The sequence below is a fragment of the Nycticebus coucang genome, chromosome 5 (assembly GCF_027406575.1).
Source record: "Nycticebus coucang isolate mNycCou1 chromosome 5, mNycCou1.pri, whole genome shotgun sequence".
In the NCBI taxonomy this organism is placed as follows: Eukaryota; Metazoa; Chordata; class Mammalia; order Primates; family Lorisidae; genus Nycticebus; species Nycticebus coucang.
The window spans coordinates 107,204,397-107,348,575 of NC_069784.1; the positions used below are offsets into that span (position 1 = coordinate 107,204,397).

A 144,179-nucleotide genomic window follows, 5' to 3' on the forward strand; every position below is an offset into this window, starting at 1 on the left:
TTTGCAAGCAGTTTACACACAAATATTCTCATCAAAATATCCCTTTTGCTGAGGAAAGTAGACAGTTACCTTTGTATTTACTGTGCCATGAAGTGGGCACATAAGTCAAATCATTAGATTGAAATGCAGTTTCTTTGATATTTTGTGGTTCATTTTGATTTTAGAAAGTTTTGGCAAGTCGTTTTTTATTTTAGTTAAAAAAAATCTTCCTTCATGATAGCATCTTGAGTTCCCATCAACCTGGGAATGGATTAATAAACTGTAGTATATGTACACCATGGAATACTATTCACCCATTAAAAAGAAGGAGACTTTAAAATTTTTGTATTAACCTGTTTGGAGTTGAAACATATTCTTCTTAGTAAGTATCATAAGAATGAAAAAACAACTATCCAGTGTACTCAATACTGATATGAAGGCAGTAAACTAATACATGCCCACGCTAGAGAAAAACTTGATTCAATTCAAGTTGGGGAGAGGGGGAGAAGGGGGGCAGAAGGGAAGCAGGAGGGGGCATTGGTGAGCTCCCACTTAATGGGCACAGTGTAAAGGTATATGGCACACTTTCTGGGTGAGAGGCACAGCTACAACAGGGACTTTACCTAACAAATGCAAACATTGTAACAGGATTGTTTGTACCCTCATATTAATCTGGAATTACAAAAAAATCTTCCTTTAATCATTTAGCAAAATTACTGATGAGAAAGTTTATCTCACGCTAACTCTTCACAAGCCTCTTGGCTTGAAGTAGCCTCTGGAAACCACTGTACTTCCAATATAACCATTTTTCTGAAGAGACCGTTTTTATTGAGCAAGAAAACAGGAGGCCTGTGTTCTTATCCTAACCCTAACACTTATTAGGGGCTAGGTCCTGAGTAAGTTAAAGTCCTTGGGCTTCAATATTCCGAGGTGTGTCTTCTCTCTCCAGATTAAAAAGTAATTCCAAATCCTCTACAAATTGATTGACCCAGCTACGAAGGAAAAACCAACTGGTATATTACACATTTCTTTAAACACCATAGAAGGGTATGGTTCATGAGTATGTTTGGGTAAACTTCGTGAAAGCACCGTTCTCAAATTTTTTGTTGACACATGACAATGTTTTGTTTAAGTAACTAATAAGGATGATGACAGGAAGACAAAAGAGTTGGTTTGACAAGCACTTGGGGAACAAAAGATTTATCCTGTCAGTAGGGAAAGGAATACTAAAATAGGTATAAAATTAGTTATTAGGGTTAATTTCTGTAATAGCAACAATTATCATTTTAAGTCTGTTCTTTTATCAGTTGCAGGTGGCTAATCCAGTATACTGTGAGGAAAAAGTGCATTTTTTTCCCCACAGAGGCAAGTGTCTACATAGGCAATGTTCTTTCCAGAAGGATAGTAAAAAATCAAACAACTATTACCTTGTCTTTTCCTATGTTTTGCAATAAATTATTCTTTTATATATATATATATAAAGGATAAGGTTACACCTTGATTATATTTGCTAGAAGATTCCTTCAAACTTTCTTTTAGACACAATGAAAGTTCAGGAAGCTTTTAATTTCTATTGTATATCTCAGTAAAACTTTGAGAAGTTTTCTATTTTAGCTGATGAATTATAAGGCAGCATTCAGTTTTTCAGATTGTTTTGTGTACACATCCGATACGAAGAAAAGTTCTGAAAATACAAAGGTGAACCTCCAAAACCTGTCATTTATCAGTAAGATCCGTCCCACTGCTATGTCCACGGTTGGTAGAGGAGGGAAAGGACTTGATAGTTGTTGTTTAAAAAATGTTTATTAGCAAAATAATACAATGTCAATGTAAAAAAGTAGAAATAAGAATACTGTCTAAAATAAAAACTAGAAAGATCTCCTCACTCTTCAATTTCATTTTCCACTGATATCCTCTCTTAATATTTTGATATGTGTTCTGCTGTCTCTTAAATGCACACGTATGTGGGTGCACACTTTAACAAAGATGGACCACACTATGCCAAATAGTCTACAATTTCTCTTCTCACTTAACAGTGTCTCCATGACCTCTGTACATATCAGTGGATATAGATATTTCGGTTTCACACTGCATGGTACATAGTAAGGCTATATCATCATTTAACTAGTCTCCTGTTTGTGGTCACAGAAATGATTTCCAGTTTTCATTGAGAGACAGCTAACATAGTTCTTGAGAGCCCAGGTCATAAGCCCAGGTCCTTCATTTAATTACTTGAGTAAGTTATTTAATGTCCCTCACTCTCACTTATTTCAGCTGGAATGGAAAACTATTAGTACTTACTCCAGAGGATTACTGTGAAGAGGTTAATAGATATAAAATGGTTATAATAATGCCTACTTCATAGTAACTACTATACGAACGTTAGATATGATATTCTTGTTGCTGTAGACAATACTGCAATCTATTGCTTTTATATAAATCTGAACTTTAACATTTGAATAGAACCAGCGCATTTGAGGACACAGAAATAGACTGTGGTGAAAACAGCCACTAAACTATTAGTCTTCATTTCTTATTGAACAGGAACAGAATGATTTTAAAAGGCAGTATCTCTGTACATTGAATAATGGTGTCAGAGGATGTAAACAAAAATACTTATTTTATAAATTTCTGTGTTTCAACAAGACTCGAAGTATTTTTTCCACTTGATTTATACTTCTAAAATCAGGCCTTTTGAAAGAGGTATGTAAGAGTCCTTTTTGCAAATTAAGTACAACAGATTTGGAATTTTTTTCCTAAGCCTACCCCTAAATAAAATGACTACTTTTAGTGATTACCCATGTATAAAATTTATTTGAAAACATTTTGACAAGCAGTGCTGGGCACATAAACTAAGGCTGGCATGTTTGAACCCAGCCTGGGCCAGCTAAAAAACAACAATGACAACTATAACAACAACAACAACAACAAAAAAGAAAACATTTTGACTAAGCTTACTATTTGGAATGAGCCAATAAGAGAAGGTATAGTTTACTTATTTTACGTTATTTTTAAACTATTTTAAATTGACACATGAAAATTATATATATTTATAGAGTCCATAGTGATGTTGCATGTAACGTATAGTGATCAAGTCAGGGTATTAGCATATCCACCCTCCCAAACATTTACAATGTCTTTGTGTTAAGAACACATTTGAAATTATATAGTATGTTAGCATTAACTCTAGTCATTCAGCAATGCTAGAGAACACTAGAAATTATTCCTGCTACCTAGTTATAATTTTCTATGATTTAACAAATCTCTCCCCAACCCCACCACTATTTTACTCATTTCAAAAGGCAACATTCTGTGCCTTGGTTATCACCATGAGTCAACATTTTGGCAAGTCTGGGTTTACTGAGACAGTCATCAGGTTCTAATGTCAGACCTTTATAATAATTTCTGCTTTGAGATGCATGGTCATAGCACCCGTAATGCTAATGCTTGTTCAGTTTCTTTTAGACAGTGGTTCTGGCCCAGAGAGGCACTCCAGGTCCCCCTTCACTATACCATGTACACGCAAACTCCTTTTTTATATAGCTCTAGTATGTTACATCCCTGACTTCTCAAAAAGAGAATTCATACAGGTACCAGGTGATGTCATGCCTTCAGGCAAAAGCTGGGTCCTGAGTGCTATGTTTAGCTTCATAGGAAGTAGAAGACATGGGAATTGCCTCCAACAAATTACAGTGAAGAAAATATAAAAATCATTACTGAACACAATAGCGGCATATCCACAATAGGAACTACTAATGAAAAGTATCCAGTTTTTCAGACATAGTGAAGGTACAGATAGAAACAAATATTTCCAGCTCAACAGTGACACAATGAACAACGATCGGATCGTTAGTGTCAAAATTCATTAAATGACAACTGTAATACAACAGGTTATCAGGTTTGAAATTTTCTTCAAAAAATAAACATGTCAACATTCTCTCATGTCCTAAAATAAGTGTGTAAAAGTGTATTCCTGGGGTCCCAAATAGCACAATTTAAATTGCAACTATCTTACCAAAATTGTGGCCTAATTAGGGGTCTACATGATTATTATAAATGATTATTGTTTACAAGCTCAACTGTATGTATATCCAAATCTTTGTTGGTTGCAGAATTAAGACATCTAGATATTTCTGAACATTTTAGAGTTTAAGATGCCAGGTCATTTCGTTCTAATTTAATACAAACAAATCTAATATAATTGTCAAAAATCCCTGTATCTTTCTTTACTTCAGATCATAATTATGGGCTGAGAAACCACACACTGAAAGAAAATTGGGTGTGTTTTATCAATTACTGTAATGTGTGTATATTTTTCAGTAGATTGAAAAGACAGTAGAGATTAAATTGTTTTACAATAAATTTTCATCATGTCTGGGAGTGTTATGCTGAGAGGCACCCCTTTTTGGTTGAGGGTGTATCACTCACAAAGTAGTTGATAATCCTCTGTTGAACATCTGCTATGTGCCAGGCTAAGTGTTTTACAACTACAATTTTATTATCAATGAATACTTAGAAGATCATTAGGAGGATATATTATAATCATTGGCATTTTATGGTCGATGACAATGAAGCTCAAAATAGTACAAGTTGAGATTTTAGGCTAGCTGTTTGATTCATAGTTTATGCTTTCTGTGTAACACACAACACCATCAACAAATAAAAATGTAGTTAAAAAGGCAGCACTTGGGCTGTGCCTTTGGAGGGAACTGAAATGAATGTTAACATAAATTAGAGCATCAGAGGTCAATGTGAACTATATTCTAGTGTTGCACTTTTCATATATTAATGTGCAGACGTTTTGCTTGAGGATATTTTTGAGCTGCAGAGTGTGATATAGTAGGTTTGCGCTGGGGCCTGAGGTCTTGCTATTCCAACAGTGATGTCTATGTTGTTGATCCCGGGACCGTGTTTTGAGTAGTCAGGCCCTAATGATGTATAACTAGTTCAGTACCATGGACAGCGGAACAGGTGCCCTCCACTACCATGTAGCTGTCATTTAAATTAAATCCTTAATATTTTTAATGAGTAGACCCCTGTAACAAAGCACAGAGTCAGAATCTTTTTTAAAAAATTACTTCTTGGATTTCTATCAGTTACTTGGCAATCCTTCTCTTCCTTCAGCTACATATGGCTAGATATTTCCCTTCGTGCAGGAAAATGGGTACAATCGTACCTAAACTTCCTAATAGATCTTCCCTTAGCCTTGTTACAAATCTTTCCAGAAGAAAGAACGGGGTCTTTGGAAGGAAGAGAGTGTGTCTTTTTACATTTCTAAATGGTATGCTGCCAGTGCTTCTTAGGCGAAAAGAATCTAATCAGGTTTATTATCTAATAAAATGTATCTAATTCTACATAATTCTGTGTCTAATACAGAATTTATAAAATATTTAAGTAGTAATATCAACCTCAACATTATAAAACATCTATTTGAGATGGGTTAGCCCTCTTTCTTGCACATGTAATGAACATAAATTAGTAAGATCTTTTTGCTGCTAAACCCACCGAACCATCAGTCAATTGTACATAATGAGAAAGAAAAAATGAGAAGCACAAGAGTTATTCAAAATCACAATGGAATAAAAATTATCTTAAAATTTACTTTAAAATGTGTTTCCACTACCTTTTTATTTCTCCTATATTTCTTTCACCTATTTTTTTATTTGAAAAATAAAATCAGGACAGTCATTTTCTTCACTGGTTTTGTTCTTCTTACCCGACTTGGAGAAAGCAGCCACGGATGTCAGTGAGATACATCAGGGCCTCTAAGACTATCAATTTATTTCACAGCTAGAGGGAAGTAAATCAGAGAAAAGTCTAGCAAACAATTCCATTTTTTTTTCCATAGAATATGTTTTGTTTTCTGATTGAGGATCCCTTCTCAGATCTAGGGATTCTAGGAGCTACATTTATGGCAAAAGAAAATGATGATAATCCCATACAAACTTTCTTTTTTTTTTTTTAAATTAAATCATAGCTGTGTACATTAATGCAATCATGGGGTACAATGTGCTGGTTTTATATACAATTTGAAATATTTTCATCAAACTGGTTAACATAGCCTTCATGGATAGGCCTTCCTTTAGCCTTTTCTTTTTCTTTTTTTAATTCGGAGTATTAAGGGGTACACATTTTGTTCACGTACTTTGTTTTTGTACAAGATTGAGTCAAGGTTCACCCAGATAGCGTTCATTGTACTCAGTTATGTGTGGATTTACCTATTCCTTCCTCCCCAGCTTGATTTTCATTGAGATTTACTTCCAGTTTTTATTAATTAATTCATGTATTGGTGAACACTCAGTTGTTTCCATGTCTTTGCAATTGAGAATTGTGTAACATACATAGGCGTCCATTATGTGGTCTTTTTTCTGCCTCATATTTTAGAATTCTGGTGGAACTCAACTGCTTTCATTACCTCCCTATATGCAGTTTTTCACTTTTGAGATTTTGTTCATTTCCATATGAAGGCAATGCTGGCATTAGAGGATGAGGTAGGAAATATTCCTTCCTCTTCACTTTTTTCAAAAATGGTAAGAATTGGTTCTTTAAATGGTTGGTAGAATTTATCATTGAAGCCATATGGTCTAGACATTTTGTTTTGTGGAGAGGTTTTTGATTTCTGATTCAATCTCCTTACTCTTCAGATTTTGTTTCCTTGTAATTTATGCTTAGTAGGTTGTTTTCAGGAATTTATCTAGTTTATACAATTCGTTGGTGTACAACTGTCATCCTACTGTCTAATGATTCTATTACTGTAAATTTATAGTCATTTCTATAATTTTATATCTGATTTTAGTTACTTTAGTTGTTTCTCTTTTTCTATTTTTTTAATTGAATCATAACGGTGTAAATTAATGCATTTGTGAGGTACAGGCTATTTTTAGAGATGAGGTCTTGCTCCGAGTCAGGCTGGTTTTGTACTTGTGAGCTGGGGCAACCCACCCGCCTCGGCTCCCCAAGTGCTAGAACTACAGGTGTGAGCCACCTCCACATTGCCCTGCGAAATGAGAATAGGTGAGAAAAGGCCCTTCTAGCCTTAAAGAGTTAATTGAAACTTGTAACTGCTTTTAGTGATGGTACTAAATAATTCCCAAGCCATTACACTTCCTGTTACTCCAGAGAGACATATTTGACCTTAATATCTTTCTTAAAATCCAAGAAATCCCTGATAGGAAGAAAACTCTGAAATCATAAATAGAAGCTATGGAGTGGTGAACAGAGGTTTTTTTTCTGGCATGCCGTGGCTTGATGGATAAGACCTACAGATCTGGCTGTTGCAGTGGTATCTTCCCACTTCAGTGCTGCTGTGGAATTTTATCCTAGCTTTAGAATTAGTCTGAAGAATGATTTTTAGTATTGGTGGTTATTGACACAACAGCTTCTGGAAATCTTTTTACAGAGAGCATGCAGGCTTCTTTGAGCCGACAGGGCCACATTGGGTGGGAGCGGACTGCACCTGTTGCGTCTGGGCTACAGCGCGATGGCTGCATCCTGCTCCTACAGAGGGGGCTCTTCTGCGGAATCCTGCTCCCTACAGGCACACTACAAAGTGCTCTGGCGCTCTAGCTTCGCTCTTTGCAAGAAGATCCAGCTTCCTGGGACACTGGAGTCTGTGTGGGAGGCAGGCCCTAAGTGAATGAGCAAGACAGTAGCGTTAGAAAGGTAGCCTACAGGCGTCCAACGACGAGCAGAGTGACTCGGCCTTTGTCTTCCCCTCGGAGCCGCCATCTTGTCGCCGCTTCCCTCCAGCACTGCCAGCTCTTCCCTGGGGTCGGGTTCGCCCAACTACTATCCGGCGGCGGCCTCTCGGGGCCGGGGGGAGCCGACAGGCCAGCGGTGGGCAGCCTGTGGCCTCTGGGCGCGGCCTGCTTCCGCCGAGGCAGCTCCTCTGGCCTGCTCTGGTCCGCCCCCGGCCTCAGAAATCTCTCTAGCCTTGTTTTTCATTCCAATGTATGTTTCCAAAATTCATTCTTTAAAAATCCTTTGCCATCCATTAGGCTTTCATTTATAGTGTCATATTTTGACATTTTTCTCAGGTTAATTCTTGATTCCAGAGGAAGAGTCTTATTTTTTGACTATGTTAATACTATTAAAAACAAGTTTGGTGTGAGTGTTCAACTGAGTATGTGTTGAAGATCTATGTGACAGCTAAGAAGAAACTTATATACATATTATTTCCTTCAATTTTCACTACACTTTGAAATAGGTGCTTTGTTCCTACTTAAGGGATATGAGGTTCAAAGTCCCTGTATTTAGTAGATGGCTGAGCTTGAATTACAGGGAGCTTGGATTACTCTCTCCCACTATGCACTCTTACAAGAAAGCCTTGTTCTAGTGGAAATTTACACATCTCAAGGACATAGCAAAAAAAAAAAAAAAAAAATGCGTGAAGTGCAGTGCAGCTTGATGTTGGGAAGTAGAAAATGGTTGACTTCCACCCAATCATTTCGAAAGAGGATAGACAGCTAAATTCAAAATCCATTACTGACATGGCACATTCACTTTTCAGATAGAAAGACAGTGGCCATTAGTAAAGATTAAATAATTTACCTGAGATTGCCTTGAGTACTCAGTGTCAGGGGAAAATTTATAACTAAAATCTTGAGAGTTGCTTGGATGACTGAATTGCAAATAATCCTCTATTTATAGGACATTCTTGAAAGGTGTAAATGGTGGCACCCAGAGATGAGGCCACAGAGGAGACGCTCAGGCCAGGTTTATTGAAAGGGGAGGGTGATGGGCCTGGGCAGTGCAAAGATGGTGCCTGGAACCAAAGGCAGACACTAACTATGGTGGGGGCACGTCCCACAGGTTGCCTGTCAGGGTAGGGTCTTTCAGCTGAACTTCTGGGGGGTGGGGCCAGTCAGATCCTTTGTGTCTTTGCCTTAGAAGGAGAGAAGGAGGAGGAGGGGGAAAGGGTTTGTGTGTGGCTGCATGAGACCCGCCCCCCCCCCAACAATTCTTACCTCAGTCTTTTCTGAGACTAATAATAATTATTTTAAAAAGAAATTTAAATATTTCCCTTTGGTCCTCTTACCTAATCTATTTTTCTTCCTCTTCTTTTCATTGAATCACTAAAATCTAAGTTCAGAAACAAGGACTCATCAATATCTGTGGCCTTAAGAATGTTCTTTTTTTCTTTTTTTCATAGCCGTCCTCAATACCTTTTTAAGGAAGGCTCAGTCACTCAATCCCTAAAATTGCCAGATGACCATTTTAAGTGTTTCAACCATGTATCTTTGCTAGGACATCATGTTAAATGTTGTCTGAGGACTAGGAGCCTACCACTCATTCCTTAGGAAGCTAGCCAGGGTAACAGGATGTGTTCATTCTTAGGAGCCTGATAGAGAAATGTGGCTTCAGGGTTGCTTCTTTATAAAATGCGGAGGGAACAGCTAGGAGGAAGGCCCAGCGGAATCACTCCTTTAATGGAGTGCCTTGACAAACACATATAAGAAAAGCTAAAAGAATTGAGCAGGTGGCTGTAGGCTAGAATACTAGATGCAGGTGGGATAAAAATAAAACTACAGATGGTTTATAAAGGTGACTCATCTCCCCCCACCCCAACTCCTGTAGTTTTTTCTTTTTCTTTCTTTTAAAAAACATTTTGATTTATGACATTTCTACCACAAGTGCCCACTCTCCAAATTCAAGAAGACAGTGCCACAGGAAAGCCATTTCTGCAGTCTCTTCTGAGTTCATATCGATTTTCAAGATTGTTTTTAATGCGAACATGTTTTGCACGGATCTCTTTTCCTTTTCCTCCCTCCCCCCTTATTCCCTCTCTCATTCACATGCATTCCCCCCCATACATTTTCTATCCTCAGAAACCAACTCTTCTTGAAAACGAGATCAACAGATCATACATTGAAACGCACAAATACCCTGCACCAGAATACCATACTTGCCTTCATAGTCCATCACTGAAACACATCCAGGGGACACACAGCGGTACCTCAACCCCAGTTCGGGGGTGGGGGAGAGGGGGTTTGCTCTGCACCCGTCTGGGCAGTGGTTGGAATACCCAGTAGTTTGGGTTTTACATGAAACTTTACGTACTGAATTGACCACATATACAGTCATCACTTCTGTTTCTGGCGCATTAGAGGTAGCTATCCTATCATATTTTACTCTGTGAACCTGACAGTCTCCGCTCACTGGCTGTTTGAGCACAAGAAGGAGTAGCCTGAACTCTTCGCTGGCTTTGAGGTTTGGAGTTGAACCTCAGTACTGCAGAGACCCAGTTCGCTTCTGTACAACCCCAGCCCCTGATCCTCGAGCCCGAAACCGCTGCGCTGGAGTCCCTTTGCCGGGCGGCCGGCGGCTAACCCGCTGTGCTCTCGGAAGCAGGGCAGACCGCGCGGGCCCTGGCGGCGTTTCCTCGCGGCGGGTCTGGTTCTCCCCGCGCAGCCCGCCAGGGGGACCCCGACCCGCCCAGGAGACACCAGAAGAGAAAGCGTCCGAGGGGCGTGGAGCTCGGGGTCCTGCAGCGCCTGCTCGGAGAGATCCCCCCCTCCGCCGGGGCTCCCCGCTGCCGAGGACGACTGGCGGCCCCGGCTTCCCAACCCCGGCCCCGCCATAGTTGGGGGCGCGCCCCGTGAGTGGGTGTGTCTGTCTCCCCTCCCGGGCCTGCCATCCCGGAGAAGAGCTCCGGAAAGCCGGTACTGTGCTCCTAAAGACGGGTTTTGTCTGCGGGGGATCCGGCTCTGGAAGTGCAACTTTGAGGCCGGGGCGCGGAGGCCGGATTGAGGGTCCCGCAGGGGAAGGAGCGGATCCTGTCTGCGTCCTCCGGGAGGAAAGGGGCGGCGGGGCCTGGGAGTTCACACGGGTCTTGGGCGGCTGCGAGATCGACACAGTCCGGGTCCCTACCGCACGGCGACGCTCGGGAAAGCCCGCCCCGCCCCCAGTCCTCCCCCCTGGGCTTTAGGGAGTGTGGCCGGGATCCGCCCGGAGCCCAGAAGAAAACTTTTTCCCTGCCAGACCCGGGTCTCTATTGTCCTTTCTTGGCTGCTGCGGCGGCGACGCCTGAGCGGCCGGCGTCCGGTCCTGCCCGGCTCGCGGCGCCTGGCGCCCTCCGAGGGCAGAGCGTTCGGACCCTGCGCGCCCGATGGCGGCGGCCGGTGGCCCCTCAGTCCCCGGCGGGCACAGGGTGCCGCGCGCCCTCCGTCCCCAGGCCGCCAGCGCGCCCCCGGCGCGGGGTTAGGGGAGCCCCCACCCGTCTCCCGCCCCCTCGCCTGACTCATCGGCTGCCCGAGCCCCGCCGGGACGGGGAGGGAGAGCGCGGCCGCCCGCGGCTGCCGAGATTCCTGCTGACGCGCGGGACCCCGCCGCCTTCTTCGCTCCTCTCGGTAGCGCCTGACGTCCCGACAGCTGCTGGAGTGAGAGCCGGGAGTGACAGCAGAAGAGGCGACCGGACCCCCGAGGCCCCGCTCTCAGGACAGGTGAGAGGGGAGGAGAGGCTGCCTCCCGGGGGAGGTTGGGTGGGCGCCCACGGCAGCAGAAGCCGGGCTCTTCTTCAGTCCTCTGCCCTCCAGAGTGAGGGTAAACAGTGAGTCCTGAAGTTTGGGAAATAGACCAAGTCCGCTACTGGTTCCCGACCCCTCTGTCCCCGGAGTGCGGGAGAAGCCATGCGGGGCGGAATCGGAGAACCGAGTCTTGGAGCGCCGGGCTGGGTTTCTCCAAGCAACACCCTCCTTTGTCTCGGCTCTCGAGAGTCGGCATTCTCTGTAAAGACGGCCACAGCGTTAATTTATGGCAGAGAAAAGTGTGATCCGGGTTTCCCAAAAGCAGAATCTGTATTTGGTAGTAATCTACTTAGGCAAAATGGAGGGGCGAAGCAATTATGTGCAAAATCCAGTACTACTCCTTCGCCTATGTATTCTGTCCTTAGGAGAAAGGAGCGGGGCTTGCAAGATTGCTTCATTAATCATTCTTTGGCAATAATTAATTGTTCAGACCGACACTTCACATTGCGTAGGTGCAAGCTCTTTGATTTAGAGAAGCGTGTGTGTAATAAAAACAATTCATTGTTCACTGCCAGGTATTGGCAATGTCAGAGAGAAAGGCAGATGCCTTCTATACGTGTATGTAATTGACTAATTGGACTAAAATTACACATTAGTTGCTTGGAATCAGTTCCTGTACCTCTTAGTTTGGTGCCTTTCCAAACTAAATAGGCTGGAGAAAAGTGTCTCAAACCTTGTCCATGCTTCTGGAGACCTTCAGAAGTTCTTATAGACAACTGCATAGAAAATATTTCAAGAATCAATACATAGCATTGTCAGAAAGAAATTTGAACTCTCAATTTTGCAGTCAAACCAAATTCAGAGGCAATACTTTCTGTAGTAAAGCATAAATATTACCAGCACCTGTGAAAGCTGTTTTGTTTAATTGTCATTTTTTGCATTATGGAGACACTTCTAACATGACCTTCAGTTTTTATTTAGTTAGTGATATTATAACATATTACCATCTTTTTAAAATAGAATAAATATGGAAACTTTTAAAATCTTATTTTATTTTCCCACTACTGTCTACACCGAATAGAACATGTATGCTTTTTAAACAGCTGAAATGAAGAGTAGGATTCCCTCTAAGCAGAAAATAATGCTTCCATTAAGTGGAAACTATACTTAAACGCTTTAGCAGTTTAATGTTGGGAGATTTTATTTTTTACACATAAAAATATATACTGAAATCTTAAGAATGATGTTTGTCTAATGAAGCCCTACTAGAAAGCTCCTAATTATAAGATAATTTAGCTATAATTTGTAACCCTGGTTATTATTAGCTTTGTACTCAGGCTGGGAAAGACTTCAGTAAAGAGAGAGGGTTGCTGTGTGGGAAACTCTGTATGTAATTTCCAGCCAATTAGCACAGAAAGGCTTCACCTGTTGCTTCAGAGCCAGGTCTAGGTAAACGCTTAGTATCCAAAAGACATCCTCAGAAAGGATGCCTCCGGAAGGATCATTGTATGGAATGATGGCTGCACTTGTTATTTTAACTTAGAGGAATTTTTAGTGAAGCCTTTGAATGCTCTAAGAGTTAGGTTTCTATATTTGGACTTCGTGTAGTTTCAGGATTTTGACTGCAGCTTATTGGACAGAGAAAGATAACTACTGACATATAAAGGAAGTGAATCTGAACTGATTGGTTAAACCCTCTCCCTTCCCACAATGACTCTTGGCACAAGGGAAAAGAAATTCATAGTTAGCTTAGGAAGATAAATAAGAAAAAAGATAGAAGCAAATGTCACCTTTACATTTCTTAAACAAAATTGGCAGAGGATAAAAAAAAGTAAGTCACTATAGTAATGCGCATTACTTACCAAACAAAATGTAAAACGTAAAAGAGGAGGCAATTTAAAAATAAATTTCAGATAGTATTATACTCCCTAAATATGAGACAGCATGGGGGTGTTTATTACATTGGGAAAAAGAACCTGTGTAGGGACAGAAAAACAAACCTGCAATGAGATTGATGCTTTGTCTTATTAAGGAATGTATGATTTTCAGTTTTATCAAGTGAATCCACTTATTCCTGGACTTAAGGTATGTTTCATCTGCTAAGATGAGGTATCTGCTCAAGCACTTAGAGAACATGGATGAGTATTTCTTGTGGTGCCATGCAGACTGACGGACACCCTTCCAGCCTCTCCTATGGGAGCTTACAGGATGTTGAGGAGCGGTAAATGTGCCACAGCTCACGTAGCAGCTGAGCTGCATCACAGATGCAGCCTGGCAAACAGTATGGCACGTTGTAAAGGGCACTGGACGAGCAGTTGTCATCTTGACTGAGCCTCCGAGTGTGTGGTTATGGATAAGTTCCTGGGTCTCTGGTCCTTGGTGCTTGCATCTGTAAAACAAGGGCTCTCAGCTGATGATCTTTATGTCTTGCTTTTAAAATGCTGCATGATGAGTTCTGGCAGAATTAAGGAGAGGGAGAAGTGTGTGGGTGGGAGGGTGGTTTGTGGGGTTTGGGTTGGAGGAAGACAGGCTTGCTAGATGTAGGGTGAGGGCTACGGCTATGACAACAGGCAGTAAAGGAGATCTGGCCCATCACTGGTTATCGAATCAGCAACATATAAAAAAATAATAAAAATACACCTTCACTTAGTGAAGGTTGATGATTGTCTATGAATTTTCGCCAATAATGGCAAATGATTCCATAACAACCAATAGCGGTAATTAGAGTAGAAAGGTGGTGAGACCAAGGCTAAAATCGCAAAGCACGCTTGCACCGGTATGCTCCACTGCCTTTCTGCAGAATTTGTAGACATAGGAGAAAGCTAAAGCGTGCTTTGGAAACTCTAAGTAAAGGAGAGAGAGGGTGAAGATTGGTGTCAGATTCTAGGGGAAGCTGAATGTCTGAGTGAAAATTTAGGTTACATTTGGGAAACAAGAGTCTTCGATTGTGAGTGGAGACCTCCTGATATGTTTTGAATTCTGACTACTGATGTTTCTTCTGGTTGCTCTTATTCTGTGCTTCTTTCCCACCACACCTCCTTCCTCTCTCCCAGCCGGAATTCAGGGGACTTACAGAGCACAGAGTCATTGATAGGACGCTTCCAAGAGCTTTGAGTGTGCCTGGAGAAAGGACGTATCTACATCTCGTATAAAGGTGAGGATTCTGGGGCCATTGCATTAATTAATTGATGAGATGTGTTCTAGTAGCAAGTTGTGCCTTGGAAATTTCCTCATGGAAGGTGTGCAGCAATGTAGAAAGGTGGGGGGGGTGTGCATCTCACATTTTTTCCTGCAGCACTCTCTTCACTCTGCCCTGAGCATTACGTATTAAGCTCCCCTAGGGTGAAACTCCGCCCCGCCCCTCCCCCTCTTATGGAAGAGAGTTAGGATTCATTTGATTGCATATGGCATGTAAGTAGGTTAAGCAAAAAAGGATTTATTGGCTGGGTGTGACTGGAATGTCCCAAGGTGCGCTTTGGAATGTCCCTAGATGGGCTCTGCTTCAGTCACCTGGAACCCAGGGATTCACACAACTTTGTCTGAGTTCCTTCTCTCTCCCTTCTCTGGTGAAGCTTCATTCTGAGACCCTCTTTCTGTCCATAGAGGAAGATGACAGCAGAGAGGGCTAAGCCTATGTTCCCAGGCTTTTGATCCATGAGAAAGAGAGGTCCTGTCTCTTCCAGGTTCCATTTACTTTTTAATTTTTTTAATTTAAATTTAGTTTTATGTTTTTAGACATAGGATCTGGTCCCACTCTGTTGCCCAAGGCTGGAGTGCAGTGGTACAGTCTTAGCTCACTACAATCTCCACCTCCCAAACTCAAGTGATCTTCCTGCCTCAGCCTCCCAAAGTTCTGGGATTACAGGCGTGAGCCACAGTGCCCAGCCCCAGGTCCCATTTCTAGAAATCTCCTTGAAGGGCTCTGACTGGCCCTGCTCGTGGTCATTGAGACTAGTGGAATGCTGCTTTGATTGTCTCAGACTGGATCTTGGTGCCCAACTCCATGTTTATGTGGTTCTGATAGTGGGATGAGGAAGAGGCTGATAGGGTGCTGTGATGGGCAGTTCTGTCAAGATCACATACAGCTGTGTTTCTCCCCATTAAATGATGCTACCCATCAAAAACAACATGTCTGTTATCAGGAATAATTGTTCCCTCCTTTTTGGGGACAGCCCTCTGCACAATGATGTGGAGTTTGCTCATGGAGGCAACTCGGGTGCTTAAAGCCATGCGAATTCCAGAAGTGGGACCTGCCTCTCAACCAAGGGGAAGCCCAGGGATGATGTATCATCATGCCTAAACTTTGCCAAAAGGTGTATGATTCTGGAATATGATTGAATGAAGAACCCACCGTTTATCCATGTCTGTGTATCTGTAGCAAATATCCCTTTGCCTTATATCCAGCCCAAAGATTTCATTTCCAGAAACCCTGGTTAACTAGTGATCATGAGATTGAAGACCCGTACTTTGGCTATTGTCGAGCCAATGAAAGTTTGAACAGGGAAGGGAAGTGATGAACACACAACTGTTATTCATGCAAATTTATTTGGCTTGTTAGAGGTGGGCAGAGGGAGTAGCAGGCAGAGATTAGGGTGCTTACATAGGAGGCATAAGATGATAGGTCCTAGATTAGAGTATTGACAGCAAAAATTTGTAAGCAACTTTATGAAATCTGGTGAGGTTATATGTCAGGATGTGACATAGGCATCTGTGTTGTCAGAGCATTTGTAGAATGAAATGGATCAGAAAGGATCAGATGAAGATAGGCTGGGGCTGCAGGTGAAATGGCTGTGCAAGGTGACCACAGTGGTATTATATAGAAAGGAGGCCTGTGGTTACCAGGAATCCTATGGGCATGTGTGGAATTGATATTTACTGAGGACTTGCTAAGTGTGGCAATTCCATGATGTAGGCTTTAATTCATTATATTATTTAAACCTCACAACAGCCCTCTAAAAGGAAAGTTAGGGAGGTGATTATCTTACTTAAGGTTATGAGGTCCTTAAATCAGACCAAACTGAAGGACAGGCTGAAGGTTGGCCTTACTGATAGGCAATCAGAGTGCGGGAAGTCCAGGTCAGATAGAGGCACAGAATAGAGGTAATTAGGGTGAAGGTTCCCAGCCATGGTAGATAAGAATGCCAAAGCACAGCCCTAAGAAACAATACCACATGCATAGAGTGGGTTTGGGGGTTGGAGCAAAGTGAGGAAGGGGATGGGCGCGATATCTGGGAGTCCAACAGGTGGGCAGATCAATAGAACAGGTGGATTGCTGATCTGAGAATAGGAACTCTCCATCTGCCCTGGCTTTAAATATACTTCCTGGAGTAAGTCAATAAGAATATAGAATGGGCAGCTCCTCGGAGGGAGACAAGATTCTATCTGTTGTCAGGCATGGTCAGGGAAAAATGAGCTAACATTTGCAGTGTTTGTCATACACCTGAAGAAAGTCGTCTCACTAAAGCTTCATTACAGTCCTGGAAGGGTAAGTAATATCCCCCCTTTTTTGAGCCAGGAAGGAGAGGCTCAGAGAGAAGTTAAATTAATAACTAGTCTGATTTCCTGGAGCTTGATTGGAAGGTGAAAACGCTGGCATGGAACCCAGATCTATCTGAACCCAGAGCTCAAACTGAGTCTTCAGAGAGTCATCCAGGTTCTAACAGGGCAGGGTCAATGTCAAGTCTGATCCGCAGGAGTGGGGAAGTGTGCAGGGTGGGGGCTGTGAAAGGAGACATAAGCTCATTGTCAGACAAGGGCAGACCATCTGAAGAGAGCTGGTCTGCAGGATTATATCCAGCTTTAGCAGAAAATTTAATAATCTGTGGTCCCTGTCCACCCCCACCCAGGACAGGATCTCTGTCATTATGCAGGTGGATACGTCAGCAAGTCAGATGTTCCGAAGGCTTAATTTTAGTCACTGATTTCAGTTAAAGGAAAGGGACCTCCACCAGCTGTCATGGCTTGAATTTACCTTTATACGTACAGGTACTATACCCTGAAATTTGAAAAATAGGAAACAGACACATAGAGAGAGGAAGAGAGAGAGAGAGAGTAGAGAGTAGTAGCATAGGCTCTATGCAGTAGGTACATGGGACACACGCTCACTATAAAGGTCTGTACTTGAAGATGCTCTAAATGAAAGTCACTAAAGGAATGTAAGTGATGTCCTGTCACTCTCTGGTAGAGTCAAGGTCACATTTATATCTGCTTAGATATATCACCGGATGTACGGGCAATAGACTGTGCATATATGTATGATAGCAAGGGGAATGAGAAGTATATGGAAATAGACATATTTTTGAGAACCTCACAGCCTCCTTGGGGAGGTAAAATAACCACGTATAAAACTTTTAAAACAACACAATAGAAAAATATGATTTCACAGCTAAAAGCCTCTTTCAGAGAGTAATCTCTAAGATCATAATATTAGCTACTGTTATGAAATACAAACTTAACAGTAGCCATCGAACATAAATGTTATGGAGAGTAAAAGGAACAAAGCCATCTAAAATACAGAAGGGCAATCAGGGAGCTTCCAGGAGGAGGTGAATTCTGATGAATATGTATGGGCAGGGAGGAGAGACGAGGGCATTCCCTTTAGAGGTATGAACTTATCTATGCCTTCCAGCCAGAGAATACCAGGAACCTAACCTGCAGGTGGGCAAGTGCCTTTGCTGCTCATTACAGTGAGGAGGAGCGTACACCTTAGAGTCACACAGGGTGTCTCAGTAAGAGAGTGCTAGAAGTTACTTATAGGATTTGGGCTTGTGTTAGATGATTTGGGAAAGACTTTAAAGAAGCAGGGCTTTTCTCTGGATTGAAGTAGAGAAAATCCTAAGATTTTTGTGTCTTCATACATCTTATCCAGAAGGCAAGACAAGAGAGGCTAATGCTATTGTTGATAAAGAAGCAGCATTTACTCATGGGAGCCGGATTGGGGGATGTTTGGTCATTTGGGGGTACAGACAATGTTCGTGTTTTTGTTCCCATTAGATTGTGAGCTTCTTGAGGGTAGCAATTAGTTCTTTAATCTAATAGGAAAGCCATATGTAAACAAACAATGGCAATACGTTGAAATAAAGCTGGTAGAGATATGAAAAGAATATTAGAGATTCATGAAACAAAAGTAATGCTGGGAAGGAGCAGGATCTTCTGCAAATAATGAGTGAATCACAGAGGTGCTGAAAGATTAGCAGCTGCTGGGGAGAAAAGAAAATATTTTCCTTTTAAGAATCAACATCTTTGGGCTTAAATGCTGGATGAATCCAAAGAATTTTAATACTCTCTCTAAGCTGATGTTGGCATAGGAGAGGCACAAACCTTGGCTCCCTTGGCACAGCGAGTCAGATCAGCTCAGTGGACAGACATGGGCTAGTGCTTGTAACACAGTAGAGTTACTTAGCTTTTCCACAGAGATGTTTTTATTGTTAATCACAAAACAAATACATGCTCCCAGTACAAACTTCAGAAAACACATTAAGTATAAAAAGTCAGGGGGAAAATCTGCCTATAATCCCATGATCCAAAGGGCTTATAACATTTTGGCGTTTTCTTCCTCCTTATTTTTAATGTTTTTTTGCATAGGTAATAACATATTACAACCTTCTCTATTTGCTTAACCTTATGTCCAGAATATTTTGCGACTGTAGGAAAGCTTTATTAATGTCAATATAATATTGGATTACGTGGATATATCATAATTTATTAACTAGTCCCTTCATAGTAGACTCTTAGGCCATTTCCAATCTTTGGTATTATAGATGGCTCCTTGATGAATCTTTGTTCAAATTTCATATTACTCTTTAAAAGAAAGTTTATAAATTTATTTATGTTCCATTTATATATTTGTATCAGATTATTTCTTTAAGTAAGATTTCATGGAAAGGGCGGCGCCTGTGGCTCAAGGAGTAGGGCGCCTTTCCCATATGCCAGAGGTGGTGGGTTCAAACCCAGCCCCGGCCAAAAAACAAAAAACATTTCATGGAAGGGTAATTCCTGGGTGAAGGAGTCTGGATATTTTAAGATTCTTGATACTTAATGACAAACTGATTTTCAGAAAAAAGTGGAATTGTGATTGACAGAGTGTGGAATTACTCTCACTGTGCCCTCATTAGTTCTTTTGTTTGCTTTTTGCTTTTAAATAAGAAAAGCTACTATTCCCGAGTGAAAAATAGTCTATGATAACTACTGATCTTGTTTCTTTATTACTAAAAACTCTCTTCTAGAGTGTAGAATGGTAAAATACTGTGATAAACCATTCACGCTATTGAGAAAAGCTTATTTACAAAGCTTCCTGAACGTGCAGGTAGGGGCACATTACAGAGATAAAAAATGATTTCTTTGAAGGCCAGTATTATACACATCCTGCGAGGGTACTTTTCCTACCCTGTTGGAGAACAACTTACAAGAGAAGGTGGTGTAGGATGAGAGCCCCACTTTGCGAGCTGACCCACTGACAGCCCCACCTCAGTAGCCTAGGAGATCAGGTCCTGGCAGTCATAGCAGGTTCTAGCTATAGCTGGCGTTGTGCTTATGGCCCTGTACTGTTTGACAGGGTTGCAGCCCAAGTGAGGGAAGCCCTACACCTGTTTTGTCCGTGGCTGTATTCTCAGCAGGTGACCCAGGAAAGGTTGTGCTGGAAGGAAGGATATGAAAATTCTTGAGATTTTTTTTCCCCCTGGTGAACCTCTATTCTGTTAGTCACTGATTCCCTAGAATCAAACAAAGATCCTGAATGTTGAATCTTTTGATTTTACTCTTTGCAAAGAAAAGCCAACCGCATCATGGTATCTAGTTTTCATAGTGATGACCTTTGGCTTATTATAGAAAAAGGAAAAATTTGGATCTTACTTAAACCTCCTTAGGGTTTTTTGTTGTCCAAAAACACTGCTTGAGACCACCAGGGAACTATTAAAACTTACTGTAACAGTTGATTTGAGGAGGTTTTTGAGTGCCAATTTCAATTTTTCTACAAAATAATTCATAACTAAGATAAAAAAATATTTTAGTTTTCTTCTAAAAGTTGAAAGAGAATATTATTGTATTGTTATAACTCTGTTTCTATCATGGATAACAGTGAATAATTGTGAACAAAATTATTCTCCTTCATATGTTCAACAAATAATTATTTAGGGATATTTATTTAGCAGTTACTGTTCAATTATACCTGTGACTCATTTTATCAAATGCGGGACCTGTCTTCTCACACAATTATGCAGAATGCTATATAGAAAAGCATAACCTAAACAGTTGTTGTTTGCTTATGGATAAGACATGTAAAAGTAACATAAAAAAGTCAACTTGGCTCAGAAGAAAGTTTACTAATTAATGAGTAAGACAACCAACATTATGTGCTGGTAGCTGAGGATCAGGTAGGGATGAAAACAAAGGTTGCGGTGGAGCTTACGATGTAGCTGGCAGAGATAGACAGTAAACATGTCAATGGGCAAGGCAATTTCAGGTAGAAAAAATGTTATGAAGGAAGTCAGGAATTCGATGTCATGGAGGTGCTCTGGCTTTTTTAGTTTAGAAGGTCAGGGAAGACTTCTCTGTAGTTGAGGCATCTGAGCTGAAACTTGCAGGATAATAAGGAGCCAGCCTCAGACATTTGGGAAGGAGGAAGTGGAGTGGTGAGGTAGGTTTTGTACCTAGTGCACTGGAAAGCTACTAGAAGGATGATGTTCTTTTGAAGCATGATGTTAGAGGTCATTTTTTTTTCTTTTTGAGACAGAGTTTCACTCTGCCACCATTGGTAGAGTGCCGTGCACCCAGCAATGGCAAATTCTTGGGCTCAAGCTATTCTCTTGCCTCAGCCTCCCAAGCAGCTGAGACTATAGGTGCCCACCACAGTGCCTGGCTATTTTTAGAGATGGGGTCTCACTTTGGCTCAGGCTGGTTTTGAACTCCTGAGCTCAAGTGATCCACCCACCTCAGCCTCCCAGAGTGCTAGGATTACAGGCACGAGCCAAGGATTACAGACATGCACCACCACACCTGGCCTAGAGGTCATTTATTAAAAATAGTATCTGAGGTTAAGAATGTAAGATAGTATTTCACTGCATTGATGATACTGGTTTAGGGACCAAAAAACAATTTATGGTAGAGCCAAGTACAGCGTTTCCACCTTCAATGGGGCTTAATATAAATATAATACATATGTTTGATAAATAAATGTAAATAAATATAAATCTCAGTAGAATGTACATAGCTTAGTAAGTTCACCAGAGAGTTCTTTGTTATCCAAAGTTCGTATTTTTTAACTGTGCCTAGCATAGTGACTTGTACATTGTATGTTAGTAAATGTTGCTGAATTAATTATATCAAATATTCTGTATTATGAGAAAAAAATTACCCTGGGATATAAAATCACACTTAAGATACAGTATTTTTATGAAAAGACCAAACCATTTCTTTGACAAAAATGAAGTAATATATGTTTATCATACTTTAAAAAGAAGTTTTAAATTGTATTCAAAATGTTAAAAATTGAAATGTTGAAAATAAAACAGTAATATATAGGTATAATTATCTTTTTCACATACATTTCTTTCTCCTGGTGTAAGCAGAAATCCCCAGAAACTCCAGCTTTAAATAAAGATTTCGTTAACATCACTTGGTCTTACTATACCTTAATTGATAGGTGGAAATTCCTTATTTATTGTGTAAGTTTCCTAATTCTTGAACTAACCTCTATTGAGAACTTTTCTTTTTTTTTTTTTTTTTTTTTTTTTTTTTTGTGGTTTTTGGCCGAGGCTGGGTTTGAACCCACCACCTCCAGCATATGGGACTGGTGCCCTATCCCTTTGAGCCATAGGCGCCGCCCTATTGAGAACTTTTCTGCAAACACTGCAAAGTTGAATATAAGACAATAATAGCATATAATTAGTGATGCTTGTTAATGTCCATTTAGTTCAGTGCCTTCCGGGAGATCTATTCAAAATATATTTATTAAGTCATCAGACGTTTATCAAGAGCCTATTAAGTGACGGCCTCTGTGTTCAGTGGCCAGAGTTCATCAGGCTTCTTTCATGGAACTCCCAGGCTAGAGAACCATCAAGTACTTAAAGCAAGGGGGCGAGTTTTGAAACAAGATGATACACGAGACTCTCTAAGTTTGGGGCAGGGGAGCAGTAGCTAGTGAAATTATGAATGAATTCACAGAGGCCTTAAATTTGGAATTGGGTTAAGTGATTTTTAACCGATTACAAAAACGAAGACAAAGATGAAAACAACAGCACTTGCCTTCTCTCTTCAAGTAACAAGGCCACCTGCATCTTGAGCCTCATTTCTATACATACTGCCCTGGGGATTCCCTGTTCTCCCACCCCAACTGCCAGAGGCTCATCTGCTCATTTGTCAGGAGGCCCCTGGGATGCATTCCCACCTGCAGCCTCTCAAACCCCATCTTCCCTTCTTCAGTCACCTGCATGTGGACCTGCACCTTGGATCTGTCATTTTGGGGTACAGACCCCCTCAGCTGCTCCAGCCCCCTGCCCTGCCCTTTACATACTCCTGCAGTTTTGCGTTGCAAGAGTCTCAATCCTGCACCTTTCTTGATTTATTTATTTCTCATTTATTCCCTTATTTAGTCAAATATTGTCTGAGTACTTAATGTATACTCTATTAGGAAATAAAATAGGAAACAAAAAAAAGTTTCTGTCTTAATGAACCTTATATTACAGCTGGAGGAGGCAGACAGAACACACGTAATTTGTTGTGATGAATAATGATGAAAAAATAAAGCGGGGACCAGGGTCTGGGAGGAGTTAGGGTGAGGGTAGCATGGTCAAGGAAGGCCCCTCTGATACGTCTGACATTTGAGCAGAGACTGAAGTGAGGGGAGAAGTCAGGAGCTTGTCTTGGGGAGGAGAGTGCCAGTAAGGGGAAATAAGGAATGCAAAGGGCCCGAGCAGGTAGCTTGGGAGCTGGGAGTGGGTTTGGAATGTGAGAGCAGCATAGAGGCCAGTGTGATTAGAACAAGGCAGGGCTCACATAGGGCTCTGGGGCTGCGAGGAAACTTTGGATTTAAGCTGAGTAATGTGAGAAGCACCTCTTGGAATCCGATTCTACACTGGGGGATTTGCTGGGCCCCATCCCCATAGTCAGTACTAATTTCAGAAAGAAATGTGCAGTGAGTAGCAGCCTGAATATATCTATCAGCTGTAGAGCATGCCTGATGGTTCTGAGCTCAGTTCAATGTTCTTAGAAACCATGTGGTTAAATGTAGGGGACATTGATAAAGACATTGAAAGAATAATAATCCAGACAATTCTAACTCCAAGTGGGAGATGTATTTTGGGTGTGTCTTAGTTTATTTTGTGTTGATATAACAGAATACCTCAGACTGAGTAATTCATCAAGAAAAGGAATTTATTTCTCACCATTCTGGAGGCTGGGTAGTCCAACATCCAGCATCTGGGAGGGCCTTCTGGTTGCATCCTTTCCTGGCGGCAGGCAGAAGGGCAAGAGAGCACAGGGGCGTGAGAGAAGCAGGGGGCAGAACTCATTCTTTTTTTTTTTTTTTTAATTTTTTTATTAAATCATAAGTGTATACAATGATATGATTATGGGGCATCATACACTCACTTCATAAACCATTTGACACATTTTTATCCCAGTGGTTAACATAGCCTTTCCGGCGTTATCTCAGTTACTGTGCCAAAACATTTATATTCTACATTTACCAAGTTTCGCAAATACCCCTGTAATATGCACCACAGGTGTGATCCCACCGATTCCCCTCCCTCTACCCACCCCCCCCTTTCCCACTTCCCCCTATTGTTAAGTTGTAGTTGGGTTATACTATGCAGCCTTAAAGAAAGATGGAGACTTTACCTCTTTCATGTTTACATGGATGGAGCTGGAACATATTCTTCTTAGTAAAGTATCCCAAGAATGGAAGAAAAAATATCCAATGTACACAGCCCTACTATGAAACTAATTTGGGACTCTCACATGAAAGCTAGAACTCATTCTTTTTATGAGGAACTCATTCCTGCAGTAACTAAGCCCCTACTGTGATAACAACATGAATCTGTCAGTGAGAGCAGAGCCCTGATCACTTTTAAATGTCCCATCTCCTGTTGTTGCATTAAGTAGCAAGTTTCCAACAGGTGAACTTGAGGGGACACATTCCAAATTTTGTTGCGGATTAAAAATAGGATGAATCCACAGAATCAGAGTATGGTAGTTATGGAGAGAATCTTTTAGATGACAGTAAAAACTCTGAGGTCCAGAGAGACACTTTTCTAAAGTCCACTTCCTAAGGGAGGCGCAGATAACAGAATTAAAATCCAGGCCTTTCCCTTCCCAATCATGGTACTTGAGAAAAGTGGATGACACATCTGTGTTAAGGAAAAGAAAAGCTGTGAAATTTGAACTAGCATTCGCCACCTGATAAGAACCAGGGTTGTTAAGGTGGAAGACTTGGAGCACACCCAGAAAGCTTCCTGAGAATCAGCATTTGTGGCCTATTTTTATTGTGACAACTTTGTTGTCTGTGGCAAATGTATCTTTCTCTGTATGCCCATTCTTCCTCTGCTCTGTGAACCTATCTTTCTCTTCCTCAATACACTTCGTTTCATGCTAAAAATAATAGCATTTGTTTGGTCAACAGGTATTCATGGAGACCTACTGTGTTCTAGGCACTGACTGCGTGTGATGCTGGAGAAAAGCTGTGAGCACAGGGGCAAGGAAGCCCATAATCCGTTAGCGAGGGCAGAAATAACATCAGTAGCCACAATGTGATCCGTGTGACTAGCACCACGAGGATGACTAGAGAATGCTTCCCCAGGAAACATGCGCTAAGATGAGACCAGAGACCAGAGCAGCCTGTTGGGGAAGATAAATGTCAGAGAAGAAAATCTGTGCAGGAAGGCTGAGGAAGGAAGGAGTTTGGCATATTTTTTTTTTTTTTTTTTTTTGAGACAGAGTCTCATTATGTTGTTCTCGGTAGAGCACCACAGCGTCACAGCTCACAGCAACCTCAAACTCTTGGGCTTAAGCGATTCTCTTGCCTCAGCCTCCCAAGTAGCTGGGACTATAGATGCCTACCACAGTGCCGGGCTATTTTTTTGTTGTAGTTGTCATTGTTGTTTGGCAGGCCTAGGCTGGGTTCCAATCTGCTAGCCCCACTGTATGTGGCTGGTGCCCTAACCATTGAGCTATGAGCACCAAGCCGAGTTTGGCATTTTTGAGGAACAGAAAGAAAGCCTGTTACTGGATCATAATGAGTGGTGTAGAGAAAGTGAAAGGATGGAGGTTATAGTCTGGGACAGGACCCACCACACAATGGTATAATGGCCATGGTAACACTTGATACTCAATTGGCTTAGGGTTAGACCCATGTAGCAGTTTTGTGGTGAAGGGGTGAGAGGAGAGACTGCCCGAGGGAAGAAATAACAGGGCCTTGGGTGGGCAGTGGTGGAGGTGCTGAAGATGAGAGTAGAGAGAGGTTTTAAAGATAGCACCAGCAGACATTGGTAATGGAAAGTGCATGGGAATTTGTGGTCCAGGAGATGGAGCATGAACAAGTAGGTGGATGGTCATAGCATTTGCACAGATGACAAAGCCTTCTCCTAAGTTCTGGTCATGAGTTCAGTTTGGAACACATTACATTTGAGATGCCTGTGAACCATCATAGGAAGAAGAGCAAGTAGACATTTGGACAGATAGATCTGGAGCACAGATGAGAAATTTGGAATGCAGACATAAATTTGATAGTCATTATGTAGTTGGCAATAAAGACACAGAAAGAAAAGAGATTGTGCATAGTAGGGGCTTAGGAGCAAGTTCTGTGGATTCTTGCATTTCAAGGAGGTTGGAGAGCTACTATGTAGTAGCCCTAGAGGTAGGAATAGGTAGGAAAAAAGCTGGTGTGTGTTGTCGCTGTTGAATAAGCTACACGATGTTAGCAATAAAGCCCTGTTTGCACATGGTTGTTACTGAGCTCTTTCTGAAGACTCTGGTTCAATTTCTTTATCCAATGTAGTCTACCAGTGCAGCCCTATGTACTGAGGTAGTATAGCTTTCAAACTTTTGGGTGAAATGGCTTAGAAATTACTGAAAATCTTTTTTTTTTTAATTTCATGTTATTGGTGCTGTTAGAACAGAATAGATACACAAGTCACAGGTTCACACTAGAATAATAATAGAATAGTACATCTGAAGGTCAATTTCATGATCATGCTGATGACTAATCTATTCCTATTATCAACTTTCCACTGCCTCATTTCAATTTAGTAGATCTTTAAAGTTTTTTAAAGCATTTGCAGGTTTACTATGAGGTCATATGTTATTTTTGTGATGGATATTTTTTAAAACATAAGTAGAAGTGTAAGCTATTCTAAGTAGAACATTTATTTGCCGGGACAATATAAGGAAAGTATATGCTTTAAACGAGAAGTACTTGAACAGCTGGCAGAAGACTCTGAGGATTACCCTGGCTTTTATTATAAATGCACTTCAGCTCATTAAAATTGAAGAGAAAGAGACCTGCTCCTGGAGTTGCATTTAGCCTCTATTTGGGAGCTTAGCTTTGCCCATTCTGTGCTGAGGGTGGACCCTGAGGGAGCATCATATCCTTGCTCTTATTTTCCTACAGGGAAAGACACAGTGGAGAGTCATTCGTACATGAAATGAATGTGCGAGCGCTGAAAATCAGCCTTGTGTGAGCGTTGTCAAATTAGAGGTAATTAAGTGCGTCTATTTTACATTTTCTCTATTCTTCTGGTCTTCTCTTTTTTTGTATTTTCTTATAATATTAAAAGTTAAGTTTCGGAAGTCATGTATAAAATGAACTTATCATGGTGCTTAGCAGTGCATATATGTCCATAGTACTCTCTTAAGTTATGATTTGAAAATATAAAATAAAAACTTGCTGGACTTTGAGTCCTCTGGGAATGAGCACCATGCTGTTCACTGAGGTCTCCTGTTCAGGGAGAAGCCTCCAGTCAGTCGTTTGGTCCCTGCCTCTCCTTCCTTAAAAGCCTGGAAAGGGAACTTAAGCAATGTTCTTACCTGTCCCAGCATGAGCTCCATCAGCAGTGTGTGAACGCAGCACCAAATACTTCTTGCTGTGTGTGGTGATCCATCCTCTTTGCCTGACCCCAGCAAAAAAAAAAAAAAAAAAAAAAAAAATTGTTCCCTCCCAAATCTGTGCCTTCGGGAAACTTCTCTGAAGATGACCCTTGAGGAGGACTGGAGCTATTTTCCTGCTCAGAGAGAATCTTTTATTGCATTTGTAGAAGTTGACTTGTCTTTCAGCACACATGTCAAGTCAGAAGTAGAGTGAAGTACAGCTATCAGCCTTGGGTTGCTATGCTGCAGATTCTAACTTTTTTCCAGGTACTGTGCTCTGAAACTGTCAGCTGTCTTTTTGTAGCAGCGGTAGAGCATTTACCCAAATCCCCTTGTATAACACTGTACCAGCCACAGGTGAGAACATGATACTGTACCTGGACAATGGGACACCACTTATTTTTTTGTTATTGTTGAGGTGCACATATAAAGTTTGTAGAAAGAAAGTGTCATTTTAACATTTAAGTATGGGACTAGAAAGGCTTATTAGGTTTTTTTTTTTTGTTGTTGTTGTTGTTTAATTAAATCATAGCTGTGAACATTAATGCAATCATGGGGTACAATGTGCTGGTTTTATATACCATTTGAAATATTTTCATCAGACTGGTTAACATAGCCTTCACCGCATTTTCTTAGTTATTGTGTTAAGACATTTATATTCTGCACTTAATAAATTTAACATGTACCCTTGTAAAATGCACGGTAGGTGTGTTCCCACCAGTTACTCTCTCTCTACCCATCCTCCATGCTCCCCTCCCCTGCTTCTTCTTTTTCCCCTTTTTCTTGGGCTATAGTTGGATTATAGGTTTCATAGTAGGGCTGAGTACATTGGAGACTTTTTCTTCCATTTTTGAGATACTTTGCTAAGAAGAATATGTTCCAGCACCATCCATGTAAACATGAAAGAGGTAAAGTCTCACTTTGTAGCCCTCATGTCACCCTCAGTAGAGTGCTGTGGTGTCACAGCTCACAGCAACCTCCAGCTTTGGGCTTAGGCGATTCTCTTTACTTAGCCTCTGAAATAGCTAGGACCACAGGCACCTGCCACAACGCCTGGCTATTTTTTTATTGCAATTTGGCTGGGGCTGGGTTTGAACCCACCCTCCTCGGTATATGGGGCCAGTGCCCTACTCACTGAGCCACAGGAACACCCAGTCTCCATCTTTTTTAAGGCTGCATAATATTCCATGGTGTACATATACCACAATTTATTAATCCATTCATGGATCGATGGGCACTTGGGCTTCTTCTGTGACTTAGCAATTATGAATTGGACTGCAATAAAAATTCTGGTGCAAATATCTTTGTTATAAAGATTTTTGGTCTTCTGGATATATACCTAGTGGAGGAATTGAAGGATCAAGTGGCAGGTCTATTTTTAGATCTCTAAGTGATCTCCAAACATCTCTCCAAAAGGAACGTATTAGTTGGCACTCCCACCAGCAGTGTAGAAGTGTTCCCTTTTCTCCACATCCATGCCAACATCTCTAGTTTGGGGATTTTGTGATGTGGGCTAATCTTACTGGGGTTAAATGGTATCTCAAAGTGGTTTTGATTTGCATTTCTCTGATGATTAAGGATGATGAGCATTTCTTCATGTGTCTGTAGGCTGTGCACCTTTCTTCTTCAGAGAAGTTTCTCTTCAAGTCCCTTGTCCAGCCTGAGATGGTATCACTTGTTCTTTTCTTGCTAAAACATTTGAGTTCTCTGTGGATTCTACTTATTAAACCTTTGTCGGAGACATAACCTGCAAATATCTTCTCCCATTCTGAGGGCTGTCTGCTTACTTTACTTACAGTGTTTTTGGCTGTGCAGAAGCTTTTTAGTTTGATCAGATCCCAGTAATGTATTTTTGGTGTTACTTCAATTGCCCGGGGAATCTTCCTCATAAAACATTCGCCCAGGCCGATTTCTTCAAGTGTTTTCCCTGCACTTTCTTCTAGTATTTTTATGGTTTCATGTCTTAAGTTTAAATCTTTAATCCAGTGAGAGTCTATCTTAGTTAATGGTGAAAGGTGTGGGTCCAGTTTCAGTCTTCTACAGGTTGCCAGCCAGTTCACCCAGCACCATTTGTTAAATAGGGAATCTTTTCCCCCCTGAATGTTTTTAATTGGCTATCAAGGATCAAATAACAGTAGGTAGCTGGGTTCATCTCTTGGTTCTCTATTCTGTTCCATACATCTACCTCTCTGTTTTTCTGCCAGTACCATGCAGTTTTGATCACTATCGATTTACAGTATAATCTGAGGTCTGGTAGCGTGATTCCTCCTGCTTCATTTTTATTTCTGAGTAATGTCTTGGCTATTCAAGGTTTTTTCTAATTCCATATAAAATTAATCATTATTTTTTTGAGATCTTTAAAGTATGGCAGTGGAGCTTTAATAGGGATTGCATTAAAATTGTATATTGCTGTGGGTAATATGGCCATTTTAACAATGTTTATTCTTCCCAGCCATGAGCATGGCATGTTTTTCCAGTTGTTAACATCTTCAGCTATTTCTTTTCTCAGAATTTCATAGTTCTCTTTATAGAGATCTTTCATGTCCTTTGTTAGGTAAACTCCTAAATATTTCATCTTCTTTGGCACTACTATGAATGGAATAGAGTCCTTGACTGGTTTTTCAGCTTGACTATTGTTGGTATATATAAAGGCTACAGATTTATGAGTGTAGATTTTGTTACCTGAGCTGCTGCTGTATTTCTTGATCACTTCTAAGAGTTTTATAGTAGAATCCCTGGTGTTTTCCAGATATACAATCATATTATCTGTAAAGAGTGAAAGTTTGATCTCTTCTGACCCTATATGGATACCCTTGATTGCCTTTTCTTGTGTAATTGTGGTGGCTAACACTTCCATTACAGTTTTGAAAATCAGTGGAAATGATTTCAATTTAACTCCATCCATTATGATACTGGCTGTGGGTTTGCTGTAGATGGCCTCTATCAGTTTAATAAATGTTCCTTCTATACCCATTTTCTTAAGTGTTCTGATCATGAAGGATGCTGGATATTATCAAAAGCTTTTTCTGCATCAATTGAGAGACTCATATGGTCTCTGTTTTTTAATTTGTTTATGTGATAAATTATATTTATAGATTTACGTATATTGAACCAGCCTTGAGAACCTGGGATAAAATCCATTTGGTCATGATGTGTAATTTGCTTGATGTGTTGCTGGATTCTGTTTGCTAGGATCTTGTTGAATATTTTTGCATCAATATTCATTAGTGATATTGGTCTATAATTTTCTTTTCTTGTTGGATGTTTTCCTGGTTTGGGAATCAAGGTGATGTTTGCTTCATAGATTGTGTTGGGTAGTATTCCCTCTTTTTCTATATTTTGGAAAAGGTTAAGTAATGTAGGTACTAGATCCTCTTTAAAGGTTAGGTAGAATTCTGATGTGAAGTCATCTGGTCCTGGGCTTTTCTTTTTAGGGAGATTTTGTATAGTTGATGGTATTTCAGAACTTGATATAGGTCTGTTCGACATTTCCACTTCATTCTGTCTAAGTATAGGAAGGTGGCATGCTTCCCAATATTGGTCTATTTCCTTCAAATTTTTGTATTTCTGAGATAGAATTTTTTATAATATTCATTAGGATTGTTTGAATTTCTGAGGAGTCTGTTGTTATTTAAACTTTGCCATTTCTAATTGATGAAATTAGAGATTTTACTCCTTTTTTCCTGGTTAGTTTATACAAGTTTTATCTATTTTCTTGACCTGTTCAAAAAAACAACTTTTTGATTTATTGATCTGTTGTATAATCCTTTTGTTTTCAATTTCATTTAATTCTGCTCCAATTTTGGTTATTTCTTTTCTTCTGCTGGCATTGGGATTGGAATGTTTTTCCTTTTCCAGTTACTTGAGATATCCTGTTAAGTTGTTAACTTCCTCTCTTTCCGTTCTCTTGAGGAATGGTTGCAGTGCTATAAATTTCCCTCATAGGACTGCCTTTGTGGGGTCCCAAAGGTTCTGGTAATTTGTGTCTTCATTGTTGTTTTGTTCCAAAAAATTGGTAATTTCCTTCTTAATCTCATCTATGAGCCAGGTATTATTCAGCATAAGATTATTTATTTTCCATGTTTTTGTATGAGTATGCAGATTCCTGTTGTTACTGAATTCAACTTTTATTCCATGATGGTCTGAGAAGATGCAAGGAATAATTTCTATTCTTTTAAATTTGCTGAGGTAAGACTTGTGACCTAAGATGTGATCAATTTTGGTGGATGTTCCATGGGCTGATGAGATGAATATGTATTCAATTTTGTTAGGATGAAGTATTCAGTAGATGTCTGTTAAATCCAAATGTTGAATGGTTAAGTTTAAATCTAAAATTTCTTTGCTTAGCTTCTTATTGGAGGATCTATCCAACAGGGCCAAAGGAGTGTTAAAATCTCCGACTATTATGGAGCTGGAGGAAATCACGTTGCTCATGTCTGTTAGAGTCTCTCTTATAAATTGAGGTGTATTATGGTTGGGTGAATAAATGTTAATAATTGAAATCTCATCATGTTGAATGTTATCCTTAACAAATATGATGTGACCATCCTTGTTTTTCCTTACTTGTGTTAGTTTAAAGCCTACTGTATCTGTGAATAAAATTGCAACACTTGCTTTTTTCTGGTTTCCATTTGTCTGAAATATAGATGACCATCCCTTCACCCTGAGTCTATATTTATCTTTTAAGGTAAGATGAGATTCTTGTATGTAGCAGATACCTGGCCTGAGTTTTTGTATCCAGTTATCCAACCTGTGCCTCTTTAGAGGAAAATTGAAATCATTCACATTAATTGAGAATATTGATAAGCCTGGTAGAATTTGGGTATTGAGTTTTTGGAAAGTCCAGTGGACATTTTTAATCCTTTCACCACTGTGGAAGTTGGAATTTGATCAAAAGTTTCCGAGTGAGTTTACTTTGGTGGTAGATGATTGTGCTGGTCATTATGGACAATAGGTCTGAGAATATCCTGGAGAGCTGGTTTAGTTATGGCAAATTTCTTCAACATGTGAATGTCATTAAAGTATTTAATTTCTCCATAGCAAATGAAACTCAGTTTAGCTGCATACAGGATCCTGGGTTGATAATTATTGATTTAGGAGATTAAAAGTTGATGACCACCCTCTTCTAGCTTGAAAGGTTTCAGCAGAGAGATCTGCAGTCATTCTAATATTCTTCCCCTTATAGGTTATGGTTTTCTTATGTCTGGCTGCTTGCAGAATTTTTTCCTTCATATTAACTTTGGCAAAGTTAATTATAATGTGTCTGGGAGATGCCTTATTTCGGTTGAGTTGTGCTGGGTTTCTGAAGCTCTCTGCTATCTGAATTTCAGAATCTCTTGGCATGTCTGGGAAGTTCTCCTTGATTATCTCATGGAGTAGAGCATCTGGGCCTTTTGAAACAACCTTGTTGCCTTCAGAAATTCCCATAAGGCTAATATTAGTTTTCTTTGAATTATCCCAGAGCTCTCTGAGAGAATGATCCATTTTTGCTCTCCACTTTTCTTCCTCTTTGAGCATTTGGGAGCGTTCAAAAACTTTGTCTTTAACGTGAGAAATCCTTTCTTCTGCCTGCTCCATTCTGTTACTGAGGGATTCTACTGTATTTCTCAGATTTGACAGCTGCAGGTTCTTGTCTCAATGTGTCAAAATCTTTGGTGATTTTGTCTTTGAATTCTTTGAATTCTTGGGACAGTTTTTGAAATGGTCCTTGAATTTCTAATTCCAACTTTATCTCCATTCTATTAATCTTATTTGCAATCCAAATTCTGAATTCGATTTCTCACATCTCAGCCATTTGTTTATACATGGGATCTTTTGGTGTATCTGCCATGTGTTCCTTGGGGGAGTTGATCAACTATTATTATTCATGTTGGTAGAGTATTTCCGCTGATTCTACCCCATGATTATTTTACACTGTTTGGCTAGATGAGCAAATAAGGTGAAGTTGGGTCAGGGGCTTCTGGAGTAGGGATTAACCAGCCCTTTGCCCCAGAGCTGGGACTGGTGTCTTTATCTTTTCCTCTAGAGCTTTGCAAAGGACCTGTACAGTGCTATGGGCCTGAGACATTGGGGACCTGCTTGGTGTGGTGGAGCTAAATGGCTGTGTCTTGTTTTCAGCTGGTCTCTGTCCAATCCTAGTGAATCAGTAACTCTGGGTTGAATTCTCAGCTGTGGAGAAATACCAGCAACTAAGTCACCCCACCCCCCATGGGCAACAACTGGAAAAGGATAGTCAAACCTTCCCACAACCACACATTCAGGGTACCACTTTGGATAGTCCTTGGGTGATTGGCCCAGGTCAAGAGTTCCAAATCAATTGTCCCAGTCAGCACCCAGTCTCAAGTGGGAGAGTTCAAAAGGTCTCCAGCAACTAGCTAGCAGGGGTCTGCTGGCAGATCGAGTATGACTCACTCCAGTGCTCCATGGAGTCAGAAGGACCCACCCAGCAAATGAATTAGTCTGGAAAGGTTAATGCCTCCTTCTCAACCTTACACCTCTGTCACACCCAGTCACTGGTAACCTTGGAGGTCTATGACCCAGTTTCCTCCAATGAGCAGATGCTCTAGGAATTTGCATTTGCCTGAGTCACTGAGAAATCTATGTCTCCTCGACCAGACTGCTGTACTCTGCCACCAGTCAGCAGGGGGAGCTGAAGCCTGACAATCTCAGGTGCTTAATGGAAGCTGGGGCAATTCACTCAGTTCCATTCCCACCCCAGATTGATGTTGCTATTACTTGTATTCTTGCAGAATTTGCATTTCTGTCCTGGCTATATTCCCCTGTGGGCCAGCTGCTGTTTGAGTTCACAGAAACTGCGACTCAGTGGCCTGTGCCACTGCCATTGCGTCAATTCTCACTCACGGAGCTGGAGTCTCTGTCTCTGCTGCACTCTGTGTTGGGGCAGGCATGGTTAGAGGTCACACTCAGCTCTCAGTTCCTGCCTCTCCCTGGGCTGGTGCTCACAATCAGCTCTCAGTTTCTGGATCTCCCTGGGCTGGTGCTGTTGCTCCACCTGCTTTTGTCTGAGCTGTGTTCCCCTGGGGGCTGGGTGCTTCTTAGGCTAACTAAAGCTGTACTTCTGACTCAGCCCTGACCTGAGAGTTTGCTGTCTCTGCACATGTGTATTCTAGTCTCTGTCCTGCCACACTCTGCCCAGGACAGGTACCGCCTCAGGCATACCCTTTACTCATGGGGCCTGCATTTCCGTTCCAGATCTCTTCCACCAGTGGCTGCCACTGGAGTAGAGGCCTGGCTTTCTCTGGTTGCCAATAGAGGCAGGGAGTGTTTTTCCAAAATATCCTCAGGGGTGTGAGCCCTTTTGTTCCCGGTGCTGCCGCTGTTGCTCTGTGCCATGCAGCACCACTTCTCCCTCTCCCAGATGGCTCCCTCGGTCCATAGTCCTCTTTTTATCCCCATGCCACAGAATCAACACAGATCTGCAATAGCCCACACCTTATCCACACCTCTTGAGAAAATGCCCAAGACTCTGGACTCCATGGGGGACAGGCTTCCAGACCTCAGGGTGAGAGTGGAGGGGAGTGCTGGGAGTTTGGAATTGCAGGTAGAGAATATATACAGTTTTATGCCTGGTGGGAAAGTGCCATGGCACACTAGTGGTTCCTCTCTGCAGAAGGAATTCCAGTTTTTAGAGGGTCTTTCCCATAGGGTAAAATAAGAGTTCAGAACTCTGCTTGCTTTTTTTGTATAAAGTATACTGTGAGCCGTTCTCATGGGGAAGGGGACTCCCATCTGCTTGGCCATGGATTTTGTACCTATTGTTTGTTTCCTTGGCATCGCAACTCTCCTCAGCAGGGTTGATGTGTATTCTTCAATCTTCTCTCTTGGCTTAGCTCCAAACCATCAGCTTATTTGCTAAACTTCTTTCCTTTAACTCTCCTTCTGTATGGGAACCTCTGTAGAGAGCTGGCTCCAGTCAGCCATCTTGCCTCCACCGGCTTATCTGTTTTTTATCCTTTAATTCCATAGTTTATCCAGTACCAATTGAGAAATTGCTAACTGAAAGTTACCATTTGAAAGGCTGGTTAGCACACCTGCCTGGGGCTTCTCTGAATGGGATCCTACCTCTGATGTGGTGCATCCTCTTTCATTCACTCCAAAACCCACTGCCATCCGGCTGCCTTGCTCAAGTGGCTACAACCATATATGTAAAAATATAGTCAACTTTGATTATCTGGGCTACTTATGATTCAAATGAGATTGTGTTTAGAAAAAAATAATCCCATTACCAGGGATAAGATGAAAATCATGGGAGAGTTTGAGCATTACCACTTATGAGTTATGAGACCTTGGGAAAGTTTTTTTACCTCACTGAGTTCCAGTTTAGTGTGGGACAGCGTGACCTCCTTAGAAGGTTGAGGGGTTATGAAAGGTTATGCAGGGAATTATCCAGGACAGTGCACAGCACAGAGTGTTAGTCCCTCCACTTTCTTCCTGTCGGGGTCCCACATGCCCCTCTATTCCCTCCCACCTGGCTGCATGCACACTTTGTGTGAAACAGCTGTTAGTTCTGCCTGGATGGGAAATGCTTACTGGGAGAGGACAGTGTGCCCCACTGTCCAACAGGACACTGTGAGGTGAGGGAAGAATTCACATTCTTCCAGATCAGTGGTTCTCAACCTTCCTAATGCTGTGAGCCTTTAATACAGTTACAATGGGTCACAACTCACAGGTTGAGAATTGCTGTTCTAGATATTCCTTGAAATTGAGCATCATCCCTGTGGAGTCTTTCCCTTTCCTGGGAAAGTTGGTTGCACCTTCCAGCACTTTCCAGGTGCCTTGCTCATGCTAGTAATTAAGCCTGTATGCAGTGATGGTGACTGGTCTACCTCCAGTCTCTAGCCCAGACCTAGGTATTTAAGTAGTAGAAATGGACCTAACATCTTCCTTAGGCCAAGAAAAAGGGTTGAATGGAAAGCAGAAAGTGATTTTTTTTCTTTAGTGATGTTACCACTAGCAATGTTACCCCCAAATAGAGCCTATTTCAGTTTATTGATGCAAAACTGAGTGCTTGCTTTTTGAAGACTAGTGGATGGGTTCCAAAGAAAGACTGTAGCTGCCTTCCCTTAGCCTCCAAGAACTTCTCTCCCCATCTTCTTGGGACAGAGACAAGGTAGCGACCTAAGGAAGGGACATTCTTGCTGTTGGTAAGTCATTTGTCTGTAGCTCAACTCCTCCCTAAGGCACCTGCTCTTGCCTTCATGGTGGCAACCACCTCACCTGAGGAATGGTGTGAGACCCCAAAACCAGGTGTGATGTTTCATTGTATTTATGACTCCTCCTGTATGGCTCAAGGGTTATTGAATTTGTTGAATTAAATTGAATTAGAACAGCAACTCCAAGGGATTCATAAAGTGCCTGCAGCATCAGACCAGAGGAAGGTTTCAACTCCTCTCCTGAGCTCCTCTCAGAGTAACAAGCCATATCAAATCAAGGGCATTAACTAGGTCAGACGAAGAGCCACCTCAGGCTTAGGATTTTTCCCTTGCTTACTGCTGAGACATCAGAAACTCCATTCTGAAGAGAACAGGACACTGTGAGGTGAGGGAACAAGCTCGGGCATGCTGACATTCCAGAACATGGCCAGATGGGGAGTATTCATGGAGAGTAGATAATCCAGTCCCTTTCTTGGCCTTATTCATTTTGATGTTTTCAAACATTCATGAAGCCATCTTAATAAACCTGAAGGTTGAATGCTTGAATGTCTGGAGGTGGCAAATAATCTGGTCCCCATAGCCATCATAACTCAGCTGTGTATACAGATATTGCTTTTTGGGCTTCTGAAAATACTGATTAATAAATTATGAGATGTCATGCTTAAAATCCAAAAAGTCTCTTCAGCTTTCTTTTAAGTTTTAGTGTTTTTGTAAATCTTATTTGGTTGGCATAGAAATAAAAATAAGCATCAAGAAGTGGTGACTACCATCTTCATCAAGATTGTAAGGGATTATTTATCTATTTCTGAAATTTTTTAAATAATTCTGACAAGTACTAAAACTCAAAACTGTAGGAATAATTTATTGAAAGAATATGAGAAAAGAAGAAATCACTTCTTAGGTATTTTCTCCACACTATAAGTTATTTTTAATAAGTAATTTATACAAAATAAACTTAATCTTTAGGAATGCCTTCCTAAAGTTTATTTTAAACATTTGTCATGTCACTGAATTTTTTGTAAGCATACCTCTCTGAAGGCTTTGTGATGTCTGTTACCTGTTTGAAAGTTATTGTTTTTAATTAATAAAAAAGGAAATGTTAATTTTTGCAACACTTAAAACTTTCCTTTACAATTTCCTTGATTCAGAAAGTAATAGCACAGGTATTTTTGTTCTTTTATCAAGATTCACCTTGTTCTTTTATCAAGATTCACCTGGATGATCAGATCACATGGCAGACAGTGAGCTGGTCAACAGGCAGGTCATGTTCCTATAACATTTTCTGATGGATTTTTTCCCTCATTTTTAGAAGTTTGAGAGTATTCACTTAGGATCATTTTTGCTTTTCTTCTAATATATGAAATTTTACATTTGGAGTATATTTATTTACTGTCTTTTTGCAAAAGGATTTATCTCTGTCACTCAGTGGCAGAGAGAAACATATGAACATTTAGTCGTTTTTAATAAAGTACGTAGGATATAAATATGGAAGAAAATCATCAGAAAAAAAGGAATATTTATCTAGAAAGAGGATTTGTTTTGTTGATATTATGCTTCATGTGTGTGCATTGGGGCATTATTGGTTACGAAGGTCACATGATAAAAAAATCTTAATTTTTCACCCCGTGGAACCACCATAAGGGACTAAAGGAAGCCAGGGCTGTCCACTGGGACACCTAGCCCTGGAAGTGACAGCAGGTATGATGTCAGGGCCCTGGGAGATGGATTGCCACCTGGGTGGTGGCTTTTTATGATTATTTTAATAACCTGTTTATTCTTCCTGTGATCTGAGAGAGTTCATTTAAATTCCAGACAAAGTTCATTGGTGGGCCTTTGTCAAGCCATTTCGTTGTTGTTGCCTTGATTGAATAAATCAGATGTCTTATTTTGCCAATTCAGAGTTCCTTGCAGTAAGTACTTTTAACTAGAGGTAGAGATTGATCACTTACCGTGGTCAAACACTCAAGGTGAAAATAAGTTTACAGATCACTTTGTAGAGGAGGCTGTATTAGCAGGATTGCTTCCATTCTTCCAATTAGTCCGTCTTCACTCAAATCCCTAAAATAAAAGTCCCTTAATTAGAAGCTCATTGTCTCTGGAAAAAATTAATTTTCTTTGCTTATCTGTAATTTTAAAATTAAATTATATTCTGCTTGGGAAAAAGGAGGTTTATAATTTTGTAACTTGTAACTCTTTCATGCCATTTTTCTTTTTGAAAACCTTCCCTAAAGAGCTTGAGCATTAACCAACTCATAATGCCATATAATCTCACATTATTCTAAATAAACCTCAGGAATAATTTTCAGATAAGCTCGTAGGGGTTACTTTTTGCCCTTTGGCCTTGCCTTAAAGTGCAAAATGAATAGTTGAGAAAAATTTTCCTTCCGTTGAGGAAGAAAATCCCATTAAGTTGATTTTACAACTGTAAGGGGCTCTTTAGGTTTAAATTGTCTAGAATTTTGCCCTGCTCTTTAATTCACTTGTGTGTATGTGTCTGAGTGTGTATCTGGGTTTCAAAACAACTAATATTCAGTTTGGGGGCAAAATCTATAGTATTGAAAAAGGTTTTGGTTTCCTTTCTCTGAGGTAATCCCAGCCCCATACGTGAAGGGTAAATGATCTTTAACATGGTAAATCAAGGAGCTTACACAGGGGCCAGTTTTGTTCACTGAAGCTCAGAGGAAGGATAAGGAGTACATGGGAGTGATTTCTGGGTCAGCCCCTGAGTGTTTTAAAGTCTTCTCTGCTGAAAGAGGTGGCAGCTGAGTTTGCTGCAGGGCTGTAAACAGCTGTGACCATGGTTCTGCCTGTCCCAGCAAGCTATGATGGCCTTCAAGGGGTGTTTTTTATAAGCTGCTCTTCCAGTCACTAAAGGAAATTGTGTTATTATCAGCCATCAAAACTGCCACATGGGAATCAATGACCTTTTTTTAGACCAGTAGAGAGAATCTAGGGAAGTGATTAGAAAAGCCTTCTAACCTTTTCATTTTACATGTCCATTTTATTCCTCCACATGCAAAATTGTCCCAATCTTTACCCCTTCCAAACATTAACCTCTATTGCAGAAAGGAAACCATTGGTCTTTAAGATATTTTAGATGATTAGCATTGGAGATTTTTTTTTCACAAAACTAAACAAAAATCCAAGAAACCAGTAAGAGTGTCATCTCATCAGAAATAAACTTGGAGCATTTTCAAATAAAACAAATTTGTCTTGCGTTAACATACTGCTATTTTTAAACTTTGCTCAAAGGCAGTGTTCCTTTTCCTTCACCGGCAGCTTTTGCAAGCCAGGACCTTTTCTAGGTCTGCCTCAGTACTCCCAGACACTCCTTCACAGAGAACCTAGTTCTAAACCTTAAACCTCCAGTTGTAGTGGAGACGGTCACACAGCTCATTCATCAATAATAATCCTTTAATTCCAGTGAAGTAAGTAGGGAGAGGAGGGCCTTTCTTTAATAATCAATGCTAAGAGGACTTGACCTTTAAGATCCTTTCTGGCTCTATTATTTTGTGACAACGTGTCTTTCTTATACAAAGGTGGTAGTGCGCAACATCAAAATGCTTAAAAAGAATGTTGTTATTTGTGTTTATAGTAAAAATAATATAACAATATTAAAGGCCTTTTTGAAAGCTCCCATAATTCCTTTGTAGTAGAATGGATGTTTTTCTTTGGATAAGATTCTTAAAAGGGTGGGCCTCCCTGTGACTTATCTGCTTGAGTGTGATCCTCCAGATTTGGCCACATGACTTCTCAAATTTGTTTGCAATTGGTCAAACCAACAAGACTCAAATCTGTGGAGAATTCTAGACCAGAATCATGTCTTGGTTTCTATGTTTCCTTGAACCAATTGTGCACAAAGTTCATTGGCAACTAGATTTGGAAATATTTACTTTTAAACTTTTTTTGTTTTGTTTATTTGTTTGGGGTGGCGGTTTATTTTTATTTCAAAATATTACAGGCATATATTCATTTTGGTTTTGGTTACATAGATCACTTTTAGAATGCTGAGTCAGGACCGTAAGTGCACCCATCACCCAGAAAGTGTCCATTGTACCTGTTAGGTAGTTTTTAAACCCCTCCCCCACACCCTGCTTGATTTCCACTGAATTTTACTTTCCTTTGTGTGTATGTGTGCTCACTGGTTAGTGCCAATTTAATAACAAGCATGGAGAATGGTCTTTAGTTATAAATTGTTGTGAAAGGCACAAATTCATCTTTTTTCATGACTGAGTAGTATTCCATGGTATACATATACTATATTTTGTTAATCCAGTCATGAATTGATGGCATTTGGTTGATCCCACATCTTTGTAATTGTGAACTGTGCTGCAATAAACATTTGAGTGCAGGTGTCTTTTTAATAAAGACTTGTTTTCCTTTGGGTAAATACCCAGTAGAGGGATTTCTGAATCAAATGGTAGGTCTACTTTTAGTTCTTTGGAGTATCTGCATACTGTTTTCCATAGAGATTGTGCTAATTTTCAGTCCCACCAACAGTGCATGATCATTCTTTTTTTTCTACATTGATGCCAGCATCTATTGTTTTGGACTTTTTAATAAAAGCCACTCTGACTAGGGTAAGGTGATACTTTATTGTGGCTTTGATTTGCATTTCCCTGATGATTAGTGATGTTGAGCACTTTTTCTTGTTTACTGACCATTTGTCTATTTTCTTTAAAAAAAAAAAGTTTAAACTTTTTGACTAGTTTAAAAGTCCAATTTCCGGGTTTTTTTCTCTTAACAAGCTTTTAAAATCTTGTTTGCTTTTGCAGAGCTAGGAAAGAACACAAAAGTGTGAGGGTAGGTGTTCCTATGTCTTAGAGAATTGCAAATTTTGATTAATTTCCAAGTCTCAAGCTAGTTTTACTTTTGCAGGTGGAAGTTGAAGGGAGAATGGTAAATATCACTCCAGAAAGGGAGGATAACATTTTATGCAGTAACTTTATTATAAGCACTGGTGGAAATCCTTTGGAGATTACTGTGTCTGCTTTAGTAATGCATAAAAATTAAGTAAATGAAGGAGTTGAGATTTTAGGCAAGTAATAAGGCTTGAACAAGAAGTTGAAAAATGTGTAAACAACGAGAATTATTCTGGAGAAGAGAAGGTTTGTAACAATGGCTTTGAAAAGTAGAAATAAAGTATCTCTCTCCTTAAGGAAAAACCAGTTAAAAAGGAAATGTAAACTACAACATTAGGATATTAGGTATGTGGATGTTTCTTACCTAAGCTGATAACCCCCAGGATGAATTATGAAGAAAAGCATTCCATCAGTTCTCAGAGAACATGAAGCCTATCCTCAGGGTGTGATCATTCATCGCTTAGATAAGTCCTGTTTCTGTTGATGTTATAGATGCATTCCTGCTTGTGCATGTTTTTACTCAAGCATAATTTTTCATAATGTAAATTCATGTGTCCTTATTTTTTCTATTTCTCATCAGGTGATTGGTTCTTTTGCTGAGTATCCTTATTAGGTAATGACGCTTTCTTAGTCTTATCACCAGAAATAAAGACTAATAATTTTTTATTTGTAAGAGGATAGATGATGTTTAAAATTCCACGACTTAAAAAATACATGGAATCCTCAACTTTAAACATGAAAATTATAAGGATTTAAAAAAGAAAGCATTAGGATATCCTTACAGAAACTATAATTCCAATATATGAGAATTACTTTAATCACTGTAGGTACGTGTGCTTTTTACACCACCTAATGCATGACATTTGGCACATTGCTAAGTGGCAATAATTTTAATACCAGTTACAGTAGAAACTTTGTAAGTTGACCACCCAAGAGACTGTAATAAATTGGTCAACATACGGAGGTGGTCCACATAAGGAATTAGGCCTACTGTACTGATAGGTTCATGTGGTGCATATCTGGTCTATGAAAATTAGGTCAACTTAAGTAAATGGCCAACACAGAGAGGTGGTCTACCATGGAGTTTCTGCTATATTATGTTGGAGGAGAAGCCAATAAAATGTAAACATTGAAAAATGCTTCATCATTTTTCAAATAATGATTTTTTTTTTGAGACAGAGTCTCACTATGTCCCTCTTGGTAGAGTGCTGTGGCGTCACAGCTCACAGCAACCTCCAACTCTCGGGCTTAAGTGATTCTCTTACCTCAGCCACCCAAGAAGCTGGGACTACAGGTGGCCACCACAATGCCTGACTAATTTTTCTTGCAGTTGTCATTGTTTTTTAGCTGGCTCAGTCTGGGTTCGAACCTGCCAACCTCGGTGTATGGGGCTGGCGCTGTACTGCTGTGCTATGGGTGCTAAGCCTCAAATAATGATTTTTTTGAATATAGGATAAAATGTATTTTATATAAAATATAAAATAAATATAATATGAAAATACTACCATGTTCTAGCTCCATTTTCTTTAGACAAGTCAATTGTTATTTTAATTTTCTCTCAACAAATTAGAACTATAAAATATAGTTTTAGATTAGAACTATAGGTTGTCGGACTTGGATACTTAGAAGATCTTGGAATGTAGTCCCCTGATTTTATAGATGAGCAAATGAAGATTCAACATTGGTACCACGTACATAGCAAGGTATTAGTGGAAGCAGAACCAGATGAGGGCTCCCCTAATTTTCAGCCCAGGGCACATTCCACTGTAGCTCACTGACCAGAAGGCTAAGTGTAAATTCTGAGATGGGCAGTGAAGGCACATGCTAGAAATACTGAAGAGAGTAGATACTTCACTCGGCTGATACCATTAGGTAAAGAGAAGAAGCTAGTCATGCCCCTGCAGAAAAGTATTAAGGAGAGCTTAGGACCAGGAACTGCGGTTTACCTACCAACTCTACTGAGTGTGTGACCACCACCGAAGGTGGCCTTTTCCATGTGAAGGGCTATGTGAGGTAAATATTACTTTAGAACTTGAATCTCATGTTTCTATAAAGGAAAATGGCTAACCTTTGTTTGTGTGCACTTTCTGTACTTTGCTAAATACTTTGAACATACCTTCTCATTTGATTCTCACTGAACTGTGTGAGGTTACAATACTCCATGTAAGAATATTCTAAAAAGGTGAAGGGATTTGCCCTTGGTTGCTTACTGGGTAAAGTGTCTGTCATCAAAGCTCTTGCTTTTTTTAACGCTGGTTTGCTTCTTCTATTAACCTGTAACTCTATCATTGTAAGTAGAAACAATTTGAGAGGCAAAAGGTATTATCAACTTGAAAGGGATATATAAAGTTAATATGGACCCTAAGGGCCTCTCCCCTCCCCCCCATTTTTGAATATGAGGAACGCAATGATACAGCTGTTTAGAATTTTGAGAAACCATTAATTTTATACGCAAAAGATCACAGACCAGATTTTAAGGCTAGCAATTGATTCTGAGTGATTTATTGTACTTCGGATTTTTTCAGAAATTAAAAAGTACCTCAGTAACATTTCCAGATCATTTGTGCTAAGTGAGGGAGTTAGTTCAAATTCCATGGGCCTGTTTTATTACATAGGCTCCCACAGTTAGAAGTGTTCTCAGGTCTCCATCTGGTTCTTCGTTAAATATTGTACTTAAGAAGATTTAGCCATGTAAAAATTGCTCAGATTGAAACCTAGGAGTTACTGATAAAACTTATTTTTCTTTCAAGGGTGTTAAGCATTTGTCAAGAATGGTTAAAAATAACTATTTTGGTTTCATAGATGTTGAAGTTAACTGAGAATTAATATAAATGCTTATCAATTTTGAAAAAGTATAAAAAAATGACATTCCCAACAGGCCCCAAACTATTTTTGTCTGTGATTTGACCTTTCTTTGATTATAAAACCTTAGGATCAGATAGATATGATTATCAATCATATAACTCATTTTACTTTTTCTTAGTTGTTTTGATTCTATAGAAGATCTCATTATACCTCTCAATCATCTGGTTTTAACCAAGGAGCATTCTGAAGATCTCTAGGGCAAATCCTAGTGTTGCATTTTGGTGAAATGACCCTGCCTTTTACCGTATTATGTGAATGTGATGCACATTATGTAGGATGAGTTTATGCAGAGAGCTGGAAATAGGAGAGAGACTTGAGTTCAGAGCTGCCCAGTGTGGTCTGAAGCATGTCATTTAATGTAAGGGAGCCTTTTCTAACCTTCCAAAGTGAAAACAGTACTGCCTGCTTGACAGAACTGCTGAGGTTTAAGTTATGACGTATGTGAAAAAGCTGGAGAAGCGGCAGTATTCTTTATAAACTTGAAAGTGCTAATCCTGTCTTTTTCATGAATATTTCTCTTCCATAGCAGTAGAGGGGAATACATTGCATACCTTAGTATTCATTGCTTAATAAGTACTCATGGCTTGAGACCATAAGAAACAAATGCTGCCCAGCAAGAAGCAAATACCACTGAAATCAAATACCAACGTATTAGCCTGGCAAATTGCTCCTTCTGGAATCCGCTGCAGTGTTTGTGAAGCCGCTTTGACCCTCCAAGGCAGCCTTGAGATTGTTTGCCCTGCTCTCTTTTTCAGCTCTCTTTCAACCCAACAGAGTTTCTCAACCTTCACACTACTGACAACTTGGACTTAACAGTTGTTTGTTGTGGAGGACCGTCTTACACACAGCGCAGCATTCAGTCCCATCTGTAACCTCTGTCTACTGGATGCCAGTAGTGAGTACCCGCCCCAAGTTGGAGCAATAAAAACTGTCTCCACAAGGTCTAGTGTCCTCGGGGTGGGGGGAACAAGATTGCTCCAAGAACCACTGGGTGAGGTACTTTGTGATGTAAATACCAGTTTGCCTGTGCCCCTCCTACCAGGCTGCCAGCCTCTAGAGGTAGCCCATGGTTTTCTCTGAGTTGTAGCCACAACTCCTACATAAGATCGAAGTGTAAGAGAAGAAGGTTTTTCAGAGATACTTAAGGGAGTAATCGGGAATGCCCGTGTTGGTTCAGTATACTCAGTGCCTTTTTATTTGCTTCTGGAACAAAAGGGCAAAGACACATAGTAACCTCAGGTCTTTTCTCAGAAACCACTAATGCCACCACCTAATTCTCCGATTTTTCTCTTGCCCATGCCCCATCTTTGATAAACTTAAACAATGAGTTCATCAAATGAAACTCTAGGAGCAGTTTCATACCTGGACCCCAACAACCACCTATATCCTGAAGATCCCCAAATACGTATCTCCAGTTAGAACCTACCTCTTAGTTCCAGAATCACATTTCCCCAGCCTTGCTAGAAATCTCCTTTTATATATTTCACAAGCTCCAGAAACAGAAACCCATTGTGCAAAAAACTAAACTCTTCATCTTCCTTGCCCTTATAAACTCTCCTCAAGATTGGTTATCCTAGGGAATGACATAAGGGATTCTGCAGTCAAAATCTTGCTTTGCTGTTTGATAAATGATGACCTTATGCAGATTATTTATTTGTTCATTGCCTCATTTTTGTTATCTGTCAAATGGATACTGATCTCCCAGCATTGTTGTGAAGATCAAATTAGGGAATCCATGTAAATTATTTCATGAAATAATGCATGAAAATCACTTAGAAAACAATGTCCAGCCTGCTTAATAAATGGTAGATGCTATCATTATCTAAACACAGGCTTTTAACCAGATACCTGCAAATCATCTCTCTAGTGAGTGTTCACTTGGCTTGCCCTCTGCATATCCTCACTTCTGTCTCCCATTTTAGTGCAGCGTGGCCTATCCTTAGCCATTTCAAGTGCAATGGCTTCACTTGATCCATTCTTGCCCAGTCATTATAGTTCCCTTTTAACCAGTCTTTCTGCTTCAGGTTTTGCCATCAGCCTACCCTTTGATCATTTTGCTGCTTGCACAAAGATATTCTTTAGTCACACAAGGGTGTCTAACCTGCAGCCTACGGGCGCGTGTAGATTATTTGAGGCAAGTTTTGCTTTTCTGTGGTGTTAGGTATCGTGAAAATTATGCATGGATCTTTTTTGTGCTCATTAGCTTTCATTAGTGTTTGTGTGTTTCTAATGTGTGGTCCAAGACAACTCTCTTCTTATAATGTATGTCAGGAAAAAAAAGTTTGGATACCCCTGCTGGTGTCTCCCATTACCTCTGTAGTGAAAGTCAGTTGCTAAAGCTTGATGTACCTGGCCCTTTGTGATGTGCATCCTTCTGAACCTTCAGTTTCACCCTCAATAGTATCCCAACATGCCTTAGCAACTCAGATCCCAATGTGCTCTCAGCATCCACTAGTGACACTAGATCCAGCATGCCACCAACATGCCTTAGCAACTCAGATCCCAATGTGCTCCCAACATGCCTTAGCGACTCAGATCCCATGTGTTCCCAACATGCCTTAGCAACTCAGATCCCAACGTGCTCCCAACATGCCTTAGCAACTCAGATCCCAACGTGCTCCCAACATACCTTAGCAACTCAGATCCCATGTGCTCCCAACATGCCTTAGAACTCAGATCCCAACGTGCTCCCAACAGGCTTTAAGCAACTCAGATCCCAACATTCTTCTATGCCAACTGTGCCCTCTTCATTGTTTATCTTCTGTCTTTGTTAGGCTAACATCTACTCTTTAAGACAAACCCCCAGCATTTCTTTGTCTTATTAGCAATACCTAACCACTCTTCCCTGAGGTCATTGTTGCCCTTTATGTCTGTCTTCTCACCATGGTAACACTTTGCACATAGATATTTCCTGATGCTTACCACACATAATTCATGTTTCTTTAACTGTGTCCATCACTAAATTGTGAGTGTTTGACATCTCATTCATTTTAGTTCCTCATTAGTTTTGGTTCCTACAGTGTGTAGCACATTTCTTGACACATTTTTAATAACTTTATAGTTAAAAAAGCAAGAATTCCATGAGATTGAGTCAGGCAGTATAGACTTATAAACTCATAGAAACAAAACTGAATCAGAAGAAATTGATAGACTTAACCAGCCTAATTAGGAATGAAGAAACCATGCAAGTCATCTCTATAGGATAGATCGGTAGATACATAAACATAAACTGAAAGCTATAATCCAGTTAGAGCTTCTAGCCTCTAATAATCTGGGATAGGTGAGTCTGGGTATCAACCATACTGTCTCCTTTAATTGTCCTTAGCTTTAAGAAATTTAATCTCATAAGAGAGAAACATTAGAAGAAAAAAAAATCAATTCTAACAATAGAGTACTATCTTAAAAAGTACATACCTAGTGTTATGGCAATAAAGAGGGAGTAATTTTTCAACAAATGGAGTCACATTATTTTCTTTGGGTCAGAAATGACCAGCTTAAATGGCAGAGGTGAGTATACTGTGGACAGATGAGTTGTGTCGGTCTCAAGGCCTCCAGTGTCAATACAGCTTCATAGAAGGTGTCTGACCAGAGATCATGATTAGTGTCATGTTTAGATCATGTTTAGTGTGTCAGACTGCTTTGGGATCAAATTGCCTTGGCCTCAAAATTTGCCAGTGTTTTGTTATTTTCCATGTAAGCATGTTTTTTAGACTAGTTTTCTTTTAAACACAATAATCTCAAGAGTTCTTTTTTGAGGAATATTATTTTTCAGGCCGGTCAAGTAAAGCAGAGAAATAAGACACCGTTTTTTCAGCACTAAGGAGATGACCAAAACACCATTTAGCAACATCACTAATCATTTTAAGCCATGATTTCCCCAAAGGAACCATGTCATTTTCTTTAGTCTTGGAAACATGTTCTGTGCTTTTATGAATTACATTTGAAACACCTCTAACCATGATTCAGCTACTGGAATCTGATCCCACCTTCTGGGTGAGGACATTTCTTCCTGTCTTGATCCTGCATATTGAGTATTGCATGTAGCTCTTTGATTAGAATAATGAATGAGTTTGTACCCGGCTTTGCTGTTGAGGTGAAATAGCAATGAGTCACATCCCTAATTGTGATTCAATAAACTGTAGTTGTGATTTTGTTGTTAGGATTTGAAGTCAATATTTGTCTACTTCTTAAAAATCTTATAACTATGGAAGATTTGGATCTTGACTGTTCTATGTTGAAGGAGACAATACTCTTCTCTTGAATACAGCCTACAGTCTGTAAGTCTGACGCTGCTTAAACTAAGGGAAATGTTGAGCTCATATGCAAGAAAGAACGTTTATCTAGGATGGGTATGATTTTGCTGTTTTACAGCTGTCAAATTGAAATTCCTTTCCGCTCCCACAGAAGAGAATACTTACCTCTGCCAGCAGGTTCCTATTGGGAACTGGAGTGCATCCCTGTAAATACTCAGGATGGCAGAGTAGAAGAGCTTTCTTCTGTCCCCACACTGCTTCTGCTTTTGGCAAAGGCTCAGATATTAGCAGGGGCACCCGCCTCTGCACAGTCTGCTCCAGGAGGTGGAGGGATTCCTCTTACTTCCAATTACCAGTTTCTTTATATGTGGGAGGACATTTTCTGGCAAGGCTTATCCTCCTCTCTTCATGCCTGGCTGACAGCACACTTGCTAATTTATTTTCTGGCATCTCCTATGCATTTGTTAAGACGTCAAATGGTATATACAAAGCATTAAAGTGAAGATTGCATTTACATTCTGGAGCTTCCAGTAGACATGAAATGGTAGAAACTCTCTCTTTGGAATAGAGGGAATGGTGCAGGGTAAACAGAAGATAGTGGGCATGATTTACTTGGTTTCTTGAAAAAGTCTCAAGGCCCTTTATGAACAAGCGACACACAGAATGCTAAACTTGTACCAGGGCAAGGATTTGAAAGTCCATGTGATCTAATGCCTTCATTTCTGAGCTATGGAAATTGAGACCAGGATAGTTAAGTGACTTGCCCACAGCCCCCCCACTGGCCAGTGCTAGAGCCTCAGCCTGGCTTTTGGTCTTCTCTTTCTGCCTTCTATTATTTTTACAATATTGCAAGGTTTTAGAAGTAGTAGGCCCTTAAGAAACATGTATTAGGTATCTTCATAATTTCTTTCTTGGATATGGGATGGAAAAAAAATCCCACAACCATTCCTCCTCTCACTGAAAAATGCTATGAATTTACATAGCCACAGTGGTTTGGTTTGGTTGGATTGGTTATAATTCTTGGAACTAAATTGAGTTGCCTGGGAAGGGGGTCACTTCAGTAGATTTCTCCTTTCCCAAGTAGATGGAACCCTTGGTTGAAACACTAGCTGGCTGGAATGCATCAAAATCAATCTGTAATTTTAGAGACTGTGGGAAAGCAGTTCCAGTCGCCTGCCCTGGACAGTCTGTTCTATTGCACTATCTGAAACATTAATAGCAGGTTTGTGAAGACATATCACGAACAGCAGATCTCACAAATTGCCTCATCAGAGGGATTAATTATCCAAACAACTAATTTGAGTGAAAGTAGCCCTGAATATGTTTTAGGTTCTGGTTGAAAATTTTAAGTGACCAGTTAAGTAATTTTTTTAAAGCTCTTATTACGTGTACAGTAGAACCTCCACAATTGACCACTTTCCTACATTGACCACTTTCTTAAGTTTATCTAATTTTCATAGACTGGATGTTTACCACATGTACTCAGCATAGGAGGCCTAGTTCCTTATGTTGACTCCTCTGTATGTTGACCAGTTTGTTACAGTCTTTTGGGTGGTCAACTTACAGAAGTTCTGTGGGAGGTAGGTAGGCTGAGTTCCTCATGGGCCCTTCAAGCCAGGGTAAAGCATGCAAGCAGGCCACCCCTGTACTCCTAAGTGAGAATAAAGGAGTCTGAAGGGGAATGTCTCTGTGACTATCCCTGCATGGGGAAATCAGCAGTGCAGATGGGCTGAAACTGTCAATTAGTAGTTTAAAAAAAAAGTTTTTTTTTATTTTGGTTTTTTTTTTTTTTTGGTTTTTGGCCAGGGCTAGGTTTGAACCCGCCACCTCCGGTATATGGGACCATGTTTTGTTACCCTATATCCCTGTTTATCCTATCATTACCCTTTACCCAAGCTTCCTGGGGGCCATAATCTCCCCTCTCTCATTTTTTAACCTTGATTGCTGTGCGTTCTTGCATGTTTACCCTGTGGCTATACCCAATATGAACTCCTGCAAAGCAGAACTGGCTGCTGCATGGTTTTCAGGCTACCACCAGGCACTTAAAGCAGTGCACACCCTTCTAGGCTTCTAGGATTTATGCTATGAGATTGGGGTACAGTCTCTTGATTTTTCTAGCACTGTTTCCCTTGCTGACCACTGTCCCAGTTGGGGTCTGTGGGAACCTCTACTGTATTAGGAAGTTAATTTTAAAGTAAGATGTTAAAGAACTAAATTTCTATTCATAATAAATGATTTTAGAGTCACTGGTCAGATGCAAGAAGGTTTTGCTAGTAATGATGATAGAATAGGCTCATCACATACTTTCTTGATGAGAATTTTTTTATGTATCCAAGAAGGTAACTCAAGCTGGATCAATGCAATTGAATTTAAATCAAATTTAAAGCAAGTATTACACTTACTGGGAGTTCAAAATACTGAGACTGTGGTACGGTGGTCCTTTAAAACAATCATTTTGTAATGTCAGTTCTAAGTAGGGCATGGATAGCCAGCTTCTTGTGGGGACTCTAGTGGTTAAAACTTAACATTTAAACAGCTCTGCTTCTTCCCTGGAGTAAATATGAAAATACTGAAATGGGACATCTGATGTTGGAGTCATGTCAAGGAAAAGTCTTAGACATGCGTTAGTTATGAATTTGTGTGCAAAACCAATATGGTTTAATTTTTCTCTTAAAAATATGAAGTCAAGCTCTTAAAACATTTCTCTATTTCCAGACTTATTATTGATTAAATTAGTGTTTCTAACATGTATGGATATGGGGCCAACACTTTCTTGCACATGGTGCTCTGCACATATATTATGAAGATACAGGAAAATTACTTTGCACCAGTATTTTATTTGTATAACTTGCTTTGGATTCTGACCAGTTTATTTCTTTTTAAACTAAGAATATCCCAATTTAGTGAGATAAAGGTTGTAATAAATAAAATTGCTCAAAATAAAATAAAATAAAATAGCTCAAGAGGAAAGGAGGGAGTTTGTTTTTGATTTTTGTTTTCATAAAAATAATATTTTTCTTTTAGAAAGTTAATCAGATAATTTAGAAAAGTATAAAGAAGTGAATAAAAACAATAATTTCTCTCTCTAGAGATATTGACAGTCCATATTTTGATGTAGCTTTCCAGATTAAAAAAACTCAAAAATATATACATTATATATGCACCCATATTACATACACACATTTATATAATTAATATATTTAGCAAAAATGAAATCACCATATCTTTTTAATATACTAATGTTTTATATTTAATAGTGAAATACTTAAAATATACAAAAATATACAGAGAATAGAAAGTACTTATTTACCCATCACTCAGACTTAATTTGATACTTATAAAAAACTTCTGAAGAAATAAAATGAAGATACTGTCGGAGACCTGTCCCCCAACATCCCAAGTTCTGTCTTTCTCCTCAGAGAAACTAGGACCCACTGCAGCCTTCACCTATGTTTTATACTTTTAGTATGTCTGTTTCTATCTACAATTATTTAGAGTATTGTCTGTGTGTTTTTAAATTTAAATTTTTTTTTTTTTTTTTGGCCGGGGCTGGGTTTGAACCCACCACCTCCGGCATATAGGACCGGTGCCCTACTCCTTGAGCCACAGGCGTCGCCCGTTTTTAAATTTAATATATAATGGTTTGGTAGTTCACATGCTCTTTACACATTTTGGCATGAAATATCATTTTTTAATTTAACCACATTGATTCTTGTAGCTCTGGTTGATTAAACTGCTTAGTGTTAGATTACTTGATTGTATCATTCATTCCCTGATCATGGGCCGTTAATTTGTTTCTAGTTTTTCCATATTATAAATGATATTGCAGTGGACATCATATCTCCTTCTATACATATATAAGATTTCCCTAGGATTTATATTTGTAAGGAGAACTACAGATTAAGGGCAGCTTCAAATTTACTAATAATTGCAAATATGGACTATAAAGCAATTATACCAATTTATACCCCTAGTAACAGGGATCAGTTTTTTGTAACATAGTCCATTTTTGCTTTCTATATTTTGAACTCATGTTTTGGATAAACACAGATTCAGGATTATTATATTTTAATAGTAAATTGTTCCTTTTGCCATAATATAGACACTCTTCATCTTTTGGTGTCTATTTTCTATGATACTAATATTGCTACACAAACTTTCTTTTGGTTAGTATTTGTCTTTTTCCGTCTATTTTGTGTTATTTATGTTTTAAGTTCATGGAGTTTTTTTTCTAATCCAGTCTGAAAATTCTGTCTTTTAACTGGGAAATTTAATATGTTTGATTTTTTCATGATTACTGCTGCATTTGGATTTTTATTTTCACCATCCTATTTTGTGTTCTAAAACCAGGATTTTAATATGTTTATTTATGGCATTGGTTGCCTTTTCACAGGCTTCCACTTTTTTCCTTCTGTTGCTTTGGAAGGTACACATTTTTATTACATAAAAAGTAAAAAATATTGCTATGTTTTTATGAATGGGTATCCCTACATTTTTAACATGTGTTCTAAACAAAAGTCTAAAGTTAAAGTCACTTTTACTACTACTTTTCTCCTAAATAATAGATGGCATTTAAAACATCCTTTCCAGCTTCTTTATTGTTGTCTAGTATTTTTGCTCTCTTTTGTTTTTAACGTCCCTCGGTCATCATCTAATCATATTACATAATTTCTATAATCAATTCTTAACTGCTATTTGGTTATTTACCACTTTGTACTTCCAGGTTGCCCCTCCCATCTCACTTCTTTTCTTTAATGGTTCAGTTTTCTTTTAACTGAAGGATATACTTCAGCAGTTATTTCATTGAAGATTCTTGAGTATAAACACAATTTTAGGTTGTCTGAAAATATTTTTATTTTTCTTCCCCCTTAAATGATAGTTTAACTCATGCAATTATTGTTAATGGCCATTCTTCCTCAACAGCTTGATGATCTCACTTCCTCCCATCCTAGCACTAACCAGACCCAGCCATCTAGCATCCAAGATCAGATGAGACCCACCACATTCAGGGTGTTAATTGCCCTAACATAACCTCACTTCTTTTAACTTCTGACTTTACCATTTCTGATAGAAAGTCTCTCACCAGTCTCATTGTTGTTCTCTTGTATTTAACCTTGGTTTTTTGGTTGTTTTTCAGATGTTCTGTAGTTTCACTACATAGTATGTAAGTGTGCTTTAAGATTCTTTATTTTATTCAAGACTTAGTGTACTTCAGCCTGGAAACTCAGGTTTCCATCAGTTGTGAAAGTTTTCAACTACTATCTCTTTGAATTTTCTCCTTCTCATTCTTTCTATTGTTCCTTCAGAAACTCTTAATAGACTCACCCCTTTTGGTTCTAGCTACTGTGTCTCTTTCCTGCTGTCCCATTCTCTGTGCATGACATTCTCTTCCAAACATCTGTCACTGCCACTTTCATTCCTAGCAGTGACTAATCGCAGCTCAATCCAGCCACCAAGCTTTTAATTTGGCATTATCTTTTTAAATGCACCAGTTCTTTTCTCACAGCGCCCTATTCTTTACTTACGTTATCCAGTTCTTTTATTTCCATACTAATTTTAAACTCTCTTTTTAGTCACCTTTGTATTGTTCTGTTATCTCCACTTCTTGGGGTTATGAATTCTACTGTGGATAACCTTGGAGTAGCTTCTGCTTCTGTGCTTTTTTTTTTTTTCTTTTTTTCATTTTTTGTGCACTTTAACTGGGACTGTTTTGATATGGGAGCCATAAGTAAGGACTATTTCTGCTGAGCTATTTTGTGTTTACTTCTGCTTGGTTTTTAGGAGTTTTATCAGTCCAAGGTCAGGTTTGTTTTTTTGTTTTGCAACTATTATTTGGTGACTTAGATTTGTGTACCTCATGGAGAGTTTAAGTTGAATTCATGGACTTTGAGTCCCAGGCAAAGATAAGCCTCCTTGTCGTTTCACTGTGCTGGTCAGTGACTGAAGTTTTTTTGTGGCTTTTCAGCAGGATTGACTGTCCAAAGAACCAACTCTATTTAAAGGTTCCAAGTTCAGCCTCTTGTCTTGTGTGTCTTTCCCATTATACCATCTGACCCCACAGAAATATTAGAGGCAAAAGAAAAGAAAACTAAATAAATAAATAGAATCTAGGCTTTTGTGGTGCATCCAGGTATGAAATTCCCCTGAGATGTCTTGCTGTCAGTGAAACTTTTCTTTCTGACTTTAGGGGCCTCTTCATTTCTGAAAATAAGCAGGGAGTAGGGACAACTCTTTCTTTCATAAAATGTTCGCTATTCATTAACCTTTTCATTGTTGTCATGGTTTATTCACCATTTCTACATATTTCTAAAAAGGAGGCCCATCTTAACTCAGAATCCCTATTTCCAGGTGTCCTGATTTTTAGTATCTTGCTTTTTTATTTATCTGTATGGAAGACATCTTTATGTCAATAAATTAGCTGTGTTGGCCTCATAGTATTCCATGGTTCACCTGAACCATACATTGCTTAACAAATCCCTATTACAAATCATTTAGGTAGTTTCTAATTTTTTTCACCATGTTGAACAGTGCTACAACTAAGTGTCCTTCTACTACTTTTGTGTGCCTGTGAAATAATTTTGTATACTCAGTGCTTAGAAAGGGAATGATTAGGTCAAGGAGTATACACATTTTTAAGGATTGAGTAGGAATTGCAAGTTGTCTAAAAGTTTGTACCCATTGTGCCCTTCTATACACTCCTTTACTCCATACATGGCCCTTAGTAGGACTTTATAGTTGTTTTAAAGGTATAAATATAATAGATTAAAAATGATATCTCACTGCTTTACTTAGCATTTCTTTCTCTTTTTTCCCCTCTTTTTGCAGTTTTTGGCTGGGGCTGGATTTGAACCCACCACCTCTGGCGTACGGGGCCGGTGCCCTACTCCTTTAAGTCACAGGCACTGCCCTTCAACTATTATTTCGTGACTTAAGATTTGTGTTAGCATTTCTTTATTAGCATTTCTTTGTTATGTAGTGTGTGTGTTTAGAATCCTTTTCAATTTTTCTCTTTTATAAATTACTTCTTTATACCCTATTTTTCCATTTTGTTTAAGCCATTGATTTCTAAGAACTCTTTATATAGTAGGGGGATAGTATTTCTTTGTGAGTCATGTAGATTGCAGTTTGTTTGTTGTTTATGGTCTAAATTTGACTATGGTGACTTTGCCTTATAGGAGTTTTCAATTTTATATGTTTATAGCTACCTTAAAAAATCCTTAATGGCTTTTGATTTTATTACTGTGACTAAAAGGCTCAAAAGAAAAAATTGATGAATGCATTCATGGCAAAAATTCTAGCCTGCAATCAGAGTAATTCATATGGTAAGCAAATGGAGTCTCATGCAAAAATAACATTTCCCAGACTAAATAGGAAAAAAACATATACACTTGAAAGAATTAAAGTGATGAAAACTTTAAAGTGAAACATAACAAACAATTATCAAGAAGCAAAAATTGAAACACTGCAACTGCTGGGGAGACTATAGAACTGTACATAGATGGTGGGACAAAAATGGAAAAAAGGTAGAAGTTCAGTAGATCTAAATGAAGGGAATATAAAAACTGCAGTCAGTTATCTATTTATGTATTACTAGGGATTTATTATTAAGTAGATAAGATCTATAAAGGAACTTCTTATATTTATGGAAGTCACTTGGCATCTATTCAGCTTTAGATAAGCTTAACTTATTATTCAGTAAGCATGTGCTGATAACCTGCTATGTTCCAAAAAATAATTTGTGGGTGACAATTTTGGCTTACTAGATGGATCCCTATGAAACTGCTGGATTCACCACTTTTGACCTGTAATATCACCCATTTCATTTGGTTCATCCTAATAATAATTTAACTTCATCCATCTTACTTCCTACCTCTTGTCTGTCTCACCCTTGCTGCTAGACTTACTTATCTACCTTCAGATTCTGTGATTCTCTTTCTTTTTCAGAGTCTGCTCCATTAATTATCCTGTTTTTCTATACATTAGATATTTCCTTTTCCCTTTGCCTCTATTCCTTGTATAGCATATAACACAACCCAGTCTTTTCTTTCTTTCCTCCTATCATCTGCATGTCTATCTATGGAATATACTGCAGAAACAAAAGAAAGATATAACATGCATGTAATTTAAACAACTCATAACAAACTCAAGGACTTTCTATAAACTATTAGTTTTAAATTTACCTAAGATTATAGAAAGTTGGCATATGAAGTGTATTAAAAGTTCATATGTTAGATGGAGTGAAATATCCCTATCTTCTCTTTGAAATTTTATTTATATAATATTTTATTTAATTATTGTAAAAATATAGCCTTTAAATTATCCACATGTATGCCAGGACCCATCTGCATCTCTTTACTCTATACTCCCTTGTTACTTTTACTATAATTTTTGCATGTTGGTCTTCATTATCACCTTCCATTCTCCAAAGTTGCAGTGGCTCAATTTCATATTATTTTCACTATTGGCAGTCCTGCTTCTTTCTTTATATCCCTAAGCATAAAAGCACCATTTAAAACCATTGCAGAAAATAACTAGATAGGTACTAATTTCCCCTTCTTTCTGAAAGACATCTGACATGTGACCACATTAATTATCACTAATTACTAAATTGAGCTCTGTTGATAAATGTACCAAGACATTCATAAGAAGTCATTTTATAATTAATTAAAGTAGATCATAGATTTCCTTTCCAGATGTTCAGATAAAATGTATGAACAGAGAAGACAGCACTTTCATTCTAAGTAAATTCTAGATACTGTAATAATGAATTTCATCTTTGCTATTGTTATTATTTGGTTAAGTATCCAGAATTAGTTATGTATTTTTAACTTTCATGTATTTTTTCCCTACTAATTTACATTGGTGATCATTTATATACTCATGGTGTTATTAGAAGCAAATCATTTGTTTAGAATTATGGAATATTGAATGAAAAATGTATGATCTTCGATAACATGTATTTTTACAGTAGAAAAATATGGATCATTCTATAGCAAATAGAAATGAGTAAATTCTCATTTCAGAAACTTTTTAGAATTGCTCTTATCACTTAAATTCAACTCCTGCAGCCTTCTTGTTTTGATCTCTTCTTAGAATTCACACTCCATGAGCTCACTCTATGTCGTGTTAGGGAGTCATTCTAACTAAGAATAATGAATTAAGTGCACTGATAACCATGTGAGTCCTCACTTTTCTCTGCCAACTGGGTTGCTCGGTGCTGCTGGATAAAATGGTGCAATTTTGTTGATTGGTGCCATTAAACAGTCCTGGTTTCCAGCCCCATGTGCCCAGCAGTCCTGTTGTTCATGCTGGAGTCACACTCTCCCTATGCTGGCTCTCACTGCCCTCCCTGGCCTTCTGACTTTCTGCTGGTTTGCAGTAGATAGGATATTTCCTAATCCAGTTGATGGACACTGTACATGGTTAAACACCTCAGTGGCCAGGTGCTTCTCCACGTTGAGTGGACCCATGACATTGTTCATGTTTGACTGGTTTTTGACTTGCAAAATCAGCAATTCCATCTACTTTAAACTAATACAGGCTTATTTTCATCCTCTATCATTCCCTGACTTCTGGGAATAGGTGACCCTCTTCTCCAAACTTAATTCATTCCCTTAGAAAGGGACTCATAAATCATTTCTCTTCCAGGATCTGGCCCCGTCAGACCCTTTTCTTTTCACGTCTCCAACATCTAACTTTTTCTCTTGGCTCCTTTCCATTAACATATAACATAGCCAAGTCTTTTTATGTCTTATTTATATTTGAGCTTTAAAAATATAGAAAACATACCACATATACAAAGGAGAAGTTTAAAAATATATGGGCGATTTAAAGAATAATAGCATAATAAACACCACCCAGCTTAAAACTAGACCTTTTCCAGTATATCTGAAGCTCTTGTATCCTCTGACCACTCCTCCTTCCTTTTCCAAAATATTAAATTTCATATTTATTCCCTTTTGCATTTCAGTTTATTCATTGTTTTTTGTTATTATTTTGGGGTCTGTATTTATTTTAATTTCCAAACATTACAGGAGTACAAATGTTTTTGGTTGCATTGATTCCTTTTGTAATGCTTGAGTCAGAGCTATAAGTGCCCCCATCACCCAGCTCATGTTCATTGTACCTGTTAGGTAGGTTTTGTCCATCACCTCTTTTCCCATCCCCCTGTTGATTTCCACTGAGTTTACTTTCCTCTTTGCACATGTGTGCTTTTTGGTTAGTTCCAATTTAATAGTACATGCTGTGTTTGTTTTCCTGTTCTTTAGATACTTCACTTAGTATTATGGTCTCCAGTTCCATCCAAATTGTTGCAAAAGGCATTAATTCATCCTTTTATGGCTGAGTACTACTCCATGGCATACATATACCACATTTTGTTAATCCATTCAGGAATTGATGGGCATCTCTTTGCAATTGTGAATTACGCTGCAATAAACATTCATGTGCATGTGTCTTTTTGATAAAATGACTTCTTTTTCTTTGGATAAATTCCCAATAGTGGGATTGATGGATTGAATGGTAGGTCTACTTCTGATTCTTTGAATCTCCCTACTGTTTTCCATAGAGGTTGTGCTAATTTGCAGCCCCCAAAAAAGAGCGTATAAGCATTCCTTTATCTCTGAATCCATTCCAACATCTATTGTTCTTGAACTTTTTAGTAAAAGCCATTCTAACTGGGGTAAGGTGGTATCTTATTGTGGTTTTAATTCCACAATGATTTTTCCCTGATGATTAGTGACATTAAGAATTTTTTCATATATTTATTGGCCTTTTGTCTATTCATTTGAAAAGCTCCTATTTATTTCTTTTGCCCACTTTTTGAAGGAGTTGAGTTTTTTCTGCTGATTTGCTTGAGTTCTTTATAGATTCTGGTTATATGTATATATCTCTTTAAAATCTTCTGTTTTAGTCCCAATGTTTTTAAACATAAATGGAACCTAAATAGTATAGTCTTATGAAACTGGCTTTCATTCTCCATTGTGTTTGTGAAATTAATCTGTGTTGATGTGTAACAATAGTTTCCTTTCTGATCCCCGTTTTCCCCAGGGACACTGTCATAGATACTATACCTGACACATAAGATCCCGAATTCCAAACAAAAGAACTTTACAGTTTTTACTTCCTAGAAATAATTTATTTGGTTTCACTTTGTCAGCCTTGTTGTCAGAAACAAAATTGTTCTGTCTTAAATAGAAAACTAGTTCCCTTTCCTTAAATGTACGTCCATCACTAATGGCTGCTGTTTCTCTTTTCCTTCAAGACTAAAATCTTAAGTGAGAGTAGTAGTTTATACTGACTGTCTCTATGTATTAGCTCTGCATCCAGGCCTTGTTTGATTGCTTGATAGTTGAACTTTTCATGTTTTGAAGACTTTGTTCATTAGTTTCCTTAATAAAACTCATAACAGGCTCTTTTTTCCTCTTTGCTGATGTTAAGTGTAAGGCTCAAAGAGTTTACAATCTGGTTTTCTTGGTTTTGTGCACAGTTTAACTGATTTTAATGTAGCATCCTTTTATATTTATATGGATGGGTGAAGACTACATTACATAATATGAAAGAATCCTGGAATTGTAATTGTTCTCTGCAAATCTCATGGTGCTGTATTAAGCCTGTGTGGATGAGCAGATGAGAGAAGATGGAGAAACTTGACTTTGCATCTGAAAATACTTAACTATATATTAAGCATCATCTGAAATACAGTATTGGAAGCAAAATTAATTGGAAGAACCTAACCTAATGTTTTCTTTTATTTAGGGATTTGGTTTACTTTGGAATGTGGTTCAGGCAACAGGATTGTTACGTGCTACACTTGCTCAGCAGCAAGATTACTCTCTATTTGGGCAAGGATCTTGCTATAGTAGGATTGTTAGTGGTCAGGAGTAGTTAAATGTGTGTGATTTAACTATGCACACGAACTTAAGGGCCACTCCCTATTTTGTCTGTATTCACAAAGTTCAGCAAAGAAAATTAAAATAATGATTTAGGTCATTTAAAACCAAAACCTTGTTGCCTCAGTTATCTCTCTTGAGAGTAATTGTCTCAAAAAATCATTTACCCATGTCCCTTTACACCTATATCCAGGAAGATATTTGACTTGGTCAATATCATAAATGCCTACTATGTTTAAAACACTTTTGTTGCAAGACATTCAGAAATGAATAGGAAATAGCTCTTGAGTTACCTCCAAACTAGAGGACAAAAAAGCAAGTAAACAAGTAATTTATATTGCAAATGAGGTGACAAATAACGTTTAAGAAACAGAAAAGGTGAATAAAGGGTCAAGCCTTGACTCTCAAAAACTTTGAAATTTATTCTCTTTGGAAGCGCATGTAAGAGACTACATCTCAGACCTGATGTCTGAATTTTATATTCTCTATCCTTTTGACTTTTATATCACAATTGCATTGATGTATCAATTACATAGCATCTATATCCTTACAACTGTAGGAAATGCAGTTCAATCATCAAACATGTGTTCAGTACTTACTGAAATCTAACTATGAAGTATGGGGTACACAAATGTTTATAAGAAATGGTCAAGGATTTGGAGCAGTTCACAAGCAGATAAGTAAATGGTTTTCCCAGGATAGACCCATGGTAAATGTTTCCCATGGTGCTTAAGACGATCGTGGCCACAAAGGAGAGAGTTACAAATACTGATGTATGGCACAGAACAGACTGCCCAGGCTTCAGACCCCCAATGTGGATCTTGAAAGATGAGCAGGAATTTACCAAGGAGACCCAAGGTGAGAGCATCTGGGTTTTCTGCCCAGGTAGGCACCTTCCAGGTTGTTCCTCTAACCACCACTGGGCCTGGAGAAAGCCTGTGATAAACTTCACAGACCCTGTGAGTGCTGGCACTGCTCCTCTCTCTACCCTGCAATCTCTAATCCTGGCCTACTTTTTACTTTCCACCACCTTAGGTCAGTTTGAGGAATCGAATACCAACAGGCAAAGAAAGGAGCATTTGAAAAGTCACGGAAGCAAGAAAGACATGAGGCATGGTTGGTGGGGATGAAGACATATGCATGGTTTGAGCATAGGTGGCGCTTATGGATGAGAGGTAGGAAAAAGGAAACAGAGTTGACCGGAAAAGCAGGTTCCAGCTCATGAAAGATCATATGTGCTTTGCTGTTATTTGGGTAATGAGGGCTTTGTAAGGCATTCAGGAAGGAGAGTACTATGAAAGACCTGTGTAGTACATGTATGTTTGGCTAGTTTGACTGTTTCTGCATTGAAGTCATTGATGAGGGGTGTTGCTCAGACCTCCCTGAGAAGAAAACTGCACCTGTGGTTGGAGCAGTTGGCCAGCAGCCTGCAGGTGGCACATCTTCCAACCCATCAGCAGTGGCACAGTCACACAGGGCCACACTACCCCGAGGTTGCTGTCAGTCAGTGGCAGCACAGCAGGCTCCTAGTTCAGGATTGGTCCTGCCCCACCGAGACTTCTCCAAAGGCAGTCTGTGCTTCATATGTTCTCAGAGCCATGTGCATCTGAGGCACCTTCTACTCCTTATTTCTCCCTTTTCTTTCACAGTTGCCAAGGCTTCATGGTGCCGTGGGGCATCCTCTACCTATTCCTGCACCCTCTCCTCTTTGTCTGTCACTAGGATTTTCCCAATAATCTCCTATTTCTAATTCTGTTCTGATATCTGTTTTCCATAGGACATGAGCTGATGCATGATACCTCAAAGTCTATCTTCAAGTGGCTGTTGATGTTTCACCCTTTGAACTACCCTGTTTCCCTGAAAATAAGACAGTGTCTTATATTAAGGTGTGCTCCCAAAGATGCACTAGGTCTTATTTTCAGGGGACGTCTTATCTTTCCTGTAAGTAGGTCTTATTTTCGGGAAAACAGGGTAGCATGCTCTCCTTTATATGAAATAAACTTTTTAAGTCAGAAATAATCAGACATAAATAATCTCAGGACAGATTAGACACCTGGGCCATGCCAAGGTTCTTGGCACAAGTTTATCACTCCAAGTACCTAAGATCTTTCAGCCTTCTGGGGAGCAGAGTGGAGGTGCCAACCTTGCTTAGTACTACTTGGTAATATATTTCCCACATCCTATCCATGGAAGAATTGGCTCAAATTCAAAGAGTTGATGGACAGGACATGCTTCAGACAGAGGATTTTTTTCCCCGTCTGTCATTCTTATAATACAAAGTATTTTGATATCTTATGACTAGCAGGTGGTTAGATAAAAGAGGAGGATAATTCAGCATCTTAAAAGCCAATGACCTAGTATTGGAAGGCCAGGATTAATTATAGTGAATAACCATGTGATTTTTTGAGGCAGTTTTTTTCCTATGGGCTATTATGCCTTATGTATGAAGGGAACTTTCTTTCTCTGTCTCTCGCTCTCTGTCCCCCCCCTTTAATAAAATTCACCATTTAAGTTAAAACAGTAACTAATGTTCTTGAAATAAGTTGTGATCTTCAATGTCAAAAAAGTATGGAAGTTCATTCTTAGTTTTTAGAGGATCTATTGTATTTATTGCAGTTTATATGACTATAAAATTGCACATTATGTTTGTTTAAAATAAAATGCTGGGTTGAATATCATATATTTTGGACCTAAAATAAATGTGTTTAAGTTGTGGAATTGAGCCTTGCCATATCTTCTGGGTAGACTTTTGGGTATTCTTGTAGTCAGAGTTCCTTTGGGAGTTTTCTGGGAGTGCAGCTTCCCTATGTGGCCCAGGTGATTTAGAAAGGGACTGAACACCAATCTCACAGTTTTGGCTTCATCACTTTGTTCTCATCTTACACATGAAGAACTCTTCAGTGAGAGACAACGAAAGGCCAAGAAAAACTCAAATGAACTAGAAAGTATGTGGAGTCATATAAAGACCTGTAACATTAATGTTTTCATTTTTTAAAAACCCATATTTTTAAAGTTCAAATGATCTCCTGGTAATTGTGGACATTTTCTAGAAAGTTTTTAAAGTGAATAGATATCAGTTGCTAGTGAAAAAAAAAAACTTAAAGAAAAACGCTTATAGTTCTGTGAAATTGTCTAATAGTGTTCTAAGCCTGTTTGATGAAAGGATTTCACATGATTTCATAACTTTGGAGTAACTAGAGTCTATGCACACATGAGGTGCTGCTTCTCTTGAGTGCGATGGATCCCTTGTTTAAACTAAGTTAAGTGACAGTCAGTCAACATGATGAGAATGATTTCTTCAAAAGCCCAAATGAAATGTTAATGAACTTATGTCTTAATTCTGAGAAGACTGAATTTAAATGATGTAGCCTTCTTATGTAATTAAGAATGAGTCATCAGTGTTATGTAGTGTTATGGAAAGCACAGGGGGTTGTAGACTCAGCTGTCATGGGCAGGCTGCCTGCCCTCAGTGGTACTTCTGGGAAATCAACATGACATCTAACATTGACGCTTAAGGTTCATTTTAAGCCAGTAGTTGACTGTCTTGGGGTGAGTGGGATGGGGCATTAAGGCAAATTGGTGCGATTTTTAACAGTGTCTTTTAAACTTTATGCTTACAGAAATTTTGCAAGTATGGTAGGAAGAACTGTTTTCCCAAAACACTAGAAAGTAACATGCCCTCACTCCAGTATGCATTTTTTACATACAAAGACATTGTCTACTTAGCTACAATACAACCATCAAATTCACAGCCTTAACATTGGTTTATTACTACCATCAAATTCTCAGATCCCACTCAAGTTTTTCCAGCTGTCCCAATAAAATCTTTTATGGCAAAAGGATCTAGTCCAGAACCACGTGTTGGGTTCAGTGCTCATTTCTCTTTATTATCCTTCAATCAGGACTGTTTCCTCAGTCTTAACTTTCATGAACTTGAAAAGCCAGTGTTTTGTAGAATGTCTCCCCATGTGGGTTTACCTGAGACTTTCATTTGCTCAGGTTTGGGTGTGGCAGGATTATGACAGAAGTGGTGCTAGATTTTCACTGTGTCACCACATGATTTCAGCCTGTCCCCTGTTGGTGACGTTCACTTTGACCACTTGATGAAGGCGTGTCTGCCACTGTAAAGCTTCATGTTGTTTTCTGTTTTTACTTTCCAAGCAGTTTGTGAGGTGGTACTTTGAATTTATGAACATATCTTGTTCTTTCTTAATCTTTGAGTTTCTACATTCTGGTTTATATTATCATGGTCTCATGGTTTAGTAGGTTATAATGATACTAGCATTATTTATTTTAGTGCTCTGTTGTCACATATTTGGCCACTGGGAGCTCATTCAAGCTGGTCTCTGTGTCCTCTAACAGATCTCATCATTCTTTGAGCATTTCTTTGCCCTTTTTGGGGGGGAGGTACAGGTTGTTGTGTGCTCATGTTGTACTTTCCCTGCTGTAGCTCTGAAATTAACCATTTCTCCCAGAAACCTGATTCCTGTTGGTGGAGAATGGTATTTAGAAGCCAAGATCTGGATGATCAGTGTGCTCATTGCTATTGGGGTATTGCTACCACTCAGGGGCCATCTCAGTGTGTAAACAATCTCTCTTCATTGCCAATTCCACCCTGCCTGCCCCATGGGGCCTTCTGCATCATGGCAAGAGCTCCGAGTCCCTGTGCTGTGCTGCTCTGCACAATTGCTCCTTCCTCACAGTACTTGGGTCTCAACATCCACCCCAAGACCCCTTCTCCCCTACTATAGGGCATCCCAGCCACCCTCTCTCATGCTCTGACTCTGGTACTTGCTCAAAGCCCCATGTGGGAGTGCGCCTCACTCAGCTTGGGCTCTGAAACTCTGTGCCTGGACACCCCTGCTCCCCTCCTCGTTTACCCCTGTTGACCCTGCTCAGACTTTGACACCACAGTTGGGATTACCATCCCTCTGAGTGACTATCCCCCTCATGCTACCCGGGCTCTGACACCCAACTCTTCTCATCAGGACTCCCCTGCTCTGGTGGGGTTCCTCCCTTGCTTAGCCCCAACAAATGACTTTAGGAAGGGAGTGCAATGCTGGTTTTAAATGTTGATTTAAAAGTTTACCTAATGATTTTTGCCCAACTCAAAAGATCCGTGGTCATGTTTTTAAACCAAGATTCTGGAACCCATAATTTGAAGAGAAATGATTTATTAAGTGTCCTCATATGAATTTATTTTTTAATGTGAGGATACATATTTTAATAAGGCAAAACTTTGATGTTTGGTTAATTCTGCATTTGGTCAGAAATGAATACATATTTATAACATATCTTGTCTAAAATATACATATACATAAATTACTTAGGAGTAAATTGTCTTCAGAGGATTTTGTGTCCAAAGTTATTCATGATAGCAACTTCAGAATCAAGTACCAGAGGTTCCTTTATATTCCTTTGTATCTGTGGTCTTTTAAACAGACCAACAGTCTAAGCTACATGTCATTTAATACATGGAATGTATCCTTTATAATCCAGCCTTAGATCTTGGCCCTGGAACTGCCTTCAAAGCTCTCAATTCGGGCGGCGCCTGTGGCTCAGTCAGTAAGGCGCCGGCCCCATATACCGAGGGTGGCGGGTTCAAACCCGGTCCCGGCCAAACTGCAACCAAAAAATAGCCGGGCGTTGTGGTGGGCGTCTGTAGTCCCAGCTACTCGGGAGACTGAGGCAAGAGAATCGCTTAAGCCCAGGAGTTGGAGGTTGCTGTGAGCTCTGTGAGGCCACGGCACTCTACCAAGGGCCATAAAGTGAGACTCTGTCTTTACAAAAAAAAAAAAAAAAAAAAGCTCTCAATTCAAGATTGTCCTTTTGTCTTAGTTGTGTTAAAACTTTTTTCATTGAGATGCCTGTGAGATATTGAAACAGATGTCAAGTAGGCATCCCCTAGACTTCATGCTTCTGTAGCCAGTGTCTATGTGACATTTCTATTTTGACATCTTGAAGGCACCTCAAACATGACATACCCACACCTGAACTTTTGATTCCCCCATACCCAGAACAAATCTTGCTTCTCTCACTCTTTCCTATCTTAATACAGGACAACCATTCACCCAGCCAGAGATCTGAAAATGGTCTTGGTCCTTATCCTTCATCTCTATGTCTTAATGGGATATATGGGTGTATCCTGTCTTCTTTTCTGTTCTTTTCAGCATCTCCTGTTAAACCCTAGTCCAACACTTCTCACCTGTGTACTTCTTGCTTGTGTTCTTGACACTTTGTGGTCCATTATCCTCATGGCTGCCAGACTGATACTGATGTATCTGATTGTGTCACTAACTGGCTTGAACTTATTAATGACTCACACGATTCTTCTGTAGGCCACAAGAGCAGCCCCTTGTCCATCTCTGCAGTGTCATCTCCTGCTCTTCACCCCCACTCTGTGAACCTCAGTCACTGTGGCCTTCTTTCTGGTCCTGGAACATATTAAAACTTTTTGCTGCCTTAGAGCTTTTGAACACCATGTGTTTTGAATATCATTATCTTCCCTCTTCCAAATGGAAGCTTTGAATCCTCACACTAGAATTAAATGTTAACTGATGAGTATGATTTGGGGACTAATTTCTGTTTTCTTCCAGTATTACTTATTTTATACTTGAAGGGGAATCTCAGTGGCAATTAGTATGGCATAATTGTTTAATTTACTATTAAGAAAACAGCAAGAAAAAGTCTGTTTCTAAGTGCTTGCAAAATAAAATTCTTAATAAAAATCAATGTGAGTATAACATTGAAAATATAAAAATAAAAAGAGTATTATTGTTACCAAAATTACTAGTTTAATATACAAAGGACTCATTTCAATAAAGATGATGAATTTTCTTTAATAGTGCTTATAAATACCTTAATAATTTATCACATGTACATAATACAGTACAAGAATGTGCACGTGCATTCTCTCTTTTGAAATTCACAACCTCATGAGCACAGAGAAATTAAATGACTCGTGCAGTGTTACTTGGCCAAGTCCAGTTCTCTGGACACCACCTTCAATAAATATGGCTTGAGAACATACTACAGGCACTATGCTAGGACCCTGTGAACAAAAGTATTCCTGTGGAGTTTATAATCTAATGGAGGAGACACATCATAAGCAAGTAAGCTAGCAAATAACCTGTGTGGTTGGAGGGATATTTTTTGTTGCTTTGTGCACACTGCTTTTCTGAGGCCAGGAACAGACTGAACTTCAAACCAACCTTTGGATATGGAATAGAAAGGAAAGGAAGAGTCAGAGACTCTCTAACTCACTCACTCATAAGAAGATACATTATTTGGGATGTTATAAAAGCTCATTATTGTTTTATAGATAATCTACCCTTAGAGACTGAAAGCCCATCCCTACCACCCTAGGTAGAATACTATTCAGTGGAGTGGAAGAAATTGCAATTTTAGCCTCATCGAAAAACAGGAAGAAAGGGGTTCCTTGGAATAAGATCGCCCTGGAGTTAAGGACCTTAAGGGATGGAAGGAAGAAAGGTTTGGCTCAAAAGGGAGGATTTTTTTCTTCTGCTACTGAGCAGTAGTAGGGTACCAGGACTGGGCAGGTGGTAGGATGGACAGAGGGAGGGTGACCACTTTCCTGTGTACCCTGTAGATACTAAAAGATAAAGTTGAAACCTGAAGGCATGTGCTGTGCTGTTTAATATGTCCTGAATTCTGTGTGCTGGACTTGCAGCAAGCTTGATTATTAATGAATTGCATCATTCCATGGTGAAGAAATCAGCTCTTTCTAATGAAAAGAGAACTATATGTAGGTAGTTAGAAAAAGAAAAAAACAACTAAAGTCTCTATAATATGGTAGATCCCTACATTTTGAAAGAAAATTAGGGTTCCTTTGAGCCCCGTTTTTTTAATTGTTGGGGATTCATTGAGGGTACAATAAGCCAGGTTACACTGGCTGCGTTTTTTAGGTAAAGTCCCTCTTGCAATCGTGTCTTGCCCCCAGAAGGTGTGGCACACACCAAGGCCCCACCCCACTCCCTCCTTCCCTCTTTCTGCTCTTCTTTTCCCCACCCCTCCCTCCTTCTTTCTCTCTCTGTTGACCCCCATTTTTATAGTTTACTGAATTGTGATCAATCTGTCCATCCCTCCCCTGCTCATAAGACAGCCTCCTTCCTTCCACCTGAGTGTCATGAAACCCCTTTTTTCCTACTGCCCACAAGACAGTTTTTGGAGCCCATCTGAGATTGTGCCCACAGCCAGAAGAAAAAGCTGTGATCTGTATCAATGAGTTACTGTGTCGTATATATGTAAGGAAATGTCATAGTATTTATAAGTATCATTAGTGAAAATTAATTATCCTTGTTAGAATGAGTCATTTGAAAATTAAAGTTGAAATAATTTGGTAATAATAGCACTTTGCAATCCCTCTTGCTTGAAGCCTTCCAAGTGTTTCATATACCTAATATTTTCTGAATATTACAGCAGCTTTTTTTCTTTTTATAATTTCAGTGTCATAATTACATTGTCTTTTATTTTGGAAGTAGACTTTTTTTTTGCTTTAGTTTTTAATAATAAATTAAGTTTAACAATTTTTTCCATATTAATTGCTACTGTAGTTCTCCTTGGAGGTATAAAATAGATAATAATATATGAGAACAGAAATTAGTCCCCAAATTATACTCATCAGTTAGCATTTAACTCTACTATAAAGATTATTTTTCACTAAGAAAAACTTGGTTAAGATTCATACTTATTAAACCTCATGCTTATTTTATTAGTAGATTAAATTTTTAGCTTTTGATTAAAGGATTGCTGTGTGTGTGTGTGTGTGTTTATGTCTGTACATACAGCCAATTAACAGTAAGTCGCTAGGAATATAAGAACCAATAACATATTCAAGACTAAACTTTTTCCTCAAACAGCTTCTTTTCCTTTGTTCTTATGCTAGTAAAAGGTGCCATTAGCGTCCAATTGCTCAGGTCAGTAACTATCAGCTTTCCCCTCCTTCCTTCCCACATCTAGTCTTGAGGTCTTTTTATTCCGTCTACTAAATATCTGTCTGTTCTGTCCACTCTTGTGCCACCCCCACAACTACCACCCTGGTTCAAGCTATCATCTCCTCTTGCCTGGATTGTGATAGGATCTTCTAAATGGCTTTCCTACATCTATTTTTGTCCCTTTGCATATAGCAGCAGTAATCTTTAAAAAATACAGATCTGATTCTGTTCTATATCTGTTGAAGCCCACTCATGGTGTCTCCTATGATAAAGTTCACAGCCTTTAATATGATCTATGAAATCTCATATAATCTTACCCTATTATCACTCACTCCCCTACCTCAGTTGCACTATGTTTTGCTCAGTTCTCTGAAATGAAATGCTCTACTATTTGAGCTTTGGCACCTGCTATTCTTCCATCGCTTCCCTACATTGTCTCAGTTTAAGAGATCACCTCAATAATCACTTCTATGCCATCCTACGTTCGCCCTTAATATATACCACACTCACAATTATTTGCTCAATGTCACTTTTTTCTACTCAAGATTTGGATCCAACAAGGTGAGGATCAAGTCTGAGTTGTTCATTGTATTACCCCCATCCCATGACAGAGCGTGTGACAGATCACTCATATCCAGTAAATACTTATTAGATGAATGAAAATAAATAAAACAAATGACTGAATGAATGAGTGATTTGAATAGTATCACTCAAATACTTTTGGTGTTGAACTAGTCTAACAAGCTGGGTTTGAAAAAAATGAAATTATGAAAATTTGAGCACAAACTGGCAGTGCTTTTTAACAGTTAGTATGAAAGTATCATCAGCAGTTTTGTCTATGCCAGTTGAAATTTATGTGATAATGTATGAATGTATATATGCATACTGAAGGATCTCTCGGGCAAGGAAATAGGAATTTCTGATAATCCTTGAACAAATGGAAAGGATGCTTTTTGAAAATGTCTATGTAATGTAAAATCTATAACAGATATTTTTTCTTGTGCTCAGATGCTACAACATATCTAAACAGCTCTCCAGACATTTAAGGCTAGTCCAACACTCTAACTTTACACTGAACAGAAATGTGCTTATTAAGGATGAATCAAAATGAAGAGGTAGACACAAACACACACAGTCAAAAAACAAGCCAAATAAATGTCATAAAGCCCAAAACATATGTATACTCAAAGTCTTCATTACAATTTGCTTGCTCTTAATTTTCACACAGATTCAAACTTATTTACTGTTGTGTTGTTTCTAGGGCCGAAGTGAAAACCTTCAATTAAGAACAATTTCAACAGCCCACTAAGACCAATGGTGGTGTTGGCCTAATGGAGTCATGTCTCCCTCCTCTAGACTCCAGAGGGCCTTTGCTTGTATGAACATACTAACCACATTCACCTGTTGGCACCATTATGCTTTAAAAAGTCATTTCCCATTCATTATCGTAAGTTTCTTAAAGAAAGACCTTGGCTTTTCACATAGCAGTCAGAGTATTGCACTAAACCATGTCATAGTTGATATTCATAATCAAAACAAAGCAAAACAACTCTGAGTCACCAACAGAAAATTAAATTATGTTTAATGTGGTTTGAAGTGCCTAGAATGAAGAATTATATTTTTGAAATATTTTCATCTCAAATAATGAAAACAAAAAGGTTTTCTTCTAAAAGTGGCTAATACAAAGTTATTACTTTTTTTCTGCTTACAAACCAGGGAGTTTCCCACAGCTGAAGATTTGCTATTTACTGTTTCTAATCCTAGTGATGTATCATTTGCAAGACTTTTGAACTCAGCCTAGCTTGTAGCAACCTGTGATGAAGGGAAGGTAAATATTCCCATTTTACAAATAAAAACCTGAAGACACAGCTTAAATTAATGTCTCAAGGTTACAGCTATTAAAGGTGAAGGTCCCAGAACTTTTAGTCAGTTCAGGGTATGTTTACCACTAAAAGCAACATTACATTGTGACAAAAATCAGAGGCTTTACAGTCAGAAAGATCTGGGTTTTGGCTATTTACTAAGTTAACAGCGGAAAGTATGCTTAATCTTATTAAGTAAGGGCAGTTTTTTTATTGACATGTGATATTCATGAGATCTGACAAGTTTGAGTGGTCATTGCTGTGTACATACATTGGGAGCACCATACAGACAACTCGGTAGAGTTTCGTATATCAGTGTCTCACAGCTGTGTTTGTGTTGACTTATGGTAGTGTCTTGCTGAGTGGTGTCCATTATTGCTGTTGCGTGTTTTTGTATGCCATCATGAGAATGTCGGAAGTTGAAATTTGAGCAACAAACAAACATTTGTAAATTTCTTGTTAAACTTAGCAAGATTGGAAGTGAAATCTGGGACATGTTAGTCTAAGTTTATGGGGATAATGGCATGAAGAAAATGTTCACATACAAATGAATTACATTTTTTTGAGGGGAGAGAAAGCATCAGTGATGAAGAGAGGTTGGAGTGGCCAGTAAAGATCAGAACTAACAAAAACATTGCAAAAATTCACTAAATTATACATCGAAATCATCAGCTGACTGAGAGAAGCATAGCAGATCAAGTAAACATCAATAATGAAACAGAAAAATCTTCACTGAAAATCATGGCCAACAAGTCATGGCTCTTGCATCTCAACAGCACATCAGTTCACATGGCACTGCCCATGTGGGAGTTTTTAGCCTGTAAATAAATAATTATATTGGGACACCTTCCCTACTCACCTGATCTGGCCCCCAAATTAATTTTTTCTTTACCTAAAGATAAAGGAAATATTGAGAGAAAGACATTTTGATGATATTCAGAACATCGAGGGTAATACGATGATAGCTCTGATGGCCATTCCAGAAAAAGAATTCTAAAATTGCTTTGAAGGGTGGACTAGGTACCAGCATTGGTGCCTAACTTCCTAAAGGGAATACTTCGAAGTATAGTTACATGAATACCTATGATATTAAGCAGTGAGTTATGTATCACTTTTTCTAGGATGAGTTTACAAATTTAATTGTCCAACCTCATTCTCATCCTTGTTTACATAGACATATCTGTGAGGTACATTTTGTTACATGCATAAGATGTGTAATGATTAAGTCAGGGTATTTAGGGTATCCATCACCTTAAATATATATCGTTTCTACATGTTGGGAACATTTCAAGTCTCCTAGCTATTCTGCTATTGAACATTAGAATGTATTCTTTCTATCCATATGTTTGTATTAACTAACTTCTTTTTATCCCCTCCCTTCTTCACTCACACACCCTTCTGAAATTCTGGAGTCTTTCATTCTACACTCTACCTCTATGAGGTCAACACTTTTAGCTCCCACATGTGAATGAGAACATGTAATATTTGTCTTTTTGTGCTTGGCTTATTTCACTTAATGGAATGACCTCCAGTTCCATCCGTGTTGCTGCAAATGACAAGATTTTATTCTTTTTTAATGGCTGAATAGTATTTTTTTTGTGTGTGTACCTCACATTTTCTTTATCCATTCATCTGCTGATAGATACTTAGATTTATTCTATATCTTTTCTATTATGAATAAGGCTACAGTAAACGTGAGGATGCAGATATCTGTTTAATATACTGATTTCTTTTCCCTTGCACAAATACATAGTAAAGGGATTGCTGAATCATATGGTAGTTCTATTTATATTGTTTGAGAGATCTCCATACCATTTTTCATAATGATTATACTAATTTACATCCCCCCTACCATGTCTAAGAGCTCCCTTTTTTCCACATCCTCACTAGCACCTGTTATCTTTTTGCCTAGATAAGGGCAATTTCTGATCAATGATTAGTCATGTGATATTGTCACATGTCTCTGTGACCAAGCATGCCTTGGAGCCATAAGAGGGAATCTTTGTGGAATCAAAGCAAATCAGATTTCTTTTGGCCCGTAAAGCCAGAAGATAAGGTATTAAACAAAAACAAGCACCTCCCCCTGCCCCCACAACAACAACAACAACAAAAGCATTTACCCAGTGGTACCTCCTATCTTAGTCAGTTCTTGCTGCTAAAACAAAATACCATAGACTGGGTAATTTATAAGTAATGAAAATGTATTTCTCACATCTCTGGAGGCTAAGAAGTCCCAAATCAAGGTGTCAGCATATTCGGTTCCTGGCAAGGTCTTGCTCTCTACTTCCAAGATGGTGCCATGTTCCTGCATCTTCACATGGCAGAAGGTGGAAGGACAAAAGGGATTGAGACTGTGTGAAGCCTCTTTTAGAAGGGCCCTATCCTACCCCTGAGATGGGGCCCTCCTGACCTAATCACCTCTCATAGGCTCCACTTCTTAATGCTATCACACTGGTGATTAAGTGTCAACATGTGAATTTTGGGAAGACACATTCAGACCATAGCACCACCTTTCCATCTCTTAGTAATTTATTTTAAAACTTCTTTCATTTCTTTACATATATAACATTGGAACAGTACTAGTACCTGCCTATATCAGTCAGAGTAGATTATGTGCAGTAACAAATAACACTCAAATCTCAGTGATTTAAAACAACGAATATGTATTTCTCACTTACTTGTGTCTATTGTGATTTGGCCTGCAGCTCCTTACATCATCCTTATGCAAGAACCTGAGCTCCTTAACTCTTTGCCACCTGCAAGTTGTTGACATCCAGGACAAGGGGAAATGATCATGGCTTATCACACGCTGCCTCTTAAAAAGTTTTTGCCAGGAAGGGACAACCTCCCTCTACTCACATTTCACTGAACAAAGCAAGTCACTTCTCTATATCTAATTTCCTTGGGATAGGAAATTACAATCCAACACAACAGACTGATATGCCCAGAAGGAGAACTATAGAATTTTGGTGAACAGCAGTGATGACTGATACTTGACCTTACTAGGATTTCTAAGAGGGCTAAGTTAGGGAATGTCAAACATGAAGCACGGTGCCAGATACCTTACAAGAACTAAGCAAATGTTAGGGATTGTTTTGATTTATGTTGGTTATAAGCTTTATTAATAACTATGATTTGGAGCTTATTTTAGCTTGTTGCTTGTAGTGTTACTTCAGAATATGAAGCTTATGAAGTAAAGCTTGTGTTTAGAAAAAAAAATACAGGGCTGTATAACTTCTAACCTTACATGATGGAAATTTTTGGTGTACCCCACAGGCACAGCATAATGAAATGGTTGAGGGACACAAATGACTTGGGTATAATGGTAGCTGGTTATTATTTTCAATCCAGATGAGAAATTTGTGATTTATAAGCTGCCAAAGAACAAAAAGAATCAGACTTGCACATTTCATTGCAGGAATCTAAGTTCGTTACTTTGGAGTGTATGGCCCTGTTTTTCATGTTCCTTTGCACAGTAGTAAACTGAAAACCCATGGTAATCCAGATGCCTCAAACACTCTGCTATGGCTTATGAATTCTGTGCTTTCTTCAAGGTTGAAAGTAAGCAGGTCAAAGAAATTCAAGAAAAATTAATTTTTCTTGGTTTTAAAAGTCTTCCTTCCTTTTTCTGTTGGGAAAAGATTTTTCTCATACTTATTTCATCATCCTCTTTTTCCTTCTTAACAGAAAAGAATTGATCATTGTGATGGATTAATTGATTGACGGATGAATGGTTGGTTGATTACATTTTACCACAGGAGTCGTTAAGTACGTTACTTCAGTTGCCATTTTCATCTTAAATGTATTTTCTGCCCTATGAGCTCCTCTGGGGTGAAGATTCTGTCATTCGTTAGCCTGTGCCATCCGTGCCCAGAGATGTCTGTGTGGTACCGTGGTCTTCAAATAACAGTGAATAAAGAACTGAATGAATGTACCAGAAGGAAGCATTGTTCCCATTTATAGGAATTCCAGGCATAGGCAGAGCATGAGGACTTTCTTCAGAGCTGGGCCTCTGAAACCCTCTGCATATTGTCTTCCTTCCTACTCACTTCTTCTACCCTCCTCATGGCCAGGCCTTGACCACGGGGGCGTGACGAGAAGTGTGCCTGACCCTACAGCAGGACACTGTTGTCTCAAGCCATATTTCCCTAATGATAGCATTCCCCCTCCCCCTTCTACCCTCTGAAAAGAATCTTTCCTGTTTTAGAAGAAATACAGTCAGTGGTCCCCTCCCCTTCTGTTTCATCCAAGTAGAGGTTGAACCTGTGCTGGAAATCCTTCCAGCTTCTCAGATGTCAATAGGTATCTGAATCACCTGGAAGGGTTATGAAAACAGTTTGCTGGACCTGCCTGGCCCAGGGTTTCTGATTCAGCTGGGGGGAAGTGGACCCATGAATTTTGCATTTCTGACAAGCTCCCACATTGCGCCAGTGTTGCTGGCCCAAGGACAATGCTTGGCAGCAGCGTTACTCCATCTGAGCTCTCCTTGCTCTCCCCGCTCCTCACTTCCCAAGACTTCCTGATGCTCATTTCTTTTCAGGTACTGATTTTGCTCAGTTTTTTTTTTCTTTTTTTCCTGTTTTTAATTGAGATTGTATATATTTAAGGTGCACAGCATGATGTTTTCATGTCCATATACATAGTAAATAGATAGTCAACCCAATTAGCAGTCAACCCAATTAGCATATCCATTTCTTCACACAAATACCTTTGTGTGTGTGTAGTAAGAATATTTAATCTACTTTTAGCAATCTCAAATATACAACACAGTATTTGTTATTAACCATAATCCCTTACTGTACATTAGATCTCTAGAATTTATTTATCCTATATAACTAAAACTTGGTACCCTTTGATTGTCATTCTACTCCCTGCTTCTATGAATTGACTTTTTTAGAGTCACATAAAAGTGAAATCAGGCAATATTTTTCTTTCAGTGTCTGGCTCATTTCATTTAACATGATGTCGTCCAAGTTTATCTGTGTTATCATAAATGGCAAGATTTTCTTCTTTTTAATGAATAATATCTCATGATATATGCATATACATGTACACATATATCACATTTTCTGTATTCATGTGTCAACAGACATTGAGGTCGATTCTGTATCTTGGCTGTTGTGAATGATGCTGCAGTGAACATGGGGGTGCGGGGATCTCTTCAAGATGCTGATTTCATTTCTGTTAGACACATACCCAGAAGAGGGATTGCTGGATCATACAGTAGCTCTGTTTTTTAAGGAACCTTCATACTTTTTCAATAATGGCTGTATTAATTTATACCCTGACCAACAATATACAGGATTCCTTTCTCTCCACATCCTTGCCAATGGTTGTTATTTTTTGTATTTTTGATAATAGTCATCTTGACATGTATGAGGTGATATTTCACTGTAGTTTTTTTTTTTTTTTCCCTCTTTTTTTTTTATTGTTGGGGATTCATTGAGGGTACAATAAGCCAGTTACACTGATTGCAATTGTTAGGTAAAGTCCCTCTTGCAATCATGTCTTGCCCCCATAAAGTGTGACACACGCTAAGGCCCCACCCCCCTCCCTCCCTCCCTCTTTCTGCTCCCCCCCCCCATAACCTTAATTGTCATTAATTATCCTCATATCAAGATTGAGTACATAGGATTCATGCTTCTCCATTCTTGTGATGCTTTACTAAGAATAATGTCTTCCACGTCCATCCAGGTTAATACGAAGGATGTAAAGTCTCCATTTTTTTTAATGGCTGAATAGTATTCCATGGTATACATATACCACAGCTTGTTAATCCATTCCTGGGTTGGTGGGCATTTAGGCTGTTTCCACATTTTGGCGATTGTAAATTGAGCTGCAATAAACAGTCTAGTACAAGTGTCCTTATGATAAAAGGATTTTTTTCCTTCTGGGTAGATGCCCAGTAATGGGATTGCAGGATCGAATGGGAGGTCTAGGTTGAGTGCTTTGAGGTTTCTCCATACTTCCTTCCAGAAAGGTTGTACTAGTTTGCAGTCCCACCAGCAGTGTAAAAGTGTTCCCTTCTCTCCACATCCACGCCAGCATCTGCAGTTTTGAGATTTTGTGATGTGGGCCATTCTCTCTGGGGTTAGATGATATCTCAGGGATGTTTTGATTTGCATTTCTCTAATATATAGGGATGATGAACATTTTTTCATGTGTTTGTTAGCCATTCGTCTGTCGTCTTTAGAGAAAGTTCTATTCATGTCTCTTGCCCATTGATATAAGGGATTGTTGGCTTTTTTCATGTGGATTAATTTGAGTTCTCTATAGATCCTGGTTATCAAGCTTTTGTCTGATTGAAAATATGCAAATATCCTTTCCCATTGTGTGGGTTGTCTCTTTGCTTTGGTTATCGTCACCTTAGCTGTACAGAAGCTTTTCAGTTTAACGAAGTCCCATTTGTTTATTTTTGATGTTGTTGCAATTGCCATGGCAGTCTTCTTCATGAAGTCTTTCCCCAGGCCAATATCTTCCAGTGTTTTTCCTATGCTTTCTTTGAGGATTTTTATTGTTTCATGCCTTAAATTTAAGTCTTTTATCCATCTTGAATCAATTTTTGTGAGTGGGGAAAGGTGTGGGTCCAGTTTCAGTCTTTTACACGCAGACATCCAATTCTCCCAACACCATTTATTGAATAGGGAGTCTTTCCCCCAAGGTAAGTTCTTGTTTGGTTTATCGAAGATTAGGTGGTTGTAAGATGTTAGTTTCATTTCTTGGTGTTCAATTCAATTCCAAGTGTCTATGTCTCTGTTTTTGTGCCAGTACCATGCTGTCTTGACCACTATGGCTTTGTAGTACAGACTAAAATCTGGTATGCTAATGCCCCCAGCTTTATTTTTGTTACTAAGAACTGCCTTAGCTATACGGGGTTTTTTCCGGTTCCATACAAAACGCAGAATCATTTTTTCCAAATCTTGAAAGTACGATGTAGGTACTTTGATAGGAATGGCATTGAATAGGTAGATTGCTTTGGGAAGTATAGACATTTTAACACTGTTGATTCTTCCCATCCATGAGCATGGTATGTTCTTCCATTTGTTAATATCCTCTGCTATTTCCTTTCTGAGGAGTTCATAGTTTTCTTTATAGAGGTCCTTCACCTCCTTCGTTAGGTATATTCCTAGGTATTTCATTTTCTTTGAAACTATGGTGAAGGGAGTTGTGTCCTTAATTAGCTTCTCATCTTGACTGTTATTGGTGTATACAAAGGCTACTGACTTGTGGACATTGATTTTATATCCTGAAACATTACTGTATTTTTTGATGACTTCTAGGAGTCTTGTGGTTGAGTCTTTGGGATCCTCTAAGTATAAGATCATGTCGTCAGCAAAGAGGGAGAGTTTGACCTCCTCTGCGCCCATTTGGATTCCCTTTATTTCCTTGTCTTGCCTAATTGTATTGGCTAGAACTTCCAGCACTATGTTGAATAGTAAAGGTGAGAGAGGACAACCTTGTCTGGTTCCAGTTCTAAGAGGAAAAGCTTTGAGTTTTACTCCATTCAGTAAAATATTGGCTGTGGGTTTGTCACAGATAGCTTCAATCAGTTTTAGAAATGTGCCACCTATGCCTATACTCTTCAGTGTTTTAATTAGAAAAGGATGCTGGATTTTATCAAATGCTTTTTCTGCATCTATTGAGAGGATCATGTGATCTTTATTTTTGCCTCTGTTAATATGGTGGATAACGTTTATGGACTTGCGTATGTTAAACCAGCCTTGCATCCCTGGGATGAAGCCTACTTGATCATGATGAATGACTTTTTTGATGATAAGCTGTAATCTATTGGCTAGGATTTTGTTGAGAATTTTTCCATCTATATTCATGAGTGAGATTGGTCTGAAATTCTCCTTTTTGTTTGGGTCTTTTCCTGGTTTTGGTATCAGGGTGATGTTTGCTTCATAGAATGTGTTGGGGAAGATTCCTTCTTCCTCAATTTTTTGGAATAATTTCTGCAGTACAGGAATAAGCTCTTCCTTGAAGGTTTGATAGAATTCTGGAGTGAAGCCATCTGGACCAGGGCATTTTTTAGTTGGAAGCTTTTTTATTGTTTCTTTGATCTCAGTGCTTGAAATTGGTCTGTTCAGGAGGTCTATTTCTTCCTGGCTAAGTCTAGGGAGAGGGTGTGATTCCAAATATTGATCCATTTCCTTCACATTGTCAAATTTCTGGGCATAGAGTTTCTGGTAGTATTCAGAGATGATCTCTTGTATCTCTGTGGGATCAGTTGTTATTTCCCCTTTATCGTTTCTGATTGAGGTTACTAGAGATTTTACTTTTCTATTTCTAGTTAGTCTGGCCAATGGTTTATCTATTTTATTTATTTTTTCAAAAAACCAACTCCTCGTTTCATTAATTTTCTGAATGATTCTTTTGTTTTCAATTTCATTGATCTCTGATTTGATTTTGGAGATTTCTTTTCTTCTACTGAGTTTAGGCTTAGATTGTTCTTCTTTTTCCAATTCCATAAGGTCTCTTGTGAGATTGTTGATGTGCTCTCTTTCTGTTTTTCGAATGTAGGCATCTAAAGCGATGAATTTTCCTCTCAAAACTGCTTTTGCAGTATCCCACAGGTTTTGGTAGCTTGTGTCTTCATTGTTGTTATGCTCAAGGAAGTTAATGATTTCCTGTTTTATTTCTTCCTGCACCCATCTGTTATTCAACAGAAGATTGTTTAATTTCCATGCCTTTGGGTGGGGTTGAGCATTTTTGTTAGAGTTGAGTTCCACCTTTAGTGCCTTATGGTCTGAAAAGATACAAGGTAAAATTTCAATTCTTTTGATTCTGTTGATATTTGTTTTGTGTCCCAGGATATGATCAAGTTTGGAGAATGTTCCATGGGGTGATGAGAAGAATGTATATTCTTTATCTTTGGGGTGGAGTGTTCTATATATGTCTATCAAGCATAGTTGTTCTAGGGTCTCATTTAAATCTCTTGTATCTTTGTTTAATTTCTGTTTAGAGGATCTGTCCAGCTCTGTAAGAGGTGTGTTAAAGTCCCCTGTTATGATGGTATTATCAGATATCATATTGCTCAGACTGAGTAAGGTCTGTTTCAAGAATCTGGGAGCATTTAAATTTGGTGCATAGATATTTAGAATTGAAATGTCTTCTTGTTGTAGTTTTCCCTTCACCAATATAAAGTGACCATCTTTGTCTTTTTTGACTTTAGTTGCTTTAAATCCACATGTATCTGAAAATAAGATTGCAACTCCTCTTTTCTTCTGAATTCCATTTGCCTGAAAAATTGTCTTCCAACCCTTGACTCGGAGCTTGAATTTGTCTTTTGAAGCCAGGTGTGTTTCTTGCAGACAGCAAATGGATGGCTTGTGTTTTTTAATCCAGTCAGCCAATCTATGTCTCTTCAGTTGGGAATTCAAGCCATTAACATTTATGGAGATAATTGATAAGTGTGGTAGTATTCTATTCGTCTTATTTGGTGAGAGTCCATTGCTTAGTTTTATCTTTTGCATCAGTGTGGAGGTTAGGTTCTGTCCTTTGATTTCTGAGTTCTTACTTTGCTGCTGATCCATTGTGGTGGTCAGTGTGCAGAACAGGTTGAAGTATTTCCTGTAGAGCTGGTCTTGTTGTGGCCAATTTTCTCAATGTTTGTATATCCATAAATGATTTGATTTATCCGTCAATTTTGAAGCTTAGCTTAGCAGGGTACAGAATTCTGGGCTGGAAATTGTTCTGTTTAAGTAGATTAAAGGTAGATGACCATTGTCTTCTTGCTTGGAAAGTTTCATTAGAGAAGTCTGCGGTCACTCTGATGGATTTGCCCCTGTAGGTCAACTGGCGCTTACTCCTGGCAGCTTGCAGAATCTTTTCTTTTGTCTTGACTTTGGACAGGTTCATCACAATGTGTCTTGGAGAAGCTCGGTTAGAGTTGAGGCGACCTGGGGTCTGATATCCCTCTGAAAGTAGTGTGTCAGAATCTTTGGTGATGTTTGGGAAATTTTCTTTTATAATATTCTCTAGTATGGCTTCCATTCCTCTGGGGCATTCTTCTTCCCCTTCTGGAATTCCTATAACTCGTATGTTGGAACGCTTCATAAAGTCCCATAATTCTGACAGTGAACGTTCTGCTTTCTCTCTCTTCTTTTCTGCCTCTTTTACTATCTGAGTTATCTCAAAAACTTTGTCTTCTACCTCTGAAATTCTTTCTTCTGCATGGTCTAACCTGTTGCTGATACTTTCCATTGCATCTTTAAGTTTCCTGATTGACTGTTTCATTTCCTTCAGCTCTGCTATATCCTTTTTGTATTCTTCATATCGTTCATCTCTGATTTGATTCTGTTTTTGGATTTCCTTTTGGTTATTTTCCACTTTATTAGCAGTTTCCTTCATTGTTTCCATCATTTCTTTCATTGTTTTCAACATGTGTATTCTAAATTCCCTTTCTGTCATTCCTAACATTTGTGTATAGGTGGAATCCTCTGCAGTAGCTACCTCATGGTCCCTTGGCGGGGTTGTTCTGGACTGGTTCTTCATGTTGCCTGGAGTTTTCTGCTGATTCTTCCTCATGAGTGATTTCTTTTATCTGTTTCCTTGCCCTAATTATCCTTTCACTTCCTCTTGCTCTTTAAATTCTTGTGCCTGTGGACTAAGGGTTACAGGACCAGAAAGGTGAGAAGGTTGAAGAGCAAAAAAGGGATGAAAGAAAGGAGGACAGAGTGATAAGAAAAAAAAAGAAAGATAGAGAAAGGAGAGGGGGAGGGGATAAGGAATATTGACAAAAAGAAGAGAGGCACAGAAAGAGGGAGACAGGGCAATATAGGTGTACAGTAGGGTACTTTGACACAACCTTAAAAAACCCCACCTTCTGGGGGTTGGGTGCCCAGTTGGGTGGTTCTCTTGAGGTCAGCAGCTCTTTGCTAACCTGGTCAGACACAGTACCCCACCTCCACCAAGTAGAGAGGAAAGACAAAAATGCTATAAATCAAACCAAAACAAGCAAACAGAAAACTTTATGGAGATAAAATTGGGTGAAAAACCAAATAATAGCTGTAGAAACAGTAGCAAAAATTAAGTTGTAGTTATTAAAAAAGGCAGCAATGGGAAATTATAATTAAACCAAAAAATTGAGAAAGAAAAAGGGATCTGTATGGAAAAGATTGAAATTAAGAAACAAAAGAACATCAACAATGTCAAAATAAACAAACAAAAAAACCCAACCAAACAAAAAAAAAGAAAAAAAAATACACAACCAAAAACAAAGCAGTTTGTATATGTTATTGAATATTGTCTGGGCAACACGTGGTCTTTTGGGGTATGAGATGTTAGTCACAGTTCTGATACGACTGGAGGCTGCTGATTTCTCAAACCCCAGCAGGTAGACACCCTAAATCTCTCTTCAGCCCACTTAAAAGGCACTTTGAACTTGTAAACTTGCTGAGCAGAAGCTTTCCCAGCTTTCTCGCTGGAATCACTGCTGAAGTGGCTATCCACTTACCCAGTGTGCCAAAACCGGTCTCACTCTGCCCCTGAGGGTTAGGGCTGCAAGGCGGCTCAGACCCCACCCTTAGGCTACTTGGTTGCTGGGTAACCAGCTCCCACCCGTTTCTAGCTCTGCGACTCTGAGGGCGGAGCTTGCTGGGGCAGATCACTGACAATGGTTCCGTGTGACCCACCGCCAAACACTAGTAGCTCCGTCTGGCTCAGCGGCTCAGACTGGGGCCCTAGACAACGGCCAAAGTTCTCCGCACTCCCGCTCAGGCCTTCCCCAAGGCAGTTCAACTCAGTGCCAAGTCCAAGGACATCAAAACAGTTCACAGGTAAGGCCTTTCTGGTTTGCAGTCTCGCTGCTACTGAACTTACAGTTGTGGGCGGGTTTAGACGGATTGAACACACGTGACCACTTGCCGGTTTTCCACTGTTTTAGTCCTCCTCTTGGGGTGCAGAAGTCTCTCGCTGACTCCCTGTATCCTCATAGGAGTGATGATAGGCAGTTCCCACCAGCCAGAGATGCCTGGAGTCCTATCTCCCCAGACTCACGGTGCCCAGATGCAAGGAAGCTGTTACTCGGCTGCCATCTTGCTCCGCCCCTTCACTGTAGTTTTTAATGTTACTTTTGAACTGTTGAAATAATCCTAATTATTTACCCTTCTGATATTATAATACTGGTATTGTCTTTTATGTGTCTTCCCAAATGTTGTTTTGATTGTTACAGATTATGAATTTCTAAACATAGGAAATCTCTCATACCAGAAAATCTTATAGAGAAAGCTGAGAGAGTTGCCCACCCAGCACTTAGGAAGGATGTATTTGGTCAGAATAGTAAAGGGATGGTTTCCTTTGTAGTAAAGACATTTGGACCTTTTTAACCAATTATTTTTTAAACTTAACACGAGTGTTTTAGTATAGTCTTGGTATCTAGCTAGTTAGCCAGTTGGCCTTTTTGAAATCATTGTAAAGGAATTATATCAGCTGTATTGGTGGAAGATAAAAGGAATGTGTCCATAATTTTGTATAAGGAATTTTATCTAGTTGACTGCTTCAAGCTATAAATTTCTAGTTGTAGCTCTTAAATTGATCTGGACCCAACAACAAAGTAATTTGATCTTTTATAATAAAGATATTTATTTGACCTCTTATTTGGGGGTATTTAGTATTAAAATCATATTTAGAAACAGAAATTCTGTGTGTAAGTTTTCATGAAACTTATATTTTCAATTCTATTGAAAGGTAAAATAAAAAAAGTATTGCCAAACAAAAATAAATAAATAAGTATAATTAAATTTAGAAAGACCATAGAGTTAGCTCTTTTCCAAATGGCTTATCTGGGTATTTTCTCCATGTACATGTATCTCTTTTCTTCATTATTTACTAGATACAACAGGAACATTTGTGTTGCTGAATCTTCAGTAGCCTATAGACAGCTCTGTGCATTTCAATATGTATTCTCCAGCTGGGTGTGTGTGTGTGTGTGTGTGTGTGTAAAGATCTCAAACAAATGAGATTGCTTAACATAATATATTTTTCTACATTCAGTTGACATTTATTGAATATTTATTCCTGTCATTAGATGTTTTCCTCCATTTTCTAAATGATTGCATAGTATTTCTTTATTTGAATATACCCTAATTAGAAGGAAAATTATTGTGTTAAAATAATTGAAAGGGGAAAAGAGCGCATGTTGCCAAATTACCCTCTAGAAAGAGAGCAAAAAACTTTTATACAAACATTGCTAACAAAAACACTTTTTGTTAATTGTTAATATTGCTTTAGGTTAGAATTATCATATGATACTGTAGGGTTTAAACTGATTAGGTTTAAAAATATCAATCAATTTGGGATGATAGGAGTCCTTTTTTAATATCTTCTTAGTTTAGGGGCAGCGCCTGTGGCTCAGTGGGTAAGGCGCCAGCCCCATATACCGAGGGTGGCAGGTTCAAACCTGGCCCCGGCTAAACTGCAGCCAAAAAAAAAAAAAAAAAAAGAATATCTTCTTAGTTTAGGACACAGATGGTCCAATCTATTATAACACAGACGTAAAATATCAGAAATTGTGCCTCAAAATAATAGGATACATAAGAAACTAAATAGATTATGTGTTGGCATCATTGCTTTTGTTTTGTTTTGTTTTGTTTGAATATTTGAACTTGACCTATGCATTGGGTGATGTTTGTTTTGGTTTTCATTTGGAGGTATTTTATTATTTCTAACATACAGTTTCAATAATTCTTCTAGAAGTTTCTATAAATGTTGAAGTTGAAATCGTTTTGTCCTCCCAACAGTTTGCCAATTGTTAAGGTAGGGCTCTATGCTATGCAATTCAGAGATGCATATGATTTTTTTCTTTAAATAACATTTTTAATTTCTTTCTTTAAATAGCATGTTTTCGTCACTGAATTCTGAATTCATAATCATAAGTTCTTCTTTCTTTGCCTAATCTCTGTTTTCCCTCAACATCTTCACTTATGCTTCCTTCTCCTAATCCTATTTCTGTTAACGTGCCTTATGAAGAAGGAGAAATCGCATGTTCTTTAAGTTAAACAGATCTGGATACAAAACTTTGCTCTTCTACTTTTAGCTGTGTGACATTGAGAAAATTATTGATCTTTGCTGAGCCTCAGTGAAGTGGAACTTTTTTTCTCCCTCATTTTTCTGAGGACTAAGTATAATAATATATATTGAATATCTATAAACTAACAGGGGCTCAATAAACATTAGTTCCTTTCTCACTTCCAACTTTTTCTTACTCTTCCTTCTCATTTTTCATACTTTCCCCCACCATCTATAGATGAATAATGTGAATTTCTTGGCAATCTTCCTGGGAAATATTCAGGATAAAACTCCCCCCCCCTTTTTTTTTTCTGGAGTTCATCATTATTAAAAAATCATCATGTAACTAATATTTACTTTGATCTCAGTAAGACTGTGGACCTTAGTTTAATCAACTTTATTCCATTTAAATTCGAACAAATTCTGAAATGATCTTTTAAGCAGTGGATAATTTTTAGCTTATGGGAAGAATGACGATCCCAAGATTACTGAGGGTAAGCAGGCAGTGCTGTGTCGGGGAGACATGATGGTGACTGGTGTCTCCATTAAGTAAAACCTAAAGATGCCACCACTGAGTTCTGCCCTCTGCTTGGGGATTGCTGATGGGAAGTTACACTCCTTAGGCCTAACCCCAACCAGTGTGAATTCATGTAAGTCAATTCATGCTTTCAGTTCAGAGCATGAATTCTCTCTGCTGGAAATTCCTGTCTGCCTTCCTGTCTTTACTCCTCTTTCTTTGAAAATAGCTCAAGGGTCACCTTTATAAAACCTCTTCTGTTGACTCCCTTCTCTTTTACCCTATGTCCAAAGGTCTCCTTTTGTCCTTCTCTGTACCCTGTGACAATTTCCATCACTGTGCCTGGAATGCTTGATACTCATTTATCTCCTTGCTTTTGGGCACTCAGTTCAGTAAGAGCACCGAGGATGTCTGAGTCCAGGACTGAATCTGTCACGTGGCCACTGTTCAACAAATATCTGTTGAATACAGAAATAAATGTTAAACACGCCAGGAATTTAAGGTGAAAGTCTTGGATCCCCTCAGATAGAAGAACATAGAAGGTTGAAATTATAATTGGGGATCTCTCTCCTTCCAAAGTGAATTAGAAATTTGAAGCAATTATCAACATTGTTCTGGAAGAATTAGAATGCTAGTTATCTAATTACTTGATTTCATTATCTTATGCAGATTTAGGAAGGAAAAAAAAGAGTCCTCTTCATCATTCAAAAGGTAATACAAAAATAATCCAGACACCATACTAAAGCAAAGGCTATTAAAGCCTGAAGAAGCTTAGCAATTACTTCAATTCTCTATGTCCTTTTCATTTTGAAGACACAGCAGTTCAGAAGTAATATAGTATCTAAAGAAGTTGTAAGGTCAGAACTGGAGCTGGAAGAGCTGCTAAAATACCACATACAAATTACACATCCTCTTGGACCTTAGTTCATAGATGTAAAGGGATGTGGATAACCTACTGTGCACAGTTGTTAAGATTTAATGAGCCAATATGTGGGTCACCCAACAAATGTTTGATTAACCTCCAAAAGACTACAAATAAAATCTTCTGTTTTGCATAGATCTGCAGCAAATCTCAAGAAGATACTTAGAGCATGATAGTTGTCTCTGAGGCTGACATCAATAAGGATCAAAAAATGTAAATAATTGCTAAGTATTTGTTTAGCAAGCAAATAGATATCAAAAAACTCATTAGAACACTATTAATATTTGATTTTGATGGGCAAAAATCTAAGAAGGCATTTTTAAAACTCTGGTTGAAGTGCTTTGAATTTGTAGGGCTGCTCTCCCTTGCCATGGACTCATTTTAAATAAGCCCCAGGGATTTTAATGTCTTAAAGAAAAGTCAGATGTAATTTTTCCTCCTGTAGGTTGAGATTAAGCAGGAAAACACCTCCAATGGGATAACCCTTGAGTGCAAGGGACAATCACCTCTCTGCCACCCTGGACCTTCCACCCGCTGGGATGACTCATGGGGACTCTGCAGCACAAAAAAAGATGAAACAGGGTAAATGTCGGGGGAGGAATGGAGATTCAATTTCAAGGCACAAAAATTAAATAAAATTCAGTCTTGCTCCATCATCCTTATGAGGGGATTAATGTAGATCAGGTTAAGTGGAAGAACCCTTTCTGGAGACAGCTCTGTCTCCCTGTCATAACAAAGCTGGAAAATCTCTGTCCAGCCTTTGTGGCCTTATCCTTTCTGAGAGCAGTCCTTCTGAAGAAATAGTATGTAAGGCTGGGGCAACCAAAAATCATGGATCGGTTGGCATGAAGATGGACATAAACCCAGTGACAGCTGAGCTTTGGGGAAAAAGAAAGAAAGCTATGCCCCCTTTGGAGGCAAAAGGGAGCTGTGACTAAGTCAGGATGACCCAGACGAGGAGAAGGCTCATTGCTGCTGATAAAGACTAAGTGCTCCTCATCGCGTCACAAAGCCTGGCGTCAGTCTTGAAGAGATTCTGGATTATAAACTTGGTAAAGGCAGATACCAGTTCGTAATTCATCCTCCCCGTGACCTTATGCCCCAGAGATTCAGGCGTCGTCTCAGCAGGCAGAACTGTTTTCTGTGCTCCAAGATTGTGAAATATACTAAGTAAGACCTTTTTTCCTGAACTTCTCATTTAGTCTCTTTAGTGATTTTGGTCATTTTGTAGTTTCTCTAGTCCTGCGTTTTGCCTGTTTTTAAACTAACATCTAATTGCCCCCGTAAGTACCAAATTGGTCTTCCTTTTATTCTTATTTTCTAGGCTTCACCATCCTTTTTAACCTTGTATTTCATTAGAGCCCCAAAGTGGAAATGAAATAAAAGCAGTGCATGTTCCTCACAAAAAGGTATAATACAGTTCTCTCTAAAGTAAGTGTTCCCTTACGGATCAGCGACACTGCTGCTTTTTAAGCTTGAGCACTGCTAACGGTTTGATGTCGCCTTCCACATCACTTAAGTGCACATCTAAACACATTCTGTATGTTTGCCATAAACAAGATATTACTCTTCATTTCTGCTCCAAAATCTCAAAACTATGATGTGAACATTTTTCCTAATCAGTATATATGAATCCTTTTAAAATCGCACAATATTCCATTATATAGATGCAGCATGATTGACTTAACCGATCTTGTGTTGCTGGGCGTTTCAGTTGTTTCCAAGTGGCTGCCTGAACCACAGTGCAGTGAGTATCCTCATACCTGCTTTTCTATATATTCATGCAAGTCTTTCTAAAGGTCATATTCCTGGAAGTGAAATTAGCAGTTGGGGGCGGGGGGCCAAAGGAACAGACATTTTAATTTTTGAAAGTCATTCTCACGTTAACCTCACAAAAAGTATGACTTTGTCCTCTCACTGACAGCCTATTAGAGCTTATTTTCTTACACCAGGATGTAACAGTGGGCATAATCAGTCTCTCCGGATTTTTAGCTTTTGTCAATTAGTAAGTGAAGTTACCTGTTTACTTTTGAAATTACCTTAGTTTGCATTTCTTTACTCATTGTTCTTTTCATTTGTTAACTGGACATTCGCATTTTCTTTTTTATGAATTGATGACATCTTTTGCTCACTTTTCTCTTGGATTGCTCTCTCACACAGGGTATGATCAGTCAAACAAACCATTACAAAGCATCAAAGATATTTGAAGCCAAAAATGTCTCAGGCATGATCCAAAAATCCCCTATCCTTACAGAAAGTGGCAATGGGTGTATGTATGGAGTTTTTAGAAACATGTTTTTTTCCTGTTATTCTTATGTTAGGCTTCTTTTGAACTCCTTTTTTCCATTAAGAATTCTTTCCCATCTTTTTTATGTTCTCAACATCTCTTATAATTAATCATTCTTCTCAATTTTTCCCTTTGAGCTAATATAGTTGGTAAATGATTTAGTAATCTCAGAAACCCTAGGAGGAAAATTCCCGTCCTTAGGTAAATGTTTTTTTTTTTTTTTTTAAAGAAAAGATGTAAAGAAATAAGGTCATTTAAGAAAATGTATAGGAATTGTTCTTCATGCTTCCAGATATTTAATACTGTCATTAATAATAATCTGTAATTTCCTCTCCCAGCACAACCTGTCCTTTCTCTCCTTCCACCTTTTCCTCTTTCTTTTCTCCTCTTTGCCCTTCCCCACTTCCTCCTGTCATCCCCTCTGTCTTCCTCTCCTGGTGGAAGAGCCCTTCCTCCCCAGCCACAGCTCTGAATCAATTAGTTTTGTCCCCAGGAATTCTAGGTGAGGACTCAGTAAAAGAGGCATTGATTAATACGCCTGCAGTGCTGCAGCAACGGGTGCCCCAGGAAATTCAGGACTCGGCCAGGATGGGCCACCCTCATACAGATATGGTTAGAACATAGAAATTGTATTTTTAAAATGGAGAAAGGAAGGAAAATGTATCTAGATGATATAATTGTATTTCTAGAGCACTTGAGAATGAACTGGAAACTTTTTTTTAAACAGTGAGCAAGTTTAGCAAAGTCATTTAGTGTAAAATTTGTGCACCAAAAACAGTAGCCTTTTTATATCTAAACAACAACCCCTTGAAGATAGAAATGATAGTGTAAGAAAACATAGTAATATATAATAGAAACCTAATGACAAAATGCCCAGGATATAAAAGGTAACAAGAAACGAGTAGGGTGTAAGTTAAAAAAAGATGACATAAAATAAAACTTATTTTAGATAAAATGCTGCAGCAATATAACAGTGTCAGTTTTCCTTCTATTTATGCATAGATCTGGCATGATCACGATAAAAATGACTAACCAGATTTTATGTGCAACATAAAATGTATAAAAATAGATACAAAATTTTCGACAAAGAAGAATGATGAGAATAGGCTAATCTTAATCAGATATTCAAATGTGTATTATAAGACTCATAGTAATTAATTGAAAGATTAATGAAAGAGAATGGAAACTCTTACTATTGACCCAATTACATACTGAGATCGATATATAGCACACATGTCTGAAATTAATACGTAATAAAAGTAGCATTTCAAATTAAGGGGAGAGAGATTGTTTATCCATAGACAAAATTTAGATTTCTACTTTGTTTCGTACCCAGAAAGAAATTCCAGATGCATCAAAACATTTAGATGCAAAGAATAAAACCACAAAATTATTAGAACAAAACAAGGGAGAACTTTTTATATATAATTTTAGATCACAGAAAGGGTTTCTAATGATTGCACAAAACCATCAGTGGACATACTGATAAGGTTAACCATATACAATTGTAATTTTTCTGCATGATAACAGATATAATCAAAAAAAGTAAAAATATAAATTAAACATATTTACTGGGCATATCACTACCAGAAAACTCACTTTTCTTAATACATAAAGAACTTGTCTAAAATAATTCTTAAAAACTCAATGAGAAAACATTCTTCTCCCTTCTCTGGGAAAAGCTATAAGAATTCTGACACCATGCTTACTCTGGGGAGAGAAACCAGAGGTCAGAGAGACTCCCTCTTTACCTTGCATTTTGTTTTTTTCTTTTTCTTTTTTTTTTTTTTTTTTGTAGAGACAGAGTCTCACTTTACCGCCCTCGGTAGAGTGCCATGATGTCACAGGACTCACAGCAACCTCCGGCTTCCGTGATTCTCCTGCCTCAGCCTCTCGAGCAGCGGGGACTACAGGCTCCCACCACAATGCCCAGCTATTTTTTGGTTGCAGTTTGGCCGGGGCTGGGTTTGAACCTGCCACCCTCGGTATATGGGGCCAGCTCCCTACTCACTGAGCCACAGGCGCCACCCTCTTTTTCTTTTTTTTACCACGAGCAGAAGGAGTGTCCTAGTTAGTGCAGGCTGCTTTGACAAAAATATTCTATCTTAGGGGCAGCGCCTGTAGCTCAAAGGAATAGGGCGTTGACCCCATGTGCTGGAGGTGGTGGGTTCAAACCCAGCCCTGGCCAAAAACTGCAAAAAAAAAAAAAAAATCTTATACTGGATAGCTTATGTACAACAGGAATTTATTTGTCGCAGTTCTGGAAGCTGGGGATTCCAAGATCAAGGCGCTTTCAGATTCAGTATCTTAGCGTGGGTCTGCTTCCTGGCCCTTAGACATTATCTACTCCCTGTGTCCTCACATGCTAAAAGGGTCAAGAGTGATCTCTGGGGCTTCTTTCATAAGGGCACTGATCCCATTCATGAGGGCTCTAATCACCTCCCAAAGGCCTTACCTCCAAATATCATCATCAGCTTGGGGGCTAGAATGTCAACATAAAAATTTTGGGAAGACATAAACATTCTGTCTATCACAAATAGTTTCCAAATAGCTAGAACTAGATAGGAGGAAAATACACTAACTGAGAAAAAGTTTTTAAAACTGGAAATCTAAACATCTGTGTTTCCTCAATTCACCTTGCTGCTGCTAACCTGTATAAATAGAAGAAAGGGGAAAAGAAGAAAACAGAAATAGTCACAGGTATCCTCCTCCTTATTTATTTATTTTTTAATACATTTACCATTGGGGTTTTACCAGTGGGGGGTGCTTTAAAAGACCCATAAAATATGTCTCTTAAATGCTAAAGAACATTCTTATTTCCAGTCTTAACAGATTTATTCTTTTCGTGAATAAAGGGGCTTTGGCCTTGTCGTCCCTCAAGAAGTCTCCCTTCTTTCTACCTTGCTTTAAGGAAGATCCTGATTAGATTTTACTTATGGGGAAAAATGTAAAATTTTTCAGCAAAAATGATGTAATTTGAACTATTTTCCAATGTTTTTATAGAATTTTTAAAGTGCTTTACTATTAAGTAAATAATTTACTAAATTAACTGAAAAACATATAAGAAATTTATTGTACAGCACATTACTGTAGATTAAGAGATGTCTTAATAGTGCCTTGCTGAGACGGTGATTCTGCTCTAGTGAGGGTTTTTCCTTATTTTCAGTAGACAAGAACGTAAAGCCTTTAGCAGCCTTCACAGAACAGGTGCAGCTGTGTTACTTGCAAAAATGGTAGGCTTACGCAGGATAGTTGATAGTAAGTAGAGCAGCTAGAATTGAAATTTCTACTGATTTCCATTTCTCCTTCATGTTTAATAAAATGCTAGCATTGTGTCTGGGATTTTATAAGCATTTAAATTACTATCAAGGATATTAATAATTAGTAGAGTCTCACTATCCAAAGGCATCTCCAGGAAGGTGATCACTTTCCTCTAAGTTACTATGTGTATTTTCCAGGGCTCTCTGTGAATAAATGAATAGGTGAAGGCTGTGTATCCAGTTTGACATAAGCATTCCAAATTGTATACAAAATCAGCACATAGTACCCCATAAAAGCATTAATGCACATAGTTCTGATTTAACAAAAAAAATTGTTAAGAGTAAAAAAAAAGAAGAAGAAGAAGAAAAGAAAAGCCCTATTTGTGACTTTAAACGCTTCAGGTCTTTATCCAGGAGGCTCTTAGCTAATTTCCTGCCCTTTGGTAAATGTGTGACTTTTTTAGCGGTAGCTTCTTTACACCAATGTCAAGTGTCCATCCTGTCAGGAAACGCAGTGAATGAGGAGTGTGATAGGGACTGCAGGAGCTTGTCCAGATTTGAAATAGTTGGGATGCAGGGCGGAAAGCATATTTCCACTTTGGGAGAAATAGGCTTCTGATTTCTTCGGTTCCCTCGGAAAATGCCTCCCGCAGGGTCTCGGCAGGGCATTTTCTAAGCTCGTTGTGGATCTGTTTTTGGCCTCCCGGAGACTTCTGTGTTCTATAGGCTTCTGGCTCTTAGTTCTCAGAGAGCAGTTGTTCTGTGTCATCGCCACACAGCTTATAATTAGTATGGGCCCATATTTTAAGTTTGTCAGGCTGGCAAGTTTTGAAGGTATTATTAACAGAAGACATACAGATTTCCAAGGGCATTCTCCGTTTCTAGCATTTTCTGCATTGTCAGGATGTATTTGACCATAGAGCGATATTTTACATGTATATAATGACTTGAGTCTCATTCTGCTAATTATCTAAACATTCTGTATTTCCTTTTAGTTCTAGAATTAACATGAATGTAGAACAACCGTGAACTGAATATTAAGAAAGCATTCTCTCCGAGGAAGACCAGCAAAGATTTTCAGAATCTACATAAAATCATGGCTTAAATTTCTTGCCAAAAAATAAACATTTTACAAATTTCCCTGTTATATAACCCTTATGGCATTCTCTAGTTCCCATATCCCCAAGTTCCATATTCCTTGTCATTTTCAGTCTGTTTTATGCCCCTGTGTCCCAGTGGAAACAGAATGGTGTTTGCAGAATTGGTCAGATTACTCATGCATTTGATCCAATGGCATCATTGAGATAACTAAAATGCTGTTTGTCACAAGATAAATCTCTATATTGGAATACATAGAAGGAATTAACGTGAAAGACATGATTTCTGTACCTCCCAGCTGTCTCTCTTACATAAACTCTATTGTTCGTTGTAACTACCAACTTATTAATGCTTCTGCCACTAAAAGACATAGATATTATTCGGATAGTTTTTACTTTTTTTTTTTTTTTTGCAGTTTCTGGCCGGGGTTGGGTTTGAACCCACCACCTCTGGCATATGGGGCCAGCGCCCTACTCCTCTGAGCCACAGGCACTGCCCCGGATAGTTTTTGATCTAAGTCCCAGTATAAACTTACCATAGTAACTACCTCCCCTTGTAGAGTGAGTAATAATTAATAATTTAACTTAATATGTTAAATATATTTTTGATTTGGGCGGCGCCTGTGGCTCAGTTGGTAGGGTGCCGGCCCCATATACCGAGGGTGGCGGGTTCAAACCCGGCCCCGGCCAAACTGCAACCAAAAAATTGCCGGGCGTTGTGGCAGGCGCCTGTAGTCCCAGCTACTCGGGAGGCTGAGGCAAGAGAATCGCTTAAGCCCAGGAGTTGGAGGTTGCTGTGAGCTGTGTGAGGCCACGGCACTCTGCCGAGGGCCATAAAGTGAGACTCTGTCTCTACAAAAAAAATATATATATATATTTTTTTGATTTGCCTAGCTGAGTAATGGAAGAAAGAGAAGAGCAATGTAGAGTTAATAATAGCTATTGTTTATTGAGAAATTATAGTCAACACAGTACAAATATTCATTTTTTTTTTAATTTTTTTTTTATTGTTGGGGATTCATTGAGGGTACAATAAGCCAGTTACACTGATTGCAATTGTTAGGTAAAGTCCCTCTTGCAATCATGTCTTGCCCCCATAAAGTGTGACACACACTAAGGCCCCACCCTCCTCCCTCCATCCCTCTTTCTGCTTCCCCCCCATAACCTTAATTGTCATTAATTGTCTTCATATCAAGATTGAGTACATAGGATTCATGCTTCTCCATTTTTGTGATGCTTTACTAAGAATAATGTCTTCCACGTCCATCCAGGTTAATACGAAGGATGTAAAGTCTCCATTTTTTTAATGGCTGAATAGTATTCCATGGTATACATATACCACAGCTTGTTAATCCATTCCTGGGTTGGTGGGCATTTAGGCTGTTTCCACATTTTGGCAACGGTAAATTGAGCTGCAATAAACAGTCTAGTACAAGTGTCCTTATGATAAAAGGATTTTTTTCCTTCTGGGTAGATGCCCAGTAATGGGATTGCAGGATCGAATGGGAGGTCTAGGTTGAGTGCTTTGAGGTTTCTCCATACTTCCTTCCAGAAAGGTTGTACTAGTTTGCAGTCCCACCAGCAGTGTAAAAGTGTTCCCTTCTCTCCACATCCACGCCAGCATCTGCAGTTTTGAGATTTTATGATGTGGGCCATTCTCACTGGGGTTAGATGATATCTCAGGGTTGTTTTGGTTTGCATTTCTCTAATATATAGAGATGTTGAACATTTTTTCATGTGTTTGTTAGCCATTCGTCTGTCATCTTTAGAGAAAGTTCTATTCATGTCTCTTGCCCATTGATATAAGGGATTGTTGGCTTTTTTCATGTGGATTAATTTGAGTTCTCTATAGATCCTGGTTATCAAGCTTTTGTCTGATTGAAAATATGCAAATATCCTTTCCCATTGTGTAGGTTGTCTCTTTGCTTTGGTTATTGTGTCCTTAGCTGTACAGAAGCTTTTCAGTTTAATGAAGTCCCATTTGTTTATTTTTGTTGTTGTTGCAATTGCCATGGCAGTCTTCTTCATGAAGTCTTCCCCCAGGCCAATATCTTCCAGTGTTTTTCCTATGCTTTCTTGGAGGATTTTTATTGTTTCATGCCTTAAGTTTAAGTCCTTTACCCATCTTGAATCAATTTTTGTGAGTGGGGAAAGGTGTGGGTCCAGTTTCAGTCTTTTACATGTAGACATCCAGTTGTCCCAACACCATTTATTGAATAGGGAGTCTTTCCCCCAAGGTAAGTTCTTGTTTGGTTTATCAAAGATTAGGTGGTTGTAAGATGTTAGTTTCATTTCTTGGTGTTCAATTCGATTCCAAGTGTCTATGTCTCTGTTTTTGTGCCAGTACCATGCTGTCTTGACCACTATGGCTTTGTAGTACAGACTAAAATCTGGTATGCTGATACCCCCAGCTTTATTTTTGTTACTAAGAACTGCCTTAGCTATACGGGTTTTTTTCCGGTTCCATACAAAACGCAGAATCATTTTTTCCAAATCTTGAAAGTACGATGTAGGTACTTTGATAGGAATGGCATTGAATAGGTAGATTGCTTTGGGAAGTATAGACATTTTAACAATGTTAATTCTTCCCATCCATGAGCATGGTATGTTCTTCCATTTGTTAATATCCTCTGCTATTTCCTTTCTGAGGATTTCATAGTTTTCTTTATAGAGGTCCTTCACCTCCTTCGTTAGGTATATTCCTAGGTATTTCATTTTCTTTGAAACTATGGTGAAGGGAGTTGTGTCCTTAATTAGCTTCTCATCTTGACTGTTATTGGTGTATACAAAGGCTACTGACTTGTGGACATTGATTTTATATCCTGAAACATTACTGTATTTTTTGATGACTTCTAGGAGTCTTGTGGTTGAGTCTTTGGGGTTCTCTAAGTATAAGATCATGTCGTCAGCAAAGAGGGAGAGTTTGACCTCCTCTGCTCCCATTTGGATTCCCTTTATTTCCTTGTCTTGCCTAATTGTATTGGCTAGAACTTCCAGCACTATGTTGAATAGTAAAGGTGAGAGAGGACAACCTTGTCTGGTTCCAGTTCTAAGAGGAAAAGCTTTGAGTTTTACTCCATTCAGTAAAATATTGGCTGTGGGTTTGTCATAGATAGCTTCAATCAGTTTTAGAAATGTGCCACCTATGCCTATACTCTTCAGTGTTCTAATTAGAAAAGGATGCTGGATTTTATCAAATGCTTTTTCTGCATCTATTGAGAGGATCATGTGATCTTTATTGTATATAATGTTATTTTATGCTTAAAAATACCTTTGAGTCTGACACAGCAGATGTCACTAATGTAGACCATAATTGCCAGACACTCTGTGTTATGCATTATCTCCTTTGGGTCACAACTTTTCTATGGGTACCATTACTATACCCATTTTACAGATGAAGAAACTGAGATTGCAAGAGGTTAATTAATTGTTCTAGTGTAGGTATTAAGTGCTGTGTATTCAAGCCCTCCATGTCTTCTGCCTCCAGTGCACCATAAACTATCTTTTAAAGAAGGCTTTTTCCATTTTACACATGGTGGAACTGAGATAAGGAAAGTTTAAAATATCTTGTCCAAAGTCTCTCTTCATTTCAATGTCTGTATGCAAAACCATTATGGTTTTAATTCAAAGATGACTTCCATTCTTATTTTTAAAACTTTGTATGATTGGAGTATTAGCCACGCAGAAGAATTTTTGCTTTCAAATTCTGGTAAAAGTATAGATTAAAAACCCTATTCTAAAAGTTTAAAATGTCTCAACTGGGAAGAAAATCCTAAAACTGTTCTAGCTTGAACAGAAAATATTTCCATCTGTCACATTTGTGGATACCACATGGGGTTTTTATATAATGTTTTTGTTTGGTCCTAGAGGCATAGATTAATTTTTACTTCCTTTGGGCAGATAGTCCCACATTCTGGTGAATTTTTAAACCTCCAGATAAGGATAAAAATTCAAACATATAAATAAGGCAATATCAAATATATTTAAAATGATAGGAATGCATCATCTGGGGCGATGGCAAAAACCACGGGGCGAGGACCCTTGCGAAACAGGAGCAAGGATGAACTAGGATGCGTCTGCTTGGCATACTCCTTCCCACATGCCGAGCCTCTATTTTCTGCCCTTGTGTCTTGGAAGCCTCTCCTGATTCCTCCAGACAGTGTAGAAAAGCTTTTCCAAGGCCCCCATAGCTCTACCCTAGCAATTATCCCATTGCAAATGTTCACTTTGAGTGTCTTCCCACCAGATTTTATACTCCTTGAAATGAGAGACCAACTTTTATTACCCTTGTGTCCAGAGCACATTTCAATCATAGGAATCAAGTCAGTTCACAGTCAGCAGATTCTTCCTGGGCATTTATTACATGCCAGGCACTCTGCTAAGCAGGGAGACATGGATACCTTGTATAATTCTTTTATTTGGGGGGAGAGGGGCGGGGCTGGGGCCAGGTTTGAACCTGTCACCTTCCGTATATAGGGCCAGCCCTACTCCTTGAGGCACAGGTGCTGCCCATTGTATAATTCTTTTTTCTTTATTTTTTTTTATATTTATGATTAATATCAGAGTACATACAATTAGGTGACATTGTTTGTGTTTGTAAGGTAAAGCCCTAGTCCCAGTTGAGTCCTTTGCCCAGGAAGTGTGCCATATACCCCTACATTGTATGTCAGGTGAGAACTCATGAACCCCCTCCCACTTCTCCCCTTCTTGAATTTGTGTTTTTCTCTCATGTGGGCCTATAGTTATCGATCTACTAGTTTCAACATAGTATTGAGTACATGAGATTCTTGCTTTTTTATTCTTGAGATACTTTATATAGGAGAATGTTCTCCAGATCCTTCCAGGTAAATACATAGATACATAGTCTCTATCTCTTTTTATGGCTTAATGGTATTCCATGGTATACATATACCGCAGTTTATTAATCCATTCATGAGTTGATAGCTACTTGGGTTGTTTTTACATCTTTGCAATTGTGAAATGAGCTGCTATGAACATTTGAGTGCAAATGATCTTACGGTAAAATGATTTTTGTCTTCTGGGTAGATACTTATTAATGGAATTGTGGTATCAAATGGAAGGTCTAATTTTAGCTCTTTGTATTTCTCCATACTTCTTTCCAAAAAGGCTGTATTAGTGTACAATTCTACCAACCGTGCATAAGCTTTTCCTGTCTTTGCACTCCCACCAGCATCTGCAGCTTTGGGATTTTGTGATGTGAACCATTGTCACTGGGGTGAGGTGATATCTCAGGGTGGTTTTGATTTGAATTTCTCTGATAATTAGGGATGATGAGCATTTTTCATGTGTTTGTTGGCCCTTTGTCTGACCTCTTGGGAAAAGATTCAGTTCATGCCTCTTGCCCAGTGATTAATGGGGTTGTTCATTCTTTTCTTGTTGATTTGTTTGAGTTCTTTGTATATTCTGGTTATTAGCCCTTTGTCAGGTTCATAACATGAAAATATCTTCCCCCACTCTAAAGAGTTTCTATTTGCTTTGTTGATTGTGTCCTTAGCTGTGTAGAAGCTTTTTAACCCGATCAGATCCCACTTATTTATTTTTATAGTTTTGCCATTGGTGTCTTCTTCCTAAATTTTTGCTAAGGCCAATATCATAAAGAATTTTTCCCACACTTTCTTCTAGAGTTTTTATCACTTTATGTCTTAGATTTAAATATTTTATCTATTACGAGTTAATTTTTGAACTGGTGAGAGCTGCAGGCCAGTTTTAGATTTTTACATGTGGCTAATTAGTTTTCCCAATGCCATTTATTAAATAGAGATTCTTTTCCCCAGTGTATGCTTTTGTTTGGTTTATAGAAGATCAGATGATGACATGAGGCTATTTTTATCTCTAGGTTCTCAATTCTGTTCCATAGATCTGTGTCTCTATTTCTATGCCAAGTCCATGCTGTTTTGATCACTGTAGACTTGTAATATAATCTGAAGTCTGGTAATGTGATGCCTTCAGATTTGTTTTTATTTTGTAGAATTGCATTGGCTATTTGGGTTTTTGTTCTGGTTCCATATGAAATGAAGAACTATTTTTTCAAGTTTCTCAAAGTATGGTGCTGGTATTTTAAGTGGGATTGAATTACTCCATCAATCACTTTGGGGAGCATGTACATTTTAACAATGTCGATTCTCTCAGTCCAAGAGCATGGGATTTTTTTCTGTTTGTTTGTATATCTACAGTTTCTTTCATCAATGTTTTGTAGTTCTCCTTGTAAAGCTATTATCACTATTATTGTTTAAACTTAGGTGACTGGTGCAATATGTTACAATATGGGCACTGGTTCACAAGGTCCCTACATCCCTACACTACAAAATAACACAAACAAAAAACCCAAAATAACAGTGATCAAAGTGTAGAATGAAAGAGATCTTTTTGGCAGCATCAATAAAAGAGCAGATTTGGGCTGTTTTGACATAGACTGAACACTTCACTTTGGACCACTTGGCTTTGCAGTTGGAAGATGTAGAAGCCAATGGATTCCCTCACTGCAGGCTTTCCAGCTTCTCTAGGTTTCCCGTTATGATACTGCCATTAGCATCGTCACGCTGCTTCCCAGTATCAGCCCCTCTTTACTGCTTTCATCTATTAGTTGAGGTTAATTTTCCTAAAAAAATGACAACAATATTTGTGTCTAACTCCAACTCCATGGTGCAAAGTATAAAGTTCAAGCATTTAGAAATGTCATTTGCCACCTGCCGAGGCCTGGCCCTCCTCTCTTACCTGACTCACCTCCCGCAGCGCTGAGCTGCGTGTAAAGGCGGGCCGGGCTTCTGTTCCCAGCCTGCTTCTCTCCCTGCATTGCTGCTAATTTGGTTTTTGACTGTGATTAATGTTCTCTCTCCTGCAGGAAGCCTGTTGGAAAGGTCCTTCCTTAATGGAAACTTCCATGCTAGGAGTCCCCTCATTCTGTTTTATGTAGATGTATTAGCTCCTTCTTTAGCTTTTAAGCTCTTGGAAGCAGGGACTGAGTTGCTCACTTTTGCTTCCCCCACCCAGGGTTGAGTTTGGGTCCCTGAGCCATAGCAGCAGAGGCTCACATAGTGTCAAATTGCCTTGAACTGAAATACAGGAGGACTTTGACACCAGCCCTGGTCTTGCTTATCCTTGAGAGTTTTGATGTCCTGTATGGGACTGACCAAGGTGGATCAGCTGAAGAATCTGTGTGATTCCTCCTTCCCCACACTGGTCACCATGCTATTCCTTATTTCTGAACTACTCTGGAAGTTTTTATCTCCTTTCATTTTCTATAATAATGTTCTCACTCTTAAGCTACCCTTGTTGTTTTCTTCCTGTCTAGTCTAACCTGCTTCCTACGCACACTCACATAGAAACCCAGCCATTCATCTCTCTTTTTCACCCTTCCATTCATATATCCTTCTTAAAATATGTATTTTTCCCTTCTAGCCCCTTCTTCTATTAGCCTCAGGATAGAAAGTGGCAGTGCCAGTAGAAGAGGTTTTAAAAAGTGGGGGAGGAAGAAGCCTGTATGGAATGGAATGCACTTTGGTTGCTTTTAAACCAAATGAAATGCACTTGCCCTTATTTCTATTCTATTCAGCAGGATTTCAGACTAAATCCTTAGCCTGCCATATGGAAATAACTGGGTTAGATGGTTGCTATCTAATCTCAGCATTTGACTCAAAGATTTGGAACTGTTTTTGGTTCAAGAAAATGTAAGTTGACACTAAGCTTTGCTTTACCCAGGGCTTGGGAGAAGTTCTGAGCTGAAGTGTGTACACTTTGATAAATTTCAAAGACTAGAGCTACAGGTTACGATTTAGTTTGTTCTTCCAACTTTAAACTATTTTAATCTTGGTTATAATTTTACTGAAGGCTGGTTTACTCACCAGCTTGCTATATTTGTAGATACCATCCACAACCCTGGTATTTAAACACAATTCAGAAATCATAAATAGAAATGCAAAAGGAGGGCTTAATGCTGCAAGACAAGATGTGATGCCCTGTTCTTAAAATATCTCCTGTTTTCCTACCAGCCAGATTTGGCAGCTTGAGAACTATTTATTACAAATCAAAAAGGATATTTTACCAACTCACAAAATGTTGCTTTTTTGTTTGGGTATCGGTTTTGTTTGCTGTTATTTTTAGCTAGAAAAGTTAGTATGATAATGTCATGGCTGTCCAGCAAATCTGGAGAACAGAGTCACTCCCCTATTTAGCATTTTAGCAAATACTTATTATGTATTTGTGCTGTATGGAAGGTACTATAGTGTGAATGTTTTTGGTAATGATGTTATGAATTAAATTTGATGTCCAACCACATGAAATGGAAGAACTATGCTGTTGTAGTACTATTAGGTGCCAGGGAAAGCTGGCTAAAGTGCTTTGAGAAATGAGCACTGGCCTGGGTGTGGTACATCAGTCCTGGATGGCTTTATAAAGGAAGTGGAATCTGAGCTTTGATGAGCAGCCAGATGTCAGTATGTGAAGACTGGGGTGGGGTAGGGCAAGATTTCTGGACAGCTGACACATTCTTAAAGTCTCAGAAACTTGAAGTGCAGCTTGGAATATTAATGAGAAATAGGGAACATTTGTTAAGTTTTTAGTTTTATGAAAATTAAAGGAAAAGGTTAGAGGAAAAAGTTATAAAGTTATGCTTCATGGTCTGGAATCCCAGATTTAACTTTGGTAGGTAGTGGGAACCGTTTTTCTAATATTCGTCTATTTAAACGACTTCAGAGCTGTGTTTTAGGACATTTAATCTGCTCTCTACAGGTAAGTTTGATTGTAAAGAAAGAGAAATTGGAGTTGGGAAGACCAGTGGAGAGGTTATATAATGGTCTAGTAAGAGTTAATAAGAGCTACATGGGGCTGGGGAGAGTAGGGTTGGAACACAGGGATAAAGTAGAAAGAGGTCTTATGGTAAAAATTTCTAAGATTTAGAACCTGATCGGAAGATAAGAGAAAGGGAAGAGTTAATGGTAACTAAGTCAGGGGAGGGAAGTGGTTCAGCAGGTCTGTAGTGAAAGGGAAGTGCCATGGTGCTGTCAGGGCATGAATGTATGTTCCCCAGTGGGCAGTTAAAAATATGAAATTGAAACTCAGGATACTACATGAAGTAAAGACTTGGGATTCACTAGCATAAAGGAAATTGTGGGAGACACAGGAATGGCTATGAATGCCCAGGGGGAGTACAGAAGAGAAGATGGCTAAGGACTCTAGGGAGGTGTGGTCTGCTTTGGGGTGAGACTAAAGAAGTAGTCAGCAAGGTCAGGGCAGAACCAGGAGGACTTAGCATCATAGAAAACTGGGGAAAAGAGAGTGTCGACAGGGAGGGGCCAATAACGTCCCTCAAAAGAGAGAAGTAAGGAAGAATCACACTGAGAGCGGGAAATTAAATGTGGCAGTTAAGAATTTATTGGTGACTTTAACAAGAGTAGAACTGCTGGAATGTATTCTCTTTGTTACTCTGGGGTCTGTTTGTTTTTGACCTACTAAATATTCTGGATTTTTCCATTGCTTAAAAGTGGAGGGAGGGTAATTGGTGGGACCACACCTATGATGCATTTTACAAGGGTACATGTCAAATCTACTATGAGTAGAGTATAAATGTCTTAACACAATAATTAAGAAAGTGAGGTGATGTTAACTAATTTAGATGAAAGTATTTCAAATTGTATATAAAACCAGCACATTGTACCCCATAAATGCATTAATGTACACAGCTATGATTTAATTAAAAACAAAAAAAACAAATTGTGTGTGTGTATGTGTGGAAAGAAAGTCTTATGACCAAGAGACTGTTTTATATAATTAGTGATAAAATTATCTAAGTAAAATATACCTTAAACTCACATTTCATCAATAATAAAAACACTCAGCTAAAAAAAGGAAGTCTTCAGATTCTTACTAGTCAATAAATAAAACTTTTACCAAAACTACATCAATTACAAAGATATTCTTCCACCCCATTTCATCATTTGAAACAACAACAGCAACAAAAATTATGTGTAAGCAAATTTGGAATTCAATTGATGAGCATACCACAGGAACATTTTTAGATCATCTTCTCTTTCCTTTCTTTTCAGAATAAAAGGTCAAGCTATGATAGCAACTGGAGGAGTGATAACTGGCCTGGCTGCCTTGAAAAGGCAAGACTCTGCCAGATCACAGCAGCATGTCAACCTCAGCCCATCTCCTGCTGCCCAAGAGAAGAAACCAGTCAGGCGTCGGCCCCGGGCTGATGTTGTGGTTGTTCGTGGCAAAATCCGGCTTTATTCCCCATCTGGTTTCTTCCTCATTTTAGGAGTGCTCATTTCCATTGTAGGAATTGCAATGGCCGTCCTTGGATATTGGCCCCAAAAAGAGCATTTTATTGATGCTGAAACAACATTGTCGACGAATGAAACTCAGGTCATCGGGAGCCAGGGTGGAGTGGTGGTCCGCTTCTTTGAGCAGCATTTGCATTCTGATAAGATGAAAATGCTTGGCCCCTTCACAATGGGGATCGGCATTTTCATTTTCATTTGTGCCAATGCCATTCTTCACGAAAACCGTGACAAAGAAACCAAAATCATACACATGAGGGATATCTATTCCACGGTCATTGACATCCACATGCTGAGAGTCAAAGAACAGAAGCAAATGAATGGCGTGTACACTGGCTTGGTGGGGGAAACAGAAGTGAAACAGAATGGGGGCTCCTGTGCTTCAAGGCTGGCGGCAAACACCATCGCCTCTTTCTCGGGTTTTCGGAGCAGTTTTCGGATGGACAGCTCTGTGGAGGAGGATGAACTTATGCTGAATGAAAGTAAGAGTTTGGGGCATCTTATGCCCCCTTTGCTCTCTGACAGCTCTGCCTCTGTCTTTGGCCTCTATCCACCTCCTTCCAAGACAACCGATGATAAAATCAGTGGCCCTAAGAAATGTGAAACCAAGTCAATTGTGTCATCATCCATCAGTGCTTTTACACTGCCTGTGATCAAACTTAATAACTGTGTTATTGATGAACCCAGTATAGATAACATCACCGAGGATGCTGATAACCTCAGAAGCAGGTCAAGGAATTTGTCAATGGATTCCCTTGTGGTCCCTTTGCCCACCACCAGGGAATCCTGCCAGCCAGGCAGCATGGTGCTCCCGAGGAATAATTCCATCGGGGAGTCCTTGTCTAGTCAGTACAAGTCTTCTATGGCCCTTGGACCTGGAGCTGGACAACTGTTGTCTCCTGGAGCTGCTAGAAGACAGTTTGGGTCCAACACATCATTGCATTTGCTCTCATCACACTCAAAATCCTTAGATTTAGACCGGGGTCCCTCTACCCTCACTGTTCAGGCAGAACAACGGAAGCATCCAAGCTGGCCTCGGTTGGATCGAAACAATAGCAAAGGCTACATGAAACTAGAGAACAAAGAGGATCCGATGGACAGGTTGCTTGTGCCACAAGTTGCAGTCAAAAAAGACTTCACCAATAAGGAGAAGCTTCTTATGATTTCCAGGTCTCATAATAATTTGAGTTTTGAACATGATGAGTTTTTGAGTAATAACTTAAAGCGGGGAACTTCTGAAACAAGATTTTAATGTTTATAAAACCTATCATTTTACAAGGATATACATTTTAAAACTCTTTTCACCAGTGTTTCCTTCTTAAAGCATTGGTTGTGAGCCTTTTTAATCCAATGGTTCGTAGTTTATTAGAACTGGCTGGTTAGTTCTGTAATGGAGATGGTTATATGCTTGGGTGACTAATGACTGCAGTACTTTGTATTATCACAAATGATTTTATTTTTCCATTCCTTTGAAAGCATGGTCTCTTTTATTAATATGAATACAAAATACTTGCATCCAAATTAAAACTCCTTTTCTTTACTTTTCAGTTCTTTCTTTGATTGTCATATTCATAGGATGACGTGTCCAATATGGAAAATTTAGGTACCAAAGTGTGAACTAGAGGTATCAAATTCAGGCCCAGTAGTCAATATATATTTATAAATGAGTATCAATGCAAATTGTAGCATGTGATTTTCTGAATAACTGCTCTTATATTGGTTAAATTTTTTAAGAGGAAAAAGATCTAGATTCTATGTGAGCTCAATAATATGAATTGGTTAAGTTGGTTGTGAATCTTTACTATCAATATCTATACTATAGGTAGTATATTTTTTTGCCACATCAATTCTGTTTTAGTGATGTTTTATCAAGAAACCATGTATTCAAGAGCCTTGGCTGAGAATACCAGATATTCTTAGAGATAAGTGTCAAAATGCTATTCTCTATAACTTTAGAATCAAAATGTCTTTGCAATCTGACTTGAAGAAATCAATGAACCAATAAATATAGTTTGTAGAAATGCTACCTTGAAATAATTACATACGTGAAGAAATTGTTGACTAATGAATGACAATACATTGCTAGTTCATGCTAACTAGTCTCAGTACCTTTTTTTAGCCATCTGTTACCATCCAATATCCACTCATTTTCACATACTTATTTTCCCCCAATATTTTGTAGATCTGCTATTTGGAAAACAATCAACTAACCTTAACTTTTTGTTTTATCTTCACATACTTGGTGGTTCAAGAAAATTTAGGCCTTGATAAATTGCCTTGAAATTTACCTTGTGCTGGAAACGATAACTCTGAAGACTTTACATTTTTAGGATTGTGGTCCTCAGTTCCCGAAGATAATAAATATCAAACTGGATGTTTCCATCAGAAATGTTTCATGTTTTCCATTCAAGAAACTTAATTTTAAGAATTGTTTAATGGAATATTCAGGAAATTTTACAGGTTTTCCCCCATACCTAAATATTTCTGGACGTTGCAGTTGCGAGGGAAAAGCAGGAGGAGGGTCCATCTGGCTGTGTGGCTCCCACACTTCCACCTGCATTCGCATCACAAGCTTCCTTAGTGGAGGCACCATGTTAATTGTTAGAACATCCAGCCTGTGTGTTATAATAGAATTAGGACCCAATATTTTCTATAAAGCATTTAACAAACTTCTATTATGAATGGAAGTTTGTATTTATCACACCTTAGCTGTTATTTTTTAAATAAAATGTACAGTTCTGTTTAAAGTACTATTTTCCAAACTTTCAGATGCAGTCTTTCAATGGCACTCAATAGCCGAGTACATATACTGAACTGCTTGGCTTTTTAGTCTTGCTTCTGTTAGGTAAAGAGCTGGGTCCATCGACTTGTTTAATTAGACTGTTTTGATATTTTGTTATCTTGAGATATTTCACTTAAAATTTCATTGACTTTCAGGAAAATAATGAAATAAAGACCGCATCCAGCAAATGTCAGTGGCACACCCACATTTGAAAACAGTGGCTTTCCACACCCCTGATGGGAAAAAGGACTAAAGCCATTTAATTTGCTCAGTTCACCCCTGAAAGAGCTCTAGAAATTTGAAGAGGATTAAGCAGCATGAGTCTTGGATGATCCACATAAAGGAATCGAGGGATTGAAAGTGGTGGTTTCTGCTTAACTTTCTCTTCATGAAAAAGCCTGAGTTTTTTATTTATCAAACAAATCAGTTTTATGAAATGATAAGTAATATTCCCATTTTAAATTAATCAAAAACATTTGTTATTAAAGTTTCAGAAAAGTATGAGATAGCTAACGTTATTACATTGTTTTGTTAAGATTCTACCTAAAAGCAATTAAAACTGCAATTTAGTTTGACTGCATTTTGTACATTTCCCTTGGGCTTTTATGATATTGAAAATTTTTTTTAAATTTCATTTTTTCCTCTGGGAAATCCCAGAAATCTGAACCATGGTCTAGCCACTTCCAGCTCAGTTTCTAAGGCCTGTGGCCTGTCTGGGACATAGTATTAGTTTGCTGGGACTGTGATAACAAAATAGGTTATTCAAAGAATAGGAACTTATTTCCCCACAGTTCTGTGGCTGAAAGTGTCATCAAGTCTGGCTGCTCCTGAAGCCTCCTACTGGGCTCGTGGACGGCTGCCCCTTAGTGTCTTCTCACATGGCCTTTCCTCTGGGCATTTCCAGCCCTGCTGTCTCTTTCTCTTTCTATGGGACACCAGCCATATTGGATGAGAGACCCACCCTAGAAGACTCATTTTACCTGAACTACCTTACCTATCTTTCTAAAGGCTCCATCTACAGATATGGTTATTCTGAAGAACAGGGCCTTGGGTATTTAACATACGAATTTTGGGAGGATGCAGTTCAGCCCACAAAATGGGGTATGGAGAGCTGAAAGAGGGTTCTTAGCCTAGAGTGGGTAAGAAGAGCAAATGCCTCCAGTGGCTTTCCCATTTTGGTTATGTAGCCTTGAGCTAATCACTTAATCTTTCAATTCAATTAATTAATTTTTTGTTTAGTAGTATTATTTGGTAAAGCACCTCCACGAATCTACAGATGTACAACTCACCAACAGTGTACAGGATTCCTTTTCCTTCACTTGCCTGTGAACATTATTTAATTAATTTCTTAATTTCAAGGCCTTGATTTCCTCAACTGTGCAGTGAGATGAGTAAGGATGTAAACTGTAAAGTCCATTCCAACTCTGACGGCACCAGGCTGTCAGTGCTCTTGGAGGGAGACCCATCCCTTTGCAGGAGATTGTTTCTCAAAGGATGAGGGGCAGGAACTGCAGCAGGGCAGAATGGTTGGACTCATGGATATTGGAACCAGGGTTCATGGGTGTCAGTCTTGGCTCTGCCACTTTCTGGTTGAGTAGGTTTGAGTGTGGGCATTCACCTATCAGAAAAGCTGAGAACTACCAGTGCATACCCACCACTATGCACCAACGGGTGCCAGGATGCTGTGGATTAAATGGGTTGATGCTCATAAAGGGTCCAGGGTGATGCCAGGATGGGCACGTGGTGAGCATTCAACATACATGTTATTACTATCAGACAGCATCACCTGAGAGCTTTCCCACCTTCACTTGCTCCCCAGTCCACCCTCAAATATATCACCTGTAGTAGAATAAATAATGATGTCCATGTCCCAGTCCCAGAAGCTAATGTTATCTTCTTTGACTTGAAGCTGCAATGAAGTTAGGATCTTGTGACAGAGAGATTTTTTTAGATATTCAAGTGAGCTCAGTGTAGTTATAGGAGTCCTTATAAGAGGAAAGAGAGGGAAATTTAACTATGAAGAAGGTGGACATGTAACTAAAACAAGAAATGGGTGAGGCTAAGTCCCTGGCTTTGAAGATGGAAGGAGGGGACATAAGTAAGAAATGCAAGGAATAAAACTGTAGAACCAGGAAAAAGAAAGGAAATGTTTTCTCCCCTCTATCCTCCAAAAGAACCAGCCCCATTGACAAGCCAAGTGAAACAGAATTTGGACTCCTGCCTTCTAGAACAGTAAGAAAATAATTGTGTGTTGTTTTGATCCATTAAGCTTGTGGTAATTTGTTATAACAACCAGAGAAAACTCATACATCTCCTCATACCGGAGGAGCTTCTTCAGAACAACGAACCAACCAGTTAGTCAGCAAACTTAGAAATGCTGTGAAAGACGTCCATCTGGGTGCTGGGAGGTGGCCTGAAGCAGAATGTATGATCAACTGGAAGTTTGTTTTAGCATGGATGGTCTTTTAATTGATAACATTTGGGTTTTTTTTTTCCTTACTATACAAGCAAAGAGAAGCTCTGATAAGCTGATAATCTTAATGTAAGAATAATTTTTTTAAAAAAAGGTATGAAGCAGGAAATGTTGATTTTTGATAGATGATAAAAACATAAAACCTCACAGTTGGCTTTAAGAGCAGACATCAATTATAAAAGCTTTCAGGTTCAAATATGTGTTCCTGTCTATACCTTAATCCTTGGAGAAATGATGGTGATATAAGTAGGAAACTTTTTTTTAGCACAAGTTTGTATCAAAATGGATATTATATTTCAGATTTAACTCTTTTAAATCCATCCCAGAAATGCACCATGGATGACTAAAAGAAGTAAATATATTTTTAAAAAGAAAATATCCTTCAGCTTATCAATACTTTTCCTATTGATAAGAAAAGCCTGCCTAGTGATATAGATCTGCCCACTGTGTTCAGATTGTTCAAGGTCTTAATCACTTATTCTAAGTAGGAACTGTGAGATGGGTACATGGCTTATCCTATCTCTTTCAATGAATTGCCCTGTCACCCTTCCCTGACCCTATAGATAATCCTATTTTAGGCCTTCTATCAAGGTTTTAGAGTGTATAAGCTTGATGTTGGATTATTGGAGCACTTTGTCTTTAATCCCCCACTTGATGATTAAACCCTTTGTGATGTGAAATCAAACTGAATCACTCATTAATTTCTCTCTGTATGCTGTTTTCCCCAGAGGATGGCACCAGAGAAAAAAAGCCTACTTAATTGAAGGGCCTTCTACCTGACAGTTCCTGTCCTGTTAAGATAGTAGATTAGTTTGCTAGAGTTGTTATGACAAAATACCACAAAATGAGTAGCTTAAGGGACAGAATCTATTTTTTCATAGTTATGAGGTGTGGAAGTCTAAGAATAAGGTACTGGTTTCTCCTGCGGCCTCTCCCCTTGGCTTAGAGATGTGTCTGTGCCTGCTCCCAAAGAGGGCCCACTAAAGTGACTAAAAAAGGTCAATCAGACTTTACATGTCAATAGGTCCATTCTTCTCCTTGAAACATATTTTAGGTGAACTAATTAACATTTACGTTTTTTTCCTTTTGCTGTAAATATGCGAGAAAAGTAAAGAAGTAATACAGAGAATAAAGGGAAATCTCTACATATAGGACCCTGTTATTCTTACAATATCCAGGTACAATCAATCCTAAACTCTTATCGCCATCCTTTACTCCTGACTGGTTCATTGATTGTTTTATTACAGAAATAACTAACAAAATTACCTTTCTTTTGGTCTCCTCCTTTATTAATTCACAATGTAATAGTTTTCGATTTATAATAAACTTTCAGTCCTCTCTTATTACCAAATAGTGGCCCCAGGAGCACTTGTATTCTGCCAGTTAAATGTAGTGGGCTGTTTGCATCGCAGGTGTTTGTAATGTAGACGTTATTTGTAGCACAAAATATGGGCTCATTTGCTAATAGAAAAACAACCATCTATAATTTAAAAGTAATAGGGCATCAGAGCTGGCACCCAGTGTTATACCCAAGTTAGTGTAAGTGTCAGGACCTGAATCCAAGAATGTTGTGTCCTCATATTTGCATCAAGTAGGTGCAAAGTTTAAAAAAACATGTTTACAATCTGATGATGAGATTTGAGATATCTTAGACCTGGGAAAGAAGTATCTGTAATTTCAGGCAGAAATAATAGTATGGAAATTTCCAATGCATGTTAGAAATATTAAGTTGGGGGTTAAGGAGGTGTGTGAGAGATAGACAGTGGAGAAAACACAAAGCTTAGAATGGGAATTTTTAGTATTTATTGTATACCTTGATTTCTTACGTTTTAATATACTGACTGTATAACACTGCCATGAAAATTATGCCAGTTGCCCTTCCCAAGCCATTATATATTCTTTCAACAAGAGCTGCAGAATGAAAATAAGACATTTTCATCCATATTTAGTAAACCACATGGACGACAAGGAAGGCAGAAAGACAAAGAGGAGGGAAGGAAGGGGTGTGGCATTTGGGAGATGAGAGGGGAGGAGAGAACGCCATATGTTTTTCTTGCATGTTGAAAACCCAAGCATAGCAAAAGGCTTTCCATTTATACTTCATTTTGGAATAATACCAAGCTTATAATTTTTAATCACTGAAACAGTGAGTAAATATTCTTAGTTGATTTTAAAATAAATATTAGTAGACATTAACAGTGTTTATTATCCAGCTCATTTGAGTCAGTCATCCTGAGGGTTAGGGAATTAATCATTAATTTGAAGTTGTCAACTAATAAGTCATCAATAGCTCCAAGCTATTCAGAGACTATTATTTTTAAAAATAAAACTACTTTTTTATGTACTCATAGACTTTGAAGTTCATGAGGTGTGTGTTTTCCCCTAAAGCATTTCCAATATTTCAATAAGTGAAACACGTTCTCTTTGACATGCAAACACTGCATTGTGTTTTATACTGGCTAGCAAGATGTTTAGCAACTTGCAAAGTGAATTTAATGTAAGTCATTCTGTTGTTATTCTAGATTTCTTCTGGCAATGTTACACACTAAAAAACTGTGATACAAAATTATTGCATGTTTACAAAATTCCACCAAAATTGTTTAGTTCTAAAAGGATAACTTGCTCTCAAATATTTAAATACTTAGAATTTAATCTGGTGGTCATTCAGGCCCTTCTCTTTTAACTTTGTTTATTTATATACTTTTGTTAACCCAAATGTATGGCTATCCTTTGGTTGTTGGGTTGAAGGAGAGGTAAATTTGAGTATTAACCTGTCTGCAATGTAATGGTGACACTGGCAATGGGCTCAAAGTGGAAGAAAAGGAAGAATATGTGAGACGAGGTGATGGGAAGCTGGAGTATTTCTAAGAATATTCTTTAAATTGCTATTTTTGTTTTATTCCTATTACTATAATCCACGAAGATTGGCTCATTGGTCAGAGGGGAGGTTACTGGTGATTTAGATATGTCCCTGAATTATTTGCATACTGCAAAGTCCAGGAAATTCTGGAATTAATTCTAACATACCATGGCCTTATGTAGTTCTGGTACTTATTGGGTTCTTATGAATGTTGATGGAATTCATTTGCTTTTTAGTTAATGGTTTAAACTACATTTATCGGCCTATTCTTACATGTCAGTTTGCCAAAGTCCATGATAAGAAAGGGAAAATGCATGTGGCTGTTTATAAAATTTGAAGTTTTACAAGGATGTAAGGCGTTTCTTGGGCTATCATCCAATTTTAGGACGTTAAAGGAGGGATTAACACAGTGGACATTTGGTCCTAAAATGAATGAGGAAAGCATTTCAGAGTCTGAGTAGATACTTTCAAGAGCATAGAAAATATAAAAGTTATTTCAGAAATGCAAAAAGAATTCAATACTTATAGAATTGACCAATGACCTTTCCTGAAACATTAACTTTGTATTATTTTTCTGTCCCATGTATTTGACTTTTAACCTTAAGGACCACATCTTATTTGAAATAAAGGAGAAATCTCCATTTGATCAATGAAATGATTACCGAGGTATCATAACATTTCAATTGCATGAGTTTATAAATCAAAAGGATCACCTTCATTTAGTTTCTTGAGAGATGTAGATTGCAGTCCATTTACAAAGGTCTTATCATTGGTAAAGCACTTTTTCCTCATTCTCTGGTCTCCCAGGAATTCTAATACTACCTGTGCATGCAAATTATCTTCACTTTCTAGATGTAACCCTGAAATAGAAACCTGCTCTTAATGAAATTTTACACATTTACATGTTCTAATAACAGCCAATACCAGTAGAATGGGAAAATAGAAATTTTAGATGCAAATATTCACTCTTCCCAGTTGAGTAAGAAAAAAATTGTAACACTACTAATTTTATTAAACAGGTAAAGAGCTCAATTTTTAAAACAGACTTTCAAGTACCTTATGCACACTCATGTTACTTGTCTATGACATTGGGAACCAATGATGAGACCTACACTATTCTTAATAGCCTGAAGGAATATTAAGAAGAAGATAATGCTCTCTGTGTGAATCAACTTGAGGTCTACTTTGACGGATTCTATGAATCGTGAAAATATTTCAGGAATAATCCTCTGAAGGGAAATCCCCCTTCTTCTGGAATTGGGAAGAAGTGAAGTCCATTGCAGGACATGTGGCCTGAGAAACATCAGATAAGGTTGGAAAGGTACTTGGAGTTCAGACTAATAGTAACCTTAGAAGCCACGTAAGGAACAATGCCCTTTAGTAGTGGTAAGACTTCCTAAGCATAGGAGAAATACATTGAGAAAGGTTCCTTAGAAATATAAACTTGACAATGGTCTGAATAGTGGCTTGGGAAATATTAGAAGCCAAGAAAAAAATAAAGGGTAGTTGGAACCTGGATAAAAAGAGTAGCAAGAAAAATAGAAACATTTGATTCTTGGTCATCATTTTATTTAATTTACCAACTACTTCTCTCTTGTCCTTCCTCTCCCTCAATCTTGGTTTCCAGGACACCACATCCTCCTGCGTTTTTTCCTACGTCACTAATCCCTTCCTCCTGGTTTCCATAGTTGGTCTTTCCCTTCACATCGCAGTTCTCTAGACCTCAGTTTTTGCTTCACTCTTCTGAATCTACCCTCCCTCACTGGCAATCTAATGGCATTAAAAATTATCTAATGCTCATGACTCCCAAACGCTCTCCTTCATTCCAGATTCTTATCTTTTCCAATTGGACATCAAATGGGCAAATGAAATTTAACATACCACAGACTGAACTCCAGACCTTTCCCTCTAAATTTGGTACATCTTAATGAAGACAATTCCACCATGCCAATTGCTCAGCCCCAAACTCTTTGCATCATCAACCCTAGAGGTTATTTCATACCCCACATTTCAATCTTTCCATTAACTCTTCCCTATCTATTCAGTCTTTCAACTTTGTCTAGGTTCTTCCTTTGGCTTTGACACCCCTTAATACTACATATTACTTCATTTTTGCAATCAAGACTTTCTTCAGCTATTATTCAAACATTTTAAAGTATTTGCATGATTTTATAGGTTATGGAAATAATATGCAATCACTATATAAAAACACATTCTAGCAAAATGGAACTGTATAACTTAGCAAGTGAAGTGCCCATGAGCCCACCTTTAAATAGCCACTGTCACAATCACTTTTGAGAAGCACTGTGAATTGTGACATTTCTTAAAAAGTGTCACAGTTACTTTTTGACAACCATGGGCATTATGTAAGGTACAGAGAAAACAAAAGCAAATAAGACATTGCCTCACCCTTCAGGGAGCTCATCAGACTTATATAACCAAATCCTCCTCCACTACATGGATGTGACCACTATGCTTTGACATTAACGTACTGTCCAGGCTAGACACTAACCATCCAGTCTAGCCTGGGTCATCCTCCTATCCTACAGATGCAGAGAAGCCCTTGCTGACAGCATGAGGGATAAGGACTCAGAAAGAAGAGGCTGGATAAGGCCAGGAAGACAAAAGGCAAACAATTTTGAAAAGCCTGTTGCTGAGATGATCCAGAAACTCAAAATATTAAGTCATGTCACCTGTAAATGAATGGATAGATTTTTTTTTTTTTGCCTTTTCAATAAAAGATCTTCTGAGAACTAAAATCATTTACACATGGGAAAAGATATTTGCATATTTTGAATCAGACAAAAGCTTGATAACTAGGATCTATAGAGAACTCAAATTAATCCACATGAAAAAAGCCAACAATCCCATATATCAATGGGCAAGAGACATGAATAGAACCTTGTCTAAAGAAGACAGACAAATGGCTAACAAACATACGAAAAATGTTCATCATCCCTATATATTAGAGAAATGCAAATCAAAACAACCCTGAGATACCATCTAACCCCAGTGAGAATGGCCCACATCACAAAAATCTCAAAACTGCAGATGCTAGCGTGGATGTGGGGAGAAGGGAACACTTTTACACTGCTGGTGGGACTGCAAACTAGTACAACCTTTTTGGAGGGAAGTATGGAAAAACCTCAAAGCAGTCAAGCTAGACCTCCCATTTGATCCTGCAATCCCATTACTGGGCATCTACCCAGAAGGAAAAAAATCCTTTTATCTTAGGGACACTCACACTAGACTCTTTATTGCGGCTCAATTTACAATCGCCAAAATGTGGAAACAGCCTAAATGCCCACCAACCCAGGAATGGATTAACAAGCTGTGGGAATATATTAACAAGCTGTGGTATATGTACACTATGGAATACTATTCAGCCATTAAAAAAATGGAGACTTTACATCCTTTGTATTAACCTGGATGGGAGCGGAAGACATTATTCTTAGTAAAGCATCACAAGAATGGAGAAGCATGAATCCTATGCACTCAATTTTGATATGAGGATAATTAGGTCATATATATATATTTATATGGTCACATATATATGTATGCTGTAAAAGTGGGGAGATGTTACCTTTTAATCTATACTGCTGATCTCTCCCATCCAACCCAAATGGCTACTTTCTAATCTAATCTTTTAACTTGTTCAAAACCGGCTAAGCTTTTTATTCTTTTGTTTAACTTAATTTTTATTAAATCATAACTGTATACATATACAGGGTACAATATGATAATGTGATATACAGTGTGGACTGCTTAAATAAAACTAATTAACCATCACCTCAGAAAAAAAAAAAAGAGAAAACTTCCCTGGACTAAAGCAATCTTTTCAAAACTTGAGAAGCAGAGTGGTATATATTCTTAGCTGCATTTGAAAAAGCACCCAGGCCAGGAAGCCTACTTCACCCAGCCCAGAGGAGTCTCCAGGGACAATTTTAATATACATCCATTTTCACTACAGCCGTGCTACTCTCCTCTTCCTATCTCGATCATGGTTCTTTGAGAGCCTCCTCCATCCCTTAAGCTCCCAAGAGAAAAGCTCTAAGATGACCATTCGTGGTTGTTAATTGATTCTTCTTGATTTTAGGCCCTTTATCTCTAACTGTGGAATGAATGTCTTTGTTCTCCAATAGATCATCCTAGGCTTTGCAGACAAGGGTGGGGGCACTTACACTTCTGCAGGCTCTCCTTCCCTCTGGAAACCCCTTTCTCAAGAAAAGAAGCCAGAGCAGGGCCAGACAGTGCCAGAGCACAATTTTCAGAAAGTGAGGAAAATGGAAGCATCTAAGTCTGGTATCACCAGCTTTTTCTAGGGCCTAGAATGACATTTCCCCACCCCCTTCTCCTCTCTTCTCTGCCTGAACTCAGAGTCTGTTCTATCTTCTGGTCTGTTAGCCCAGAACTTAGAACTTCAACTTTCTGACCCTCTATTCCATGTTGCCTGAATAAATGCTTTATGGTTTTTTCATTACTGATACGAAAGTGATCTAAGCCAATTTGGTCACAAATAACCATTACGTTCATTATAATACTCACTAAAAGTTATAGATAGCTATAGCCAGTTTCTTGCCTTGCTACCAGGTTATATTAAATTTATAGGCCATTGATTTGAACTAGAGCCCAAAGAACCAGACCCAAAGGAAGTCACCCATGCGCAAGTTCCATGTCACCCAAGTGAAAACTAAGTTGTTTTCTGACCTGAGAGAGCAGGGGAGAGAGATAATAGCAAAAAGCTTGAAGATGCCAGCTTTAGCCAGCATGATAAAGAAATCTCCTCTTTTTTTAATCCTGAAACCGAAATAACCAATCTGCTGTTTGTTTTCTGTTTCTGCTTTTTTTTTTTTAAGCTCTTTTTTTGCGTATAAATCCAACCTTTTCTGCTTGCCTTGTGGGAGCTCCTTTCCTAAATTTTTCAAGGAGATGCTGCCTTGATTGATGAATCTCTCACACACACAAAGCCAATTAAATCATTTAATCAAACTTTGTCTTTTGATATTTATAATGAAGGCAAGTCTCCTACCAAGTACTATGATGATAGAAATATTTTATTAGCCACATGGACAATGTATTAGCAAATAAATTTTTTTTTTTGTAGAGACAGAGCCTCACTGTACCGCCCTCGGGTAGAGTGCCGTGGCGTCACACGGCTCACAGCAACCTCTAACTCTTGGGCTTACGCGATTCTCTTGCCTCAGCCTCCCGAGCAACTGGGACTACAGGCGCCCGCCACAACGCCCGGCTATTTTTTTTTTTGCAGTTTGGCCAGGGCTGGGTTTGAACCCGCCACCCTCGGCGTATGGGGCTGGCGCCCTACTCACTGAGCCACAGGCGCCGCCCAGCAAATAAATTTTTTTAAGTTTGTTCCATAAGCTTGATTAAGTACTAATTCTTCAAAAATGTCTATGTGTTTATAGCTTTCATATGAAAGCTATAACCCAACTATAGCCCAAGAATGTGGGGGAAGGGGAGAAAGAGGGGAGGGGAGGGGAGAGGATGAGTGGAGGGAGGGTAATTGCTGGGACCACACCTACGGTGCATCTTACTCAGTACATGTGAAATTTACTAAATGTAGAATATAAATGTCTTAACACAATCACTAAGAAAATGCTGTGAAGGATATGTTAACTAGTTTGATGAAAATATTTCAAATTGTATATAAAACCAGCACATTGTACCCCATGATTGCATTAATGTACACAGCTATGATTTAATAAAAAAAAAAAAAGAAAGAGAAGAAAAATGTAAATGGTCAACTAAAAAAAAAAATTCTATGTTCCTATTTTATATACCATGCATGATAGTGTCACCCAAGGCAGACATGATAACAATCTAATACTGTGGTTCTCCAATTTTTTTGGCCTTAGGAACCCTTATACTTTTAAAATTTATTGACATCACAAAAGTGATTTTATGTGTCTTATATCTATGGATATTTCCTGCATTGGAAAGTAAAACTGAGAACTTTTTAAAACCTAAACATGATACACCTGAGGAATGGTATTTTCACATACCATGTAACCCCTGGGAAACTTCACTATATGCTCATGAGAGAGTGGGGAACAAATTTTATTATTATTGGGGAAATAATTTTGACCTCACAGACCCCTTTTAGGTCTTCAGGCAACCCAGAGGTCACTGAACTATGCTTAAGGGACTACTGATTTAGAATTGGCATTCAGTTATATAAACATAAGCAGAGCCAACAAGAAACTTCTCAATCAATAACTGGATATCAGAAAGTTTAGGAATAAAACCTTAGGCACCATTTCTAAGGGAGAAAGATGAAGAATGAAATCAAAGGGATTTCAAGGCTTTTAAGTCTGTTCATGGGAGTATAAGGTCAACGTCAGAACCTTTTGGCCGATCTGTCCTGAATAGCACAGATTTCACCAGTGGAAGACCATCTCTCACATCCAGTTTGCTCTTAGAAAGCCACTAATTATGCTGTTGGAAATTCATTTCTAATATTATTATACTGTGCTAATTGGTAGAGTCTCTGTTATTGATGAGAGTTGTTTTGTTTTGTTTTTTTAAGGAAAGGCCCCACTCTCACTTCCACCATATGTTGAATTATTTTGTAACTGATTTCAAGACATACCATTTCATCTGTAAATATCTCAGAATTTATCCCCCCAAAAGGAGTCTTTTTTCATTTTAACTTCATCACAGCACTATTATCCACTAACCAAAAAATTAATATTAACTTCTTAAAATTATCAAATACCCTCTTGGTGTTAAAATTTCCCCAGTTGTTTCTTAAGTCTTATTTTTTTCTGTTGGTTTTTTTGTATCAAGGTCAAATAAAGTCCACACACTATAGTTGGTGACCATGTCTCTAAAGAGTTTCCTCCTATTCCTTTTTTTTTCTTTGCAACTTCTTTGTTGAAAAAAAAAAAAAAAGACCATTTGTCCTGTGTCATTTTCCCATTCTGGATTTATTTAATTGCATCCCTTTTGTGGTGTTTGACAAGTTTCTCCACCTGCTATCTTCTGTGTGTGGGTCGTGTGAGCAGTTAAGTCTTTAACAAGAGAATGTTATAAGCAGCATTGGATGCTTCTCAGTGAATCTCTTTAGGAAGAATGACACCCATGCTCTCTTTCTGTGATATTAAGATTGATAAGTGGGATTTTAGATTGTGTTTGATTTGAGAAATACTCTTTATTGAATTTAACCTCTAAGATATTGAGGATTATCTGTAACAGCAGCCAATCTGGTCATAATTTCTAACAAACAAATAATAGTATCACTTTGTCCAGGAGGAAGTATTGCAAAGTAAGTTATAAGGATCAAAGTAATTATTTTAGACATTATTCAACTTTATTTATTTATTTTGTGGTTTTTGGCCGGGGCTGGGTCCGAACCCATCACCTCCGGCATATGGGACTGGCGCCCTACTCCTTGAGCCACAGGCGCCGCCCGACATTATTCAACTTTCAATTTATAATGCAACCCTCTTTACTTGAATAGTGTGACTATTTTTATTATTACTTCTCTCTTTGATACTGAAATTTCTGAAAGAAGAGTGCAATGGGAACAGTCTCTTTGTAGATAATGATTTCATTGTTTTTTTAAAACCAGGACAGCCTAATCTCTACCCAGCCACCCAGATAACAAAGACGTTTTTCTATCTCTACATTCTATTAAGAACTCTTTTGTTTAAGCAATAGCAATTTATTCCTGCCCAATAATAGACTTTCATGCTAACAGAATATGTATTTGATGGTTTGGCAAAGCTCTCTCAAGAAAGGCAACAACATTTAAAACTTCAAAGAGTCACAAGAGTCTCAAAAGACAAAGACTCATAATCAAAAAAAAAAAATAGAGAAAAAAACTTATATGTTTATATGGTTGACTTCGTTATCAAATCTTCTCTACTGCACCCTGAGAGAATCGTTCAAGACCCCTTCAATTGATCCAGTAAAAAGTTGTTAAGTAAATGTACTCACAGAGTACATTTTGAAATGGTTTTTAGATGGTTTTTAGAAAGAGGACTTTGGCTCTTCTTCTTTTATAAGAATGTTTGCTGCTCTTGTTTGGTCATGATTAATTCAGCCAGAAATGATGTGATTGCAGCTTCCACTGTTAGTCCTCCCGGTATTAATCATCTCCAAGGTGATCTCGGTTTCCATGGCAACAGTAATATTTATTTTTGTGCTCCAGCACTGGTTGGTCTCTGACAGTTGGGATGGCAGAGTAATCCTAAAATGTTACGCCTCAGTCACAAATTTCTCACATCTCTGATGTTAGAAAATCATTTTACCACTTCCAAGTATTATTACTAATACTTGGAATTGAATTTAGACAATTGAATTACAAAGGTTTTCTAAACCCACCCTGTCCTGTTTCTGGTTGCCAGGCTTTAAGGTCCAAAGCTGACTAAAGCGGCTCTTGGTGTTTGCATCTAAATTTTCATAATACGTTTAAACATACATAAGGCATCACTATCATATTTATATGAAAATAGACTGAAGAGTTCTAGATATAGCTAACCAGAGTAAGAGAAAATAAATATTAAGTATAACCACATAATCTTCTAATCAAATTTGTCAGTTAAGTACAATTGACATTTAAGCTAAAGTCTCTGAAGTTCATTGAAATTAATAAAATTCAGAGGTGAATTATAAATGAGGAAAAGTCTCTGATCTTTTCTGCCTTCATCAAGAGTAATAAATATTAAACTAGATATCAAGATTTTCCTAGAAAGAGTCTCCAGAACGGTGAAGGAAGCAGGCTGTCCTATACCTGGGTAAACACAAAGGTGAGAAAAAGCCATTTTGGAAAGATAGCCTAGGGCAAAATTCTGGATTCTTGTCCTCTTGAATTAACACTATTTCTGTCCCTGTCACCCTTCTCCAAGTTCATTTCATCCTGCTTGTCTTTTAAGATATCTGATAAACTCATTGTACTGATAAACTTTAAAATACTAACTCTCCTAGGCTTTTAAAAAAAATCAGGCCATCTCCTATGCAAAAATTGGCTCCATCTTTTTCTCTTGCCAAGGACTGGAATGGTACCATAGAGTGACCCATGGCCCTGTTAGCAACCTGTTCTTAAAATCTCTAGGGCAGGAGGCAGGGAAGGTGTGAACAGGGATAAAGAGGTGGAAGCATCAGGACAGAGGTGGAGTCACCAGTGCCAGACTGGCCACTTTCTAGAGTCACACAGCCATGTCCCTCTAATGATACTTGCTCCCCTCCCCTGAGTTCCTGAGTGTTCATACCTGAAGCTGGGCTGGTTGCGGAGGACAAGAAGTTAAGGAAAGCTTGAGAAAAACAGAAGGGGTCTTTACCCACCATGTGCTCAGAGGATACACTGCAAGAAGGTAAAACGGTGTTATCTTGCTTTCAGCTAATGGGGACAGTTTCAAACAAAGAGCAACCTCTTAGTTTCCACTTGTCCAGACTTGTGAATTTTTTCTGATATTCTTTAAGTCAGAGATAGTAGGTATCTCCAGATATAAAAATATAACCAAACAGAATAAATCCCATCCTGTGTCTCTGCTATTTCCTCCAAACTTTGGAACTCTATACAGAAGTTGTTCTATTTATTTCTTTTAATGCTTCCAATATATAAAGGCAGGGAGGGGACAATATTTGGACCCAGAAACTAGGTCTGCTTCTCTGCCAGGTTGTTATGTTCCTGTCTAGGAAAATCCCCAATTGAATCTGAGGCTGGTTTCAAAGTCCACTGTCATGATGATAAAAGGCGTCCGTTGAATAAGACATGAATGTAATTAGCTCCATTCTGGTAAAGGAGCACTTTATCTTTGAGGTGGCTGTTCAAAGAGTGGACACTCCTGTGGGAAAGCCTTTAAGATAGACGAGATGATGTGATATGGAGTCTGGGCTCTTGGCAGTGGTGTCTGCTCTCTGCTGGGTGTGGAAATAAGGGTTTCTTGACATCATCACGCTTTCAGTTTTGTCTGGGCTTTTTTTTTTTTTTTTTTTAATGTGTCCCTTTTGGTGGAAACCAAGGGTAGTTCTGCTTTCTTTATTTCCTTTCAACTTGGAGCATTTCTCTTGTGTAGTGAATATTCCTCTGTCCCAAATAGAGACAGTCAGCACAAAACACTTTGGAATGGAGAGCTTGCAAGACATGATGGCCTTGGGATGAAAGCCTGGCTGGTGACTCCCCCCTCCCTGCCCCCAGCACAGGAGCTAAGTGGCTCACTTACACAAATTCTACCCTAAGGGTTAGTATAAGTGCACCAAGCTGAAACAGCAGGAGAGCCTGATACAACTACCTAGAAAGCACTGAACTGTAGCATTTGGAGTTTGCAGGTGCCGTGTAGGATGAACTTGGGCAGAATAAAAGAACGGTGGTGCAGTCACAGGGCCCTAGTAGCTCTGTTTGTAGCCAGACTTTAGGCACCGACCCTCTGGGAGAACTGCCTCACTGCAAGGGCGTGCATGATACACGTGCAGACCAGCCATAGCTTGACTTCGTGTTCTTATTGACATTTTCTGTGTGACATGGAGAACCTGAATCGTGTGGGATAACAAATAGGATACCAAGTAACACGGTGTCGTTGCAACTGCAAGTCACATCGTCATGTTCTTAGGTCCCTGCCACCAGAAGCACCTGGTTCTCCAGACCAGAGAAGCGGACAGAGCAAAACCAAAGGAAGTAAGAGTTCAAAGATGACAGAGTTGTGGAAGGACAGAAGAGACCAGTACAAGTAAATTGTAATACTAATACACATTAACGTTATGTGGTACAGTTAGAATATCCTGTGTACATTCTCCGTGTGTGTTTCCTCCTCCCTCCCTAATCATCCCTCCTTCTCATATTTCAGTAAACAGACTTGCTGCCTCTTTTCTTCAGACACTCAGCTCTGACCTCTCTCCCTATTAATGACAGGCAGACTCCTGTAGAGTCCCTCCAGGGCACTTTCCCTGTGGGGTGCAGAGCAGGGAAAAATCTCTTTCAATGGTTCTCCTCTTGACCCTTTCACTTTTAAGTGAATGGCTTCAGATGAAAGAGAATGTCTTAGAGGGGAGGAAGTAAACAGGTAGAGTGCAAAGAAGTCAATTGAAAATCAATGGGGTTGCTGCCAGCTGGGGAAAGGGCTGCAGTCTACATTTGCACCAGCTAGGAGAACTGCAACAGTCCCTAGGGTGCTGGGCCCTCGCTGTCCCGCTGGACTCCTGGAAGCTGGTCCAGCTGACTCCAGCCACCTTCCTCTCAGTCCTCCCTTCACTCTGGATGGCTCAGCTCCTTCCCAGGTCCTTATATCCCTCTGAGACCATGGCAGCCAGATAATGATGCTGACATAAAGGAAGCCTCAGTTGTGAACTAAAGTCATTCTCATATAACAGATTAATTGCTCCATCTATGGACACTTGTGTGAATCTTTGTCCCCTAGAGGGTATTGGAATCTAGGCAGCCCATAGTGTCATGGTTAAGAGCATGTTGTAAGAAAAGAGACCTGCATTTCGATCATGGCTTTACCTCTAAACTTGACTTTTCCCAGCTGCAATGGAGAATAGTATAAGAGTGCCTTCCTTCTAGAGCTACAGAGAGGATTAAATGACATAATGTTCATTACACACATAGAAAATGTGTTACAGATGCCAGTTGTCATTGTCAGAGTCAACCTTAGTAAAATGTTAAGGCAGGATCAGCTCATTCTTAAAATCTTCTTGTTATTCTTTCAGTTCTTCAACTTCTTATGAGACAACTTCACTCCTCCAAGCCCCAGGGCTCCACTGCCTTTATGCCACACTCTCTGCAACCACCACCACCTGGCGCTCTGGTAACATCTAAAGTCCTTCCCAGATTAAGCAAGCACATAGCACCCATGAATTATGCACTCCATGAATTAAAGAATGTTGAGACTGAAGTTGCCTTCACAGAAATATCTCAAGAGGCTGTCTAGTTTTAAAAAAAATAACTTACTTTATATTTAAAATTCAGAAAACATCTCATCCCTCATCTAAATTTAAATGTCTATTTACCATTCCTCCATGCAGCGTGCTAAGACTAACCTTAAAGCTTAGTGACACTAAACTGTAAAGGGTTTCCTCTACCAGGTACTATGTTTATATGAGAATAGGGGCTCTCCTCGCCCAGACGTCTATGGTAGAACTTGTGAGCCAAATAACATAGAAAGGATGTTGATTAGCATAGGAAAAAATGTCAGGGCCATGTAGATGCCACATTTAATTTTGGAAAATACTGTATGTAAACAGCTGTGCAATGGCTGGTTATATATCAACAAGCCCAGTATTTCAGGTTATAGAAATAGCTTTCTTACACAAAATCCTATATTTGAAGGAAATTCATTAAAATGGAGATTTATTTACAGATGTAATGACCATATATCATGGGGTAATCAAAAACAATCCCTATTTCAAGTGCTAATGAAGACCATGGGTTGCAAATAAGAATTTTTTTGCATGCTCATCAAAATTACAAATGCTGGTAAAAATAAAAAAGTAAAAAAAATTAAAAATTACAAATGCTGGGATCCCAGTGATTCTGAGATGGATCCAAATTCACCCCATAACTGGGGGTGAATTTGCCACGAGGGAACATTTGACAATGTCTGGAGATCTTTTGGGTTGTCACAACTTGAGGAGAGGGGGATGCTGCTGGCGTCTAGTGGGAGAGGCCAAGGGTGCTTCTAATGGTGCTACAAGGCACAGGACTGTCACCACAAGGAAGAATTGTCTGATCCAAAATGTCAGTGGTGCTGAGGTTGAGGAAGCCTGCCTTGTGGCCACAAGAACTTATCAGACATGGGTCCACAACGCAGAACATTCAGCCCTTCAGCTGCCATTTCCCCACCAGTCAAACCTGTGAGTGGTGCCGGCCCCCCAGGGTCCCCAATCCATGCCAGCTTAGTCCCAGGAGTTATGATCGAGCATTCTGACAATCTCAGTTTCAAAGGTTGAGATTGGAAAATGCCATGTCATTTCTGAGCCTTTGAAGGCAGTCACACTCCCAGATGTGAAGGACAATTGGCTGCTCTGAGACCAGTCCTGAATCACCACTGTCTTAGGCTGACCCGTTGATGCTGGAGAGATTTCTCTGTGGACTTCCATTCTGCTTGCAGTTTCGAAACAGTGGAGTTGGAATCAGTGTAGATGATAGAAAAGCTGGTTAAACTAGAAAGCTGTGGAGGCTTTGCTGACCGATTATGTCTGTCTCATTTTTACTCAAAAATTCAACAAACTGTTCTGTGCCAGGCAGAGCTGAAGGCACAGGGAAGGATCCAGTATCAGACAGGCGTTTCCTCGAGGATTCGCAGCCTCAGCTCCCCTCACCCCTCTTCTCTCTGCTGTGTGCTTAACCCTCCCCAGTCACCCCTACTTTTAATTTGCTTCTATGTATTGACTGCTTAGACCTACAAGGCTAAAAGGACCCAAAGAGACCAGTCTCAAGAAGGCTCAGAATAGACAACAGGACAATATCCCTCTAAATAAGAAGGTTTCGCCAACTTTTCATTTACAAAGTAACAGCCTTCAGTGGGTCTTTTAAATACCAAGTTCTGTATATGAGAACTTTGCAGTTAATGCTGCCCCTAGTCTGCAGACCACAGCCAGTAGCAGGTGAGGTTACTCTGCTAGTTTGGGTCTAATAACCACGGGACTCCAGTTTTCACTGCAAAAGACATTGAAGTGTAAACCACGGGAGTCAGAGTAAAAACAGTGGCCTTCCCAGCACACTCTGCAGACCCTCTCACCAAAGTACCCAGAGACCACCCCACCGTCTTTCTCAACCAAAAAGCTAGATCACGGCCAGAGTAGATGGAAACTCTGTGAAGCTTCCTCAGCGACACCCCATCCACTCTTCTTTCACCAACAACATGCGCTCTCCTTTGCATTTGTTTTAAAAGCAGCATCATATTTCCAGAATGTAAGATCAGGGTAGGAGAAATATTAAAAGAGGAAGAGAAAACAGGGGGGTGGGCTGAGAGGGGTCCTCGGGGAGCTTCAGCAGCTGGAAATGCTCATTTTCTTAAGCTCAGTGGTAGGTCTACGGGTATTTTATGTATTACAATGCGTTAACCTTTAAATATGTTACATATATACTCCTGGGATATATGAAATGCTTCGTAGTAATGAAATGGAAAACAGTTTCCCAAGCAGTTCCCCTGGTTAGCCAGACTGTACGTGCGGTATTGTTTCCTTCGCTCCCTGCTTCTTTCACTCTATTACCTCCTGTCTCCTCAGCTCCTCCGTCTGTCTGTCTGTCTCTCTCTCTGTCCTATGCCTCCACCTGCCACTTCCTCCCACTGCCTCCCCTTCCCTTCTGGCTTGATGTCCCATTTCTGCAAAACCTCCCACTCTTGCCGCCCACAGCCCGTGCCTCTGTGAGGAGGGAGGGGCTGCTGTGAGCAGACAATCGGGTTAATTCTAGAGTTTCACTGTATGACGGTCCACAGGGTCCTTAAATCCTCAGGTATTTTTAAAACCATACCTCTAACTTACTGCACTGCAGATATGAGGCTACGTACAAAGGTGCATAGAATATAGAAGGACTGTGTGTGTCACTGTCCTATTATCAACTTGATGAAACTGGAACTTTATTTCCCAGAATCCCCATCTTTGAGTGGTTCCAGGTAAGAAGTAGGTTAAAGGCAACCTTGTGAAAGTTTGGGAGCAGAATTGAACAGCATCTTCCTTCTCTGAAGGTCACATGGTAGAGATGCCCATGCGTTCCAGCTTCAGCTTACTCGCCTCTGTTTCCTTCCAGCCACTCTTCCAGACTCAAATTTGCTGGCCAACATTGGTCCCAAGTCCATCCCCAGATGTTTGGCTGTGGATTCATAGACTTCTCCTGTAGCCTTCTCCAACAGCTCCTTCTCTGCACTCCACTTCTGGGGCTGGACATATTTGGCCTCTCAGATGGTCTGATTAAGCACTCCTCATGCTCCAGCTCCCCTATGAGACCATCAGTCCCCCCTGTGCCCTCTGCCTCCCCACAATGGTGAAAGATCACATTTCTGTAATAAATCCACTGCCACATAATTCTTCATGGTTTGACTTCCTGGATTGATACCACAAAAGCAGTGTTCAAGACCAAAAAGACAATGCAAATTGACATGCTTTTTGAAGCAATGTCAGCACCATGATATAATCCACCAATCTCATTTTCCTGGTGATGAAACCGAAGCACCAGATCATTGTCAAGTTCCCACCATTACCCTGGCAGGCATGGGGAACAGGACCCAGTTTACAGACTTGTATGGTTACGAATATTTTATTAAAAATGACTTTCACCATATTTTAAATTACTTTTACAAAAAGTTTACTTTTAAAAAAAGTTGTATCAAAGCAGTAGTTAGTACTTTGACACTGCTTGGAGCCTTATTTTAGAAGATAGAAAACTGTTATGATTATTTTCTTTAATATCTGACAGAAAGCTAGGTGGTATATCAGACAGGTTCTGAATATTGCTTTCTTTAATAAAAATCGATAATGGAGGTTATTAGAATAAAAAAAAAAAAAAAAAAAACGGGTATAGAAGAACCTCAAAGTCAATCCTGAATTTAAAGTTACTATGGCAACATTACTACCAAAACTGTATGTATTAATTTTGTGGTTCACTGAAGATATTAGCATCTTCAGTGTTTAAAAATAAACATTAGTCTCAAGATGTTCCTATTTATATTTTTAACAGGCAGATATGTAGACTATGGAGTATATTTTCGCTGCGATTAAGACAGACACACAAACCCTGGAATTTCCTCACTCCCAGCTTAGCAATTTCCGCCTTTAAAAATCAAATTTACATTTATAAACATATAAATAGAATATGTGTTGATTGAAACAGCAGTAGTTGCATAAAATTATTTTCTGAGTATGAAAGAAAAGAAAGAGGGAGATTGTGTGAACTACTGTTTATGAGCTCTTGGGGGGGGGCCCAGGCTGGTTCTGGAGCTGAGCAGTCCTAACATCAGCTCGTGGGGCTGGTCCTCAGGCAGTTGGGGGTAGAAGAAAGCGTTCTGGACTCCAACCCTGCTGTATGGCTCCCTAACTGTGTAACGCGGAGTCAATCCTGTTACCCACTCACTCCTCTAATTTGTTTCCTCAACTGTAAAATAAAAGAGTAAATCTGAGTAATCTCTGAAGTAACATTCTGTTCTTAAATCTCAATTTTGTTATAGTCCCAAGATATATAATGATATAAATGAAATTTTGTTGGAGATACTGTATTAGTATAGAAATACTCCACTTTTCCCTAATTCATTTAATTGATAATTCTGACAAATTTCTAAATCACTAACCAGTAAATTGACTTTGGGGGCAGGGACCTAGGATGCTGGCATGGTTCACCATCAGAGCAGCTTTTTGTAAGGTATACTGAGCCCCTTCCCAGGCAATAACAAGTTCGTCACTCATGTCCTCAAAGTTCCCTGCCAAGTGCTCCTGGACCATGATGATTGAGCCACGTGCTGTGCCTTGGCTACCCATGATCATTCACAACGTCCTCATCCATTGTCTTCCTCTAACACAAGAATCTGAAAGCTAATACACTCAGCTTCTTGCACTTTCTTATTTCTAGAGCAGTGTTTTTTAACCTTCTTTCTCTCATGGCACACTTGAACCTATAGTTAAACTTCCTCAGCACACTTAAATTATTTTGATCAAGGAAAAAAGAATATAGTTTCTGTGCTTTGAACATCTTTTTCAAAATGATTTAATTAATGATCTTTAAAAAAATTTCAACTCCAGTTGAAAAATCACTGTTCTAGAGTGACAATATGGCCCAGTGCTGGCCAACAGAATCCTGGTAGAAATCTCTAAGAAGGGCTTTGGGAGCATGTTATGGGAGAGACAGGTGAACTGGCTATTCTTATTCCCTCAGGCTCACCACCTGTTTGCCAAGACGTGGACTTGAGGCTGAGGGATACAGTAGCCCTCTTGATACCATGAGGCCACAGCCACGCACTGAGGACAGGGAATAGTGAGAAGGAGTCTGGGCCCTGACAGCAGCTCTGAGCTGTTGTCCAACTTTACATGACTTGACTCTTCTCTGGTGGAGGCAAAGTCCTGATGGGTTTTGAAGTTTTGGCTGTCTGGTTGCTCGTAGCCAAATATGGTCTTACTCAGACATACGGACTCTGCGAGCCGTGGTCATCAGGGCTCGTACATTAAAGTGGGCTTAAAGTAGGAAACTTGGAACAAACAAGTTTAGACCTCTGAGACTCAGTGACATTATCCAAAAATCACAGATTTTACAAACATAGCAAAAGCAAGAACAGTTATAAACAGAAGAGCTGCAGGACAGATGCCACTGCTTTGCAGCAAAGGCCAGGAGCAAAGCCACCAAGCCAAGGAGAGAAGGGGCAAGGCAGAGAGCAGGAGCCTCTGAGAGAGGTGGGAAAGAACCTCCCTCCCCCCTTCCATATGAGCTCTACCTAAAATAGCACGACAGTTGGAGAGACATGTGCTTTTAAAATCGTTGGCTAAAAGCAAACACACATTTAAAAACTTTGATGATGATAATTCCTCCCACACTGGAAATGCCATGTTACGCCAGGGCCAACCTTAGTGTTAAAGTAAGAACCAGCAGCCTGTGTCAGAGCCTCCCTCTGCTCCAGCAGGCCCCCTGCCCACAACTCCCAGACCACCCTGCCCCATCTCCCACACTCTCTGGCATCCCGGGCTTCTCATTCTTCCACCCTTGACACATGTATTCTGTCCCATTTCCCTAGGAACATGGGCTCCTTCTTGTGCGTCCTAGTTCATAAGTGAACTTGTTCATATAAAGTAACATTTACGAGTCCAGGCTTTGGAGATGGATTGCCAGGATGAGTGTGGTCTTGTGCAAATACATAGGATGGAGATTTAAATATTTGCAAAGTATTTAGCATAGGCACATAGTGACACTCAGTAAACATTAAGAATAGGTGTCAATGACCTGGTATTATTTCATTCAAGTCATTTGGAGTTTAAAATAAACTTTCTCATTCTAAGAATTGCCTTGTCTATACGGGGCTTTTTATAGTTCCATACAAAATGAAGAATTATTTTTTCCAAATCTTGAAAGTATGATGTTGGTATTTTAATGGGGATTGCATTGGATCTGTAGATTGCTTTGGGACATATAGACATTTTAACAATGTTGATTCTTCCCAGCAATGAGCATGGTATATTCTTCCGTTTGTTAGTATCTTCTGCTATTTCTTTTCTTATGGTTTTGTAATTCTCTTTATAGAGGTCATTCACCTTTTTTGTTAGGTATATTCCTAGGTATTTCATTTTTTTGAAGCTACTGTGAAGAGAATTATGTCCTTGATTAGCTTCTCATCTTGGTTGTAAGGCTTCTGATTTATGGACGTTGATCAAACAAAGCTGGAAGCATCAGCCTGCCAGACTTTGGGCTGTACTACAAGGCCATAGTGATCAAAACAGCATGGTATTGGCACAACAATAGAGACATTGACATCTGGAACTGAATAAAAAAACATGAAATGAAACTAACATCTTACAGCCACCTAATCTTTGATAAACCGAACAAGAATATTCACTGGGGGAAAGAATCCCTATTCAATAAATGGCTTTGGGAGAACTGGACAATCACATGTAAAAGACTAAAACTGGACCCGCACCTTTCTCCACTCACTAAAATTGATTCAAGATGGATAAAAGATATAAATCTAAGGCACAAAACAATAAAATATTCCAAGAAACTTTGGGGAAAAGACTTGAAGTTATCAGACTGGGGAAAGACTTTATGAAGAAGATTCCAGTGGCAATTGCAACAATAACAAAAAAAAAATGGTGCTTAATTAAATTGAATAGCTTCTGTACAGCTAAGGAGACAACAACAAAAGCAAAGAAACAATCATAGAATGGGAAAATATATTTGCATATTATGAATCAGACAAAAGCTTGATAACTAGGGTCTATAGGGAACTCAAATTAATTTGCATAAAAAGCCAACAATCCCTTATATCAATGGGCAAGAGACCTGAATACAACCTTCTCTAAAGAAGACAGATGAATGGCTAACAAACATATCAAGAAATGCTCAAAAATCCCTACTTAATAGAGAAATGCAAATCAAAACCACCCCGAGATATCACCTAACACCAGTGAGACTGGCCCACATCACAAAATCTCAAAGCTGCAGATGCTGGCGTGGATGTGGACAGAGGGGAACACTTTTACACTGTGGGTGGGACTGCAAACTAATACAACCTTTTTGGAAGGAAGTATGGAGAAACCTCAAAGAACTCAAACTAGACCTCCCAGTTGATCCTGCAATCCCATTACTGATATCTACCCAGAAGAAAAAATTCGTTTTATCATAAGGACGCTTGCACTAGACTATTTATTGCAGTTCAATTTATTTATTTATTTATTTTTTTTGTAGAGACAGAGTCTCACTGTACCGCCCTCGGGTAGAGTGCCGTGGCGTCACACGGCTCACAGCAACCTCTAACTCTTGGGCTTACACGATTCTCTTGCCTCAGCCTCCCAAGCAGCTGGAACTACAGGCGCCCACCACAGCGCCCGACTATTTTTTTGTTGCAGTTTGGCCGGGGCTGGGTTTGAACCTGCTCGGCATATGGGGCCGGCGCCCCACTCACTGAGCCACAGGCGCTGCCCTGCAGTTCAATTTATAATTACCAAACTGTGGAAACAACCTAAATGCCCACCAATCCAGGAATGGATTAACAAGCTGTGGTATATGTATATTATTGAATACTATTCAGCCACTAAAAATGATGGAGACTTTACATCTTTTGTATTAACCTGGATGGAGTTGAAACACATTCCACTTAGTAAAGCATCACAAGAATAGAGAAGCAAGAATCTAATGTACTCAATTCTAAGGACAATTGAAGACCTACTACATGGTGGGGGGTGGGGGAATGTGGGAGCGGAAGGAGGGAAGGAGGAAGAGGCTGGAGGGTTAGGGTGTGTGACACACCTCTTAGAGGTGGGGACAAAATTATAAAAGGGAATTTACCTAACAAATGCAATCAGTGTAACCTGGTTTCTTATACCCTCAATGAATCCTCGACAATAAAAAAAAAAAAAAACTTTCTGGGCAGCGCCTGTGGCTCAAAGGAGTAGGGCACCAGCCCTGTATGCTGGAAGTGGAGGTGGCGGGTTCAAACCCAGCCCCAGCCAAAATCTGCAAAATAAAAAAAAATCTCAAAATGCTACCTAAACATCAATTAGTTTGGGTGAGATTGGAGCCAGGAGGAACATCAGATTAACTGGTCAGTCGGTGTGTGCTCAGTGACACAGTAAGCCCTAGGGTGGAATGTGTATGCGTGTGTGTGTGTGTGTTTGTGGGGGGTTGTGTTTGTGTGTGTAAGTGTTTGGAGGGGACTTATCTGTGTGTGTGTGTGTGCTGAGGGGCACAGAAGAATGGGGAGTGGTTTCTTCCCTAAGGGTTTCACCATGTCACAGGCCATCTGGGCTTCCTCCTCCAGGTCAACCTACCTGGATAGACCATCCAGTGCCACGGGTGGGGTTCAGCACTTGTGAGCATTGGGAGGATGACCCCTGGAGCCGCAATGAGACTGCTGGGGATATAACCTGGGGGGTTTGGGGACTAGATGGCAGGAATGGAACAGCTTCTGTTTCATGCAAGTCAACTTTATCATCTACCTACCAGGGGACCATAAAAGGGTATCTCAGATGCTTTTAGGTAGCCACTTCCCACAAAAGGAGGGAGTGGCTTCTTTTCTGAAGCCCAGAGTATAATTAATTACCTGTGTTCTTATCCTGTGACGCTCTCCCACAAGCAAGGTGATTTTCCAATACTAAATGTCTTAGAATTTGGTCCAACCAATTTAACTGGTCCAACCAATTTAAGGGATAGGTTGGGGGTGGAAGTAAGGACTAGGAATCAAAAGGAGGACCATTTCCACTGACATCAAACAGGAGTGACAGACAGGTAATTAAGGCTAGCATGCTTCTAATTAAAACTCTAATCTCGTCAAGCTTTTCTGACCCAAATAGCAAGCCACAATTCCTACGGCTTAATGAAAGCAAAATTCTCACCAATCAATGCTCTACTCTAATGCTCGTTCATTTACATAAAGGTCAATTGCCACATACTAGCCACTGTTGATTGCCACCCACAGAAAAAGTAGTGGGAGGGAAAAAATTCATTTGATGCCGATTATTCTTGCCTAGTTTTCCAGCTTTTAAAAATACCTGCGTCTGTGTGATGACGACGCCAGGAGGCCTTGATTGCAGTCTGTTTTTATATAATGGATCAGAAGCAACTCTGCTCTCTATTAGAGTTTAATCTTGCCTTGTACCTACGGGACAGCAAGTCCTTTTGTTTGTTGTCATCACTGTTAGTCATACACAGAGAGTACGGAAACGCACCCTGCTCACTTTCTTAAAATGCCTCTATTGCTCATTGGAAAAGCCTCGTCAGACACGATTCATGCTCCCACCTGTCAGTCCTGTTCTCAAACACTTGTGGAGCAAGATAACAAACCAGGACCAAGTCGGAGAAAACAGGCCTCCAAGGAGCCAGGAGCTGAGTCATGGGGAGATTTTACCTGCTCTGATAATTAGCTGACCCCAACACAAAGCAGCATCCCACAACACAGCAGCGGGTTGGAGACTCTTGCAGGGGATGGGAGATTCTTGCAGGGGGTGAGAGACTCTCACAGAGCATAATGTAACAAGGCATCTTTAAAACAATTTTTTTTTAGTTATAGAAAAACAAAGTTGTTAGTAAAGCAAGTTTAGTAATGAGGGGGCATATTTGAGTTTTGACACAATTTCCAAAAACAAATAAGAAAATTTCTTTGAAGATGATCTCCTGAAAAGCAGAAGGAAGCTGTGCAGATAAGGGTATGTGTCACTGCAAATGCAAATGAAATCATATTCTGGGATGGAGGGAGAGAATGCAGAGGTTTCTCTAAGACACTGGAGTTGCTGATGCAGCCTGTCACATCCAGGGCATGCCATCTGTGGATTCACAGCAGTGTCATACTTTTCACCTGATTCTTTTGGGACTCTGGTTTCCTTTCCATCTGGAGCCCATTGTCAGGGTAACCAGCTCTCACTTTGGGTACCTGCCTCTCCCTTGCCATCCCTACCCGTGCGTGGTTTCATAATATGAAACACTTAGCCTTTTCTTTTACTTCTTTTTTTTATTTCTCCCAACAAATGTGCCTACACTGCTAACCTCAACAAACATATCTTGCCTCAAGCTTTTATGGTCCTTAATGGCTTCTCTGTATTATAACACTCCACCCCCATCCCCGTTACCACCATGTACAATGTGAAGTTAAAAAGGAGCTCTCTCAAAATATAACATCTACATGTCACCATATCTTAAAATGGAGACTGGGGTATAAATTGCCCTGCGAGCAAACACTGTGCCTCTAAGCCCCACATCTATCTCAGGTGGGGCTGTTGGAAGGACGAGAGAACCCCAAGATGCCCACTGCCAACCCAAGGATTTTGTAGCTGAGATTGTCACAGCCAGTCACTGTTAATATCTTGCAATTACAGGAGGACTGAGGTGGGGAAAATGGAACTGAAGAGCATGAATAGGCTATAGGCTGAAAAAAAATCTCAAACCATTCAGATTCAGCCTTGGCCACTTATGGTATAAATTTCTATAGGTAGAGGTGAACTCAATTTTCGTCCAAGTCCCTGTACATACTGTAAATAATTTTTTTTAATGGTGTTATTGTGGCTCTTTGTCAAAGGCCAGAATGGTATTTCAAGTATGCAAATCTGATCGTGTCACTAACTGCCTTAAAACTTTCTGTTCTCTTTTAATAGAGGCCAAAATCTTTAACACTAAGAGCCTCTACCAGGTCTGGCTCATCTACCTCCCCTGACTCTTTTTCTCTCTGTCTCCTCCTCACTCTCTGCTCTTGTTAAAACTGTAAAGAAGGCTTTATATAGGACTGTTGCAATTGATGTCAAGACTATCTTAATAGGAGAGAGAGCTCCAAGAAAAAGGACAAGTGGGAATTAATAGCCAACAACAGAGCAAGGGGGCCAGTGGATTGAGTAAGAGGAAACATCAGGGATAGGGAATTCTTGCTAAAGGCAGGGCAGGGGCATCAGATATCAAGGGTAGGGGATTCTTGCTCAAACTGGGCCAGGTAGGCTGAAGAGGGACAGGGCCAAGGTTGAGGCCTAGTCAAGAAGAAGCCAGTCTTTGTCACACTGCTGTCTCCACACCAGTCTTCCAGGTCCTCTGCTCCTTGTCCCCACTTGGAAGGACATTCCCCATTGTTTCCCCTCTCCGAGCCTCTTCATCACGGAGACCTCAGCTCCTGAGTCCCCTCCCCTTAGAAGCTGCCTTTGAACCTGAAGACATAGGCCAGGCCTTCTCAACTAAAGATCAGCCAGGGATCACCAGAGTGTCTTCTGTATAAGCAGAACGTGGGACAAGAGCTCTTTATTACAAAGGTGGCCCATTTTACGCCTCAGGAAGCAGAAAGGACAGGACATAAATACAGAAAACACATCCTAAGATTCTTGGAAGCTTGCTTAGGTATTTGTTTAGAAGTCTTAATCAAGTTAACAAAAATTATTTGTTGTGCTTTTTTTGCAATTTAAAGATAAGGAAGGGGGAGGAGACAAGATGGCTGACTGAAGCCAGCTTTCCACAGAGGCTCCCGTCCAGTAGGAGAGTTAAAGGACAAAAATTCAGCAAGTAACCTGGTGGATTTCAGCTGCACTAAGAGAGAAGGTTGAAGAACGCACGTCAACCCCACCGAGGTGAGCTGCGACCACAAGGATACAAACAAAAGGTACAAAATCCATCACCAAGTGGATGGGAGTCCCCTCCCCCATGAGAACGACTCAGAGTGCCCCACAAACAATTGGGCAGAGTTCAAAGGTCCTCCCACTACACTCCACAGGAGAGACCCTCTAAAAACTAGACCTATCTCCCCTACTAGGGTGCCACGGCATCCTCCTGCCAGGCATAAAACTGTATAAACTGTATATAGTCTCTACCTGGAATTCTGAGCTCCCAGCGCTCCCCTTTACTCACACTGAGGTCTGGAGGCCAGTCCTGGTTGGCGGAGAGGGGACCGCACCAGAGTGGCAGTTCCCTGAGGCACAGTGCGACAGCCGACTTTTGGTGACAATACGGCCAGGCATAAAACTGTGTAAAGCTGTGTGTGTTCTCTGCCTGCAACCCCAGGCTCCCAGCGCTCACCGCACTCCCCTCTGCTCTCGCTCCAAGGTCTGGAGGCCTGTGCCCCAGGGGTCCAGACTCTTGGGTGATTGCTCAAGGGGTGTAGACACTGCTGGGCTGCAGCCGGTCAGTGCAGACTCTGGGGTACGGGAGCCGAGAGAGGACAGTTGGCCAGAAGGGAGCTACACTGGAGCAGCGGTTGCCTGAACCATAAAACAGCAGCCCTCTTTTGCTAGCAATACGGCTTACTACCGAATATTCTGAAGCCACACCCCCTGTCTCCCTGGGCAACCAGAGACTCTGAGTATAGGATTTGCCTGAGGCTACTCCAACTTGCAAACCAGGGAAACTCCCAGGGCAGGGCTGACCCAGAGGTCCACTTTACTAAACCTAAGACGCACCTGGCCCTCAGGGCATCGTCAGCCTATAGACAATACAAGAGCAAAGACAAGCTGATTTGGAACTTAATTCAGCTTCTCTTCTGCAGGGGAACCGCAGAGTTGTTCTGTTCTGTTCTGTCAGTAACATTAATGAGGGGCGAGACTGGACCTGAGTGAAAACCCCCCAACCTTCATCAAGCACCTGAGGTTGTCAGGCCTCACCTCCTCCTGCTAGGGAGAGGCAGAGCGCAGCGGCCTGGCAGACTTCCTTGTGATTCAGGCAGGTACAAACTCCTGGAGTACCGATTCACTACAGGCAACTGGGTCAGCCAACTGCAGGGCTATCAGTGACTGGGTGTGACAGCGGTGCAAGGTGGGGAAGGAGGCATCAACCTTCCCAGACTGATCTATTGCCTGGGTGGCTCTCCTGACTCCATGCAGCACTGGAGCAAGCCACACCAGAGTGGTCACCAGACCCCTGTGATCCAGTTCCTAGAGACCTCTTAAACTCTCTCACCTGAGACAGGTGCACACTGAGATAATTGATTTGGACTTTTTGAACTAAACCAATCACTCGAGGACAAATCAGGTGGTGCCCTGGGTTCACGGTGGTAGGAAGGTTTGATTTTTCTTTTCCAATTGTTTGCCGGTGGGGTGACTTTGCTGATATTTCTCCACAGCTGAGACTTCAATCCAGAGAATCTGTTTCACTAGGGTGGAACAGAAACCAGCTGAAAACAAGACAGAACCACTTAGCCCCACCACACCAGACAGGGCCCCAGTTTCTCAGGCCACAACACTGTATGGGCCCTCGACAAAGTCTCAGGGGAAAAAATCAGAGGGAGTAAAATAACCATGGGGCAGAATCAGCGGAAAAACTCTGGTAAAATGAATAACCAGAATAGATCAACCCCCCCCAAGGAAAGATATGGCAGATGCAATTGAAGATCCCATTCATAAACAACTGGCTGAGATGTCAGAAATTGAATTCAGAATTTGGATTGCAGACAAGATTAACAAAGTGGAATTAGGAATTCGAGGAGAAATTCAAAAGTTGTCTCAAGAATTTAACGAATTTAAAGACAAAACCACCAAAGATTTAGACACATTGAAGCAAGAATTTGCAGCCCTCAAAGATATGAAAAATACAGTAGAATCCCTCAGCAACAGAATGGAGCAAGCAGAAGAAAGGATTTCTGACATCGAAGATAAAGCCTTTGAACGCTCCCAAACTCTCAAAGAGGAAGAGAAATGGAGAGCAAAAACAGATCACTCTCTCGGAGAGCTCTGAGATAATTCGAAGAAGGCGAATATCCGAATCACAGGAGTTCCAGAAACAGATGAAGTGCCTCGCTGGGCACAGAGGCCCTTCTGCATGAAATTATGAAAGAGAATTTTCCAGACATGCCTAGAGATTCTGAAATTCAGATAGCGGACAGCTTCAGAACCCCAGCACGACTCAACCCCAATAAGACATCCCCCAGGCATATCATAATTAACTTCACTAAAGTTAATATGAAGGAGAAAATCCTCAAAGCTGCCAGGAGAAAGAAAACCATTACCTTCAAAGGGAAGAATATTAAAATGACTGCAGATCATTCTGCTGAAACTTTTCAAGCCAGAAGAGGGTGGTCACCGACTTTTAATCTCCTAAAGCAAAATATCTTTCAACCCTGGATCTTGTATCCAGATAAACTGAGTTTCATTTATGATGGAGAAATTAAATACTTTAATGACATTCATATGTTGAAGAAATTTGCCATAACCAAACCAGCTCTTCAGGATATTCTCAGACCTATCCTCCATAATGACCAACTCAATCCTATACCACAAAAGTAAACTCACTCAGAAACTTTGGATCAAACTCCAATTTCCACACTGGCAAAAGAATTAAAAATGCCCACTGGACTTTTGAAAAACTCGATACCCAAAACTTCACCAGACTTATCAATATTCTCCATTAATGTAAATGGGTTAAACTGTCCTCTAAAGAGGCATAGGTTAGCTGACTGGATACAAAAACTCAGGCCAGATATCTGTTGCATACAAGAGTCACATCTTAACTTAAAAGACAAATACAGACTCAGAGTGAAAGGATGGTCATCCATATTTCAGGCAAATGGTAATCAGAAAAAAGCAGGTGTTGCAATTTTATTTGCAGATACAATAGGCTTTAAACCAGCAAAAGTAAGGAAGGACAAGAATGGTCACTTCATATTTGTTAAGGGTAATACTCAATACGACGAGATCTCAATTATTAATATCTATGCACCCAATCAGAATGCACCTCAATTTATAAGAGAAACTCTAACAGACATGAGCAACTTGATTTCCTCCAGCTCCATAATCGTCGGAGATTTCAACACTCCTTTGGCAGTGTTGGATCGATTCTCCAACAAGAAGCTGAGCAAAGAAATCTTAGATTTAAACCTAACCATCCAACATTTGGATTTAGCAGACATCTACAGAACATGTCATCCCAAAAAACTGAATACACATACTTCTCATGAGCCCATGGAACTTACCCCAAGATCAATCACATCTTAGGTCACAAGTTTAACCTCAGTAAATTTAAAAGAATAGAAATTATTCCATGCATCTTCTCGGACCACCATGGAATAAAACTTGAGCTGAGTAACAACAGGAATCTGCATACTCATACAAAAACATGGAAGTTAAATAACCTTATGCTGAATGATAGCTGGGTCAGAGATGAGATTAAGAAAGAAAACGCCAACTTTTTGGAACAAAACAACAATGAAGACACGAACTATCAGAACCTCTGGGACACCACAAAGGCAGTTCTAAGAGGGAAATTTATAGCACTGCAAGCCTTCCTCAAGAGAACGGAAAGAGGAAGTTAATAACTTAATGAGACATCTCAAGCAACTGGAAAAGGAAGAACATTCCAACCCCAAACCCAGTAGAAGAAAAGAAATAACCAAAATTAGAGCAGAATTAAATGAAATTGAAAACAAAAGAATAATACAACAGATCAATAAATAAAAAAGCTGGTTTTTCGAAAAGGTCAATAAAATAGATAAACCTTTGGCCAACCTAATCAGGAAAAAAAAAAGAGTAAAATCTCTAATCTCATCAATCAGAAACAACAAAGACGAAATAAAACAGACTCCTCAGAAATCCAAAAAATCCTTAATGAATATTACAAGAAACTTTATTCTCAGAAATATGAAAATCTGAAGGAAATTGACCAATACTTGGAAGCACATCACCTTCCAAGACTTAGCCAGAATCAAGTGGAAATGTTGAACAGGCCCATATCAAGTTCAGAAACAGCATCCTATACAAAACCTCCCTAAAAAGAAAAGCCCGGGACTAGATGGTTTCACATCAGAATTCTACCAAACTTTTAAAGAGGAATTAGTACCTATATTACTCAACCTGTTCCATACGGTAGAAAAAGAAGGAAGACTACCTAACACGTTCTATGAAGCAAACATCACCCTGATCCCCAAACCAGGGAAAGACCCAACAAGAAAAGAAAATTATAGACCAATTTTTGCATCTAATGAATATAGATGCAAAAATATTCAACAAGATCCTAACAAACAGAATCCAGCAACACATCAAACAAATTATACATCATGACCAAGTCAGTTTTATCCCAGGATCTCAAGGCTGGTTCAATATACGTAAATCTATAAATGTAATCCAGCACATAAACAAATTAAAAAACAAAGACAATGTGATTCTCTCAATCCATACAGAAAAAGCTTTTGATAATATCCAGCATCCCTTCATGATCAGAACACTTAAGAAAATCGGTATAGAAGGGACATTTCTTAAACTGTTAGAGGCCATCTACAGCAAACCCACAGCCAATATCATATTGAATAGAGTTAAATTGGAATCATTTCCACTCAGATCAGGAACGAGACAAGGCTGCCCATTGTCTCCATTGCTTTTTAACATTGTAATGGAAGTTTTAGCCACCGCAATTAGGGAAGAAAAGGCGATCAATGGTATCCATATAGGGTCAGAAGAGATCAAACTTTCGCTCTTCGCAGATGATATGATTGTATATCTGGAAAACACTAGGGACTCTACTACAAAACTCTTAGAAGTGTTCAAGGAATAACAGCAGCGTCTTGGGTTACAAAATCAACATTCATAAATCAGTAGCTTTTATATATACCAACAATGGTCAAGTTGAAAAAACAGTTAAGGACTCTATTCCATTCACAGTAGTGCCAAAGAAGATGAAATATTTGGGAATTTATCTAACAAAGGACATGAAAGATCTCTATAAAGAGAACTATGAAACTCTAAGAAAAGAAATAGCTGAAAATATTAACAAATGGAAAAGCATACCATGCTCATGGCTGGGAAGAATCAACATTGTTAAAATGTCCATACCACCCAAAGCAATATATAATTTCAATGCAATCCCTATTAAAGCTCCACTGTCATACTTTAAAGATCTTGAAAAAACAAGACTTCATTTTATATGGAATCAGAAAAAACCTTGAATAGCCAAGACATTACTCAGAAATAAAAACAAAGCAGGAGGAATTACGCTACCAGACCTGAGACTATACTACAAATCAATAGTGATCAAAACAGCATGGTATTGGCACAAAAACAGAGAAGTAGATGTCCGGAACAGAATAGAGAACCAAGAGATGAACCCAGCTACTTACCGTTATTTAATCTTTGACAAGCCAATTAAAAACATTCAGTGGGGAAAAGATTCCCTATTTAACAAATGGTGCTGGGTGAACTGGCTGGCAACCTGTAGAAGACTAAAACTGGACCCACACCTTTCACCATTAACTAAGATAGACTCTCACTGGATCAAAAATTTAAACTTAAGACATGAAACTATAAAGATACTAGAGGAGAGTGCAGAGAAAACCCTTGAAGAAATCGGTCCGGGCGAGTATTTTATGAGGAGAACCCCCCAGGCAATTGAAGCAGCTTCAAAAATACACTACTGGGACTTGATCAAACTAAAAAGCTTCTGCACAGCCAAGAACACAGTAAGTAAAGCAAGCAGACAGCCCTCAGAATGGGAGAAGATATTTGCAGGTTATGTCTCTGACAAAGGTTTAATAAGTAGAATCCACAGAGAACTCAAACGCATTAGCAAGAATAGAACAAGGGATCCCATCGCAGGCTGGGCAAGGGATTTGAAGAGAAACCTCTCTGAAGAAGACAGGCACGCAGCCTTCAAACATATGAAAAAATCCTCATTATCTTTAATCATCAGAGAAATGCAAATCAAAACTACTTTGAGATACCATTTAACTCCAGTGAGAATAGCCTATATCACAAAATCCCAAGACCAGTGATGTTGGCACAGATGTGGAGAAAAGGGAACACTTTTGCACTGCTGGTGGGAATGCAAATTAATATATTCCTTTTGGAAAGAGATATGGAGAACACTTAGAGTTCTAAAAATAGATCTGCCATTCAATCCTGATCCCTCTACTGGGCATATACCCAGAAGACCAAAAATCACATCATAACAAAGATATTTGTACCAGAATGTTTATTGCAGCCCAATTTGTAATTGCTAAGTCATGGAAGAAGCCCAAGTGCCCATCGATCCACGAATGGATTAATAAATTGTGGTACATGTACACCATGGAATATTATGCAGCCTTAAAGAAAGATGGAGACTTTACCTCTTTCATGTTTACATGGATGGAGCTGGAACATATTCTTCTTAGTAAAGTATCTTAAGAATGGAAGAAAAAGTACCCAATGTACTCAGCCCTACTATGAAACTAATTTAGGGTTTTCACATGAAAGCTATAACCCAGTTACAACCTAAGAATAGGGGGAAGGGGGAAAGGGAGGGGGGGAGAGGGAAGGGGATTAGTGGGATTATACCAGCGGTGCATCTTACAAGGGTACATGTGAAACTTGGTAAACGGTCTGTGAAGCTAGTGAATGATGCCCCATGAATATATCAATGTACACAGCTATGATTTAATAAAAAATAATAAAAAATTAAAGGTAAGGAAGTTAAAAATGATGTCAAGGACTCAATTTTTAAAAAAGATTCACTAAAAACTTAATGTGCAGCTTTGAACTCTTAGTTCTTTACCTCAGTCCTAACAATGCCAGTCTGCATGGATTCAAGTAGCACCAGGATGGTTTCTTTCATTTCATAGAGAATGTGTTTTATTAAAAAAAAAAAAAAAATAGTAAAATTAACTGTAAGAGACGATGTCAGGTTTTCTGAAATGTTTGATAGTATTTGATCAGCATTAAATGATATACACTACTGTGAACATGATTTTCTGGATTTTATCTTTCTAAGTCATCTGACCAAAAATGCTTATAGCTTTTTTTAAAAACATGGGTGATCCAATTTAGCTTCAACTTTATCTTTTGATATTGCCTTAATCCTGAGACTTCTTAGCTAAAGATCGTAACTAAAAACTTCAGGGAAGTCCTGTTTGGGGTGATTCCAGGTGCATACGTACTTCACCATGTTTTTACTAAGTGATACTGGGAGTATGACGTCCTTCATTTGTCCTTTTGTTACATGACCCTCGTTCGAGATCTTTGGTTTGGAAACATTGAAATATTTTCTCTTGTGTGGGTTTAACAGGTTATTTTAATCATATGACATATTTCCTATTGGACCCCTGCGATGATACACTGATGATCTGAAATAATTATTGCCTGATTTGCTCAACTACTGATAAAAGTATCTTGTTTATCTCTTCTGATGTGAAAACAGTCTCATGTTGAACCCACGGGCTTGCCCAGAAATGGCCAGAATCAACTTACCCAGTACTCTGCTACCCACAGGGTGTTCACATTGTTCCCTCCAGGCTACTGTTTCATTTATTCAGGCTCATAAGCTATGTCACAAAATGGTGGAATGTATTGTTACTACTGATTATCATTACTGAGAAGACGTGATCTTGAATTTGCCCCAGAGTAAAAACGACGATATGATTTAATGGACCAGTTAGTTGTAAATATTGCAACCAACAGTGGACATCCCTGCTCTTGAGGAGCTAATCGAAATCATAAAAATAGCTAATATTTATTGAGCACTTACCATGCGACAGGTTCTGTGCTAAGCATTTTATATACATTTTCAGCATAATCCACTTGGGTTATAATTATCAGCTGATGAGAAGATTTTCAGTAGAGTCGTTACAGTTTTTAAAAAAGCATAATTAATGCATTTACTTTGATCTCTTTATTATTCATAGAATCCATTTCTTTGGAAATCTCAAAAACAGTAAAATGTTGATGTTGGATTTATTATTTTCAAGAGGGACTATGGGTTAAAGAAATTGAGAAACATTACTTTAAGGAAAGAAAATTAATACACAAATAACTACAATAAAAATCAGAATAAGATAAAAACCACCAGAGATATATGAACAGAAGGTCTCATCTAGCCTGAGAAAGGGAGAAAGGTGGTCAGGGACAAATATATTTTTTCATGGAAGAGGTTGCAGTTAAGGGAAGCTTGGCATGGCTGGTGGCATTTTTTGACAGGTCAAAATCAGTACAAGAAGAAAAGACAATTGATATGGAAGAGATAGCACAATTGTGAAAGCAAGAAAGAAATGGGGAGGTTAGATGAACAGGAAGATGGAGTCTGGTTGATAGGTAGAGGAGAGGTAAAGGGGAAAGAAGATTCTGGAAGAGGAGGAGGGGCCAGTGCTCCCAAGGCCCTCCAAGCAGCTGGCTGGGGAGCTGGCATCCAGTTTGATAAGCAGGGGGCTATTATAAAACTTCCGAGCAGAGATGTCACAGCATTTCAGAATAGCAAATCTTGCAGGGACAGTTTGAAGGCACAGG

At 39.2% G+C, this 144,179-nt stretch overlaps 1 protein-coding gene across 6 annotated transcripts; it reads left to right on the top strand.

Annotated features, from left to right (window-relative positions):
• Window positions 1–10,574: 10,574 nt before the first annotated feature.
• TMEM200A (transmembrane protein 200A) lies at window positions 10,575–106,164 on the top strand. Of its 6 annotated transcripts, none has more exons than XM_053592739.1 (4): window positions 10,576–11,420; window positions 14,498–14,598; window positions 27,046–27,132; window positions 103,536–106,164. In XM_053592739.1, exon 4 carries the CDS (start codon window positions 103,552–103,554, stop codon window positions 105,025–105,027), a length of 1,476 nt encoding a protein of 491 aa, XP_053448714.1. In that variant the 5' UTR covers window positions 10,576–11,420; window positions 14,498–14,598; window positions 27,046–27,132; window positions 103,536–103,551; the 3' UTR covers window positions 105,028–106,164. The 6 variants fall into 6 exon arrangements, with proteins under 6 accessions (XP_053448717.1, XP_053448714.1, XP_053448715.1 ...); XM_053592741.1 differs by lacking the exon at window positions 10,576–11,420 and adding an exon at window positions 13,743–13,809; XM_053592742.1 differs by lacking the exon at window positions 27,046–27,132 and having other exon boundaries at window positions 10,575–11,420.
• The last annotated feature ends 38,015 nt before the right edge of the window (window positions 106,165–144,179 follow it).

Excerpts from the sequence above, each read along its gene's own strand:
- TMEM200A (XM_053592742.1), top strand. The coding sequence starts at position 103,552 with ATGATAGCAACTGGAGGAGTGATAACTGGCCTGGCTGCCTTGAAAAGG.